A 119,680-nucleotide genomic window follows, 5' to 3' on the forward strand; every position below is an offset into this window, starting at 1 on the left:
CACAATTAAAGCAATTAAGCTGGCTGACAGAACCCGTGATTACGTACGCACACATGTATATGTGAGACATTTTTGAATTTGGTCATATTGTGAAATATTAACCCCTGCAATTGAAAGGCTCCTCTTTACGATAAAAGAAACCGCTCAGGTTTGGGAGGCCCGGATGGGCTCGCTGTAACTCTTCTGTGTTGGAATTCAAGAGCAAGAGTCCGTGCAAAAATCAATTACCTTCAAACAATCAGAAGAGCAGTTGGAGTGCTTTTCATATCAGCTCAGAGTTTTGGGTCTGAATCAAAAATTCCCCCACCTCAGCATCATCTGAATGTTGCATGTTTTACATCATGTTGGCGATTAGTATGCAAGCAGATGCACACTCACGACACATGCTGGCAAATGAGCTGCTGCATAAACAGTCGAGGACTGGTGGATGCTTTTAAAACCAAAGTTCAGTAGCAAAGCTCTCTGTCTAGTTGTTGACTGTGTACTGATGCCTGTCATTGCGTTGATGGCCAATTAGGACTAATGGGTCCTCAAGGCCAGTTGTCATGGTCTTCCACTTGACTGCAGCAGACACATCCCTCTTTCCGTTTGCTATGTTGACATACATGCATTCATTGTATGTCAGTTATGTTAAAGAGCATGCCATAGGAGATGTTACATTTGAACAGAATGCTTTATTACAACCTAGACCTTGAATTGCATAGCAAAGATACATAAATGCATACAATTCCTAAAATTCTTACTCAAGTCACCTCATTGTATTTGAGCTTTTCCTCCAAGGCAGCAAATTGACAAAACTGTTGTGGTTTTTTTTTATTTTTATTTAATTTCTTCAAGGCGCTTTTGATATGGACACTACTTATGCATTAAAGGGACCTCACGGGACCCCACATCAGCAAGTACCGTGGTGACTGAGGCAAGGACGAATTGCCCTTTAGCTTGAAGGAACCTTGGATAGAGCCTCGGGGACGACTCAGTGAGGGGCCATCTGCTTCGATTGGTTGGGTTGAGCGACAGAAGCGGAGGCTCGGGAAGGACTAAATATAGTGGTACGGAGGCTGCCATCGGAAAACAAGGAATGATGTGTTGGCTAAATATGTATTAGCGGTACTAATGTAATCAGGACATGGGACATGATATAAGCCCCTGCTATGCTAATGTTGCTGCTCTGATTCCTAAAAATATGTTGCACAGTTGTTCTGCTCTGGAGGCATATGCATTGACAGGGGATGTAGGAAAATAAATTTGCAACACATGAAGAAAGAAGCTGGCTGTGCATCTCTTTCTCTTAGTTCATTGAGGGGTGCAGTGGGACAAATGAAGTTTTTTTCTTGCGATACCACCGTATTTGAATATGTAACAAGCCTAAAGTGCACAAGAGTATACAAATATGTATGCAATATAGGCAGGCAGCTGTTGCATCATCAGCTTGAGTGATATGGAGGAACACTCAACATGGCTGTGCAATTAAGAACATAAAAAGTCCCAGAGTTAAGTAGTCATGGTGAGGCAGCTTAATGCAAATTGTGGAGTGGCATGGCAGAAGCTAGAACATATGGAACGTTTTCTTGGATATCCTTGAATCCATCACAGTGTGAAAGGAGTTAAAAGTTTGCCAATCGGCGACAGTAGAAACACAGTTCACAGTATAGACCAGTGTGACTCATCTTAATGTATCCACCCTCAATCACAGCACATCGTGGAAACATTTTTGAGTGTGTACTTGGCAGGAACAAGATTAGGAAGCACAAACGTTTTTCTTTTTTTTCCCCCCAAACAGCTTTAAGCATTGTAGAGTGAAAGAGGAGGTTTTTGTTTCCCTCTGAAGCCAGAAGTCTGATTTCCTGTGCAACTCTGATTGGAAAAGCAGAGGCATGCAGAGGGAGCCACTTCTGGATAGAGATGCCAGATGACGGGCTCCAGTCTGGGTGCACACAGAAGTGGCCTTTGATTGATCATCAAACATATGCCTTTCATGAAAGCCTCTCATACCTGTTTTACAACGTCTCTGTGTGCTTGAAAGAGAACATAAATGTTAACTTTGGGTGGCGGGCTGGATGTGGTTCAGTGCCAGCAGGCATCAGTAGAAAGGTACCGTTTGGTTATTTATTGACCATGTAAAGATGCTATTTCTAATTTACAAGTTGTAGATGGTGTTACATTAGCTCGTGCCCACTTCCCTGCTCTGCTTGGTTGCCTTGTGTCTAACTTTGATTCGTGTTCAACCTTGTGGATTACCAAGTGGACACCCTGTGCACAGCAGGAGTTCACCCATGTGGCCATATGTCGGATCAGCCCCTCCTCCGGCCGGTCCTTTGTTATCCGAGTGACCCCGGTGAGCACCCTGTACCCCTGTGACCCGTCATATTGACCACACTCACAGCTCCATAGACTCCATTACCTAAACCAATTTAAATCACAACACTTATTGTTTAAACTCCCCACACTACCCTTCCATATCGACCACTTCTTTCATTTGCCTTTCTGCTACATTGAGATAACAATTTATGAATGAACCGTAATCCCGTTACAGTGTTAATTCTATCACGTATTCGGCAATGGCGTTCAGCGGCTGCGGTAAACATGGTTCCACATCAATAATTGCTTGGTGATTGCTGTGTTTGGGGACAGTGCCAGCGTGTGCATTGAGTTATTTTTCTTCAGAGTAAAATATTATTATTTAGTTTAAATCATACAAAGTCTGCTAAGTGTTAAATAGTTGCAGATGTTTTGACATTGTGGACAAAGCATATCTAAAATACAATTTCTGGCAGGCATATTTGCGGAAAGGCTGCAGGTAAATTATTACATTGTGCTCTGCTTATGACAGCTGCTCTAAGCAGGAAAAACAGGAACATAAACATGGCTGTAGTTGTCTTCAAAATCCAAGGCCTCAGCATCCTTCATGAATACTGCGTTTTTGTGGCAACAATTCAAAAAGGACAGCAGCCTCTATGGACAGAAAACTAGGCTACTAGTCACAGTTGTTGCTATGTGTGATGTTATTATTAGAATAATGTTACCACAGTTAACAGCTTGTTACCCTTTCATATCTGTCAGACACGATAACACGCACCTAGGTGATGAGAACAAATTAGCCAGGTTCAGAATTGTTTTGTCAGAGATGTTTATTTCCAGTTTGTGGTGCTTCAATAGGTTCACAGACTATGAAGGAGTGCCAACCACGTGTTTTGTCACTACTCAATTAAGAACCCGGTAAATGCAGGATCTGTATCAGAAAATTTGGCTTTTCCACAAAGGACACTCGGGTTTAAACCTCTATGAACTGTATTAATTGAACAATACTGTATATCCATAAACTCCCCCCCCCCCCCACACACACACACACTGGCAGGAAGGTGAATCGATTCAGACGATTTGTTGAATCGATATTCAGTTGTGTGCGAAGCGATTGCAAAGCATTGATGAATCAATATACCCACCTGTACTATGCACGTTTTGACGTCATATTCCCTGTGATTACTACGATTTACTCTTTTCTTCTAATATGATAGCCGTGTATCTATAGTTTCTCTGCATCCATTGCAGCCTGGTCATCCTGGAAGGATCTGTGGTCTCTTCTCAAGGTTTCTCATTTTTCCCCCAGTAGTTTTTTTTTTTTTTTTTTTTAGTTTTTCCTTGCCCTCCTGGGAGTTTAAGATCAGGGGATGTTTGAGAATACAGTGGAGCCTCGGTTTTCGTACACAATCCGTTCCAGAAGGCTGTTCGAGAAGTGAATCTTTCAAATTCCGAATCATGTTTTCCCATTACAAATAATGGACATTTTTTTTATTCCGTTCCAAGCAAAAAAAAAACAAAAACAAAAAAACGTCATTTTTTTCATTTGCGCATTTTTGTCCGATTGCGCAACTGCAGCGCATTGCCGAACGCTCAACCGTAGCGCGTTGCCGACCGCGCAACTGCACCACGCTGGTCGCATTATTGTGACAGAGCGGCCGCTGAAATTTAGAAAACTTTTTTAAAGACCTGATGTACTTTCCGAAATTTAAGTGGACCTCGGTGCGCAGGAAGTTTGATTTTGTCCGATTGCGCAACTGCAGCACCGCCGAACGCGCAACCTGAGAGCGTCACCGACCGCGCAACTGCACCGCGCTGGTCGCATTATTGTAACAGAGCCGTCGCTGAAAATTAGAAAATATTTTTAAACTCCTGATGTACTTTCCAAAATTTAAGTTGCCCTCAGTGCGCAGGGAGCTTAATCTTGTCCGATCGCGCAACTGCAGCGCACCGCCGAACGCGCAAGCGTAGCGCGCCGCCGACCGCGCAACTGCACCGCGCTAGTCGCATTATTGTGACAGAACGGTCGCTAAAATTTAGAAAATATTTTTAAAGTCCTTATGGACTTTCCAAAATTTAAGTGGACCTCAGTGCGCAGGGAGCTTAATTTGGTCCGATCGCGCAACTGCAGCGCACCACCGAACGCGCAACCGTAGCGTGTCACCTACCGCGCATCTGCACCGCGATGGTCGCATTATTGTGACAGAGATATCGCTGGAATTTAGAAAATAATTTTAAAGTCCTGATGTACTTTCCGAAATTTAAGTGGACCTCAGTGCACAGGAAGCTTAATTTTGTCCGATCGCGCAACTGCAGCGACCGCCAAACGCGCAACTGTAGCGCGCAACTGCACCGCGCTGGTCGCATTATTGTGACAGAGCGGTCGCTAAAATTTAGAAAATCTCTCTCTCTCTCTCTCTCTCTCTCTCTCTCTCTCTCTCTCTCTCTCTCTCTCTCTCTCTCTCTCTCTCTCTCTCTCTCTCTCTCTCTCTCTCTCTCTCTCTCTCTCTCTCTCTCTCTGTCTCATTGTACCTATAATTATATATATATATAATCATACCTATAATCATTGGATATTTATTTGAATAATGACACATTTGATCCCTCTCTAATTATACGTATAATTTTAAATATATATATATAATTATACCTGTAATCATTGGATATTTATTTGAATAATGACACATTTGATAACACATAGATTTACTTATTTCCATATTTAATTAATAAATGGAACATTTAGTTAATTAATGACATTGTCATTAAACATTTCAAGGTTTATTTATTTAAATTTTGCACGGTCCTCCATAACACACAGCCCACCCCCAGTTCTGGATGCGGCGGCGGCGCTATGACCCTGCCTGCCGTTCCTGCCTCCTCTAGTGAGTACTGTAAAGAGCGAAGGGAAGGAAGTCATCAGAAAGCTTCAGTCCAGTTTGTTGCTCTTGCGCGAATCAGTTTATCCTTCCAGCTCCTCACAAATTCCAGGGATTTTTTGGGGGTTCTTGCCCCCTCCTCTCTGTTGAAAATAATCCCCCCCTCCTCTTGTCTTGCCTTGCCTGGATCCTTTTTTTGTAACTGTTTCTCTACGAGAACATCCGGGGGAAAAGTGTTTCTTCGCCACTGGAGAAAAAAAAAAAGAGATATTTTAACACTGTGATGTTTATTTCTACATTTTGAGACGCACTCCCGTTTTTGCGTGTTTTCCTTGGATTCACGAGGACCATCTGGACGCAGTCTGACAGTGTTTCCCACTTGGGAAGACGTTTTGAAAAAGTTAAAAACGATTTTTCTGGCTTGGATCAGACGTGGAGGCATCGATCCTTGCGTACCTCCAGCCAAGGGAGTGAGCGGCTCCACAGCGGATTCCTGCCTTTGGATTTACGCACGCAAACCATCGTGCGCACTCGCTGACAACCGACACCGTGGCTCTGATTTCTTCACCGAGTACAACTGGATTTAAACGGTCTATGAGTCGCGTCAACTGCGCTGTCTAGCTCCATAAAAAAATTGCCGCAAACTGAGCCGAGCACATCTCAGCATGCGTCGCCCTATGGAGAACATGTGAAGTGGCAGCAGCATGACTTGCGCCCCGGATTTCCCCCAATCTACATTCCATTCTGCTGTAATATCTTAATGCTGGCCCATATTGGTTTACAAATATGATGAAATGGCAGCCCCGGAAGAAGGTGAGTTTTTTTCCCTCCCCACTTTCTTTTGCCAATTATGGACATATGTAACTTACAAGTTGCAGAGAGGGCACATATTGAGACCCCAAGAAACTCAAGAGTGGTTAGCTTTAACCACGACATAGTTGGATTATTACAGATCCTAGTTTTTCTGACTTTGAAGAAGCAATTAACCAAGAGACAACTGTCTGCAATGCATTGTCAGTACAATAGCCTAAGAGCTGAACTTTTGAACATAACTTGTTTTGGTCGACCTTTTAATGATGATCATAGGCAAATAGATGATAAATTGTCATGTAAATGATGACACGAATGAGTTGCCACTTTACCCGTAACACAATTGAAAGACTTAAATGCTTGCATGAAAAATGTGTTGTTGCAGCATTCTTTCATAGCTCACACTCCATGCTGTCTACCAAGGAAACTATCTCAAATCATCTGGAATGTATCAAATATGAAGGCACTGAAATGGCTGTTGTACATTCTTGCCACAAGGGGGCGCTTTTTTGACAAGCAATGGAGAAATGAGGTTTAACACTCACAAAAAAACACCATTCACATATAAGGGGTAATAAGTAATCTATTATTAAGTTTTGTTTAGAAAATGTGTCTGCACTTTCTCCTCATGTTACATTTTTATACTTAAGACAAGTGACACATGCTGCATGCAGCTGATGTTCTTTTGAGAATTCATGACTAGTGCCAGATGCAGAGTGTAACTTTTACAACTGTGATGAATTGTAGGTGATGATTGTTAACTCAATGTGTTTCAATTTAGCAGCCCATGCCCTCCAAACTAATTAAGATAGTCTCAAATAAAGTATCATTAATGTAGATGATCTCACCCTGAATGTTGAACTCAAAAACAAGTTTTGGTGGAAAATGTGGAATTATGAGCAGAGTATGTAAATGCAGTGTGAACATGTGTTAATGAATTCTACAGCTGTGCAGCGTATCTGCTAGAAACATCAATGAGACCCGCTTTCAGGACAACATGCCCTTCCTCAATAAAGGAGTGCATGTAAGCATTGCAGGGTCCATCATTAAATATTACAACAGTCACTCGACCCATTATATGCAGATTATTTTTCCAAAAGCATGTACTGAGAATGTACACTGAACAACTGATCTTAGGAACATTGTTACAGTACTGTTTTGGTGTAGCGCTAATCAATTAACCTTTTCGTGGTGTGCGGCGCAAACTGTATGAATAATTTTCTACTTTCTGACAGCTATTTGCTGAAAATGGCGACGTAACGTAAGACTTCTAAACGTCTTTTTACATGAAACTTGCAAATTTGTTTTGCTTCACAATATTGAAGGTGTTTTATAGACTGATTGCATACTTATATTAACCAAATGTTTCAAAACGTCACAATTTCAACAAAGCAGTTAAGCCAGAAGTATCGTCAACTGGTCATGGAATTATGAAATAAAGAAAAAACAAGCACAGCTTTGACTTTTATCTAAAATCATTGTCATTTAAATATATAAAGCATATTTTTAACCAGTGTCATAGAACACACAAGATGCCCTGAGAAAGATCAAGCTCTGTAATTTGTCAGAGAGCCTATAAATCATTTTTACAACATTGCCAATGCCACACTGCACTGCCTCAAAACCAGGAACAAAATGTCCCTTGACCGATAACAAATAATAGAAAACATCTGTTTAAATACCATGTTTAGTCTGTCTATCATGTCGCAGAGCCGTCTGTCCTCCCATGTCATGTTTGTGACGCTAATTTAGACCTAATGTACAAAAGATTCACACAGTGTGAGTCATGCCTGTAACATTCCCTCCTATTGTAAATCTCCTCAGCATCGTGTGCCTAAACTGGGTGAGGCATCCCTGGTCATCCCACATTGTAAACAAAATAGCAGTCTTCAAAATTCTTAATCCCATGACACTCCCGTAATGTGTATGTGTGGTGTGTTTACTTGGTTGTGTACAAAATGCTTCTTTTCCAAGGATTTCCAAATTAGAATGTGGAACAAACTATAGAGCTTGAAATACCAAATGACATCTGAACACAGTTCCTCCACAGTATTTTTATGCTACTTACTGTCCATGTCATGGAATGAGAAGAAATTTGAAATGTGTTGGAGATGAGGCATGAATGAGCTATATTTGGAAAAGATAATTGATTGATCAATTTGGTAAATTTCTATCTTATAATTTGGTTGCTTTAACACATCAGAAGGGTGAGGTTTGTGGAAAAAGGCTGTGACATTTAGTTTCTGCTATCTGCTCTGCATTAATCAATACTTTGTGAATCAAGAGCTTTTTGATTGGCTTATCAACAAGATTTGAATACAGAAGTTGAAGGCTTACCCTTTTTGTAGTTTTTTATTTTTTGTGTGAAAGATGCTGAGGAATGGTAAGTGACCCTCTACTTTGTTGCAATGACAATGTGGACTGCTTCGAGTGTGTATTAAAAAAAATTTGAAGGGAAAGATGGTGGTGGGGCTAAAAGTACCCTCAAATCAATTAGAGGTGCTGATGGAATCTCCACAGGTCACATTTCGACTGGTGAAGTGTTAAGCGATGCAGGTTACAAACTCAACATATCTTGATTTGATCACAGGAGGGAAAGTGAGCTCCTAATGTGACTGATTTTTGTGCGTGCCTATTAAATGTGTCTTTTGGGGTCAGTTTTACCTGGGACGTTTTTAACTTGTGTGTTTGCGTAAGCAAATTTGTGTTGTACATTGGTGTGGTTTTGGAATTTAATTTTAGTTTTGATGTTATCATCAAGCTCTCATTGTTTTGTTAAACATGTTTATAATCTGTATAGATTTACATGTATTGTTGGAAAAGCGAAGCGATATAATGTGGTCATCTATGAGCATGCATTTCTACTTTGTGTCTGGATTGCTTTTAAATCACCATTGTATAATCAATTACATTTGCAGAAAGGCTGGAATTTCAATGTATTGTGTTTGTTTTAAAGCTAGGCTAACATGGTATGTGACACTGTGACCAAGTCAAAAGAAAGCTTGTTTTTTTTGGAGTTACCAGATACCATATGTGTAATGGTTTCCATGCGGATGATATAAAGCCTCCTCACCTGTGTGTGACGGCATGCCACACTCATGTTTCTGAGGTCAGATGTTCTGCAAGCTCACCAACTTATTCGAGAATTATTTATGGGCTCTGTGGCCAGTGAAAAAAGGATGGCCTTTCCTTGAGTGAAAAAGGATGGTCTTTCTTTGTAGTGCTTCATAGCTTTCTGTCTGGTTCCTAAAGCCAGTGGCACCAATCAGATTGGGAATACGAACGAGAGTCAAGGAAAACCATCAAGAGGTGCTGGGAGAGAGTAAAAATGGGTAAGAACATCAGCAGAAGTTATTTAGAACTGCAACAAAGGCCTTTTTCGGACTGTCAGCCAATTTAAGCTTTTTTGGCAATCCAGATTGAAATTGAGTGGCTCTTTTGTTTTCCAAATAGTCACAATGTACATGAAGTCCAATTTCCTAGTTTCATATCGTCTTTGGATAGTATGCTTCATAGTCTGAAGAGGTCCAAACACACCAATCAGTTTTGACGCTCCGTGAAAGCAGTAGTCCCTGGACAGAAGAGAAAATACATTGCCTTATCGCTCTGTGAGGATGTTTGACCTTGTTGTTGCCTCTGTTGCGATTTTTATGACGTCAAACGCTACACGTGTTGGACGATGCCTCTGTTCCGACATTGTTCCGATGGAGACCTGACAGAAGGATCAATGATGTGGCCCAGACTGAACAGGGCCAGATCCTATTTGGATACTTGCCGAAAACAGTGTGGACCATCAGCCATAAAAATTGAATTTGAGAAGGAATCTGATTGCAATCAGATATGCCTGCAGTCTGAATACAACCAAAGATGCTTACGCTACCAAGTTGACACATTGCTGTTTGTATAGAATGTATCGCTCTTTTATCCCCTTAGATCAAATCACTATCTCACTCACCATCTGTCTGTTTTTTTGGTGTTTACAAAAACGACTTTCTTTCAGTTTCATTGGAGTACAGACAGACTTTCTTGCTTCTTTGTTTACAGTGTATACCCCAAAGCACAAATTATTGGTCTCCAAAATTTGTGTGCCTATTCTAGAATTACCAAATGTTCCCAAGCTGTAAAAGTTAATCGCAAAGCTTAGCAAAGCAGTGCCTTCCAACAAATACTGCACTCTATTGATACACCCTTGTACCATGAAAGCTTAGAATAGATGGTAATTTCCCTCCTCGGACCGTATGCACCCCTGACTGTAATGCAACAATTACTATGTATTGAAGGGAAAACTGATACAGAAGAAAATCCGAGGAATTTCCCTGATTTTCGTGTCAAAATGTTCTGAAGAAATGTCACTCAAATGCATTCAATTCCATATATGTACTTATACATTCTTTGGTGTCTGTCAGTCATAACCTGTTCATGCGATAACTTGAGAGTTGAGACCGAGATATACATCTGGGGAAACATGGAACAAGAGGCTGGATGCAAGGGTTGAAGATAGAGATTTAATTGATGCAAAGCTGTAGCCATACAATTCCAGATTTGATAGCATAATGTGGTGGGTTGGAGGCTATGGGAAAGATAGCTTTCCAAGATATGGGTTGTGAGTTTAAGAGTGAGAGGGTGAGAGTAATGCAACAGGCATGATTAATGATTGGGACCGATAGCACTAGCTGTTTTTTTTTACACTGCATAGTATTTATGGCTCAGCATGTCAAGAGGAATTGGATGTGGCCCTCATGGCCCTGGCCTCTTGGGGTGTAAAAATGTAGTGGTGCGGGGTGGGGACCAGGGCAGGTAAGTAGGAGGGAACTGCGACTCAGCAATCCATCTGAAATCTTGGTGCTGTTAATCCCGAGTCCGCTTTTCCCATAGGGAAAACTGGACAGTGATGGAAGACAGTGGGAAGAGCTGCCTCGAGTACAAAGCCAACGCACATTTGTTCGCAGTATACACAAAATGCAGGTTTTTGCCAGGCTAGGTCCTCTTGAGAGGCCAGTGTCAAAATACACAGGCAGAAACAATAGATGCAATTGTGACTGGGCCATCCCGCTCTCATCAATCCTCATTCTTTGGAACTGTAATGACCCACAATGTGTGTAGAGATGGATTTTTGGATCACGAGTCGTAAATGTGAAAATTGATTTTATATGTGGAACCGTCTATTTCCATGCTCTTCTCCAAGCCTGAGAGCACCCATTTCTGATTTACCACACGTTTTTCTTTTACCCTCCAGTGCCCCTGTTAGAGCAAACGCTACTCTGTTTGAGTTTATCGAGGTCATTGTTCCACGGGTGTGGTCAGCTGCTCAGGAGGTGCCTGCCTCTGTGAGCCTCTATGGGGAGTAAAAAACAAGGTCTGACTTGATGGACCACATCAATAGGAAAACATTTCCTTGGTCTCTGAGGTGGAACTGACTTCTACTTGATTCCTTTCACTGGTTAAGCTCCCATGGTGTGAAATCAGCCTGCATATATACCGTTTCATACACAAGCTCGCTTGAAATTTATTCCAAAATGGGCTGTCAATGCCACTTGAGACATATTCTTTCATCGTACGTCCTGAAAATGCACATACTTTTGCCTGTTTCACAGCGTTTATCAGTGTCGAGCTGTAAAAACCACAATCCCGCATTCTTTTATAGCTCCTACTGGACTTAGTCCAGTTGGCGCGGTACAGGATCGGCTCAGTCCTTCGGCCTTGCAGCTGTCTCCGAGTGATGTTGTGTTGGATGTGGTGACCGACTGCTAGAATGCTCTTAGAGAGTCTATGATCCAGTTTGGATTGAGACGTGAAAAGCACTGCTAATACCACCCTGCCACCAACTGACGCCCACTAATTCCATTTTGTCAGAGAAAGGATTCATAAGCCCCCTTTTGAAGGCTTAATTTTGTGCGAGTGTGACCCTGGCGGCTACACTATAGCCACACGGTAATTGTCTAAGATGGCACCTGTGTGTTCAACATTACAAATATTTATTGGAGATAAGAATGACTCCGTTTCATCTGCTAGCGTATTCCTAACACCGTTCATGGTAGAAGAAAAGATCACTAAGCGCCGATACTCCTTTCAGGCAGTTATAAAGGAACTTTCTTTTTTTTTTTTTTGTCAGATAGAGTAGCAGACACACACTCTGGCCTCACGGAGCATGTCTTCTCGGGTCACAGAAACAACCAAGCCCGGAGCAAATTGTTTTAGTTCCCAGTACCCACAATGACTGATCTTTAGCTGCCTTGCCTTAATTTTCATGCCAGAGTGGCTAGATTTATTTATTTTTTTGGTTTTCAACTACTTGCTATAAAATCCTGTTGGAAAAAAAACTCAGTGGAGTCTTCTCTGTGTCATTCAGTTCTTTCTCATCCAAGTTTGAATTTATACTTTTGAGGCATGTATTTAATATGAGACTAGTGTTTATGACTGTGAAAATATATGGGCCAAGAGCCCTTCTGAATCCTCTGTGGGTTTTTCTCCTATGGGAGATTCATGATTCTACTCTCTTAACAAGGGAAACAGACTGTGACTGACAAGCAGGCTGAGATAGATTCAGTAATGAGGACTGAAGAACACCAAACTGTGGCTCCCCGCCATACTTCATTATTTCAAATCATTTCATACCTCAAAGATGTACTACATTTTACATGTTTAGTTGCAGCCCAATAAGGTCATCTTTAATGGACTCAGCATTTCCGCATTTGATGTAAGGTGGCATTACTGTCCTGGCTGGCATGTAAGCAATCTGACAATCTTAAATGACACACTGCAGTGTTTGCTGGAGGAGTTAATCATCTTGTCTTTGGAAACGTCTGATGCCATTTTGACCCTGAAAAGGACTCTCACCAAAATATGCATATACCTTTTGGACAACTCGATGATATCACATATGCATATAAAAAAATATATCACAGAGGGCATGCCAGCTTGGAATGTACTGACAGCAGAAACTCTTACGCCGTCTTGACCTTTCCACCGGAAATGCGTTGCCATGCATATGTTCAATTATAGTGCTTGCCCAGAGTGCAATAACACTTTTTTTCCCTTCCTGCCATACAGTATATTGAGATTGTCTGTGTTTTCTGAAGCATGCAATTTGGGATGTGACTTGAGCCCAAAGTCCTAAATGACCCCTCCCAACTTCTACTTTGCATTTAGCTACAGTACACACACTAATGTGAAAAAGATCATTTAGGTCATTTTTAAACAAATATTCCCTTGTTTCTGCTTTACCGGTGCATCATTAGATGTCCTTTTTTGTGTTTTTCTTGAAAATGGTTGCCTTGACAAGTGAGCAATGTCTTTGTGCCCGATAGTATGTGATTGATGGCAACTGCAATGTTATCGTTCATCTGAGAAGGTGAAATACTGTACGTATCTTCTATCTTCGAGTTTCATGTTTCCCTCCTCCATGCTTTTTCCGTGTTCTTTGTTCTTGTGACTTGGGGTCAGAGACCACATAAAACATTAAAGCCTGCATTGTTCAGCAATTTAGATAGCGCTCAAATTACCGCTGCAGAATCTGGAGCATCAACAACGTTTTAAATATTTGACTATCCGACACCAGGTTTAGTGTTGGCATGTAACCGTACATTAATGGACATAATGCATTTACTGCCATGTAATTTTTGCAGCTTTTGCCACCTGTCTATGAGTTTTGATAAAGTCATGTTGAACAGAACATGTTCAGTGGTGGTCTTTCTCCTGCAGGTAAATGTGGTTTGAACTCAGTTCAGCTGCTTCAATGAGGATTATACACCATTATTTGGCACACACTAGTCAAATAAATACTCCAGGTGTGAAATTGTTGTCTCAATTTATATTTGGAAGCAAGTTTTGACCCTCCTTTTTCACTTTCCATTAATAATGTTTTCCCTGTTGCAAAGACGGCTGGCATTGTTACCGTCACCAAGGGGGTTGAATTATCATCTTTGCCTATTTGTGCGCAGGATTATACAAGGCCACTTAACCCATTTCTACTAAATCTTTTGTAGAAGGGTGTGTACAGGCCAAAGAAAGCCCATTAAAGCAAGGTGAGGAATTTTCCATTTTTTTCCAAAGTAATCATAAATACAGTGATTGAACTGTACATCTACAGTATACAGGTAAATCTGGATTTAAATTTGAATGCTTTCAGTGTTGTACCACATTGTACTGCAAAATGCAGGCTATCACTGAGGTCTACAGGAAGACATTCAGTGTAAAAAAAAGAAAATAATCAGAAAGAAGGGCCAGAGAAGGTCTCCTAGTCATCAACATTAATAGTCATTGTTCCAATGGAGTAAAGCATATGGTTGTGAACATTCTTGTATCCCATATGTGTTAATACTTTGTGGGAACTAAATTAGCATTTTTAAAACTCGTTTAAAGACCCATTTTTATTCTTTGGCTTTTGGCTATTATTGTTCCACAATTGTATATTAATTTGTATTTCAATTTACTATTTTCAGTCTCTTTGCGGTTGCCTCGATGCTATATGTGAAGTGCTTTGTTACAGCTGCAGCATTTGTAAAATGCGCTATATAAATGAATTTGTATTGTACTGTATTGGTGTTGAAATTCCTGAGGATTAGTATTAGTTTCAGTTAGTCTGTCTATTTTGTTTCAAATTGCAAGTTAGACTGAAGATACAGGACTCTTGTTTTATGGTTTGGTTGGCCAATCTGGTATTTTAATATTCACTGTTTAATTCTCTTCTGTTTTAAAGTGGGAGAGAAACAGCATGAAGCAAGCACGCAGTCTGAAACGCTTATTTGGAGAACTGCTAGTCCCAGACACACGTGCATGCACACACACATGCACACACCACCACCATTAAGTAATGTAGGATTGTTTTGCTTTGCATATACAAACACATTTTATTTGCGGATGATGAGCCATTTTGTAATTGCAATACACTCCATTCAGTTGACATATTCAAGCGAGCATTTTTTTTTTCAATTCAGGTATGACTGAATGGATTTACGATGCTCGAGCCAACAGCAGAAACATCTGCATTCCAATGCTGTGCTGCTGCTGTACCTATGCGAGTAAAGCAGCACCTGAGGCAGTGCAGGTGGAGGCAGCCAGGATTGTGGGAACACTCATGGGAGCTGAGTTGGCTGCCACACCACTCACAGTGAAATGAGGATTCATTGAAATATATGGACTGTATGCTATTTACCGTTTGTAAATTACATTGATGTTGAACGCACCGATTTTCTTGGAAGAGCACAATATTGTAAGTAAAGCCATAGTTGTTAAATATATGTAGACACTGCCTAAAGTGTAAGAGCCCATAAACCATTGGTGAAACTAGGATTGTTTTCCTTGGGGGAGCCTCAGGGGGTCTGCAAATGCAAAAAAAATAAAATATATATATATATTTTTTTAACAACCCCCCAAAACTCCAGAATACACTGATAAACATTCACAATATGTTCCCCATGGTAAAAAATGTGGAAAGAAAGACTCAGAAAATACCCAAAAGTCAATTAATTATAGAGAGATCTTGTGTAGCTAAACAAGAATGCTGCAAAGCTGAAGACAGATGGAAAAAAAGACAAGCTCCAAGTCTCATATCAAATAATGAATGACTGCTTGCGTTGTTACCAAAACAAAGTCAAAGAGGCTAAGTAGGAAAACCTGTCAAACTTTATTCAGACAAATCGACTTAATCCATGAGTTCTATTTCAAGCTATTGATTCAGCACTTAAACCTACATTTAAAGAGTCAAACTGCACAGTCTCTCCCTGAAATCTGCAATAGATTTTGGCAGTTTTTCCATTGACAAGATTGCGACAGCTAAGGCAGTTATTTCTCACACCACACTTGTCCCCTCTGTCCATGTTCTTGTTTCGCGGTGTTAAAGTCATTTGAAGCGGTTTCCTTGACGCTTTTAGAGGATGCGGTGCACCAGATTAAACCATCCGGCTTTCCTTATGACTCTGTTCCTCCTCATTTATTTGACGGGGTTCTCCCGGGTATTGGTGAATCGGTTTTGTCCATTATAAACTGCAGTCTTTTGTCTGGTGTCGTCCCGTGCAACCCTTGCTTCAGAAACCTGGGCTTGATCAAACGGTACTGCCCAGTTTTAGACCCATTTCCAAGATGCCTTTAATCTCTGAAATTGTGGGAAAAAAGTGGTGCGCACACAGTCAAAATTGTTCTTTGATGAACATAATGTCATGGAGGTTTTCCAATCAGGTTTCAAGATGATGCTAGCACAAATGTGTTATCCTTCTGGCAAATGACACCCGTGCCTCTGTGTGAACGGTCTTGTTGGATCTAACTGCAGTGTTGGATGCGGTGAACCACAATATTCCGCTAGCTCATTTGTAGCACCAGTTTGGCACCACTGGTAGTGAGTGCTCTCGAGTGGTAAAATGCGCTATATATGGTAAATAAATACATTTGGAGTGTATTGCATTGCTCTTCCACAACAGGAGTATTCATCAGCAACAGGAAAATATAAGACTACTTTGTTGTTGTTGTGATGTACATGTGACACGGATTTGTCCGTCGTGGACCAGCGGCTTGACAGCAAATGACAATGAGCCTGTGGACCTTTTTAGTGTGATGCTGTAAAGAAAACCATTGTAACAGTCGTGGCACAGTGATTGATCCTTCCAAGAAACATACACAGAACATAATTTGGAAACCGTTTGACCTTTGATTCTGCATTCATTCAGTGACGTCCATTTTTGGTAATTGCTATTGATGCACATGTTTCATTGTCTCAATTGGAGTGCCTATTTAAGTGCTTTCCTGTTTGGGAAATTAGCGTCAAATGATCTTGTTTGAGTACCCATCTCGCCGTGGCTTGTATGATGGTGAGTCCCAGAGGGTTTTTTGAGAAGATCTGATTCCATTGTTGGTTGAGAGAAGGATGAATTTTAAATCCTGATTAGTAGATGGTTTGGCTTAATTAAGATTATTTTTTCCTTCGCTCTCATTCCATCTATCCATGTTTAATCAAATTACAGATGGTGATTTTGCTGTTACCATCAGAGGGAAATGTAAGTGGTCCCTTGAGAGGGAGGGGGGTTGTCGTGAGATGTGATACTCCTCCCAGCTGCCCACTCGCCTCCTCCTCCTCCACCCGCCGGTCTCCTCTTCTCCAAGCGGTGTTCGGGAGTTAACAGATGTCTGAGCAATTGAAAAGCTTTGTCCCTAACATTCAGCACTGTCTGAAATGGATCTGGAGCTACCCAGTCCATTTCGGATGGTCAAAGGGAAGTTTACACTCATGTACTTAGGGCTAACGATTGGCTGACTGTATCCTTTCTTCTGTGCTGTCAAAGTCAAATGTAAAAGCTGCTAATACAGTACCTTCAGCTATCTTTCAACCAAAAATCCCTCAGCTCTATTCACTATTGAGTCTTTTCTGTTGAGATAATTAGGGACCACAAGGTCCTATTTTCAATAAACAGGCAGGCTCAAGTATGCTTAAGTGATAGCAAATAGATGACATCAACTGTGAAGAATTTTATCACCTTCATCGAGCAAAGGCACACGTTATACAAGAAAATCTCACTGGACACCACCCAAACAACAAAGTCAAAATTACAATGACTGAAATAATGATGATCTTATTTTAATGTACTCCAAAAATAATTTTCTTTGCTATTATTGTAACTTGTGTGAATTGCAATAGGTGTATACCGTCTGCCGTTTAACGGAAGAGTGTTAAACTCTTCTGCATGTCACTCTATGTCGCTGGCATGGATAGACTACAAAACTTATAACTGCGAAAATGCTCGTATATTAGAAACAGAGCTGCTTTCACGCAACTTCATTTTGCTTGATTTCCTTTTGTCAGCAGGCAGCAGTTCACATGCCAAATGGAACATGAATTGCACTACGCTTTTGTTAAAAAGAGGAATGTTGCGGCGTTCTGTCATCAAATATTGTAGCAGATCTCTGGCAATGAGCTGAGAAAGTATTTCAGCTGCATGTGGACCTCAGACTTAATTATGACCAGATGGCTGAGGACCTCTCGTATTAGTTTCTGTCGTCCTTCCTCCCACCGCTTCTGGTCTGTCTGCTTTCTCCAGCTCTTTTGTCTTTCTTTCAAAGTTTTCCAAGTGGTGGAAACTTCTTCGGGCTGACACCCTGTTTTCTTTCTGCTTGTTCTACATCAGAGTGGCTCTTGCATAGCCAACTGATTGAAAAGATCAATAGCCGTTCTTCAGCTCCAGCCGCCAAAAAAGAACTTAAAGGCCAAAAATGCAATTTAAGCACTTTTTTTTCCCTCCTTAGAGATGACACCCATATTAGTGTCAACATCTTGCCATCCAGTCCCATATCTTCTTCCTCTTTGTGCTCTTGCTGTCTAAATTCAAGCGTATCATCTTTCCTCATCTACCTCCGCATATCATCTGTGCTCCATCTTTATGCTGGTGTCTCCAAGGAAGAAACAGCCTTTAGCTGTAAATTGGCCCATTTCTCACATTTCATTTTGAACAGTTGCAGCAGGTAGAGAGAAGTCGGCGAGAACCTGCTAGCCCAGCACATTAGTGGAACAGAATTCATTAGTGCACCTGCCTCCTTGATAGAAAAGAATGACAGTTTTCCTCTGGCAGAAATGTTGTTTTTCTGTATTGCATTTCAAGCCCTCCAACATTTGTACACAAGCAGCTTAATATTGTGGTGGTGAAAGGAAACTGGAACAAGTAGTTAACAGAACATTTTCCAACAGGCTCAGTGGTTTCCGTAGTGAAGAAAAATCTCAGGACACTTCCATTTTATTTTTTTTTTTGCAAATGTGTAAGTCCATAAAAGCATAAAATTAGATATCTGTGAAGCATAAAATTAATTCGGAGACCTTTATATAAGGTCAAAGGATATTTTCAAACGAAACCATTAGCTTCTTGTTTGACATACAATGTTAATGGACGGTAAGAAGTGTGGAATTACTTTGTCCTGTCACACGTGATTCCAGCTCTGGAGTCTCTTGGTCTCATGAGACCCGTTATGAATTTAACATATTGTTGTGGTGCCTGCGTGCAATATTTGAGACATTTTTAAAGACTGGTGGTCACAGTGGATTTTGCTGTTACAGTGATTTTTCTAACACATTTTTTTTCTTTCACCACTTTTTCGTGGCTGGAGATTAGTGGGAGGAGAAGTGCAGCAGCCAATTGCAGTTTTATCTTAGTCCTACCATAGACTCCACGCTGTCTGCAGCCCTCTGCTCAGTCCAATTTGTCATGAGATCACTCATTGAGATTGGTGTCATTTTTTTTTTTGTGGGGGAGGGGAGTCTGTCTTTAAAAGGGAAAATGCAGATGATCCTTAATCTCCTTTGAACTGTTTTCCCTCCTCTTGCCTTTCCTTGCCTCTTCATCTCATGATCCCATTTATCTTTCATTCAAGGTCCCATTGACCTCTCATTTTTTTCCACTCCTTGAACGTTTTGCTCTCTGATTTGCTTTCTTCTCTTGTTCATTTTGCAGTGTACTATTTCTAAGTTTGTTTTCCACTCATCCTTAAATGCACTGTTGACACATTACCTAACCTGTGTAACTATGTAGGTTAATCTGGGTTTTAGTAGATTGTGTACTGTAATTATGACAGGACTCCTTCTCCAGTGCAAACCCAGATTAGCACTCATTTCTTCTATTTGGCTAATTGAAAACTGGTTACAGCCAGGTGTTGTGCTCCTTGCGCAAATGGAGTTACGGCTGCTACGATCTCCTCAAACCTCTGTGCCCACCGCCCGAAAAAAAACTAAAGCCCGTTTTTAAATGGGAACCAGTCAAAAGGCTTTGGGGTTAAGTGTGCTGACTGACCGACCTTCAATATCGAAATGCCCTCCATATCACATTCTGACAGCCGGCAAGAGTGTGCAAAGAAAGGGTTGGAGTGGTGTAATTGCAAATTCACTTGGAAACCAGAAAGTAGAGGAAGCATTAAAGGTTCTGGCCTGCCTGGTTTCCATGCATGAAAGATATGAGATCACCATTCGAGCTTTTAGCTGCACTTCTACCCAATAAATCACAGTCGCAGTGCACACACCTAATCCCCAATTCAGACTGGATGGTAGGAGAACATTTTTAAATGCACTTGGAGAAAGTATTAGCTCAGAGCTGATAATTATACATTCAGTATTTTTACTGCAATTTTAGATCTTCAGAAGAGTGTCTGTGGGGTACTATTCCCCCCCCCCCCCCCATTCAATATCTGATCTTGTGTTGTCACTCGAGGATAGTTGAGCAGAATGTGTCAAGACTCTTTGGAAACAAAGTCCTCTGTGTTGCCTCTGGACATGTTCCCCCATCAAGAAGCTAATTTTATGCAACCCTCATCATGCCTTCAGTATAGGGAAAGAAAGATTTTATCTTTTGGATAGTGCTTAAAAGAGATGAGTAAATTGAGTGGAAACATTTGCGACCATAAAAGCAAGGAGTAGCTGTACCATCATGACTCGAGAACATTTTTCTTTCTACATGATCACTCACTCCCGTTTATTATTTTTCCAATATACAGTCCCCCACTGTTTGCTTCTCCATTTCACTGGGAGACTGGATTGTGCGTAAAAGCCAATGTGAATTTACATTTCATCTGAGAATGATATGTACATTTGTTTGTACGGTACAAAGGTACGCTTCTCCAAGAGCATTTTGAGAATACATTTTGAAAATACATTTTGTTGTGTGTTACAGGCACCATCCTTCATTCTCTTTCATTTTCCACACCATTATTTGTCTGTCAAATATCAGGGCTTTCCGGGGCACTATTACACGCTACTGCTCTTTGGTCTGACCACAGTAACATACTTGAGCTTTCCACCTTGACCTTGACCCGTCTGTTGACATTATTTTTCGAGATGATTCCCCAGAATGTTTTATTTAGCCACAAGCACACACACACACGTACACACACACACGTACACACACAAACCATTCTCATCCCACCTCCCCAATATCTTTCCCCTTTGTCCCCACCTTAGAAATAAGGTGCTCAATGGCACCGTGTTAAAAAGCAGCAGGCTGAATATCATCACTGCATGTTTTAGCAAATGATTACAGATTCTTATTCAAATTAGCTCCAAATCTTGGCTACAAAGCCAAAGGGTGCAGGGTAGTGCTCCAAAGTGGACACCTGCTCCATTAACACCACATGATGTGCTTGTGTGTAATCACTTGAAACATGAAAACTCGCTGGGAGAAAATGTAAATCAATGTTTCCAGTATTTAGGTCTGCGTATATTTGTGGGCCAGCAAAGTATGGAAATAGAGAACAGAATCAAAATTGGATTTAGGCTCTTTTAGCAATGTAGTAGATAAAGCTTCACGTTGGTAGTCTCACTTTTAGTATCGACATTTAATTAAACATGACCTGAGTGGTGGTTTAAAAGGGTTTTTGTCTATTGTTCGTGCCTCTGCTTGATGTTTGACTGTGTGCACCACAGTCGGTGAACTAGTATTATGCTATCATTATTTGCTTTGCCATTCGTGATTAAATCTGGTCCTACATTGTCATTTTTTTTGGGCCACCTCTATTAACTGCATCTGTAATTGTTTATGTTGGCGCTCACTGGTATTTGCAAAAGACAATTTGATAACATTGACTTGGACCACTCACACAAACACACAAATGAAACTCATTTATGGTGGAGTAGGGCTCCTCCTGCTGTGCACTAATGAATGGAAGTACCATTTTAACACCAGCAGTTGCTCTATCAAGAAAGTCCAGTCATATTCTCTATATACAAATATGTCATTTTACTCATTAATGTATGTGTATATTGCATTTTGTTGATGTTACATTATCAGATGTATCTGATTTGCTTTTGTTCGTAGTCACCATCTGAAAGTATGACTTTGCAGTTGCTGTAATGATACACTACAATCGATATTTGTTATTATTGAGTCTTACAATTTATGCTGCTTATTACTTCAAAATGGTTAAAAGCATTGGTCATCATCAGCAGTTCAACAACAAAAACAAAATCTGTCATTACATTTTGGACAAAGTGTTTTTTTTTTGTTCATTAAAAAAACCTTCACACTTAATCTCAGCATATAGTATGTTGTTTTTAGGTTCTCACATATTTTCCAATTGGATCTGAAACTCTCAGGCTTTTCTTGCTCTGTGGTCCTCTCTCAACCCTCTAACCTTCGTCTGAAACCATGAGTGATGGAGCATCCTCTCTGCCAAAAGCTCCCAGAAGATTTGTGAGACTGAGAACTTTCCCTTTGGCTAGCTGCACCCTTGTGTTGACTGTTCTATTTTGAATCTCGGTGATTTATTTATTTATTTATTTATTTATTTATTTATTTATTTATTTATTTATTTAACAGGGCTTTCCTTATGTAATTCTACTAGGAAGAACCAAGCATCTGCAGCTGATATCTGTGTCATCACTGTCTCCAGACTAATTCTCATCTGAATAGCTATCATGAGTCGTGTATTGAATGTTTAATGCTGGTGGATGTAGAAGATTGCCGTGTACTTGTCCTGATTAAATATTTAGTGGCGTCTGACGGATGCGCACGGACACTGCTCACAATGTGAAGAGTGGGAACATAACTGTTCCAGCTGTCTTATTTGCTTGAGACTCAACTGGGAACGGCAACAGAGAAGAACGGCTAAGAGACATCGACCCAGAGGTGCAAGAAGAGGTTATATTAAGCCATGCCCTTCCAGACGTACCTTATTTCACCATTTTATGGCTCACGCATGCCACCGAGGACCTGGTCTGTCCTTTTTATTACAGTGGACGCCAAGCGCTGCTAAAACAGGCCTAACTCACGTCAGCAGACAACCGGCAGACTTGTACTTAGTAGCTTTGTACTTGATGGAGAAAGTAAATGCCGCAGATTTCACTACACTGCTAAATAGACGCTACATTTGCCCCAAAAATGACTTTCCAGCTACAGTTATTGTTCTTTGAAGAAAATATACTGAAGGCCGTTCAATTTCCATCTGGAAAATCCAGCAAGGCATGATATCAAAGGCTGGCTTAGAGTCATGCTTGAAAACCAAAGTGGCAATCAAATAACTAAATAGGTCCCAATCCAATTACCTGTCATCTTGTCTGTAGTTTAGAAAGATGAGTATATTTTGCAGTCCTTCCTTGATATGTTCTACTGTATAGCCTGGGCTGACTGTTCAGTATATGAGTTAATTAATGTGGAAAATCTATTTTCAGCACATTGGCTGCTTAGTACGTCAATTGCTTTCATGTTTTTTCCATGTGGATTACAAAGATCTTATGCTACTTTTAGCACTGGCAACAGAGCAGATATATACAGCTCTGTTGCAAAAAGGCTTGGATATGAAAGAATATTTTTATATGGACTTCTTCAGTTGGATGGCTTTACATTAAAAGCAGTGTCTAGTTCTCAGTTTCAGAATTATGTGGTGATGTCAAATCTAAGACCAATACATAATTCACCACTGGACTAGACCTCTCACCAACAACCTTCATTTTACTATATCTTGGACTAGCACACACACTCACAGCATGGGGCTTGTTGATTGACTTTTTTTTTTTTTTTTTAAAGATTTTGGAAAGAAAAGCGATTCTTGGTCAAAAATGAATAAATATATGGCTTTGTAGTACTGTAGAAATGCTGGAGTGTGGTGTCGGAGGTGGTCCAAAAACAAACTCAATACCTTGCAGTTAAGATGGACTGAAACTGTAATTTAATTCCCAAACTGTCTAAAATTAACAGTTGGCTCAAGTAACCCTGTCGATAAATAAATTATCTAACCAGACTGAAGAACTAAATCCACTGAACTAATGAGGTTATAAGACACAGGTGGAAAGAGGATGCAGTCCAGGTATGGATTGGCACTTAGTGACAAGAAACATGGAACAGAGACAGTTACAGACAACTCCAAAGATATTAAAAGCAACCAATAAGAAGTCCAAAGCCAAAAACCAGCAACACAAAAAGGAACTGTGACATTTACAGAGCTGGCTCTCACAGGCCGTTTTGTTCCAAGAAGCTGACAATATGCAGAGAGGAATTCTTTTGAGCAACACTGCCAGAGACGATATAAAGTCGGCAGTCCATCAGTGACTGAAAACTGAAGCCACCGCAAAACAGTTTTTTTTTGTCATTTCAGTCGGGTGATGCCACTGTTGCATGTAGAAGTCCGACTGAAGTCAATGAGAACATAGACTTTTTTAGTCAAACGACATTTTTCTTTTATGAGACCCTAACTGAATTGAAAGAGATTGAAAGACATTTAAAGAGGGGGGCACGGTGGTGCATTTGTTAGCAAGTCCCCTCACAGTTCAGAGGTGTAGGGTTCATTTCTGGCCTTCCTGTGTGGAGTTTGCATGTTCTCCCTGTGCCTGCGCTCATTTCCTCTGGGTACTCTGGTTTCCTCCCAAATTCCAAAGACATCTATAGTAGGCCGACTGACTGCCTCAAATTATCTGTAGGTGTGAGTGTGAGGGTTTGTTTGCCTCTGTGTGCGATTGGCTGGCAACTAGTTCAAGGTGTGCCCCACCCACCGCTCAAGGATACCCACCGGTATCATCGTGAGGATGAGCGTTTCAGATAATGGATGAATGAATGGAATGAAAGAGAAACAGAGTGAATTTATGATAAAATACTCCCACTCAGGTTTCAACAGATAAGGCAGATGTGGTTTAAACAAGACATTATGAATTATCAAGGATTAAATTGCACTTAACACCCCACAATTCACATCTCTTGGAACTCAGCCTGTTTTGATGGGGAAGTCTTGTCTCATGAAAATGATCGATTCACCACACCTCCCAGTCTTACTGGAGAATCAATGCAGAGTGCTTTTGCTGGCCAGAGGCGAAGCTAAGGGGTTGAACCTGTCAAGAGGCTTCTATTTGTGGAAGCAGAGACCAGAGTGTTGAAAAAGCAAGTGCTTGTTAAGACAATAAAATTATTTTCACTCATAGGGGCAGCACTTCATGCATTTGCCAGTTGGTATGCTGATCTGCTCGTCCTGAAAGAGAAATCTAGTCTACAGATAAATGGGTTGCATGAACCTGGGTCATCTTATACCATCAGAGGTCACGGTGCATTCGTCTGAGGTTGTGATTGATGTAAAACTTTAGTTATGTCCCCAGTGCAAACATCTAAACTCACATCCACATGGGGAAGACAATCCAGCTGTGACCCCCCTCAAACAGCTGCACTCTGCAATTGGAACGATAAAGAGATGAGAGGTAGTCCACATGGGAAGCGTGCCCTCTGGTCAAGTCAGGAAGACAAAAGTTGCTGACTGAGCCCGTCTGTTTTCTGCTTGGCTGGCTTGTTGGATGGCCCACAAAGGGATGTTGAGGATTGATCTGAGGAGGGAGAAGACCTCCACAGGAAACCCCTGGAAGCTGCAGCAACCTCATAGTCAAATATGCTTCAGAAAAGCTGAGGGGATGAAAGTAAAGTCCATTGGTGTGTTCTGTGCCTCAGTTAAAGTCATGCCACATGATCTAAGGAAAGAATTGGAACGCCGCTCCGGCATTGTCAGATTAAACGGTGGTTGGATTTTGTTTATATTATTGTAAAAGCAGCCAAACTGTGACAGTTGTTTAGGTATGTTCAAAAAGGAACCTGTTCGCTGTGTAGCTTTGAAGCATAATAGTAATAATTGAAATCTGGACTTGTGGCCTTGGATAAAATACTTTCACGACTGTCTGTGGAATCTTTACAAACTCCCTGAGGTTTGTGGTTGCACTATTATGCTATTTTCATTGTGTGGTACTTTCACTATGTGTTTGTTCAGTGTAGCATTGAAGTTGTTCAGTTGCTGCTTTTCATTAGTTGGACCGCACTAAAATCCCAGCGTGCTGTTTGAAAAGAGAAGTTAGAGGACAGATCCTACAGGCAGTGCCTAAGTTGCTGAGACTTTTGAGTGAAGAAGACGTGCTTGTTATTCTACTAATGTTACATGACTGGCGAGTGAACATTAAGTCGGGTCTGGTAGTGATCTGCCAAAAGTTGATTGTGGGTATTTTATTTTAAAAATTTTGGGCTGGGTTTGGGTGTGGCAGAACCAAAGTAATGTGGGTCGTGTACGGACTAATGCGGACAAATTATGGCCGGCAGTGAACTGGACTCTTGAAATTCTCATTACCCACTATGCTACTAAACTCTGGCATTTTTTTTTATCTCGACAACGGCTTTATAAAATCATTTTTTAACCGGTTTTGGTTAGAATTTTTCAAGTCATTTTGGGGTAGGTTGATGAAAATCGTTGGCAGGACTAACTCATCGTATTGCCTCCTGCCAAAAATTTCTCTACACTCATGTACGCTTTCAGACCATATTTTTTGTGTGAGCTCATGTTCTGGTTGAAGTTTGGAGCACCTTGCTGCGTGGATCAAGGGAGGATAAGAAGTTGAGGTACGAAGGAAGCCTTATGTGCTTTCATGGTTTGGTGGTTTAGCTATAATCCGATTGAATACACTTGGTGGGATGGATTTGATGGGGGGTAGCAATCAAGTTGGAATTGGCAGACAACCAGTGCACTCACACCTGCCACTCCATTTCATCTCCATCTTTTAGCTGATTACAGGCTGCAATTAAACATTCTAATTATATCTGATTCTCTATCATGCAAGATTTGTGTCGATTATTAGGTTTTATTTATTTCTTTTTTTGCTTTGGCTCTTACTCATTTCACATCTAAAATTTGCCAGCTCTGTATCTCAGACTGCTTCCGCCCACATACCTTTATGTGTGAACATGGCACGCTTGGCTTTTGGTCAGTGAGATTGTGTAATATTGTCGAGTGAGAAGAAGCCGGCACTTCTTATTGAAGACAACTGATGTATATTTAGAGGCTGCATTCCCTGTAAAGAAGCACATTAGCAACTGATTTAGAGCACCGTGTCATTGACTTTGTTGAAGTTTACCCAATCAAAATGCAGGCAGAGCTCTGAACGGGCGAAGAGAAGGATGACATTTTCAAATTAAAGGCAGCAATCCAATGGTAGAATAAATGAGTGGCAAACGCAATCCTCTAAAGCAATCTATAGTAGGCCATCCAACCATGAAGGAGCATACAATAGCCTGAGCACTTTCCTCTCGGCATTAGCGGTCCTGTGTGGGATGCTGTATAATCTACCTGCCAGATTAAGATGACATGGTCATTGTCTAGAAGAGAGAATTGAATTATGGTGTGTGAAGGGGCTTTAAATAAGATTATAGGGAAAGCGCTCATCCAGAGTACAAGTGATGTGCAAAGTCAGGCCTTAGCGATGCCACGCACGCGAACACACACACACACACACACACACAGACACACACACACTTGCTCATGCATTCATAGGGTTTATACTGTTTTGCATACTCTTAATCACCATAACACATGCGATGGAGATGAACCGTTGCAAATGCACATACATTGGGGTGACTGCATAGGAGCTGGCTCATATTTTTGGCATCTAAAGCACACTTAAATGTACGTATTTATGTATTCATAGGGTTGACTCTGCATTGTCTTCTTTCACTCTTCATCATTTTTCCACCTCGACTTGCTAGAGTTCTCCAACCCAAGTGCTGTATATGGGCTAATCCTCAGGTTGTGTGTGATTATTTTAACAACTCTGCGGTACACTAAGTCCATGTATCTGCTCTGTTTAACCACAGATAATCTCCTTACAAAGGGGTAAATTCTAAAGATCTTCCCTCTCCATATTTACTCTTAACCTCTCTCTTTCCTTGTTCCTCCTCAGGCAACGTGCACATGGCAACACAGCATCTGCATTGATTTTGTCCCCATTCCATGCAAATTTCTATTGTCTGTGTGGGCCCGTGTGTGATGTGATCAGTTGAATTCCTGCGGATACAGTTATCGCAGAGCATGGTGTGTGTGCGTGTGTGTGTTTTCCCTGTGGGAAAATAATATGTGGAGAGACTCTGCAGCAGCCTGCATGTATTTTATCACCATTGATCATCAGATGATGGAATACACATGCTTGAACAATAGTGATGGTGTCAATGAATCATAAAAGTCTTCGGTATTTTACATCAGATCAGTTCATAAAATGTTTCTTTGTGTGTGTGTGTTGTGTATGTGTGTTACACCAGTTAAAGGTGAATGGATTAGAATTAGCAGATGGAGTGTATTTGCATTAGCCACCGGGGTGCTAACACAGACGGAATCATTCTGGTGTGCAGAGCTGCCACCAGGTTGCTTCTCACTGGGGAAGAGCCAGGCCGGGACAGCCGGTCTGGAAATTAGTGGGGGCTCAGCGTCCAGCCTGTCTAAGGTGATTAAGATCATCAGTGTGTTAAGTGGTAACAATGGGCTCAGTGGCTATCAGAGGTGTTTCCATTCTCAGAAGAAAAAAAATAATAATATAAAAAACACATTCCAGTTCTGCACTTCTTTGCAGGTACAGTGAGCAATATTGTGTTTGTGAAATATTTTAATTTCAAACTCCTCATATAAAGTCAGGGATATTTGGCTTTGGGTGAGATTTCAGGATGAACCTATAATGATTTAAACCTTGACAGGTGAACTTGACCTTCTTTAAGCTTGTCCAACCGTTAAATGTGTCACTGCTCTTTGCACATTTTCTTGTCTTTGGAAATTATTTTAAAAAAAAACACGCTGTGATTTTGGTGTTCAACTTGTAAGAGTGAATAGCAAGCATGCAAAACAATACTGAAACATGGGCTGTTTAGAAAAAAGGAATTAAGTTCAACTGTAAAGGTTACAACACATTTTAAGGTCATCTTGAAATTTCACCCAAAGCTGATTCTTACTTTTTTGAGTAGTGTAGGACATATTAAGGATCCTATTTATGATCTTCGAACATAGTAACTACCTTTAACATGCCTGATAACTTAACTCAACTCTCTTTCTTGCATATTCTTTTTAGCTTTTTCTTGCTTGTGCAGTGCAGTTTCAAGCTCTCCACAGGGGGTTGTTTCAGTGTTTTGCTAGGCGAGGCTCGCATTGCTGCCAACCATCACATTGCCTACAAAAATATTTTTCTTTCCTCTGAGATTTTTTTTACTCCCCATGTTCTTCATTTTAAAAGTGAATATGCTTTCAAAGTAATATATTTAGTATTCATAACCCGAGCAGGATTTGTGACACGTTTATGAAATTATTATTGGAATACAACATTTTTTTAAATATGTGTACTGTATATTGTTGTAATGACTAATGAGCATAGGAGTCCCAAAAAATATTTGGAAAGTTGTTGCTAATGTCTTTCTATTCATCTGGATAATTGTGCAGGTTCTATTACGGGGTAAACAGACTTTCCCTACAGAGGTCAATAGAGAAACTTCATAAAGCATCCTGCCAATCAAAACAACCTTTTCTGGACAAAAAAGGAAATTGCCTTGAGCCCACTTCCTCATGTGGCGTTGAAGTTTAACGTGTGAGCGAATGCGTCAGCTCAGACAAAAACAACAACCGCGTTATCACTGGAGTCCTGTTCGGAGCAAGAGTTTAATCACCTGGAAATTCATGTAGAGCTTGAGGTTAGGCTGCATTTGAAATATTAGGGCTCCAGTTTGTCTTGGTGGAGGTTTTTCTTGCCCAATTGCTTTCAGTTATTGATTTTGCTTTTTACACATTGATGTCATTAGCAGTGTTTACTAAAGCAAGAGTTCATTTGTACAGTGTTATCAAGTATTATCTCACTATTTTCCTCCAACACATACAGAGCAAGTATTGGTTTTAGTCAAATTTTGTACTCAGTCTTAGAGGTGATTTAGAGGAAAAATGCTTTTCCCATAACATTTGCTGTTGTGATCATTATGGCTCATTAGGATCCATACAAATCAATATGAACTACTTCTTCTTGCTGAAAACTGCAAACGGAAGGTATTTGGTTTTTGCTGAGCTGGTGATACAGTAACCACAAGGCCGCGCTGAGTGAAAATAAGAAGAGATTGCAACTCGGCTAAAAAGTACCAAGGGTGCTTTGCAGTTAAGGCATAGCTTCTTAGTCCTCTTGTAGTGGTTTACAAGTTTGGCGTTAACATTTTTTTAAATTGTAGTGTGACTTTTTTTTTTTTTCTCGCATTACAAGCCATCACTCCAAACTAATCTTGTCCAGGAAATTGAGCCTGAGAAAGTCTGCTGAGCATGGATTTCACTCCTCCCCCTCCCACTTTTCTTCACGCTCTCTTTCATATCTTCTACAGTACTTCTCTTTCCCACCCTCGCACTGCTTGTCTCTTCATCTCAGTCCAGTCTTTTCCTCCTTCCCACACCTCTGCCCCCCTTTTTAACCACATTTATTCCCCTTTTTCTTTCTTTTATTTATCTTTTCTTGGTTACTTGCTTTTCGTCTCTCTGCACCATTTGACTCGACTACAAAGATAGGAAATGGTGTCCCTTGTCTTTCTACTCCTGATTGTTTTCTTCCAGAGAAAGAATTGGGTTTTTAATTAAATTGGCCGTCATTAGAAAGACAGCAGCACTGGAGTACGAGCATCTTTCAGACGTTAACTCCCAAGCTACTGCTGTCCACCTGTCGGAAACACTTGACCATAACCCAATGTCGGATCATCCACATATTAGGTTTCACTATTCTTCCTTTGTGTTAAAAGTCTGACTGACTGGTAATTGCATTATCTTCATAGCTCCTCGAATGCTATCTTCACATGGCAGGTAGTCAGGTAGTGGGAAAAATCGCCAGACACATTATGGAGGAGCATTTGCAGTTTTGCCGAAAAGGGCAAATGCAGGCATTTGAGAGGGCGATAAGCAGCTAGATGGGAAAAATGATTGCAAGTGGCACAGCAAAGCCATGACACCAAGGGGCTTGGAATGATTGCACCCTGGATGCATTCTGGGCAGTTATTATCATTCTGTAGAAAAACAAATAATCCAGGTCTGGGTGAATGAATTTGATAAACAATAACACACGGCCCTCAAAATAGACACCATGCAGATTAAATGTGTGATAAATTTGGGTGTGACCACCATTGTGGCAATAACAATATATTTTCATATATATATATTTGATCCTCTTCTAGATCTGTTTGTCAATTTACATCGTTCTTTTCTACTGTGTATGTGTGCGTGTGAGCCCGCGTGTGTGCAACGATTTGACATACGCAGCACAATTTGACATGTTGAGGCAAAAGATTAGAGGCGGAAACACCAAATATATTCAGTATTAGACTCTCATCTCAGAGCTTCAGCAATTGATTTTTGGAAAAGCACACATTGGAGTGCCTGGGCTGCCGATAGCTAAGAGGGAGGTGTGGCAAACTGCCATTATCAGGCCGGCGACTCCAATTCGCACATGTACAAATTCTGAATAAAAAGAGGATAAACAGCAATAATCTGTTTTCGCGGACTGAAGCGTGTCTAAAGTCATTTGGCGGGAAGCAGCTGTGTATGAGTTTCTCCTCCGCTGAGGCTTATTGTCCTTTACTACATGGCGCAGCCTAAGCCTGCCCTCTGGGTCAGATTGCTCGCAAAATGCCTCGTAGCCTTCACAGGATTCCCCTGGTCTGAGCTTATCATTCTTGCACACACTCAGCACCAACTTTAGGAAGCACTGTCTCTGAAATTATCAAATTATGCCTTCCTGATGACCTAAAAATGCAGCACAATCATCATCATCATTTTCCCAATAGAAATAAATAACATAAATTGACCTCAGTTTACAAACTTTTTTTTAGATAAATATTGCTTCAATTCACAAGCTATGGTTCATATTGGAAAAAGTCACAGCATCCTCACGGAACTCTCAGTTTTCACACGGCGTGAATGTCATTCGCTTTGCGTGTTGTTTATTTCACATAAACTGTAGATATGAAACTTTTTTCGCTTTAATCTACCCGTCAGTCAAATGTCCAAAAGAGTGCTGTATTTGGAAGCCATACAAAGTGTTCACAGTTCGCCGAAGCAGCCTTCACACCGCCCTCGCTTGTCTGCTTCCAGAGCTGTGGTGCGGGCTGGTCATCCGGTGGGGTGCCAGCAGCATGGTGAGAAGCTCCTGGCTCAAGTTGCGTGCTAATCCATGGTAGAATCCTTGCTTCGCAAACATTCCATTTTGTGAAAAGACACTCGGAACAAGTTGTGAACTGAGGTTCCGCTATATTAGATGTTCCATTCGATTGTGCCAATGAAATTAGGCTTTGGCCTGTCTTTGTGTATATAAGGAGAAACAAGACGAGCAATGAAGCGACCAATCAATCATGTCAAAGAACATTTATACAACTTTTATTGTTTTTGGTATAGTTACCAGGTGATGTCAGAAACGTAAAAACTGGTAAGATGATTGTGGTGCTATGAGAAGAGTTTGCTGTTCACCCCTTGTTTTCATGATGTTCTCTGACTACTTTCCAAGGGCCAGAAACATGGAGGTTAGCGGAATCGTGGATTCTAAATTACTCAGTCTCGACTCCATATGTGTTCTTAGGTGATGTACTGTCCAGTTTTATTATATGTCTTGCACAGATGGGCGTGGTACAACGTTGTTACAACTCTGCACAAGGCTAATAGATTAGGCTACTTCACTCGGAGCAGATCCACACTAAAGTTATGCGAATTTATTAATGATGAAGAAACAAGGCTCTCGATCTGCTTACACTACGTCGAACATTTTACCACCGGCCTACAAATTTTTACTGAATCTAAATTAGGATTGGATGCATTCACAAAGTGTCAGCGTATATCATGCTAACATGAACCAGTTAGTGCCACTCTTTGGCATTAATTGTTTCTTAATTGTTTGTCAATTTCCAGACTTTTCTCCGCTGTCTCAATTAAAATGATTAGTGATTCGAGGCCCTGTCAGGAGAGGGAACATTAATCGAGCTTGAGAGGAAGCCTGGCCATTGATATGCCTGAAGAGGGTGCTCTGGAGAAAGAGATGGGTCCAGGTAGCATTCTGGGAGTCAAGCATTTTGAAACATTTGCATCTGCATCTTCTGCCTTTTTTTTATTCTCATTCACAAGTTTGTTTGTCAGGAAATATTATTTTGTTAACATGAATCTATTCTGAAATTTGAAACTTATCCATGTCTGGTTGCTGATGTAAGGCGTGTTACTATTTTGTGCGACATTATTTTCTCGTCTTGTTTTTTTGACATCTTTTGGTCCACCATGAACACGGATATTATGCAAATGCATAAATAGAAGCCGTTAAACTCTCTTTGATCGGTCTGGAAAACTCCTTCTCCTCCTACAGTTGTATAGTAATGGGGAATTGAATCTGACCCTTATGGGCTTTAGAACAAAGTGCTTGTGTTTGTAAACGGATGCATAAATTACATTCTGTAGCAGCTCGCAGACATGCACAGCCCATTGAGTCTGTGTGCATAATTTCAGAATCCATTGAACTTCCCAATTCTCTGGTTAAACATTCCGGACATACCAACCTGGTAGTCCATTTTTGGTCAACAAGCCAAAACGTTGCTTCCTGTTCTCTTTTTACAAGAGAACATGTGGACCAGCTGGAAGTTGTCACCCTCTGGCACTTTAACTGTCAAACAAGAAACAATCAATATTTTCTTCTTTAGTGAAAGCAAAGTACATTGTATGGTTTTATTTAGTGATGACTGCCTTTTTATGCACACAATATGGAAAAGAGTTAAGGCAAGTACTCCTTTAAAATCTTCCATTGGTCTGTATAGTCTCTCTGATAATCACTCAAAACAGACACATGGACACTTTATAAAGGTGCGCCACGGGGCTCCACCCTGCTTTATATTGCTGTAAACTTCCTGGTAACAAACACAGTAAATATTCCAGCAAATTCAATGATAACCAAAGTCTGATCTGGGTTTGGCTGATGAAACAAATTAGGTTGTGAGCTCATATGCACTGCTTTCCTCATGCTAATGTCACACTTATTACACACCTTAGTCCAAATCATAACATTTCACTCATGCTCACTCGCTACATCCCTTTCCTCCTCTGAGCCTCATGATGTACCAAATACTAGATGTCTATGAACCATGGCTGATATAATCATAGCAGACCTTGTGTGACTGTGTTGCCAGCATCTTATCAAATGAAGTAAATCAGTTTATGGATTAATCAAATGCAGTCCCCACATCTTAATACTTTATCCCCTCCTTTTCCTCTCTCTTGGCTCTTCACAACAATAAACTCAGCTGAGCCCATTCTCTGTGCACTCAGGTATGGCTCCACCTCCCCACTCGATTAACAAGGCTGAAATGTGTTCATACTGTATTTGACCCCGGGTCATCTGATTGAATCAGTTCCATAGTGTGGTTAAAAGTGTGGCACTGATTGCTGAGATATGTTGGGAAAAAAAAGAAAAAAAAAATGCTGGTGCTGTTTAAGTGTCGGGAAGCTCGGGAGACACATCTCGGTCTCCTCTGACACTTAACATTATACGTAAATCGAGATGTGTTGTATTGTATGGGACTAACAGACTGTCTTCCCAAACAAGAATATTCTCATGCGAGGGAATTTCTAAATAAGAATAAAAATCATTCACTTCAACTTCATGAGTCTGATCACTGGTTGTTTTTTTTTCACCAACATATCTTAATCGGTCATCACCTCTCATCCTTTCAGATAAAGCATACATAAATAACACAAAGACACCAGGAAGGGAAAGCAGTATCACACATGCAACTATCCAATTAAGCCTTTCTGGAGGCACCATCCATAGATAATGAAGGAAGCGGGGGCTGGTGGGAATTTGTATGACAGCTTCTTCTTTCCATCTCACACTCCGCCTCTCTGCCCCACTCCCTCCAGCAACAGCTAGACCTCTTGATCTTCTGCGAATACCAATAAGACGAATTAGCGTCACATAAAACCTGACCATGTTCCCAAAAAGTTTCATAGATTGCATTTATAACCTTTGACTCTCCTCTCAGCAGGCCTCGGCCTTCTGAAACAATACAGAGAAATGACAAGATACACCAGTGATTTTTTTATATGCATTTTCTTACACTAACTCTGTGTTTCTGTCAAGCTGACATAGCTGTACAGAAAAAAAAGTGTCCTTTTTGGGCCGGTTTGAGGAAAACACTAATACTGGTTAAGACAAAGTGAAGCGATGGATACAATACGGCAGCAGCAGCAGCAGCAGCATCTGAGGAGATAAAACAAGTGTGAGGGGGGAGGAGCCCAGAGCGGGAGAGATGAATAACTGTGTGACAGGTGGAATGAAAAAGCTGCAGAGGGTTTTCGAAGAAGTGTGGTTATAGGTGGGTGTGTGGTGTGGCGTAGCACTGTGTTTGGGTCATACATCACACTAATACAGCAGGAGGACATAGCCTAGTACAGCGCTATGCAGAGCAGGGGTTGAAAAATATGCTGTGCTTGCAATCTGCTCAATCTGATTGAAACCCACCACTCAGGGGCTACATTTACTCACGCCCCCCAAGTACTCCTTATAAATCTTCCGTTGCTCTGTGTATTCTCCCTGATAATCCCCCAAAGCAGACATCTAGGCACATCATAATGGTGTGCCACGAGGCTCCGCCGTCTATTTGCTGGCATACCGCTTTGCTCAGGCGTTAACATTTACACGCAGCAACGTGGTGAGTGAGGTGTGACTCGTTCAATTAAACTCTCATTAGTTCACCAATTTAAGAGTGTTTAATTGTATTTGGCTCCCAGATGGGTGTCATGTATATTAATGTGATAATAGTTGAGAGGACCCCAAAAATCCAAACAAAAAAGGCTACTTCTCGACACTGTCAATTGTCAGTGGAGCATTAATTTTATTTGTACTTTGTCTGTCCGTGTACATATAAATGTTTGTTATGTTTAATGACTATCAAATTATAAGCATATGAATCATAACTGGAAAAAGCTACATTTATACATTTTCATATGACACAATAACCACCGTTTAACTTGGTATAGCTCTCTCTGAGCTCCTCAGTCTGTACATTTTTAATCTATCCCTTCACCAAAAGAGCATACAGGCGCTCACCCTCAAAGTAGTGACATATTCAATTGTCAGTTTTCTTGATAATTAACTCGATGACTGCAGTACAGCCAAGGGGGTGAAGTTATTATTATTATTATTATTATTATTATTATTCATGAGAAAGCCAAACTTTCATGAGCAAATTATCATCGTCTTGCCTTCAACCAACTGCCCCTCTCCATCATAGCCAAAGAAATAAGGTCCTTTTCTGGAGTTGAAACACAATGACAGTGATGTCAGTAGATAATCAAATACCCAATAATAATTCTGTGCACAAAGATTCAGTCCACTGTTCTTCCACCAAGCTAACTACACAATAAATCGAAAGGAATAGACAACTTCAACTTTCATGGTTTTCTCAAATCCATCATCTCAAATCTCAGCCTCTCAATCGTGAATACTGTACTTTCTAATTTGTGTAGTCTTCCATGACAGCAGGCACTTTATCTGTATTTTTAAAGAAAAACAAGACATTCATGGACATCACTATTGACTACATAAAATATATTTGTTGGCAATTTTCTAACATGTATGCAATATAACACTAAATGGGCTATTCGCTAACATGAACAAATTCTGGTGAATTAAAAACGATTTAAATTAAATTGAAATTACAAAATGCAATACCCACTCAAAATGATGAGAATCATGAATTGACTGCAAAATGAATTCAGCCTCTTCCTATGAATATTGTATGCATATTGCATACAAATCAATGCTGCCTTTGTGAACCACCACAATGTAGTTCTGGACCTCAATAAATTCCTCAGCAATTTGTTGTCGAGTCTATCATCTATATTTGATATTTTGATAATTTTTAATCTGAAGGGTCGTGGCCTGGATGATGCTGCACCTCCACATTACCCTTCGACATTTACGCTGCCTACCAATTTGTCATGAATTGGCTAAATCATCTAAATGTAACAATTTTACGCTGGCTGTTATGAAAGAAGAATGCATGCAGTCTTTTCTGACTCTTTCAGGTTGGTTTGCTGCACATCTTTTCATTCGTGCCACGACCAGCATACGCCTGCCATCTCAAAATGAAATAAATAAAAACGCTGATGGAGCTTCCGAGCCAGCCAGATTTTGATCAACACCCTGCGAAGAAACAGGAGGACAGTCCGTGTGATTCAATTGGTATTCAGTCGTAATCAACTGACTATCACATTTCAGTCCTGTGTAATTGGATGCGGTTAGAGGTCTGAGAGTTTGCCACCTGGTGATAAGCGTGGAGGCTGTGCTGCTGAGCATTTATCGCCATTCAAGCACACCATGTGCTCCAGTCTTACCTCTGCGCTAATTAATTAATGTTGAAGGCCATCTGATGAGCACACCATCAAACACATACAGAGGTAATGATGAGGAGAGCTTAGAAACAACTTGCACGTTTTGGCAACGATGTATTTTGAATAGAGACATCATCCATATCAACGTCCTTCCAATATGAATGGCCTTCTGGGGACAACACAGCCTTCGCAATAGAAGACTGGATTCCCTTCACTAAGGAGGTTGTCGATAAAAAGGGTGCTTGAGGTGTTGCGGGTGGGTGAAGGTTGGATGGAAGAGGAGCCTGCTATTGACTTGGATGCTATTTTTATGATCGCCCTGTTTTTTCTTTCTTTGGCATTGTTCATTACGGTTCAAAGGTTGGGATGGGCCAACCTTCGCAAGTGGAAATGAGGATTTTATGGGGTACAAGAGGGCCCCTAGGCAGTGAACTGGTACTTTGGAGCCTTGAGGTATTTGACAGGACAGCTGTAATTGCTCCTTGGAGACTGTCAGCATCATCAAAAACGAATCCTCTTGAAAGCTTGCTCTGCTTTAAGAGGGGTGGAAATGCCGCACGGGAGGCAGCAAAGCAAGGCAAAACGTTCATTCGTTTGATGCTACTAATTTTTAGATTTGTCGACCGTCTTCCTTGGTTCTTTTGAGGCTTTATAATCTCTTGTCTCTTTACTGCTATGTACTTTTTCCTCTCAGCGCACCGTTATATTTCCTCAAAATCAATTTTCTTTTCATTTTTGTCAATTGTGGAAAACACAAGGAAGTGTGGCCAAGCCTCCCGGGTCCCCATGGACCCATCCAGGGACTCTCTGGCAGCTTTTGGCTCCAAGTTCAAAGAACCAGACTGCTTTTACCCTCACTTCAAAACTGTGTTTACGGTGATTCTCAGTACCGCCTTTCTGCTAGACTGTGCTAGGACATGCAAAGGACTTGCGACTTTTAGGGTTAAGCTTTTTAACAACGCACTTGAAAAAGCCATATTCACATCTGCTCGTTGATTGTATGGTGCAGCATCATCCAAGAAGGGTTTTCCTGGAGGCTTGTATGTACATCTGTAATTGACCAGGGTGTCAGAAACCACTCGCTTTAGAGTGTGTATCGAGTCAATGGATGTGGGTTCAAGATTGGAGGGCAGAGGCTACTCCAGACTCCATGTGGAGCATTTGAGCCTGCGCCTGTGTGTGTGCTATGTGTGAGACCACTGGATTGATGGGCCTGAAACCTTTCCACCCCTTCGTCTGACCACCACTTATTCTCTGCCACCCAAAACACGATACTTATCAATTTGTAATTAACTTGCCATCTCCACCTAGTGTAATACATAGTATATATAATTCATTAGTACAGCAAGCCCTTCATGGTCGACCGGCGCCAGATTATTTTCCATAAACTCTAGCGTCAGTCTCCTTGGTCACGACCCAATTGCTGACCCATGAAGAACTCTTGACTGATGCTGCCATGTCCTCCCGACTGGGTGCAGTGGCACTTTGAATTTTGACCGACAGGCAGCCAAAGGGAGACAGACTGAGTTTGACCCAGACACGCTGGAATGTAAATAAGGAGATCGACGGAGATTATACTGCCTGCTTTTTAAAATAGCCCTAGTCCTTGTCCAAGTCACGCCCCCCTGAGAGGTCAAAGATGAGGGTATTTTTTCTTTACATGTCATTTCTTTGGACCCGTTTGTTTTTCAGAAGCGCCTTTTCTTTTTAGCTGTTTTGTTTTATGAGGTACGCTATATTTAGAGCAGGGCTCAAACAGAGTGCATTGGTGAAAGATGGGCCTGATCTCATCCCTCCTTCACGTGTGCATTCCCAAGTCGACTGCCTCTGCCCTCCCTTCGTCTCTTCTTCCTTTCATTCTCTTTCTGTCCTCCCCTCTGCCTCACCTCCCTCACTCCAACATGGCCTCATGGAAATTATTCATAAATGGAAAGGGATGAAAAGTCTTGAGTTCATTGGCTCTTTTTCAAACTATCTATTTGAGTCAGGGAGACAAAACGGGAACAACTGGGGCACACATTTCTTCACTTTGTTCAAAGGATAGTTGTTATTAAGGCAGCACAGGAGTGAATTTATTTTCATTCAATTTCTTCTTATTTATTTAAACAACTCATCTGCACCTTTTTTGTTTCAGTCAAAGTAGTGTTGAAATATTTTAACGGTGAAGCATCTCATTGTTCTTCCACTATCTCACCATTCATGTTGTCATGAGACAGAAAGAGAGGAGGGAAATTTGTCTTCCTCGTTGTTTTTTCCCTTTCACTTATCTCTTTTGTTTTCAGTGGGTTCCATAGATGAGAAACAGCTCTCTATTCTCTTCTCAAGCGAAACTAAGTGCTGCTACGACGGTGCAAACTGTCAGCTCCAAATTGGCAGCCTGACCTTCTTTTTCTTCCTTGAGGTGTCTTTACAAAGGCATACCTCTACAATTTGGAAAGAAATGCAATTAAGAGGTGACATAAACACTGAGCACTCGTTGTAGTCATCTCTTGGTTGAAGGGGAAGGGCATTGGGGCTGTTCAGAGGACATGGCAGCTGCCATTGTGACATGCATACATAGATAGGGGTCCATTAATTGGGCTTTGTAAAGGTAAACAGTAGACAGACAATGGAGAATGTGAGCCACTTTCAATTAATAAGCTTTGACTTTGACAGGAAAGCCATGCTAACCTTGTCGTCTTTGGCTTGTGTGACCTAATGCGTTTGCTGTTGCCATTCACAACAAAAGCCTGCATGGTCAAGTAAAGTAGGGATGCAAAGTTGAACGGATCCCCTAATCTCATAGAATTCAAAGTTTTTCCCGCACTGCTGTTCAGGCAGAAAATCAAATGTGAAGACTTTGTGGTAAATGGTTTCACTCTCACTCTTGCATTTACACATAATGACACTCAAATTGTAACTTGGGTGCATCCACAGTTGGGAACATACTATAACTGGATTGTTATATTACCTTGCTGCTTTTAATCGTAGAATAAGAACCATATTAAAACATCCGCTGAGAGAGAATTGTTGTTTAATTGCCATTTAAGGTGTCTGACATTTGGAGCAACCCATTGGATTTGGCTCAAAGTCCAAAAGGTGTTGTGAAGAGCTGTGTAATTACTGCAGTTTCCCCAGGCAACGGGCTTAATAAGTGGGGAGGACCGCTCTGCATGCCGCCCCATGTACACATCACAGACAGACTTACATAAATACCTGTGCAATATTTCATCCTATAATCATCGTATACCAGTATACACTGTAATAAAATCATCAGATAAGCTTGCAGATTTGAGTTGACATTTTTTTTTGTATTATCATATTTTGTATTATAATTTTGATCTTTGATACGTTGACAACCCACTATTCAGCGTCTTTATATGTCTTCTGTTTGCTGCGTTTATTGCAGTACATTAACACGTCGTTCAATCACTCCTTCAACAAAACACTCTCGGAGAGTGTTTGAATCAAGTCAATCTGTTTGGTTAGCTTTATAAAAAGCCCTGCACCAAGGCTTTGTTAACCGTGTTTGTACAGTAGATGAATGGCTCTTTGGCCCTCTCCTTGGGGGTTGTTTAGCTTTCAGACCCCTGACAGAGGCGAAGAGACTCCCTTTGGGAAACATGAGACACTTCAGGTTGAATGAAATTCTGCCTGTATTCTCCAAAGCGCTCTTCATCTGCAGGCCCGGGGGGAAAAAGCAGCTGAAACCTTTTTTAAATAGGATGCTTAATCTAGCACCACTGAATGCAGGATTGGAGCGTGTAAAGTTTTTTTTTTCTCCCACCCAAGAGTAAAAACACTTGAAAAGAGGGCAGCGTAATGAGCCATCACTGACTGATATTAGAAAGTTTATGTGTAAAACAGCTCTAGAAGTTTAGGCTGAGTGCAGGGTGCTATCGTAATGCCACAACATGATAAATGATGCAGTAAGGCTCATATTGGGGAAACCAGTAAGAAAATATTCGGCACGAACATATTCTTCAGCAGCGATTCGGCAAATACGAACACAATTATACAACTTTGACCTTAGTTTAAGACAAATGACATGCACTTTGAGGCTATAGGTGAACAAAGTTGATATGATAGAAAGATATCTTTTGCTCATATTTTATAATTATCACAGTAAGCATGATTTAATGTTGACCCTTGGCTGGGATGTATTTGAGTAATAGAGCATCAGTCACACACAGACAGTGGCATCTAATGATAAGGTATGAGAGTGAATCCTCCCACGTGCGCGTGAGTGAGTGAGTGAGTGAGTGAGTGAGTGAGTGAGTGAGTGAGTGAGTGAGTGAGTGAGTGAGTGAGTGAGTGAGTGTGTGTGTGTGCGTGTGTGCGCCCCAGGGCTATTGGCTCAGTAAACGATGCTGGTGGGGTTGTCTACAATGATGGGGGTCATCACTCCATAGAGAGCCTGATAGGTGAGTTATATGGCCCCACAATATGGTCGTGGTTGGAGAGGGGCTTTGACCTTTTCACAAACCTTTATCACAGATACCTAATTTATATTTTGATAGTGTTTTTTTAACCACATTCAACTTGTGTATTGGGAATCACAGATGCACTATTATTGTAATATTGTAATACCGTTTAACAGTACATCAGTTCTCAATGTAACTGAAGAAGAAAATCATCTTTTTGTAAATTAGCCTACAGCAAATTCACCAAAACATGTAAGTGCACTTGACAATTTGATGTGAAGAAGAGTAGATTTGCCAGGAGCATGGACTCATTTAGTCCACATTCATTTGCAAAATATTTTGCCACCCGTTGCCCAGAGTAGTCATTAACACCAAAGAAGGGTTTAGTATTCCTTTTGGAGCATGCCCTGACATCGAGTGGTCCTCAGCCTCTGTTTCTATTAGTGTCTCGGCCTGCGGCTGCTCAGTCACCACTTCAATGAGAGCTTTCTCTAAGCAGGACCATCTCTCTGCTGCAGCTGCTGCCCTGCTAACTCGCTTGCCTAGGGAAAGAAATACGACACGACACAGCATCCATAGTATTCTCTTGCCCCACCCCTATATCTTTACCTTCTTTACTCCACACATAGTTTCACATTCAATTTGGCCATCGCCCAGTGACGCTCATTCCCCTAAGACCCCCAGCTTCTGGGGGACTGCTGGAGCCCCCTGTGATTGTGTGTCTTTGTGTGTATGCTGTTATTGATCATCTGTGTGACTGTGGGCTGTTGGTCTCTCTGGTCTCGGTGTATGAACAGCATAGCTGCATGTGTCTTTGCTGCAAAAATTTAAACCGATGACTGATATTTACTGAATATAACTGACTTAGCTAAGAGCAAGAGGCCAATTGTGTTGGAAATTTGATTGCAATTTTTGTGGTAATCATGAAATGACATGAAACGATTTGGTGGCTTTGATTGGGCGGTCCTGTCGCATGCAAGTAAGTCTCTACGCCCTCCACCCCCAGAAACAGAGCTAAAGTGGTGCAACAAGGCAAGTCAGTACTTGTTCACTGTTTATTCCCAATTATGACATGACAATTTAGAATGAAATTTACTAGGTTGTGTAATTTCACGCCTGCTAATTTTGCAGGTATTTCAGAAACTGAACTATTTGTATACAAATAATTTAAAGGCCGGTTTTCCATATGTACCCCATTTAAGATGGATCACATTACAGGTCTTGTATGAAAGTGAATGAGTGCAGTGTTCTTTCCTTCCTTCCTTCCTTCCTTCCTTCCTTCCTTCCTTCCTTCCTTCCTTCCTTCCTTCCTTCCTTCCTTCCTTCCTTCCTTCCTTCCTTCCTTCCTTCCTTCCTTCCTTCCTTCCTTCCTTCCTTCCTTCCTTCCTTCCTTCCTTCCTTCCTTCCTTCCTTCCTTCCTTCCTTCCTTCCTGATTTTAGGATGTGACAGAATTCTATCCTTTGCCATGCCTCTGTACTTCAATTCACATGTGGTTACACACAGACTTGTCCACACTCATACAGTAGAACTGTGTCACTCTCAAAGGCAGCGTTCCTCTGTGGCCACAGTGATTAATTACTTTTAACAAAGCAAACAGGGTCTCGCTTGTCTGGATCACTCTCTTCCCCATCTCAGTGCGAACTCCTGTCCCCAGCAATTGCCAAACTCTGTGTAGTATGAAATGAGAGCCACTTTCACCTCTCTCTGGTCCTAAGATAGCCAGGCCCTCAATTTTCTACACTTATGCTCTTGCTCTCTTGGGTTTTGTTTTGAGATGTTATTCTTCCCTCTGTCCCCTTTCTCTCTCTGAAACTGTCTTGTCAAAGCAGTCATAGCTCTGTGTTAAAAAAAAAAAGTGTGATCAGATCATCAGCTTTAAATATCATATGCCACATATAACACAATCTATTTTTGTATATGGATTTGTCTGAAATGAGAAACTGGATACATTTTGTAACAATAACTAACTGGGCACGCCCAGACTGCTCACAGATGTTGTTTATGTCTTTGTTGCCACAACTTCATATTATTATTATTTTTTCTTTCACTCATAAATGAGGGTTGGTACACTACCGCTCAAACGTTGTGAGTCACTTAGAAAAGTCCTTATTTTTCAAATCAAATCACTATTTTTCAATGAGGATAACATTAGATTAATCACGAATACACTCATTGTTAATGGGGTAAATTACTATTTTATCTGCAAACGTCTGCTTTTTACTGCAATAGGTGTTCAAAGATCCAGTTCTAGCAACCTTCTCTCCAGTGATCTAATGGTCCATTGTGTTTGCTAATTGTTTTGGAAGGCTAATGGATGATTAGAAAACCCTTGTGCAATTATGTTAGTTTCCATAGAAAACACTCAATTGTCTGGGTGTTCTCAAACTTTTGAACAGTAGTGTAAGCGGACATGTTCAGTCCGTGTTATGGCTCAACAGGTCTTTGAATCACACCACATCTCCATATCATAGCCAGAAAATTACGGTTAACTTGATTACAAGGCGGATACAAATAATGATGCACGGCAATGGCCAAAGAATGCTGAGGGAACTTGCTGTTTAATGAGCTAACACAGAGCCTGTGCAGATGTGCTACACAAGCATTCAGTGTTATCGAAGGCAGGCAACTCCCTTCTGTAGATCTCTGCCAATTTGCTGTATTATGGGACTTGACGATCATGATTACTGTCTAAATGGCACTTGTTGCTAAAATTTGCATTAGTGCTGCTTGTTAATTCCTGAAATGAGGTTGTTCCTTTTTTCTTGTTATGACATTTCACTCCTGTAAATTGCACTAGTGTTGAGCCCAGCCGCCCAAGTGACCAATAATTTTCCGCAGGGTTTGAGAAGCTTGGAGAACTGGCATCATTAATGAGGAAACTCAACACTAGACCACAATAATTGTGATTTTTGCTTCTGGTTGAGATATTTCCCTTGCGGGCCAAAGTACCAGAGCGTGTCATATATATGATAAGTAGAGGCGCCTGTCTGCATTGGATTCATTGCACACTTAAATTGGTGCAGCATTGACTTCATATAGCGGTGAGGTGGAGAGGGAATTAACGAAATATGAGCCCCCTATCGAGTGTGTTGTGAATTAAAGTGCATTTATCTTGGCCTGTCTTGGGAGATGTCAGGATTCACAAGCGTATCAAAGCAGCGGCCCAGCAACCCCAAGTAAAAGGATGCCGCTGGTGTACTGGTAGGCAAGAATGAGAAACAGGTCAGACTCAATAAAGAGCTCTGATAGCCTGGACGGGAGAAGACAAATACAGCCGATGAGGATGGAATAACAAGCGGCGTTGGACTGGCTCCTTCATGTGCTGTACCTTTGTACTTCCACACGTTTCTCCTTTTGCTTTAGCCCTCATCCACTCATTTGACCCTTTGTGCCACTTTGCCAGTGGCCTTCCACGCATTGTCCTTTTCTCTCCGCAGTTGTCTCTTGTTATCTTGTGTTCCGTTTGCATTTAGCCTACCATGATGCCACATTTGAGAAAAAAAAAGCAGTGAGCCACTTGCCAGGCTTTTCATTAGCACTCCCCGGAACAGCAAACTGGGTGTCTTTTGAAGTGTTGTTGGGTAGCACTGGATAAGGCTCCAAAGCAGGTCAGCCTCGTTGCTGAGTCTTGTTTGATGAGGCAACTCTCCGTTCAGGCCGGACTAACCAAAAGAACCCGATGCGAGTGCTGACATTGGCAGGTGGCTTTTTCTAATGAGCGACTATTAGAGTGTGTACGTGGCAGACTTTCAATTTTTGGGATATTCAAACTGTGCAAGCAACTTTACCAAACCCTGGTCAACTAGACCTCCAACACTGGATGTTTAACCTATTATGAACTGGAAATAGATGAACATATTTTGGATGTTGGCAATTTAGGATCCCTGTAATGCAAACAAGGGCTCTTTGAAAATGTCCGCCTCACACTTTTGAGGTTGTGGGTGAAATAAGAATAAAACCAGTCATGCAAAGACCGCTATTTTTCTTATTCTAATGTCACGTCAATGCAGAATAAGATAATCCATAGCACGTGTCGTTCATGATTCTAGTGATGTACTATATTTGAACTCAAGCATTTATAGCCATTAGACTGAAAAGTAATAATGTTTTCTGAGTGTCATACTTTGAGAGAGTCAGTAAGACATGACTACCAATCTTAATGTCTAATGGTGGTTCATGAGTTTTCATGTTGAGAGCATTTGTTTCCATCCAGTGTTTACTAAGAGCAGGGTATTTTTCAGCCATGCTCGAGCTGACCGTCAAAGCCAATTAAGGGAGCACAAATGAAGATGGAGGATGTGTTACCTCAGGCGAGGAGAGTACAGCGTCAGGGCCAAGCAGTCTTTTCCGTCGTCACAGTGACGGATCAATGACGCTTATGGTCAAGAGTATACAGAAAAAGTTTTTTTCCAAGTCTCACACCTCTATAATGTTTTCGTGTGAGTCAAACTGTGAATTTTAAATCAAGTTTCTATGTCTTGCCTTAATCTTGTTGAGCTTGAAAGATCTACTGCTGCTTGAAGTTGGTTCTTTTTCGGTTCACCAGCTGGCCTTGACAGATTAAAGCTCCTTTGCTTGATTAATGCCCACTCTAGCTGATAACCAGCCCCAGGAGCGGTCGGGTTGGTGGGCAATGCTCAAGCTGAGCGGAACCAGGAAACGAGTTCAAAGGTGCATGGAAATCGGTTGAACTAGTCTCATACCTCCAGACTCTTAAGATGCTAATAAGAATGCAAGTATGCAAACTCCATTCATGTGACAAATCGAGCTATAAATCACCATGGTAAAGTTTGACATGTTTTTTTTTTTTAACTTTAAAATGAATGTGTTATAAGCTTAAGACGTATGGCTGTTTTATCGCTGATTTGTCTCTTTTCCACTGGTGTATTTTCTGTGTGCAACCATCAGTTATGGTGGACAGTCATGTGGCGGAAAGAAAATTGAATTCCTTCTACCAAATAGTGGATTGTGACTGAGTGTCACTGACTGACCTCACATCTTGTCGCTATCGTGATGTTTCATCTGTTTGTGATGAATGAGCAATATCGATTTTGCCTTTGTCTCACTTTGACTGTCTAAATGCATGTGCACCAAGTGGCACGTTCACAATCACGGCCCTGACCTTCTTCAAATGTTTGTTATTTGGTAATTATTTTTGGAGAGCATCCCGGGGGCCACATGGTACAGACGCAGTGAATACAGAGTGTTCAGCTCAGATTCCACATATGTATCCGTGACCTTTTCCAATCTGAAGTCCCGCACTAACTGCCAGTTTGATGAGAGCCAGCTAATCGATGCCTGGTCGCTTTCAGAGAGTACCTCCATGTCTCTAACACTCAAATCCATCCTAGGAATACTGGCTTTTACCTGGCTGTTTTTGTCACCTCTTCACAGAATAATGAAACATTTACCCTTTAATTGCCAGCTCCACAAAGAATGATCAGTTTAATTTGCCCTCATTAAAGCTGTCTAATCTAATGGGCTCATTAAGGCCCGTGAATGGAACCACAATCAGCGGCCTGGACAACTCCCTCAGGGAGCAATACATCAATGGATCATAAATATTTTATTGCCTCTACCTACAGATTGTAAGGTGCCTCAATTTGATGTGCATAAGTGCTTAACATCCACCTGTAATGTTGTAACATAAAATCAGTTTTTTCTCAAACGGGCATCCCCAAAAGGCCTTGGAAAATGATGTTCATTCATTCATTCCTTCATTCATTCATTCTGCTATTTCTCAGCAATCAGTCCCAACTCCCATTTTTTGGTCTGATGTAAAATGTTAACCTGCAACCCATCAGACCAATTTAGCACATTTAAGTCAACATGGACTGAGCTGTGGTCCCCCTGTTGATAAAATCTGATAGCTAAAACTATAATAACTGATGATTTAATCATTGACAAGATTGAATAATACAAACACACAAGTACAGAAATATCAACAATACATTCATTATATCCTTCAGCAAAACAATTATTCCTCTTATTCTGCCTTTTTCGTTCCGGCATAAAACCACCACATTTTCTTAACAGAGTAAAGAAAAAAAAAGTGTATATATTGGCCCAAGAAACTCAAAACCAGACAAAAAAGTGACCTGATCCCCTTAACTGCCCAAAGAAAGTGCTCCCATAAAAATCACTATGCCGGTCGGATTCTGTAGGGAGGTTATCTGTTTGGTGTCTGGGGATTTATATGCTGGCTCACAAATGCACCGTTAATGCACCAAGATGAAAGTTTCGGTTTTGGCTCAGTAAAAAGGAAGATTCTGACCACTGACCGCAGACCTCTATACTCTTTTGGGAACAAGATCAGTACCTGCAGGAAGGTGGGTAGAAAGTCACAGACTTGGCTGTGAACATTCATTTAATTATGAACAGGCTCCATTGTGGCACTCACTCTGTCACATGAGAATGGCAGGAGGCCCAAAGCCAGTTAGTCCTTTTTCCCCTTTTTACTAGGTTTCTCCTCGCTAATTTGTCATGGTCAGATGTTTGGATTAAATTAAGCAGGTGTTATTTTGTGTAGAGTGTAAATTCACGGTGACACCTTGAAAGGGCAGTGAAAGACGTGCACTGGACAGTTGAGGTGCGTGTGTGAAACCATTCTGACTTTTTCTGGGTCACTTTGGAAACTAGGCAACATTGCCTTTTGGTTACAAAGCCAAGAAATGGAGTTAAGTCCAGAGAGAAATGTCTTTGTTCAGTCAGATCGTTAGTGTGGATCCTATCCCAAGGTTCTGGGGTCTGCGTGGAAGGATGAGTGCAAGCAACGTTTGTTCCAGCTGGGTGGATTTTTGACGATTTATTGACGTTTCTTTCAGCTTTTGTTTGTCTGAGTGTGTGTGCCGCTGTGTGTGCAAACAATTTGTAGCCTGTGCTACGGATTTGATGGTTGATGCAGGTTCCATTATGATGCTGGCAGGGGTTCCATTGATATTTGTCACACTAATTCCATCTGCCCTGTGAGTTGTCGGAAAGCATCTGATGAAGGTGAATGCTAAGCACACCATAACAGTGGACAATCTAGCCTCCTGTGACTTCTATTGAGTTCCACCTTTGAAAGCATCTCTTGTACTGGTTACCACCAATCACGTAACCACTGATACGTAAAGCCTGAACAGTGTTCATTCTGTTCATAAGCTGACTATTGCATGCCAGGGGTTCTTCTGTATCTTTAGACAGAGAAGACAGGACTGTAGTTTTGATTTTACAAATCCATCTGTCGCCGGTAAGCTCAAATGTCAGTTCCAGTTATGTCATTCCAAGATGAATTTTTATAATGCAAGTATTTAGACACCCATGTTCAAATATGTTGTTGAACAAGAAATATGGAACACCTAGAAATTAATTGGCAATCTGACCAAGACATTTCAGAAAATTATATTTAGTGCTGTCAAGAGAGTAGAAACATTTCGAGGTAAATGAATCATGATCTGGAGTTATTTGAAGTTCATCGCCATCCACTTGCATCTTGGCAAGAACATTCGTCAGCCTGTCGGTCGCAGACTTACTCATCCGCAGGCAGGGTGTTCTTGAGTTTAGTTTGGCAAAAAGCTTTGTTATTGCTCAGTATATTTTTAATGTCTTTGCTGCTGTCATTTGCAGTCGCGGCTGGGTGCGTTGCATTTATATGGTAGGCTAAACTTGAGCTGCTTACGTGGTAAGCAAACTCCATACCAAGACGGCAAATTACTCAACCTTTATCAGTGGTGCCGTCAGGGTCATTTTTAAACTTAAATTTACCGTTCACCGGATGGACAAGTCTCACATTCACGTCTTCTCTCTGCTCCTCATCAGTCCTCAACTTTCACTCCCAACTACAATAGCAGTTGATTATATAACCAAATTCTTTTGTTTAGACAATAAAATATGTTAAGGTGTTACCTGCTGACAGTTCTGTCACGGCTCTGAGGAAGACTGGAGAATCAGTCGAAACTGTCAGCAGGTAACACCTTAAAAATGACGGCTCTGAGGAAGACTGGAGAATCAGTCGAAACTGTCAGCAAGTAACACCTTAAGATTTCTTAATGTCTGAACGAAAGAATTTGCTTATATGATCACCAAGACATGATCAATCTCATCGAAATAAGCAGTGTATCAGTTTAGGACAAACACAATGGCAGCCAATCAGTGTCCACTTTATGGGGTGATTGAACATTGTTTTCAACCCTCCAACCAATCATGTGCAAAGAAGACCCAACATGTAAAAATGGATCTCATCAGCATTTAGACACTGTCAATTTAGAGATTAAAAAACACATTTAAGTGATTAAAAAAAAAACAACAACACTGTAATTGACTGTAATTAATTTATCTTAATTAACGTAATTTGACATCCCTAATTCTATTCTCAGGAAGAATTTTTTTTTCAAGCATTTAGATAATGCCCAAACACATAATGTGATCAATATTTACCTTCTTAAATGTGTTTGACACTGAGGGATAAACGAGTGCAATCACTTACAGGCATGCTTTCAGCGTTGAAGACACCACTTTGGCTGTAGTCTCCTCAAATGATCCCAAGAAGTCAGTGAGGCATTAATCTGTTAATAGAAAAAAAATCCTCTAAGAGCTTGTCTTGCGTGAAACTTCCCAACTTAATCTTGTCAACTTTCAGTTCAGCTGCTCAAAATGTGGGCTTCATTCTGAACAACAGTGCTGAAGAAATCTCATTCATGTTCAAGTGTATGTTGTAAAATAGAATGGGTACATATGTGACAGTGCTATGTAGTTCTTTTTTTTTTTTTTTTTGCACTCTTTTGTGTCACAGTGTTACTTCGTGAATCACTTCTCCTTTTGCATCATTTCCTTCTTCCTCCTAAGCATAAAGACATGAATATTTAAAAGTACATCAAACAAGCATTCATAAAATATTAAAAGGCTTGAGAAACAAAAAAAGCTTTTATCAGCCCTCTTATTTGTATATCTTCTTGAGGCTCTCTCTCTCTCTCTCTCTCTCTCTCTCTCTCTCTCTCTCTCTCTCTCTCTCTCTCTCTCTCTCTCTCTCTTTTTCTCTCACATACACGTGCATAAGCATTCAGGAATTTTACCCACGGGTGGCAAACCTTGCCGTTGGTTCCACTCTTCTGTGTCATTAACACATTGATACCTTAAACAGGCAAAGCTGAGAAGCACGGCGGTTCAAAAGCTTTCAGCTTATACAGTAGAGCTTCTGCGTTATCTCCAGCCTCCTATGGTGAATGTTCCGCTGCACAAAATGCACAACACATGCATTTTAGGAGGCGCCTGTAATCTGTGGGGATTGGGCCCTCGGAGAGTCTAAATTTGCATGCAGTTTGGGGAGATTGTTTTTGACTGGAGGACTTGAATATTAGTGTTCAAAGGGCAAAGCTCTCTTCTCCCGTGCTGTCTCTCTCTCTGTCTGGCCAAGAGCTAACTGTGCTAATCGTCGTAGAAACACCTCGAAGCTGCTGTGTTTTTAGAAAAGATCCTGTTATGCATAAATTTAAAAGAAGGTTGTGCAAGGCTAATATATAGACCACACCTCCCCCTTTTTAAAAAAAAAAATAACATTACCAGTCTGGCGGTGGTATTTCAGTTGCTTTGTTCTTTTACTTTGTACTATTTAGGTGATTTTCCACTGCAGGAAGTCAGAGGAGTTGCCAGATGGCTCTAACATTTACTGGAAGGCCGCTCGTGAGGTAAATTCAGTGTGCCAACTGCCAAAATGAGGACAATGTGGAGGAAGCAGCAAAAGAGCAAAGTGAAGCATGACAAACACAAACACTCCCTTCTTGGTTCCCCACATTGTCATTTTCAGGCAATTTTGTTATGTCAATCAATTTTTCAACAATGGCCACTTTTTGAAGGGTTACCTATGACTGCTCTAAAACTTTCACTCAAATTTGCCACGCTTAGTCTTCAGTTTTTCCTCTCGAAATTCATATCTACACACATTTGAATGCAAGTTAATTCAAAGAAATCTGTTTCATGAGAAAGCCTGCTTGAAGTGCCTTGACAACACAGTGGAAGTCATATTGTGTTTGTGCATGTCAGTGGAGCTGCTTGATAGTTGAAGGCAGTGAAAGATTAATGAAAGAAAAAACAAATCTTACACGGCTATATGGCACATTGGTTCTGTCATATTTTGCGGCGGCTGTTTCACTTAAGCATTCATTGTGCTTGTGTTTGCAATATTTTAATGCACTCTCCTTTTTCTGAATTCTCTTTAACTGTCTGTAGCAGCGCGCAGGGGAAATCAAAAGGATGCCAATTTTTGTTTGAAGCAAGCCTTATTTTTTGCATCTTTTTCTTTGCCAGTCAGGGTACGCCACTTGAGAGAATAAAGGCAAAGACCTCTTGGAGCGCATATTGTTGGCTAAATCTAATCAAAGAGAGAAGTGCTTTTAAATGTCTTTTGTTCCCCTGGGCGGAACATTTGTTGGCCTCTGTGCTCTCACCAGTGTGTCCTGCCCAAACTCCACCGCCACCAAATGCAATTATTATTGAGCGGCTACCTCGTCCGGCGCCCCCCCCCCCCCCCGTATAAGAACAGAGTTAGGACAAAGATTAATACTCTGAATCACATTTTTGTTGGTTGACTGTTTTCAATAGAGTTGTGATGCAAGACAAGGGAGATTTAATTGAAGGTGTTATGGACACATTGGTAGTCAGTGGGCAGCGGGAGAGCGAGGAGGTGCTAAAATGGAAGCAAAATTAATTACTGGTGTCTAAATTCAATGTCCTGTCTCATTTTTGTTTGTCCCTCCGGCCCCTTTCATTTGCAGGCTTTCTACCTTTTTCTAACAGAGAAGCTTGTAAAGACTAATGAAAAGACTTCCGAGATTCTAATAGCAAATTATCCTTTGTGCCACTTTTGGAGCTGTTGCATTGACGGACATTGCCAGATTGTTCTTCACTGTCGTCACAAGTGAGCTCGAACATTCAAAAACACCCATAAGGGAAAACGTCGAATTCCCGTCATGGTAGTTCAATCGTTATAACGTAATGTACAGCCCATTTCTCATTTTCCTCAAGCTTTACTGCTGTAACGCTGTGCTTCCAGGACTTTTTACTGAGACAGTTTGCTGGCTTTTGGTAGGATTTAGTGGCTTGGCTTGAAAAGACAGAGTTGGATGAAATTCACTTGCTGCCTGCTACTGTTGGTAAACTCAATCAGAATCTTGTATAAAGACTCACTTGGCCGAGGACGTGAACTGGTTTCTGTTAATGACGCAATGTGATCCCTCAAAAATCACTATTTTATGTACGAGCTGTAAAATGTTCCTCAACATGAGCTGCAAATCCTGTCGTAACTCCGAAAATGTGCCGTGAACATGTCACTCCTTGGTTTTCCCATTAAATTGATATATTTTGACATAATATCAAAGCTAAGGTGGGAGTTGGGCATATTATTTTGATAAATGTGATCATAAAGTTAACTAATTAAATTGTGTGACTTTTTTGGTCAAAGCGTGTACAATTCTCATGAAAATAAAGATATTCCATCATGCGGTAGAGCTATGCTGTTACAAAAAACTGCAGCCCGTCAAGCAGTTTATATGGTCCTGAATTATTATTCTGTCAACACTGTGACTAAATGACAAATGCAGGTAATTTCTGTCTGATTCAAGAACCAAATCAAATATCCTAGTTTATGGCACCGGTATAATCCTGAAGCAAAAAATACCGAATGTGTTGTCATTTTACAAGTATGCTCTGAGAAAGGGAACGTTCACTCTTTGCTATTTATGAACATTTTTCATTGGACCATAGCCCATTCCCTTTTTTCTTTCCCTTACCCTTTTTTTTATGTGGCACAGTCACAGTTTTATCACTGCTATGGTTATGTGCCTGTCCTTGCTACAGGAAAGAAAGCGCACTTAGAAAGCTAAAATAATAATCGTTCCCGAGAAAGCACCCAGAAAGTGCCGTGTAATGAGTCAGTATAATAAAAGCTGAATAATAGCGCTTGATAACTGCTTATATGGTTTATAGAGAAAATGTTGCGCGAGGAGTGCGTTGGGTAAAACAAAAGTTTCTAATATTTCCTGCCATGACTAAAGTTTGTCAACTATCTCTCTCAACAGGCATACTTCCGACAGGGTGTTGCCCTTCAGTACCTTGGTCGCCATGCCGACGCACTGGCCGCATTTGCCTCCGGGCTGGCCCAAGATCCCAAGAGCCTTCAGCTACTGGTGGGCATGGTAGAAGCTACCATGAAATCGCCTCTCCGGGGTAAGAACCTCATTAGCATGTTGTTTATGTATGCAGGTGTATGTCAGTCGATGTCTACGTGTGCTGAAGGAACCTGTCGGTCTGTCTGGCCATCTCCATAGATTTTGTCCCACGGGTGCCAAAATGTCTGCGATTATCCCCCTATTGTGTCAGTCAATAAGCATGTTTGGCTGACTTTCCCTGTCACTATTTACTCATTGTGAGGGAAGGCCGGCTCTCTCTGTCTAAGGACTGACTGGTGGTGTCATGTACTTCCCCCACCGTCTCCGAGGCTCGATGCCTCCATTTTCAGCGTACCTTATTGTCAGTCTGATCCCTCTTGCAGATAGCCCGCTATCTTAACGAAGATCCGACACTAATGCCATTGTGTGTGCCTGGCCCTGACAAAGCAGTTTCCCTAGAGCTGAGTGGATTTATAAATAGTTTGCTCAAGCCGAGATTTAGACTAAACTGTGGGCTTTCTGTTTATGCATCATTATCATCCAACTGCACTGACCTAACTGTGCATGAGTAATCAGCGTGAGGCAGTCTAATGAGGCTCTAAACAAACCTGGCAATGGTTCCACTTCAGATGACCACTGCAGTGGAATTTAATATGCTTCAGATCTGTGTGGACCAAGAGCATCAGCATCCCCCTCTTCCAAATTCAACTGTAAACAGCAGCTGTTTCTATCTGGGACCTTGTTTAACCACTCAAAATGGAAATTCAACCAGGAGATCAGTGGCACGAATTTTTTTTTTCGTAAGATTATTTTCCTCAGTTTTAGCGTTTTTTTTTTGTTTAGCAAGAAGGCATTTAGAGACTATTAAGTGAATAAATTTGAGGGACGTCAAGTACAAGTGCGCTCGTAACTGGAACCAAAACAAGAAAACAGCTTGGGTGCAAGCCCAGATTGAAGGCCCATGGACAGGAATGAGTCCTCCCTGTAGGGGGGACCAGGGCCTTTTAATCTCTTAATTGTTTCTCGTATTCCCCGCAGCTTGGCGCGTCCAGCTAAGGAACCCATCCAAGGTGTGTTGAAGAGATGTTTGCTAGGTTGAAGGATTAAGAGCAGTGATCCTCTCAGAAAGACCGCCGGCACACCGGGACTTTAATCAATGTTAGGCCTGTAAACAGGGAGGATAACCAGTGTTGGTTGGCAAACGTCTGCTGATATGTGAAAGATTGCGAGTGGCACAATATCCTGCCTTAATCCCAGGATATTACTTACTTAACCCATGCATTTTGACTGGAATGAAAAAACATTACAACTTTGCAACTACTTATTTGAAAAACACTCAGTATAATCGAATATCAAAACGTGCCTCTTGTAGACATTGGTGAATTGGCCTTAATGCATTAGCCATAATTTATTCCTTTGGCTTGGAACTCATTTTTAATTCAACATGAAAGTTGTATTGCGCTTTAATCGTTTAATCATTCAAAGCAGTTGTAAGTTTAAACACAGCTACACTCTCTCGTCTCCACTGCATTTTAACTAGGTTGTTTGTATTTGGACAAGAAAGAGCTGCTTTTTTTTTCATTTTTTTTTTATTCTGAAAGTGTTTGGGATGTACTGTACATCTCTTTAGTCTTTTTGTAGATGCCATTAGGTTGTAGTTGTAGCTTCCCCAAAGAATTTAAAAACAAGCTGAATCAGCTTGAATCAGTGACAATCATCAAGACATTTTTCAAGGACTCCGTATAGGCTGAGTTAATGAAAACTTTCTTTGGTTACACTTAACATCATATGTGTTTCCCCTCAATTCACACCAATGTGTCATCTATAATTCAGCCCATTCTCTCTGTCACGCAGGCCTTGTGTGGATCAAGGTCTCTGCTCCATATACCAGATGCAAGCAGCTGTTACGCTATCATGTGACTCATCCAGTATTTTCCACAACAAAGAAATCACACGCAAGTGGAAAGTAGGGCTCTCACCTCCAATTCCTTTCTGATCGTTGTAGCAGATTTTTCTCCCCCCTATGATGTTTCCATGTGGAACATAGAACGAGCTGTTGGCCATCACAATGCTAGAGTAAGGCTAGAATTGTGTGGGGGACGCTTTTCAGGGCCAGAAATGTTGAAAGAGGCCCATTGACAGATAAAGCAAGTGTTGCTCCCCTGAAATTCCATTGAAGTTGCAACTTTGTTTAAAATATATAAGAAAAACCAGAACATAATAATAATAATAATAATAATAATAATAATAATAATAATTGCACACTACAGTCGTTTAATGTTCAAACAGATTTTTTTTTTGCTACCGTATTTTCCAGACTATAAGGCGCACCTAAAAACCCAAACTTTTTTCAAAAGCCCACAGTGTGCCTTATAGTCCGGTGCGCCTTATATATGGACCAAACTCCTAAATTTAAACTGGGCCGAAGCATTGTGTCATGACATCAATCATAAGTGGCCCGTTGAAGACTATGAATCATGAATCAAAAAGACTATGATCAGTATTTTGTGATTATAAAGTAATTTGTTGCATCTGAAGTTGAAATAAAAAAGATAAAATGGAGAATGATTTGGATTAAAAATCTGACATGATGCATTAATGGTGTGCCTTATAGTCTGGTGCGGCTTATATAAGGACAAAGTTTTAAAAAGGGCCATTCATTGAAGGTGCGCCTTATAGTCCGGTGCGTTTTCTAGTCTGGAAAATACGGTAATCTCATTTTGAAATTGATGAATGTAACACTTTCCAACAAAAGCAGCAACAGGGGCAACAAAAGGCTAGAAAAGTTGAGGAATGCTGGAAAAACACCCGTTTGGAACATTTCACAGATAAACAGGTTAATTGGAAGCAGTTGAGTGTCATGATTTGGTCCTGATCTGCGTTTTACACATCTTCACAGCTTCTCTGGAATTTGGGTCTTTTCCACACAGACGATCCCACCACATTAACCGTCACAAGAATGTTTCACATCATGGCACCACTACCACCCACTGCCTCTATCGTTTGCCATGATAAATGATTGTCTTTTAAACGGATGCTGTGGTGTTTTTGTTCCAGTCCAGCCGCCTGAAGTCAAATTCAAACTGCAACGGGGGCATCAGAACTGATCAAATAGTCACCATCGTAAACGGGTCTAGAAGTTTTCAAATTACATATAAAGAATTTAAGTGCCACATTCCTATGTTTTCATTGCAATACATCTTTTTTTTATTTTTTTTTTATTCATCACAAACAGATCAGAATTACTAATGAATCTCAATTTAGTAGACAGTTTAATCAAGTCAAATTAGTTTCCAAAGATGGTCTAATAAAAGGAAGATGCCGCTCTTCATCTCGGCTCTTATGAACTTTTAGTAAATTAGAAAATCAATAGTTCATATTTTTTCATTCATTCAATGTGTGAACTTTTTTACAAGTCTAAAGTGGGTGGGGCATACTTTTAATTATAAGTTTTCCATTTGCCTTCCCATCCTGAGGAAATAATTTCTGCCACCTTTTTCTCCGCCGCATAATTGAGCTGAGTTAAACATCCTTGTGAGATTTCGACAAGGTTTCCATTCTTTGTTAATTGGGCTCGTGAGAAATCGCCACCATCTCGGCTTTGAGGTGTTAGTGATCCCTTTGTCTCACTGCACTGATTTTCATTTGCCTAAAACAATCACCTTGAGATAACAGTAATATATCAGTGATAACCTAATTTTCATAGATGAGCCTGCGCGATACCACACAATTGGTTACAGTCATCAAAATAAATCTTTCTGAAAGAATGAACAGTCCTGGATAATTTCTTCTTCTTAAGCTGCCATGTTACCCCCAGTTTCTCTCTCCTTTTGCAACAATGTTGCTCTGTTTTGCTCTTATGCAGTACTATATGTAGTATATATAATTGTCTTTATGCAGGTTGTAAGGATTTAGCATTTGACTGCTTGTGTTCACGCGTGTGATGTTTTAGCACCTGTGTGAGAAACAATACACTCAGGGCTAGTCATAACTAGCAGCGTTCACGAATGCAGCAGTCATGACACCAATTTTCCCCCTAAAGGATTCTCTCCATGTTTAATTTATGATGCAGCTCTCTGTGTCACTTCAAAAGGCAATTACAATCCATGAATGGCTTTTTATATGCCACCTCTCTCTGTAAGCATGACATTGTGCCAAGTACCTCAACAGCAATGTTCTACAGACTCTCCATTGCATTGTGTATGAGTGTGTAAGTGAATCTGCATCTTTGTGGTGTTCCAGGAATGGTTGGGTGTGTTCCAATAGCCTGAGTAGGCTTTTTTCCCCTCTAAATAGTGATGCGGATTGCGGAACTAGTTATGCAATGGGAAGACTAACGCGATGTTTCGTACTTTGGCATATTTACAATGGAACTGCTGACATTGAACACAGTCAATTTTAAAATACAAGTCGACTTTGAGTCTGTTTGAAATTTGAAAAAAAAAAAAAATCACATACAAATAAATTTGACTTGACTTGACTTGACATAGGAAACAACTCCTCACTATTACCATTGAAAATTGCTTGTGTGCAAAAAAAGTAACATTTTAGAACTCTTGAGTATCAAATTCTCTTATTTGTATGTATGAAGACCCCATGAGCTTTCAAAGCCATCACAGTATTTTCAGTGTGGCCATCAAATAGACTTTATAACAGTAAGCAAAGAAGCTCAAATGCTTCAAAGAATTGCAATTATCAAGTGTATATGGCAAAGCATGGAGCAGACTTTCAAGGATGAAAAAAAAGCAAGTGTAGTGAAGAGGACAGTAAAATTTACCAACTTTGCTAATTTCCCAACAAACTTGCAGGCCTATTAGGAGTTGCAATAATGGGCTGTTGAAGTGCTAATGATTAGAAAGAAGGGGAAAAAAAACATCTTATTTTCCCCATTTGTGGGCTGGCCCAGTCCCAATCCACCTCAGAATTGTGGCGGTGCATTACACATTGCGTGACCATCATGATGAATCTTCCTCCAAACACAATACATATTTTTGTAGATATGTCTCAGTTAGTATAAGCAATTGAAACAAAAGCTGTGTTCCTCCAAGCCACCCCTGATCCGCTTGTTCAATACTGGTGTCTGCCAGAGGGCATGCAATCTGAAGGGGTTGTGAATCCCCAATCCCATGCGGCCCACCATTGATTTATGTCATTGTGAGCATTTTCAACCTCTTCAAAGGTCACCTTGTGTGTCTCTGCTCTGCATTGCTATGCCCCCTACGACTTGTGCACCACATACATCAACGTTCCTTCAGTCTGCTCTATTCTCTCATTATCACATATTTACTTTATTCCTACAATTGTTCAAACCTCATTTTTATTGTTCGCAATACTATTGTAACGTGCCTGCCTTTGCAGTTGTCAATTTGGGTTCGGGGCACTTGAAAATTATTTAGGTGACGTGTCAGTGAAAGCTCTCCCTTGGTGAAGACACAAAGAGTGCTTTTGGTCAGACACTCACTGAGAATAAAATATTTGACTTCAGGCAACATCACTGAGCATAAACATTCAACAAAGTTGCCAGAGCAGTAACAAAGCCAGATATTGTTGTCAATCAGCATCTCAGCAAAAGGTTATATCTTGGTCGCTTTTTTCACATTCTGCGTCTAATCCCGGTCTCACTCTTGTTCCTCCTGCAGAGTCTCTAGAGCCAACTTATCAACAGCTGCAAAAGATGAAGCTGGACAAGAGTCCTTTTGTGGTGGTGTCTGTGATCGGCCAGGAGCTGCTGACAGCTGGCCACCACACAGCTTCTGTTGTAGTTCTCGAAGCAGCTTTGAAGATCGGCACTTGCAGCCTCAAGCTGCGCGGCTCTGTCTTCTCAGCTCTCAGCAGCGCCCACTGGTCCCTGGGCAATACCGAGAAGAGCACAGGCTACATGCAGCAGGACTTGGATGTGGCCAAGACCTTAGGTGAGATGACTGGGAACTGTAGCAATTGACACAATTCGAAATCTTCAATGGATGCCAGGGCCTTAATTAATGTTTTTTTTTTATTTACAAAAATAGTTTCAATAATCTGAAGTACAATACATTGAACCCCTGTTGATGGCTGGGGATACTAATCATTCAAATTACCGTATTTTCCGGACTATAAAGCGCACCTAAAAACCCCAAATTATAGCCTTATAGTCCGGAAAATACGGTAATCATTAAATGTCTAGTATTTTAAGGCCAAGATGTTCAACCGAGGCATACAATGTATTTTTTCAAACCATAGAATGGCTCATGCAAATTAGCGTAGATGTAATGGTAAATATAAAACTTCAACAATGCCACATTAACAACACTTGAGGAGGAGCAACACATAAGCAACAGCACTGCAAAATTTAAAAATACAGCAATGAAAAGAAATGAAACATTCTAAAAAAAAAACCTAACTCAACGATACTTTTTTTGTAGTTGTTATGAGTACAATAAAATATGTGAGGAGATTAGGAACTTTTGCTACCAGTGAGATACTCATATTAAAATTGTTAATCCCCCGAAATTTCAATCTTCCCAGGGCAGAGCTAGTGCTCCAGATTTTACTGAATGTCTCATACAGTTGTCTTTTACATCCATCAAAAAGCTCTTTATTGTCGTTTTGAGGAAGAAATGAAGGAATAATCTAATATGACCAAGCAAACAAAGCCTTTGCAGATGTCAAACTAGGATTCTACCATAGTTCATCTGCAACTTTTGTTTATTTGGGACATGTGTGTGAAGCCTCTCTGTTAAAATGAAATAAGACGTTTCCATTTAAACCTTGGAGAGCTGAGTTTAACACTACTAGCTGTCAGGAAAACTATTCTACTGTGGAGAATGTGCGCCATCCATTTTCCCCTTAAGGGTCACACCATGGTTGAACACTGATGGCTCGAAATGTTCTGAAACTCAGTCTGCTTTGTAATCACCTGCTGCCCTGAGGATAATGAATCGAATTCATCTCCAGGTGACCAAACAGGGGAATGTCGTGCTCATGGGAATTTAGGCTCGGCATTCTTCTCCAAGGGAAACTATCGTGAGGCTTTGACCAACCATCGGAACCAGCTGGTCCTCGCCATGAAGCTGAAAGATAGAGAGGTAAGAAGCCCACACATTTTGAAATGAAAAAAGCAAACTACCTTTACAAGATAATAACTAAAGGTGGCGGCATTTTTTCAGGGTCTTATCAGCGGTTTGTGTGGGATTGTGCTGTACTTGTCATCTGCCTTCGTTTTTGTCCTGAAGGACACACAAATGCCGCTGCTCTTTGTTTATTTAAGAAAAGGAAATTGAGTGGAAAGGAAGGTCACATTGAAAGAGGGATGCATTTCAAGAACGCAGCATTTCGATGGGCATTTTCACCTTGCAAAACCTAAACGCAGATATGTAAACTGCATTTAGATGTTTGATGTTGCAGTAAATAAAGGTCTATTTGAGGATGTACCTCAAATGAAGTTTATTACACATCGAGAGAAAACAAAGACTGTCCTGTGACGTCCTCCATCCTGTCTGTCGGCCTCTGTGGTCATTGTTGGGAGCTGACAGGTGCTTGTATTCCAACACAATTGCCATCAGCCGAAGAGAAGAATGGCCTCCATTTCCCCTTCATTCCTTATCCTTCCGACCAGGCAGTGGAGTTTGCTTGTTTGTCCTTGCTGATATCATGAGGCATTTAAACAGTCCAGTCAAAGTCTGAACAAAGCAGCTGGACAAAACATTTCAGAAAGTAGATCAGAGGTCTTCTCCACATCTCCCCATTTCACATTTTTAGGGTATGTGCAGAGAGAAGTATGATTTATAGATGTCCAAGTTTAGATTGAGGGCCTTGTGAGTGCTCAAGTAATGTATGCAAGGACCTTTGTCTGTAGCAGTAAAATTCCGATTTTTTTTTTCATCTGCATAGCACACCGGTGAGGCCAGTATGCACATGGAGGTTCTTAGCAATCCGCACACTGCACCCCATGCTGAGATATTATAGAAAAGTGGTGCTCTCGAACAGTTGAATCATGTAATGTCCTGCTTGGCCAAGTACAAGCCCAACCTCCCTCCCGTCCCCCGAAAGCCCCCCTAATCAGAGTCATATGTGTGTCACACCACCTGGCCTCGCTCCGTACACACTGGAGCCTGGCGGATAGCTCATTACGGCTGAGTCTGTGTTTTTGTTTCTGCTGTGGACTTTTTATCTGGCCTTTTTGCGGTTGAGGTCACTTCCTAGAGGCCGGAGGTGGGATGTTGTTTCTGACTGGATTTCCAGAACATGTCTACCTTCCAGTGGAGAACAAAGAGTCTGAGACGAGTGGCACAGATTACTGTCCAGTACAGTAAGATGAAATGTAAGGTTTGGGGGAATTGTGCACTGTGAAGTAAACAATTGTTTCATAAATTGTCTGACAAGAATCTGCTGCACTTTACATTTAAATTCTAGTGCAGGCAACTGAAATTGTGGAGTGGGCCACAGATTTTCATCATTGCTGCTAAGGGTGGGGGCACATGGTATTACATAATGTCACAACTTAAAACTACAGTTGACCCCTAAATATTCACAGATTTCCCCTTTTTTCTTCTTTCAATATTTTTTTTCACATTTTGGATATTTTTTTCTCCTAAACCCCGCCTCCCTTTCCCCTCTTTTTTTTAGCCCTTGTCTCCCATCCCTGTACTTGTAGGTTGTGGCAGAATTTAAACTCAGTAACCTCACAGAACTGGTGTGTGCAATCCTAATCCACCAACTTGTTGCTTTAACTGGCATGTCAAGGAGAGAATTCTGTTTTTAAGACATTAGTCACGTATATGAATAGCAAACCTCAAGGACTGTTCTTCCAATAGTTGTCCCCACCTCTTCCTTTAGAATGAAAGACTTTTGAAACAATTTAGCTAATTTATGGTTTGTTTTTGCTCCAATGTCAATGCTTCGTTTACACTTAAAATGTCCAGATTAGTTGCTAAAACAATATGCCTTGTCTTGTTCTACTAAAGCAGATTTCAAAAGAAATAATAAATTGCTTCCTGATTCCTCAAACACTAACATCGTATATGGCTCCAACAACAGAATAACAGGCCTGATTTGGCCAACAGTGCTTTTAAAATGAACATTTGTAACTTTGACAGATTCGCACAAACTTCACCAAGAAATAGAAAAGGATGTGTGCAAGCTTTTAAAAGGAAACAGGATGAGAATTCAAAAAGTAGAGAGGCGTGTTAAGGCTCAGAGTGAGCGCTTTGTCAGCCATGACTGTGTGCTGCGGGCCTAACCGGTGAGGTCATGACTTGCGAAAAGTTCGTATTCCTTTAACTCGCAGCCTTTTGGATTTATCTTCGGCAGCTATCAACACAATCACACTTCCAAAAACATCTTGGTCTTGTGTTGCTGTTTTGACTTTTTTTCATCCAGGACAAGTCAACATCATTAAAAAAGGTGAATGTAAAACAAAGCTGTTAAACTGCATTTCTTTTTAAACGTCAAGCCGTCCTGTTTGTATGCCGCTGATGTTTTCATCTTAAATAGTAGGTTGAACAAGAGGGAGTTAACCCCCTAATTTTGAGTGTGACTTTTTAGGAGAAACTGAGCTGGTCTGACGGCAGTGCAGTCTCTAATTATGTCTCGTGTGATGTTCAAAAGACTCGCCATCTGACTCCCCCAACCCCAAATTGTAATGTGAATCACAATCAGGGAAAAGTACAAGAGGCAGAAACTTTGTTTCTCAGTTCATTCTACCTCCTACCAGCAGTCCCATTTTTAGCTTTGGAATTGTTTATCCACTGTATGCTTGCTCTCAGTCCATCTGCTGTATACAAACTTTGCTCCTAACAAAGTGATACAAACCGTTTTATCACTGTTGTTTATCTGTTGGCGAGGTTGAGGTTGCCTGAATTCTGTTGAAACTCAGCAGCTCGTACAATAGCAGTCCTGAACCTTTAAATACGGAATGATCAACAGCGCTAAAAGTGGGTGTTCCTCTTGACAGGGTCACAGTTTGTCAGTGTATGTCAGCAAGCTTGTCGAGGAGAAGATCATTAAAGAGTCATTAGGACATGAACGTGTGCCGTTTCATTCTTTCGCAGGACTGACACTAATAAAGGATGGCACAAGGGAAAATGGGCACCACTGTCTCTTTCTCTTGCTACCCAATTCTTGGCTGATTAAAAATTGGGATTGGAAGAAGCGACATGGCAATTTAATTGAAATTCATGGTGAGGGCATGAGTGGAGTAGATCTGTAGTAATACTAGAAATAATCGTAAAGCAACCATGAAAAAGAAGCTGACAATACGCGCTAGACAGAGATTCCAAAGTATACATGATGCAGTGTTCCCGGCCCACATCGTATTATTAATGAGCCACCGCCTGCTCGGCCTAGTGGTTCAGAACACCTCTACGGCCAGCTCGCTTAACCATGAATCATGAAGGATGGACAGCCAGTGTCAACCAATGGGCCATGAACACAACTGGGAAACAAGGAGTGGTATGTTTACATGCACTTTTGTCTATATAAATGGAACATCTACCTGTTTTTCTGCAATTTTTTGTTTCATCAATTTGTAGAATTTGCAGATTATTGCACTCAATTTGATGTTTCTTCTTCACAAGCAATTGGAATGTTTTGAGAAGACATTTCAGTTATTCCAATCTGTGCAGACTTTTACTCATCACGAGTTATTACACAAGAAACATGAGGGACACGGTTAAGGCCGCTCTAACAATACTGTACTTATATCTAAATGCTACTCTGCAGTGGGTAAAATTAACCACTTCGCTGTTTGGAAGTGAAGCAGTTCATGTTATAATATCAAACCGTGGTTTTTTTCTCACCTGCTCTTACAATCAATTGCAATGCTGAGGGACAGATTAGATGACAAATTAAGAGTGACACAGTCGGAGCGGACCGTTCACTTTCCGCCACGGTGCACTATATGGTTACAGACGAGAGCCAATAGATCATTTGGTATTGCACACGATTGGCCAACAGCTTCTGGATTTACACAGCAACACACAACAATGTTGATCGTTATAGATAAGAAAAGTCTTTTCCTATATCCCGACAGGTAGATTTGATGTTGCACGCTTAGAGGGATGAGACACAATGTGCCCGCTCTTTTTTCATGTTGTCTGATGATAACGGATGGAGGCCGATGAAACGCACTCCAGCAGAGCGCTAGTTCACATGGTTTTGAATGTAATAAATTGCATCTGTGTCGCCAAGTGAAACAAATGTTTTGGAGTGGTCGCATAAAGCTCGCTTTCAGGATACTTTTGGAACAGCCTACAAGTGACGCTGGGAGGAGAACTAAAGTGTCTGCTTTCAAAGTGTGAGATTAATTCATTTTCTGATCTCATCGGCCTAATCCTGAGTACTGAGCCGGTGAGTCATTTTCATGTGAATTCTGGTCCTTAGCCTCAGGGCAGTTTAAATGTTACTCACCAATGACTGAAATAGATTTCTGACTCCCTACTTCAGCTAAACCCGAGAGCGCCTTCTCCACCCCTTTGTCCTCTGTCCAGCACGGTCCCCGTCCAGAATGGCCGAAGAGCCATTTAAAGCTGCATCCCTCTCGCCAAGCCAATCGATAGAAAGGCTGTCAGCAAGATGAATGGAGGTTTTAGGAAGTCCATTTTAATGAAGGGGAAAGAGAGAGAGAGTAAGGGAAAGAGATGTTGCACTTGGATGGAGGGGAAAAGTCACAGCCGGTCGGTATGAATAAAAAGAAGGAAAGCGTGAGGAAAAAAGAGGACAGTAACTAATGCGTGTGTACATGTATTGGATGTGTTTAGAATTATGAGTGGGCTCTTTAATAGTGTCTCCAGTGACGGACGAATGATTGTAAGGAGTGCATTGAGTTTGTTTAGCGGCAGCTCGTCCTAATTGTAGCTCAGTGGTATTAAATGAAATGAAGTACACCCCGAGACAAAGCCTGTAAGATTGGACTATAGGGATTTCTTCTCATTGCAAACCTCAACAGGAAATCTTTCGGGTCATGAATTATGAAATCCTCTGTTCATGAATTATGTCAGTACCTCTGAGTAAACACATTTCCCAGAAAATAAATAATAAAAAGCCCTAAATAGTAATTGCAAAAGACTTATTTAGGGCTCTGTCTACACCGTACTTAACTGGAACCGTTTTAAAAAGCCAGATGTTTGATATGGCATCGCCAACGAGTAAACAAATTACAATTCATCATGAAGGATTATGCACATTTGCATTCAAGAGATCAAAAATGTCGTTTTGTTTTCGGTCTGTTGTATAGGTATATTTTAAGGGCATACCCTATATGTCATTCTGCAAAAAAGGCTGCCTGGTAATTAATGATCAGGAGTTAGAGGCAATGGTTATTGGACCAGTCCACAGTATAGGCAACAATGTCCTCTGGGCACTGCCCTGACTCAACCCTGTTTTCATTCATCGCAGCCATTTCTTCCTGTGATTAGTCACGGCGACTTTACTCAAGTCAATTTATGCATACGGACTCGTCTTGCAATCTAGACAATTGCATAAAAAGAGAAAACCACAGGTGGCTCAGCATTTCTCTTTTTTCCCCTTTAAACCATATGGGAAAAGTCCCCTTTCTTGTCTTTTTTTCTTTAATATTCTAATAGGAACTGAAGTCATCCTTTTGTCAAAAGAGACTTGCCCTTACAAAAAAAAAGAGAACCACAAGTGCCAAGGCGAGAGGTCAGCTGAGCTCCAAGTACGCATTAGACATAGTGTCGGCACACACTGGGATGTCAGAGACAGCATTTATGCATTTTCAGGAAAAGGCCTTTTGCAAAGCTCCTGACATTGCGCCAAGGAGCGGAATTATAGCTGCTTAGTCTAGCTCAGTCCAAGCCTCCAAACAATACATATACACTAAGATATGCTTTCATTCCCTTTCTCATTCTGCCTCTCAACACTCCGTTTAGCTATTGTCCCATGTTAAGGCAGTGTCAGCATTCTTGTCCCTGTGGCACAATATTGAGCCCTTCTCCAATCTCTCTTGGATGAGAAGCCTTCTCACTTTATGAGGAGATGGAATGTGTCTTTGCGGAATAAGCTCTGAGAAAGCAATAAATTGGACTGAAAATACGAGACCCCAAATGAGTGAAATGAAAGAACTAGGACAGAGGCCTACGGGTTTTTTCTAAATATACTTGACCATGCACTTTACTCACAAACTAAAACTTCTGATAGGCTGTTGCCGGACTCACACCAGTGTCCTATCTGAAATGAAGAATAAAGCTATGTGGCACAGAGATTGTAAAATATTCAGTTGCGAGACCTGAGGCAAAGTCTTCCCGGGTATTTTATTGTAGCGCAGTTCACTTCGGAAAATTTAGTAGCTATTGCTGGTGCTGTCATCAGATTTAATTGCAGCTTGTGGCAAGCTCTGATGGGAAGGACTTGGTTCCTTCGCGGTGCTACATTTTGCTCCACATACATACGCACACAAGGACACACAATTTTTTTCAGTTCTATTGTCCTGTGGTCTAATGGCTGCCAAAAACAGATCCATATTGTACTATTTTTTTGGGTGGTAACAACAATGGTCATGTATGTTTGTGGTAATGTCCTTTGAGTTCTATGGAAACAGATCATTAAATAAAATCTGTGATGTAAGTTTTACAAGGCTTTTTTGATGATAGCGTAATGCGACGTGGTCTTTTCTATTTCCAGTAAATTGCCGATGCAGCCTTCACCGTCTGATTTTCACACCCACTGCAGAGGTGTCACTTCAGGAAGTGCGATAGATACCTAATATGGAAATTACTGCTGCTACTCTCATGCATGTGTTTAAATCATCGACTCAGAGAGAGGATACTTTGATTTTATGGTATGATTTCTTTGGCTGAAAAAAAGAAATGATTTGCGTTTTGTGTACCGCTATCAGTGAAAAGTGAAATTAAACTTTAATTAAACATTCCCCCTTTTTAGACGCCAAGACTGTTTCAGTGTTTAACAGGAAATGGAGATGTTAATGTAATGTGGAGGATATTCCCCTACAAGTAACAGCTTTATAATGTCCCTAAAATGCAACTCCCTCATAGCAGTCTCTCATCCGGTGCCTATTTAGTCTCGACATTTACAGGCTGCAACTTTTTTGCCACTGTTGTTGATGAGGTAGATGTGCAGTGTGTGTTTTGGCGTGTGTCTCTGTCTAATGATTTGAGTCACTGTGAATGTGTGCGCGGCCACGTTTTTGACTTCATCGCCATTCAGAGAGGCTTAGCGTGATTAGAGTAGTGTGATCCTCTGAGGAGTTAATGATGAGAGAAGCAGTCGCTCCACAGAGGCCAATCACACGCTACTCTCTGATGGCATGTGCAGCCTTATTCTGGTCTATGTATTGTGCGTCGGCCTGCAAATCTGTGTACACGCTGCATTGGTTTAAATGTGTGCCAATATACGTGGTAAGATTTCGACTCCCTTTTCTAGCGTGAAAGCATTTGATACAATCGACTGCAAGCATCATTGGAATAGATGTGATTCCATTGTCTGAGTGCTTGACGTTTGAGGGTTTATGGACAAATAAAGCAGAAGCAATAATTATACATCTTCATCATGTTGGTTTCAGACTGACGGATAGCTGCAGTACAGGGGAAGGGAGGGGGGGGGGGGTGGGGGATTGTAGCATTTTCTTTAGCTCAGGGCTACATGATGTGCTGCGGAGGCCAGTGGTGTTTCTCCCTTCCCCGCACTCCAGGGGACAGAGTGACAGGTTTAATGACACTGTCGGGGTTACAGCATATATCCAACTCATTTTCCAGTGTGATTGAAGTTCGCTGTGGGTAGTGTTTCATCAGTGCTGAGCAGACAAAAGGGACCTTTCCACTGTTGCCTTTGTATTTGTGCACAGTTTGTGAACGCCTGCAGCTCCGAAGAGATGCAAGCAATGTCTTTATGGCTGTTATATGGACTGTGTCACAATCTCACATTCTCAGAGATGATGAGTTTTGTAGCAGCTTGTCTCTAGCGTGTACTCCACTTGTTTATTGCCTGCTATATATATATATATTTATACACAGCAATGTGTTTGCTGGCAAACATTAAACAGCAGTGTAGACAAATAAAGTTCGATGTTGAGAATATTTTAACCAATGTTGTTTTTTTGTGGTACCTGACTCACAAAGAAACAAATTCCTTTTGGATTGAGATTTTTATTTGAGAAGAATCATACTATCACTCTCGGAAAATACAGGCATTGTTTTGTATTGTTGGTTCGCAATCTCAATTCTATTTCACTCCAAAGATGTTTTGCTTTGCTTTGAACAAAGATGAACTAAAAAAAGTGAAAAAAGTGGGTGATTGGTTTATAAACAGTCTAATATTTAACTCTATAAAGCAGTGTGCCCATTCCCGATACCGCTTTCTAAGTGACATTCTAGAGACTCGTCATACTTCAACATAAATTAGACCCCATCAGTTTGAAGCAGCAGATGTAGAACGAGTCATATAATGATTGTTGATGTTGGCTCCATTGTATCGCCCTCTGCTTTCCTTTCTCATTTTGACTCCCTTTGATTGGTCCCTCCAAATCTGATGGGTTAATCGCATAGCATGGCAGCGAAGCCTGCATCCTGCCTTGTAATGGTTGTGCAAACATCGACCTCGATTGCGCCATTCCCCCTTGCCAACGAAAAACAAAGGAAGCCACGCCGGAGTTTTCCTCATTCTTTTGCTCCTGGTATAAGATGAATTCAATTGGTGCTGTATTGCTGCTTTAAGTCAAATGACTCTATTCAGCTCTCCCAAAGCATACAAAGTTTCCTCTTGCGGAGAAAGTCACCGGGAGCCAACTGTTCCTCCTACTCTGGTAAATCCCACATCTTACATTCTGTGACCTAGAACAACTGGCATTCCAGAAAAATTAGCCCTTCAAATTTTTACAACATCCCTGCAGTACTGTTTGGTAAACATTTCCCTCGATGCACTCTGATTCGATGCTAACCTTAACACTTTGTGTATCTTCCTCCATTAGGATTTGCTGCCAGCTCTTCCTCCAAAAGACTTGAGTTAAAGTAGCAGTGACAAATGTGTGTTTGGGTTTTCTGGGCGCAGGTTACTCTAAACATACGTGCATCTCAGGTGGCTCAGACGATATGCCAAAATAATTTGTGGTTGAAGGGCTGTAACTATCACTCTTCCACGATGTCTTCTATTATGCCAAGGGCAAGAGATGCAATCAGGGGCCCTGCCAGCAACTATTTACCCTCCCTGTCAATCAGAGTCTAGTGGCGTGCGCTCACAGCCGGAGGCAGAGCTGGCAGGTGGTCCAGTATCGCCCACAAAACAGGTCTTAAAAGCAAGCTATTATTTTCTGATCCCCCTTTTCCTTTTATCTGCACCAAACGCTTTTCTACAACTTGACCCGTACGGGTGATGATTTTTATCCTTTTTTTTTTTCGACCAGATTATCTGATGACCATATTAACCAGCAAATACAGAGCATCAGCCAAGCGCTGCTGTATGTCTGGTCCGAAAACACGCATTTTATTCCTCTGTTCAAACATGCGCACATGATATTTGAAATAGGGACACAGTCCACTCTACACCTCCAAATAGGCATATATTTCTTATATGGGACAACTTGAAGATGAATGTCACAGGGATTTACTTTCTATCGTGCTATGCTGAGTTCACTTCATGGTCTTGAAGTCATGTCACAGTAGAAGCTGCTGATAGGCACTTTTTGTGCAGGGCCTATGTGTGCATGTATGAATAATGTGTTTGCTTATGTGATGATAAAACCCAAAGTGGGATCCTCTTTTTGGTGAGAATGTTTCTCTCCTTGCTGATAAATAGAAGAGCTTGGTGATGTTGAAAGATTTGCGTTATTCTGCTAGAGCTTGGAGATTCCTTCAGTGAGGTGTGAAGGCACTTTGGAGGTGCTCCACTTGCCTTCAAGTTCCACCAAGTGCAGGTGGACAGCTCATGCTGGATGCTGCAGGTTGCTCACATCACAGTCACCACCTGCAACACTCGTGCCAAGCTTGTAATTACGTTTACGGAATAAAAGCACAGAGGGGAGAAGGGATTTGTGCATTGAGTTTGAGGTCCTTTAGTTACATAGCATGTCATTGCAAATTTACTCAACCAGTATTATAGAGTCTGATGGCATTAGTTGGAATGGACGATGTTTTTTGTTGGCTTTTTAAACTACAGATGAGAGATGAACAGTGGTTTCTGTCAAATATTTCTCATGTGGAAATCATTGCTTCTATTCTAGGCAAGTTGTGTACAACATGCAGTGACATAATATTGCAAAGCAGTGGGCCAACGTGCTGCAGTGCTAATGGTTTTGTATACATTTTTTGACATTCTGGTGTGCATCTCTCCATTTAAAGTCGTTTTGATGCATGGCTCGATACATGTATGCTTCAAGGATGGTACATTTTGAAATCGAAATGAACGCCAATACTGTAAATGTGGCAGATTATCAAAGACTACTGTAGAGAAGGATATTTATAGCTGTTGCCATGTTTGTTAACATGCAAAATGTAAGCATTCCCCAAAGGCTTAACTATTCAAGTTAATTAAATTTAAAGAAACAAGAAATCATAGGCAACATCAAACCAATTCATAACTTTTTGATGTGCGGCTTCCAACAATATTGTGAGCGATTTATTAGTTCATCACTATCCATTACATCTAATATAGAGATGCATTTTTGTAACATCTGCTTCTCATATGTCGAATAAATCACAAAATGAAGGCAAAGTACGAGAAGCCCTTCTGTCTTAAGCTGATTATGCCACCATGAAAATGAAGACCCGCTTCCCAACCTGCTAGTACCGTGTGATAAAAAGAAGCCAACTCTATCTAGTACTGAAGTCTGAACACGGAGACACTCCAAGCTATGGCATTTTGAAATATAATGTCACAAAGATAAAACCTTGGAGTTTCATTTTTAACTGACACGGGGGGATGATACTGTTTATTCCATTTTTGATGTGTATTACAGGAACACATGACGTTGAAGTTCATATTTGACTGATAAAGCAATGCTCACTCACATCAATACAAATTGTCTTTAGCAATTCAACATCCTCCTTGGTCTTTGAAACTCACGTTTGCCGAAACAAAAAGAAAGCAGCATTTGTAAGCAGGCATGAATACATCTCATCGAAATTTTGTTTGAGCATGAGTTACTGTTGTCGAATGGATTAGGGGTGGTGTGCAAAAGTGTCTCCATGAGAACTGTGCGGTGCTGACACTGGCTTCACTTTTTCCTTTGTGTCAGCATGCTCCAAGCAACAGCTCTGCTGTAGATCAATATGATCTGGTTCTCTTAACCTGTGTAACTTTATCTCTCTTCTCCTCTCCTTTGAAATCGCCATATCTCCTCTGGCCTCTTTCCACTCCTTTCCAAACTGTAAAGGTCTTCTCCTTCCTGTCATAGAAAAGTGTTGGACCATGTACGATCGCATGTCAGACCTGATTTGTCCAGCTCATAAACACATGCCGTCAAAACATCCTTGAATGACCAAGGAGTGCAACGTCCTTGGATTGACGACCCGGCTTCCCGCTGAATGCTGTCATGCAGCTGGGGCCCTGCAAGCTGTGCTTTATTTGGCACTGTGTCAGAATCAACTAGAAGCCATGACAACAGCAAGTTGGCTTCTGAAAGATAGGTTGATTAAAATGCATATTTTTTTATTAATTTATTATTAATTTGATGTCATTCCAGCCCGCTGTAATCAATCTAGTGAGTTAGCACAGCAAGATCCCTCTGTAAAGTTCCAATTTCAGCTCCATTGACCAAACGACTTCTTGAAGATTTTGATATGTACTCATTTGTGTCTTTCCATTTCCCCTGAGAGATAACATTTTCCTTTTCATTGAAAATGTCATGACAATACAGCCCAAAATCTTACCAAGCAACAGAGTTCAGATTCAAATAGTGTTTCTCAATGGAAACGGAGTGAGATTTCTGTTGCTTGTTCACTCAGAATGAATTTCACCACTCCTCAAGGCTATTAGTGTAAAGACGTAAACACTAAACAAGCATTATGCCCCTCCTTTTGCAAGCTTAAAGGCTCTTATAAAGTGGCATGCCTTGATGTTTACCTCAAACCCATCCTGAAATTACTTTCAAACACCACTGTGATTTCCTTTCCTGTCACCACAAGGTCTCTAAAGAATTGATTCCCTTCTCCGGCAGACATCACATAGCTATGCCTGTGGAGATTTGACTTGAGCACAGAAATAAGCAGAAAGCCTTCAAGGCTTTGCTCTGATTTAGAGTACATTAAGATCCATTCACAGTGCCCTGCTCCCCCAGCGTGCCACCACTTTAGTTTTCTCCACAACTCGAGTTTATATTCATGTGTTTATATATCAGAGGGCAGGAGGGTCTGCTTCTGTGTCAGAACAATGCTGACATCCTGTCACAGGGGACCAGTGTTGTGACAAAAAGTGAGGGGTTGGAGCAGGGGTCGTGTGGAGGACATGTCCAACAGTATCCAAGAACCAACCAACTTGCTGCCCTCTCTTAATTTTCCTCACCAAAATTCCGCCATTTCTTCACACACAGATTACTTTTTAAGTGTAACGTCTGAGAATATCAGCCTCTTGAATAGAAAACTCAAATTTTCCACCAACTCCAGTGGAGACTGTGGGATTCAGTTTGACTTTGTGGCTCTTCTGATTTCTTCCTCTCGACTGTTTGCCACCAGTGGCTGTCGTATTGCCGCAAACAGGCGGAAAAAATACACAGACTGCATAAATGCGGCCACACACACACACATGCACGCATATATAACCCACAGGCCTTAAGATACTCTCGAAGTAAGGACATTTGAGGGAATGTATACTGGGTCTTAAGACTAACCGCAAATGATCTCCCATTTAGCCTGGCACCACTGCGTAGACTACCCACAGCTCAGACAAAAAAAAAAGCTTTTTCACAAGCCAAATCACTACTCCATCTTGTGTGTATCATTAGTTAACCCCATGCAATTCCCCATTGCTCTGCATCTTGTTGCTGCTCGTACAGTAGAGGTGTGTGTGTGTGTGTGTGTGTGTGTGTGTGTGTGTGTGTGTGTGTGTGTGTGTGTGTGTGTGTGTGTGTGTGTGTGTGTGCGTGCATGTGTGATGTAGAGAGAGTGATGTAGCAGACAGCGTGGAAGCTGTCACGAGTGCCCTTAACCGTAGTTTGACCTTTAGTGACAGTCAATCCTATTGTGAATGCGTTCCGTGAAGGCTAATGGAATTAGCAAGCTTCGGGCCCTCTGGCGTCACCTATCTATGAGCTGGAGGTTGCATAGGTCACAAATGAACAAGTGGCTCCTCTGCTATCAGTATGTCACACTGCCAGTGAATCTGATTAGTCCTGATGATTCATTTCAGAAATTGGTTAACAGCTAATTAATGCGATCCAGTGTGCTAAAAAAAAAAAAAACTCACTAAAAATAGAATTTTTGCACGGTTGTTGTTGATCTGTGTTTTTGGTAACAGCAGATACGAGCAACCATCAGGACTATTATCTTTGAATCCGAGACGATAAAAGTGGGGTCAAGATCCGTAATTTCATCTCTTATCTGTGTGAGCGTGTGTTTAAGAGCACTCAGCCACAGCTGTACCTACCTTCGCTTGGCAAAGCACAACATTCCCCTGCTTAAAAAACAGAAGGTTTCGATATGGCCGAGTGACTGTCATTTGGCCAATTTAATTGTGGCTCGTGTGGGATCCATATCCATGTGCAAATACCAGACCGGGAAAGAGAATGAAATATAAATCTGTAAAGCTAGATCAATATTTTATCATCTTTTTCCCGCCCCCCAACATCCACATCCACCAACATGCCTTCTTTGTACAACACCCTCATGTTTTTACACAATGCAGATGCAGATATGTTGGTTTGTATTACTTTTGGAGCATTGTTGTTCTGGTGTGTTGTGTTTTCATTACATTGATAGAGAGATGTTTCCTTTTACTGTCAAGATGCATTTGTAGCAGGGAATCCAGATGGGTGGACGGGCTCAGCGTGGGGATGTCTTTAGCATTTTCTCTTCTCATTCTTCAAACACAGTCTCTCCCATCGCTTTTATCTGCCCCCCCCATTACCCCCACAAACCACCATGCACACACACACACCTAATACCCTCTAGTGTTCACCGCCAGCTAGCTCCTCATGCTGTTGGAGCCTAACTTGTTAAGGGAAACGCTGGTGCATGGTTTCCCTCACCTTCCCTCTGCAGTGCCTTTTAATTAGCCAGCTGGATTGTGTGTGTGTGTGTGTGTGTGTGTGTGTGTGTGTGTGTGTGTTTGTGTGTGCGTGTGTCTGTGTGTCTGTGTGCATGTGTGTGTGTGTGTGTGTGTGTGTGTGTGTTACACATTGATAAATATGAAAATTCAGATTGTTGCGACTCACCACCCATAAATCCTTAGATTATTTTTTTTTAGATAAAGTTAAGCGAGTTGTGGTTAGGCTCGAGGGAAATTAATGTCATTGTAATGTCCTCTAGTGATAGAAACACTGAATTGTTTGTGCTCTTCGATTTGGAAATGTGGGTTTTTGTGTCGTGTTTGCATGCAACACTAGTCCTCCCAGTCACATTATGCTGATTATTTTGCTTGTAGTTAATATTCATCTGGTATTTATTGTCAAAAAATACTCATTGGCCATTCATTGGATCTGTGATTCACAGACATTTCTTATATCTAAGCACTTTTTTGTAATCGCAGTTTATGCCTGTGTATACATTATTTTGATTCACACAAAGCAAATGATGATCGAGAAAAAAATAATATACTCAAGCAATGCTGCTCGCCCTCATGTCGGTCTGCTACTCCATCCAATCATCGCATTTCACCTTTATCAACACGCATGTTGACGGTCATCTAGTCTTCTCCCCTAAACCATCCAGTTGTTGTGTGAGTGCCACTAGTTGATCATTTTTACCATTGAAGATTATCAGTGCTCAAATGTCGAGTGGGCGAACGTGCTCAACCAAGGAGATGTTTTGTTTTCACGGAGGCATTGACATATCCTACAAGTAGAAACACTACAGGCTAGCTTGAGTTAACAGTAAATTGCTGGCCAGTGTGAGAAATAAAAATATAACAGTGAGTAAGAGCAACAGAACTCATACTATCAATACCAGCTCTGCTACATGACATGAGAAGGTAATTACGATTCATTACCCCTTGCACATGCTATGAAAGCAACCATTCGTCTAATGTCTTACTGAATATAAACAGACATAGAAGAGGAGTTCATAGAGGAGAATTCGAAACGGATCTTAAGCCACTCTCCTTGCCAGAAGTATAAAACAGTCTCGGATATCCAAGAATTTGTGATTAACGTCATCCATCCCCTGCCATCTCCCTCTGAATTTGTCCTGTCTGCTCCCAGCTTACTTTTCAATTAGGAGACCATCAGTGCAACATAGTTGGATATCTAGAGTTTTAAATTCAATCAAATCACTTCCAGACTAGAGCTGTACAAGTACAATCATGTCTGCCCAGTGATGCCAGTAATGCTTTATTTAGTAACGCATGGTTTGACTTGCATCCTCCTCTGTGTCTTTTGATCACTTAAATTTTAAAAGGGCTGGTCCCTGTAGTCGTGCCTCTGTTATTGTCAAGGTAGACTCCTCATTATCTTGGCCTCCATCTGAGAAGAGAATGCAGCGACGGAGTCTCTCTTTAAAAGGACACATCAGAGCGACTCATCTGTGTTGGCAAAATATATTGTGGTCTTGCTTTATAGGTGCACTCTGAAGTCAGGCAGATGTGGAATCCTCGGTTTTTTGCTCACAAAAGGGAAAGTTTGAGTTTGAGAGAGAAAGTTAGGCATCAAAAGGTACATGCAATTGAGCAGCCTCAGATAAGCTATCTTGGAACATGAAACAGCAACAGTTTCTGACGGAGTGTAATTGCATCCCTGGGCCTGTGTAATGCCTTGTTGCGTCTTTAAACTTGAGTAAAGTGCTGAGAGTCCTTGTGTCAGCAGGTAATTGGTTGCAGACATCAGCAGCAACTTGAAGTGAAGGAAATAAGCTTTGGTAGGTTGGTATTCCATTTGTGCATTTTATGTGAGAAAAATAACCAATGAAATGTAGCGTTTGCCCTTGTGAGGGACCATTATTGTATTGATTTGTCTTTTTTTTTTAAATCAACTTTGGTTTTCATTTATGCAAAAGATCAGAATTTCATTATGTGGCCCCAGGGCCAACCAAAGCCATACTGGAGCGTATATTAGTACATTTGAATTAGTACATTACATATTGATGTATGTTATTACTGTCTAAACAGTACATGGAGGTAAACAGTTAAGTTTAACTCGTGAAATCGTTCAAAACTAGCATTAGCTGTTATTGACATTCACCACCACCACCCAGTCTATGTTGCTGTTTGTCGGTTTGACAGTGACCTTCCATGTCAGAATGAATGTCCCCTCCGGTGGCCTGAGTCCCAACTTTTTCCTGGCGTGTATTGGATGGGTGGGACCTGCGGAAAGAGTTGCTTTATTAGCTGGTCGTGTGAGATTAATTGAACATCTGTTCATGCAGAGAAAGCTGACCCCAGTCGCAGCTGTTTACCCTCCGTATAAACATCTAATAAGTCTCCTCTGGTTATGTGCCTTGGAGATGTTCACATTAACTAATGTATTTATTATTTTTCTTTTAATGTAAAAGAAATGTCATGACATTGAAAAAACATTGATCACTTGCAGGCTGTTAAGTGTATGCCATCCTTTGTGCCGTATCATTTGTAAATGTGTGTTGATATGAGAATAACGAGTCTTTGAATATTTGGAAACTCAACTTTGAATGTAACATGAAAGAAGAGTTAGGAAATAAATAAGTAATAAAATAATATACTAAAATAGTAGTAATAAAAGCAGCAACTCAAAATAAATGCCCACCTAGTGGCATTGTGAGAAGGTAATCATGACATATGACATAATAAAAAAGAAAAGCAAAAAAAGCTGTTTACATTCTGCTGAACTGCTTTTTGCAGTGCCATTTGTTGTTATTGCAGTACCGTTTTGACTATTGGAAGGTGCTTGTGGAAAGGGCATGAAAGATAGGGGAAAATATGCAGAAATATTTTGTCTGATAGCATTCCTGCCAGAAGCGAGAAAGTCAGGGAGTTGCCCCCCCCACATCCCCTGCACAGGTTGACAGTGAAGCTGAAACCCTTCTACTCACCCGCCTGATTAGCACTTTCTTTGTTCCGTTGTCGGTAGCACGCCATGAAGTATGATTGCAGTTGGCAAACTGGCGGCTTTGAAACAAACCTACTGCTGTGCTGATATGCATCACATTTTACCCCCTTCCTTGCTTTGCAACCTCTGAATCAAATGAGGTTGTCTTGGTCAGTTGGTTTCCAAGCAGTAAGCCTTTTCTCAGTGAATTTAGAAAGGCTTTTTCTTTCTGGATTAAAATTTGCAGGCATAGTGGGGACATTTTCACAACAAAGCCACTGAAATAATTATTTTTAATTAAATGTGTGTGTAGATAATTGAATTTTACCAACGTGTTTTTGTGCTAAACCCTGCTTTCTCTCTCTCCCTCTCTCTCTCTCTCTCTCTATCTCTCTGTCTTTAGGCCGCTTCAATGGCCCTGAGCAGCCTGGGTCATGTGTACACAGCCATCGGGGACTACCCAAATGCACTGGCCAGCCACAAGCAGTGTGTTCTGCTGGCTAAGCAGTCCAAGGATCCGCTTTCTGAGGCACGGGAGCTGGGAAACATGGGTGCTGTCTACATTGCCATGGGAGACTTTGACAATGCTGTCCAATGCCACGAGCAGCACTTGGGTATCGCCAAGGCGCTTGAAAATAAGCGGGAGGAAGCTCGGGCCTACAGTAACCTAGGCAGCGCCTACCACTATCACCGAAACTTTGACAAGGCCATGTCTTACCACACTCACGTGCTGGAGCTCGCCCAGGAACTGGAAGAAAAGTCCATCGAGATGAGAGCGTATGCGGGCCTGGGGCATGCCGCTCGCTGCATGCAGGACCTGGAGAGGGCAAAGCAGTATCATGAACAGCAGCTGTCCATAGCTGAAGGTTTGAAAGACAGAGCCGCAGAGGGGAGGGCCTCCTCCAATCTGGGTATGTATGCAAAACACAGACTTACTAACCATGCTTGCAATTCAAACTTGAGTTTGTGACGTGCACGTACTCTAATGTTAACAAACTTAAAAACACAATGATGCACACTGCAGTTAAATGAAAAAGTCATCGATCATTCATGTGTAAGTTTAGAATGTTTATGGCTGCATCAGATTTTTTTTTAAATTTTATATAACAACATATAATAAGAATACGTAAGATTTTTAAAAAAAAATTATATAACAACATATAATAAGAATACGTAATAGCATATCTGCGCAAGTAGCAGAGTAGACAATAAAACCAATATATTTTAATACTTTTCCAAAATGAGTTGCCTCCGCTGGGTGTCTGGACTCTCCTTTAGAGATAGGGTGAGAAGCTCAGTCATCCGGGAAGGACTCGGAGTCTAGCCGCTGCTCCTCCGTGTTAAGAAGAGCCAGATGAGATGGCTCGGCCATTTGATTAGAATACCTCTTGGATGCTTTCCTGGTGAGGTGTTCTGGACATGTCCCACCAGAAGAAGGCCCTGGCGACAACCCAGGCTGGAGAGACAATGTCTCCCGGCTGGCCTGGGAACGCCTTGGGATTCTTCCGAAAGAGCTGTAAAAAGTGTCTGGTTAGAGGGAAGTTTGGGCTTCCCTGCTGAAGCTGCTGGCTCCGCGACCTGACCCCAGATAACCAGTAGATAATGGATGGATGAATATTTTAATACTTTATGGAACACAATTGAGGATACACTATTGGCATGACCCTTGACTGTTCTCTGTCTCAGATGGCCCTTTTGAAAAATTGATTGTCCACCCCTGCCATAGATTTTTCGGAGAGGATGAGGTCTGTTGAGTTTGCTGGCCAATCAAGCGCAGTAATATCATGCTTATTGAATAAGCGTTTAGTCATTCTGGCAGGGCGTGCAGGTGCTAACTCCTGCTGGTGCAGGAAACCAGCATTTCCATAAAATAGCGGAAGTAGGCATAAAATGCTCGGAAATGCACACTTAAACAGCTCCATTGACACAGTCACAGTGGCCCAACACTGGAGATCTTGTGGCACCCAAACTCACAGACCATCGAACATTTTACACTCGACTTTGAGCAACTGGGATTGTGTGCCGCTACACTCGTACCTCAAAATCTGGGTCCGGTGCAGTTTTAAACAAAATGGATTGTCACAAAAGAAATTATTTGCTTAAACCAAACTTTCTTGGACGATGCCCCACACCCTTAATAAACTTTTATGGAAACGGGCAGAAGTAATTTCTTGTGTTTGTGTAAAACTAAAACCACCAAGCTCCTCATAGGATCATTACAGAATAACCAGGAAGTTGTATCATAGTGGTATTCTCATATATGTACCTTCACATAAAAAGCTCATTTCCATGAGAAAAAATACAATCTGACCTACCACCGTACATGCCCCTTTCTGCTGCTTTGCACTGAAACAATAATTGATTAAATGTGAGGGAATGAAATGACATATCTTCCCTTGAAACTTAGATGTTGGTCGCAAAATCTTCCCTCTCGAAAAAGTGCATTACCTAATAATTGTATTATATATTTCAGGAAAAATGAATAGAATAATGTCTCTTTAGATATTGACTATTCCATGAGATAAATGCTGTGCCCATTTTGCTGTATTTAGTGCAGCAATTACAACCTCCACTGTCTGAATTATGATAGCCATCAAAGCAGCACTAACCTTGATTCTAATGGACAACCAAAAGAGCCTTAATAGTTCTTCCAGATGATTTAGTCTTAACCTATGTGTAAAAAGTGTGAGAGTGGAGAGTCGAGGTTAATCAACGTAACATAAATTGAAGCTGCGATTTGACCCGTCTAAATGGTGCACATCCCCTTCGCGGAAAAATACTGCTGATCTTTAAATGGAGATGATCATAAATTGAAGGACTATCGAGAGCACGTTTTACGATGCTACCTACGTGTGAGTTTTATGATATGTCAGGTGGCAGATATATTCCAGTGCGTTATAGGAGTCCCGTGACGACATGCCCGACCATCTACTTTATGATTGGTTGCAATATTTGAGTAGTTTTACCGTTGTAATGAGTGCGGTGTTAAAGATCTCCATCTGGTGACATCGCTGAATGAGTGTGTAGTTAGTAGCAATGAAGCTTGTTGCTCCACCGAGACAACCGCCGACAAGTCAGACCTTCATGCACATATCGGACCTCTGACACCAAAAAGGCCTCACGACCACGGAGCCAATCTGCTGATATCACTTACCACTTTTCTCTCATTCTTCTTCACTTTTTGATGCCTCTGCCTTTCATTGTCTTCGTCCCCAGTCTCACCCCCGCTGATTGTAATCTGAAACTGTCAAGGCACTAGTAATTGAAACTGACTTGATGAATCGCTTAATTACCTTTAATAGCTGATTCAAGTGGAGCTGAATAATGAAGATAACACAGGATGAAGGAGGTTGTGAAGCTTCTGTCTCTAATTGTTCTGTTGTTGTTTTGAGTGCAGCGTATTGTTGTTGTTACTCCATCATGAGTGCCCACAAGCTCACTCGGAAGACTTGAAAACCTTTTTCTTTGACTCTGTGAACAAAACAAAAACAAAAAAACACGAGAATGAGCAAAGCAATTACTGAGCAGCGGCATTCAAAACAAAAGTTTCAGAAGTGGGAAGAAGACAAACAGCAAACTGGACACTTTTACTTGCCCTCTCAGCTTGTTTTTGAAGTTGGCTGCGGGATGGGTTTGGGAAGTGGCTGGCCTGGCTCTGAGGCACACTTGTGTTGAGATTGCCATCCTTTAATATCCAACCACGATAGCCAGCGGGACCAACAGACCTGGCTCATCACGCTTTGACCCATAAAGGAAATGAACATTTTGCATTCCAGTCCCATATATTATTCAATAATTGGCCATCTTCCCACAACTCAGCAGTATCCCATATCAGTGCCACTGAAGTAGCGAGTTGCCATGTAGTTAAAGATGGACACAATCAAAATTGTACATTATTCATCTGTCTGTGTGTCTCTCCGGCAATCCGACTGTCCATCTCCGTGTAATCCAAAAGTATTATATTTGATGGTAAAATGTCGATGGCTTTAAACAAGAGATTACAAATGACAGTGAGCTTCCATTAAACCTTTGTATATTAGTTATATTTAAAAAAAGAAATGTCTTTTTGCATATCACAGACAGAAACCCCTTTATAGGTCCAAAAAAGACAATGTACTGGTCCGAGCAATAATAAAACCATTGTAACCCCACATTACTAAGATTGTAACGGGTATGATGACAAGTTGTAATAATTGTCTTATTGTGTTACAGAAATAAATAATACATTTAATAATACATATACATTTTACGTTTTAATCACAATACTGTCCACTCAATTTATTACTTGCAACCCATTGGCTTGAAAGACTATGGTAGGGTAAAATAAAACACCAAATAGACCTTTTCGCCCTGTTTTCATTCAATCCCCATTCCCGAGGGTTTCCTGGTTTCTGTTATTCAACAACAAAATGCAACAGACACAAAGAAAACAGGAAGAGTTCAGACATCAGACATCAGCAATCACGGATATTCTGTTTTCCCTGACTCACATTTACATGGAAAAAGAAACAGGACATGGCAGTACGTCTGTACTGAATTACTTTCAAACCTTTTTCTCATGTACCTTGGAGTGAGAGTAGTACTCATTTCTTCTGCTCTGGAAAACTCGTCTTTGATGTCCACTCACCCTATTACGCAGCAAAATATTCTTTTTTGCCGAAGCACCGTGATTTTGATTTAATTTGTTGCCTGTCAGGTTCAACTGACCGTGAGGTTAAGCTATTGAATTCTTAAAATGCATGAGGGATATTTGTATGCTCACCACCTCATGTAGAATTAAAATATCAATCCACTGTAAAATCTGCATTATTGATTCCACTAAAATTGTTTTAAGAGCATCAATAAAAATGCATGTCACTATTTTAAGTGTGCCCACGGGCGGCACCAAATGCGCAAAAACCCAGATTTGCCTGAGCACTGAGGTATAGAGATTACTTATTTGGAGGCCTAAGCGGTTGGAAGTACGTAGATCTACGTATAATTAGTTTGACTAGTAAAGGGAAAAAGAAATAGGAGACTTTACAAAGGAATTTGTCCAGCCTATTGGCTCAGACAGGATAAATTGAAGGCAGAAAGGAGTTAATCAAAAATACACAAAAATGCATTTGCCTGGAAGTGATGATATCTTTGTAATTTTAGTGGGATCTGCGTAAATATTAGCAACCTTTCCTGTCCTTTGACGGAGACGTGATGGCTATCTTACAGTATGTTTTCCTGAGAATACCCGTATGTATATCAATTATATTCAGGATCACAGGTCTATTCCATATGACATTGCTTCATTTCTGTTTAGGCAAACTATATGGGACTTCTTTTCCATTCTGTACACTTGACTAAAGACCTGGAAAAATATTCCCCTTGTCCTGTTTTGACAGTTCTTTCAAAATACTTGTGGACAGTGCGATGACTTCCTATCTGTCAGTCAGACAGTAGATGTTTCTTTCTGAGACTTAGGATTTGGTGGCTTAAGAGTACAGAGTACAACTCCATCCCTGTTTCTCTTTTGCTGACCTCTGCAGGCTCTTGCATCTTCAGCTCACTACCTCCCCCCACAGATCACTGCATATAGTAGTATTTGTTTTATTTTGAAATTCATTTTAAAATACTTGACACTGTCTCTCATTGACTGACAATACAATAGTCACCAACACTTCCACAATTCCAAAATGTACATGCAAAAATACCTCATATAAGTGACTCTCAAATTTGTGGTTTGCATCCGCCCCATTTTGGAAACGTGAAGTGTTTCACAACTGTAACGCTGTCCCCACACAGCTTCTAGCTCCCCTCCCTCCAATAAATTGCCTACCAAATGTCTCACCCATTGTTTAAAATTCCCTTAATGCAGTGAAGGCTGCAGTGTTATGGACCTCTATAGCTGCTGAACAAAAGACAGTGATTTACTCCGAAAAAGAAGCACCATCCCTCAAAGTCGTCACCTCAGCATTTCCCCAATGTACAGCCAGCTGTGTAATGGAAAGTGACAACGCATTGCCATGCTTGTCTGTGCATCAGGAAAAATGCATAGGACTCAGAATGGATTGGCTGGCATATAGAATTGTTAATGTGCTTTATATTTACCCCGTTTTTACTGAAATTTTGCAGATATTCGGCATTTTGTAATACAGCCAAGTGGGCTGCATACACGTTTACATTTACTAATATTGTTGAGATTGATTTCATATCAAGATGTTGTAAAGGCAACATATTGACTTTGACAGCATACTGCGGGGGTAGTGTCTGGTCGAGGTATGGTTTTATTTATAGTAATCCCCTTACCATGCAGGGGGCCGCACCCCCTGCATCTCCCCTTAAAGTCCCCGCAACCACATTCTCTATCGCAGTGTACAAGATTCGTTTTCAGCCAACTGCATGGAGCATTTTTGCTAGCAATGCATCAGAAGGCATTATATTCTCTGTTCGTTCTCTCAGTGTTAAGGACACTGTAACCTTGGGGAGTGACTTTGAGAGCCGTCAATACCCCCCCCCCCTCCCCTCCAAGCTGCCAGCACAATGACTTAACATGCTTCACAAGTGAAAGCGAGGGGATTAATGTGTGGACTAAGGAAAAATAATTTCTCAAAAGAAAATCTTACCCATTAATGTATGGGTTATGATCAAGGTTAGATCTGTATCAATTCAAACTGAAAACCGAAGCAGACATAAAAAAAATGGTCTGATAGGCCACGCTTTTTTTTTTCTTCAAACTAATAGCAGTACTCTCTAATTACTCTAGCTGCGTGCTCGCCAGCCACAATGCTGATGAAGGATAGCCATCATGGTCAATCATTTGTTCGGCAGCTGTCTTTCCTTTCCTAGATAGTTTCTCTATCATATTGTACAGTGTAGCAATGCTACTCATCCTATGTACTATTGTATTCTCAGTGAATGCTGCTTGACAGTGAAAGCCAACTCAGAGAAAAGGAGTCCGTATTTATTAGATATGCTATGACGTGTTTTTACAATCCTTTTTGAGATTGCTGTTGTGTATACTATTGTGGATCTCCAGGGGAAGGTGTATGTGTGTGTGTTTGTGTGCGTGTGTGTGTGTATGCGGCAGATGGCTGTTATTTTTCATAGGATCATATTTTATCAGAGATAATACATCCGGCACCAGCTTCTCCATTATTTATTGTTTTTTTCATGCTTATCTAAATCTAAAGTTGTTTGCTGAGCTTTCCGTCAACTTCAACAGCTCTCGCATTGTTCTTCATCAGAATCATCTCAAACTCGGGCGAAAAAGCCGTAGATTTAAAATAAATAAGTGAATGAATGAATAAAAATCATTTGAAGACACCGCTTTAGATCGCACTACATTCATAATGGCTATAATTGTGGAGGTGTGGAGTATAAGCAGAGAACAGATGGCGCTGAGAGTATATTTTGCAACCAAATGGCTTGTTTTGTCCTTGCTGACAAGGCACTTGCATTTTTGCTTCTGTAATGTTATCCCTTTGGAATCTTTAAACTTAATATTCTCTCTTCACAGGCATTATTCACCAGATGAAAGGAGACTACGAGACTGCACTTAAACTCCACAAAACACACTTGGCCATTGCTCAGGAGCTCAACGACTATGCCGCGCAGGGCAGGGCTTATGGGAACATGGGCAATGCCTTCAATGCCCTAGGAGTCTTTGACCAGGCTGTGCGCTACCACCGTCAGGAGCTGCAGATTTCTATGGAGGTCAATGACCGGGCCTCGCAGGCATCCACTCATGGCAATTTGGCTGTGGCTTACCAATCTTTGGGAGCACACGATCGGGCTTTGCAGCATTACCAGAACCATCTCAACATCGCCCGCGAGCTCCGAGACGTCCAGAGCGAGGCGCGGGCCCTGGGTAACCTTGGTAATTTTCACTGCTCTCGTGGCGAATTTCCTCAGGCTGTGCCCTATTATGAGCAGTACCTGCGCTTGTCCCCTGACCTCCAAGACATGGAAAGTGAAGGAAAGGTTTGTCACAATTTGGGCTATGCCCACTACTGCTTGGGCAACTACCAGGATGCTGTCAAATACTACGAGCAGGACCTCGCTTTGGCCAAGGACCTTCATGACAAACTAAGTCAAGCCAAGGCATACTGTAATCTAGGTTTGGCCTTCAAGGCCCTGGGAGACTTTGTTAAGGCAGAGGAGTGTCAGAAATATCTGTTGTCACTTGCCCAGTCCCTGAATAATTCACAGGCCCGCTTCAGAGCTCTTGGCAACCTGGGGGACATATTTGTCTGTAAAAAAGACGTGGCTGGAGCCATTCAGTTTTATGAGCAGCAGTTGGCCTTAGCTCATCAGGTATTAAATAACACACATCTTTTGTACACTGTCAAATAATTCAGCAAGTGCTTCCAGTGATGGTTATTATATTGGGTTTTTTTTATTTATTATTTTTACATCTAATTTCAGGTGAAGGAGCGCAGAATGGAGGCCTGCGCCTATGCTGCCCTCGGGGCCACGTACCGACTCGTGCATAAATATGACAAAGCTCTAGGCTACCACACTCAAGAGCTGGAGGTCTATCAAGAGCTTGGGGACATTTCCGGAGAGTGCAAAGCTCACGGTCACTTGGCAGCAGTCTACATGGCCTTGGGGAAGTACGCCATGGCTTTCAAGAGCTATGAAGAGCAGTTGGAGCTAGGGCAGAGGTTGAAGGATCCTGTCGTGGAGGCGCAGGTGTATGGAAATATGGGCATCACAAAAATGAATGTTGGCGTGATGGAGGAGGCTATCGGGTACCTGGAGCAACAGCTTGCTACTTTACAACAACTAAGTGGGAATGAGGCCATAATGGACAGAGGAAGGGCCTATGGAAACCTCGGAGACTGTTATGAGGCTCTTGGTGACTTTGAGGAAGCCATTAAGTACTACGACCAGTATTTGTCAGTAGCTCAGAGTCTCAACCGGATGCAGGATCAGGAGAAAGCGTACAGAGGCTTGGGGAACGGACACAGGTGAGTCTTCTTTAATTGAAAAACTTTAGGGTATATTGCACCCACAAGATATGAATTAGTATGGTTTGACACACCGAGGCTCAAGGTGTACTCAGACACCTGTGCTTACCTGCCAAAGAATTTATCACAACCAAGGTGTCTACAATGAAAATATATTTGCAAAAATGCTTGCTCATCTGGAAAAGTGTTTTTTTTTTTTGTGTGTTATCAGCGCCATTGCAGTCAAACTTGGTTGTGTTAGACATGCACGGGTTCAGAGGGAGTTAAGTCGTCACCCTCATCTTCCCACAGTTCTCAGCCAAGTACTTGCTATCACATTACATTAATGACTGAAGTGTTTCACTCTCATACCTACCCATACTCTTTGAACTGGCAATAAACAATTGTCGATATCCCGGAGACTGTCGGAGCTACGGTAACTGTTTGAAGGCTATGAAAGCCAGTTAAAGGTTTAGCATGGGGTACTACAATGTAGAGGGGGTTTCTTTCCAACAATGACCCGTCTCACCTTGTATATCAGACAAAGCGATCATTTTAATTTCTGATCCAAGCCGACAAATTTCTACAGTTTTCTTTTGTCATGCAAGTGTCCTCAAAAATAAAATACTGCACGCTATGAACACCTAATTCAGTACACTTGATTGTATTTATAATTGTGGTTGCACTTTGCATCATTATAGAGGACATCTGTATCTACTTTTTGGGGTCTGTCTGACACTTTCTGTTTCTCTCGTTAGGGCAATGGGAAATCTCCAACAGTCACTGGTGTGCTTTGAGAAGCGGCTAGTGGTGGCTCATGAGCTGGGAGAGTGTGGAATCAAGGCTCAGGCCTACGGTGAACTGGGCGCGCTCCACAGCCAGTTGGGCAATTATGAACAGGCCATCTCATGTCTGGAGCGTCAACTAGTCATTGCTCGTGACACCCAAGATCGACTCCTGGAAGGTGACGCCAGTTGTGGTCTCGGCGCCGTATACCAAGCGATGGGAGAATATGAGACAGCGCTGCGTTGCCACCAGAGTGACCTTGAGATCGCGGAGGAAACCGGAAACACCACACGCCAGGCTCGCGCCTATGGGAACCTGGGCCTTACCTTTGAGTCCCTGGGAAACTACGAGAGGGCAGTTGTGTTCCAAGAGCAGCATCTAAGTGTGGCGGCGCAGACAAATGACTTGGCTGCCAAGACACTAGCCTATGGCAGCCTGGGGAGAACACACCATGCACTGCAGAACTATTCACAAGCTGTCATGTACCTGCAGGAAGGTAAGTGAGGCAGCGAGAACAGCAAAATGAGTATTGCCTTTGTTTGCCTGAGCTGATAGGCTTAGAGTTTGGGAATATATGAATATGAAATTCGCAGCATATTTGTCGCTAAGCCTTTGCTACATTTTTATTAGGATATGCACTTTTGTGTGACTGTATATTGTGTTTGTGCTTATGAGTGCATGGGGGATTCAGGGTACGTTTTGTCTCTCTTGTATAGGTATCCTAGTGTTTTTGTCTGTGCAAAACCTACGTGGATTCCTGCCAAAGCCCTTTTCCTGTTTACTGCCGACTGTTCTACTCACCTCTGTATCTACTCTCCGCAGAGAGTTTCTTTGCAACGAGTTGCCAAAAGATCTTTTCTCACAGTGGCACATTTCACGAGTCAGATTATAATGTAAAGAAAACCCCTAGCTTAGAATCTTAAAAATTGATTATCTCAGTCAGTGCGGATGTGATTGGTTGTAGTCTGCCATTTATGTGTGCTAAGTATCCACTCCTCTAGCTTTGCACATGACCATTAACAGACCTTTTGCTCAGGCATACCCACTGTTTTATGGCCCAAACTCTGTTTGAATCCAAGAAAATTGAAGCTCCTACGTGGGGCAAGTCATAGCTCACCCTGCAGGGAACGAATGCAAGGAAATCAGAATACATCTGCTCTAGCTGCCAGGAATCGGCATTATTTGTATTATCTGGGTCTTAGGAACCCGATAGCCCCTCTGCAGACCCTGCTTTTTGAACCTTAATGAGAACAAAAGCGACAGCCCTTTCTGTCTTCACACTGTCCTGTTGTCCCCTGTGCTGTCCTTGTATTGTTCTTTGGTCTGGCTCTGGAAACGAACTCTGCCTTCATTACACCTGATGGCCAATTATTTTTGGCCAATCAACCAGGACCATAAAGTCCGGGTTTTGTTTGTGCGTGTATGTGTTTACCAACTTCTATTGGTAGTCTCAAGCTACACACTACAATGTGTTTTTATTTTGCTTCCCCAAAAATAGCAATTAGAAGGAAAGATTTGAAGTAGAGCAAACACTGTTCATATCATATCACCTCCCTAGTCAGTTTGTGTGCATCAGTGTCTGATACTGTATTCACCGTTTCACTGTGATGCAGATCGTTCTCGTCAATCGACGACATACCAATTAGGACGGAAAAGATCGTGTCTCATCTTCTCATTTGCTGTACCCTTCTAGCAAAATTGAGACATAACTTTAAAGCAATTAATTAATCAATCAGAGTTTAGCTCAGTTCTTCCTGGATCTATAGCCTTTTCAACTCTGAAATGTCACAAAATACGTACAGAATATTCAGCTTCAGGCTGCCTTTGCTTTTTACACTTTAATCGTGCAGAAACAGTTTTTGTTTACACAGTGTCAGATGCGTAACATCAGCGCCAGTATCTGATATGAATCAGACACTGACGATCGCTTTCAACAAGACAGAGCAGAAGAAAGTGTTGAGTGTGAAACTTCACAACCCTTTCTTGGTATTTTGGAATTCTCTTTTACTCCAGCACCGTCTGGCCTCTTATTGTGCAGAAAGTGAAATAATGGCAGGAGCATCAAATGTCTTTGTGATCAACTCAAGATTAAGAGCAAGACCTAATTCAACATCAGTGACCTCTAACCTCACAAATATTCTTCTAAATTCACCCAATTAATAGGCATAAAATCTGAATGTGCAGTCCAAACATCAGTTAAATGATTCATACAACAGCATGGAATTGTATTTATTCCCCCCCGCCCCTCCCGCTGACCGTCCGCTCCTCGAAAAATCAGTTTTACAATGAACTGGTCCCTACTGTCAAAAGGGTTGGGGACCACAGCACTACAGTCTCATGCTTCCCCTACAGGCTCTTGATTGTACCGCCTTCCATTTGCGGATTGTGGCGCATACACGGGATACCGTGGTCTTTTCCAAATGCATTTGTATGCGATATTTGCACATAAAAGCTGTGTCTAAAGGCGGAGGTGTGTGGTCCTTTGGGGCTGCAGAGATTCTCTCATCCATCTGTCAATCCACCTTTAACATGTTCTGTGGTTGCTCTACGGGTAGCCAGGCACAGCCGCATCTCGGTGTCAGCCACTGCGACGTGACTGTGCCTGCGGGGCGCACCGAAGGCTTGCTTGGTGACAGTGACAGACAGAGTGATACAGAAAAAGAGAACAGAGGGAACATGAACGTTTGGAAGGCAGAGAGACTGGGAGCGAGAGAAAAGAAAGATGTCAGGCGGGCATAGAGGCGAATCAGAGATGGGCATGAGTCATAATTCACATGTATTATTTCCCTGTCAAATGGAGAATAAAGAAAACATAGAGTTGGTTGACATTCCGGCTTGATCATAAAATAACTATAACAGAGCAGCTCAGAGAAGGAGAGGCTTCCCGTGCGCATGTGTGTGTGTGTGTGTGTGTGTGTGTATGACTGTGTGTCTAGGCAGATGAAAGGCTCAGCGCTACAGTTGGGATGAATGAGGGGTGAGGCTGTCAGAATGAAGAGGATAATTTAGATCTGTTTCCTTTCTCTTGTTCCGGCGCCTAATGAGCCCTAAACAGTGCCGAGGCCCTGTGAGCACTGCCGCCTCAGTCGAGATGAAACAGGTAGAGGGGAAGCACAGAGATGAGAAAATGAGTCGGGAAAGAAGAGCAGAGCCGATGCATGGGGGAAAAAGGGAAGGCGTGTCGACAGGGAGGTTGTGTGGGAAGATAAGGGGGGCGGGGGGGTAGAGGATTTTTGGTGGACTGAATCAGGCTTCAAAGACCGCCGGCTCGCGTGGCCGTCGAGGAGCCATTAAGTCTACGGTTACGTGGTGTGTTGGTGAGGTTTGTGGAATAGTTTCAGGTCATGCTCTCTTTTCTTGGCTTATCTTCTCCGGCCACAGACCGTTTTCCAGTATTGCCGGGAAAACACAGTACAACGAGCGTGGCTTGGCCCATTTTCTACTCGCTCTGACCAAAAGCACGTCTAGACTCAGCCGTTACGTTTGCAAGCTGAGAGAATACATTTTTACTTTTGTAAGTGCTTTTAAGTGACTGACCACAAGCAATGGCTTATTGCATTCTACTGACCGTTTGCAGAGCATTTAACATCTTATGTGGGATGTGTGGCCCAGCAATCGGCCTTTGTATTTTTCTCAAACCTCCATCCGCCCCCTGTCATTGTTGTCGGTCGGACAACATTTTCTTTTCGGTAATTGCGCAGAACCAAGTACACAGCAGGCAGGCAGGCTAAAGACACATTCAGAGATATGACATACACATCACTGCTTGAGCGACTGTCAGTGAAAAGCAAACTGCAGGATTGCAGGTGATTTGCCACAGCTAATTATTATGCATAGTCACCTTGCACGCTGCGCACATCAGCTTTGCAAGCTCCCGCTGTCCCGCTAAATAGCACAAAGTACCCAGTACCGCTTTATATTAAGGCTGTCCTTGTGAAAAAGTCAAACATAGACATTGATGAGTTTATTATCAGTTAAAACCAATCAATTGCAATAAATGAATCATAAATATGGGTGACCCTTTGGTTCCAAAATGACCTTTATTTAAATTCCACTGCTTTTTGCTGCTAATTATGAGGATAATGATATCTTTAATTTTACATTAGCTTTGAAAATGATGAATTCTCAAGTATTTTTCAACTGTTAAAATAGATGAAATCAAGGTATTAGCTTTTTTTAACAAACCCTTTTTTTTTTTTAGGTCCACGTGTTAAACTTTGCTCAGGGTTCATTATTAGATACTGATGGTTTTTTAAACATTTGTAGACGTGATCATGAAATGATGTGCTTTGTTGTGTAAGCATAGGCTGTGTTTGTGTTTGCTGAGTCAGTTGATCTTCACTATTGATTGGCGTATAGCCTTTCGCTAAGAATGTGTGCCTTTGAAAGTGCCTGTCCCAGTGTGAGTTGCAGCTCAGAAGCAAAGCCAAATATTTAAACCCGCTCACGGACAGAACATCAATGTAATGCCATGCTTACATCTGTTACTTCGAATGAGTCCACCTGTTCTCGATAATTTTTGTCTTGTCTTCTCACTGTTCTTCCTCTCTCTGACAGGCTTGCGGCTTGCAGAGCAGTTGGCTCGACGTGAGGAGGAGGCAAAGATCCGCCATCGTCTGGGGCTGTCTCTGTGGGCCAGTGGGAATCTGGAGGAGGCCCAACATCAGGTGAATTATCGAATGGTCTCTCCTTGACTTACCCTAAACCAATGGTGGGCACTTCCAGTAACAGACATATGTAAATTACCCTTTGGAAATGCACTGCACTGTATTGCAGCCAATTTACATGTTTAAAGAGGAGAACAGTGGAGAAGCCATTAGGACCATGACTGTGATCTTGGTAAAGTTAGAAATGAAAAGATGATGTAGGTACTCAATAATATAGTTTGGAATGTGAGTTTGACCCCTCGCTGGGTACAGAATCCAAATGGAAGAGATTAGTTTCTGAAAAACATTGGCTTCTTTACAGCTGGAACATGTCTACTGGCACTATGCTGTGAAGTACATTGAATTGGTAAATGCTGTCGTCTCAGCAGCATCTCTGAAGACTGCTTTTCTGTCTGTGTGTATTGTTGCGCTCCAAGACCTCTACATCACACATACACACATCAGACACACACTCCCCTGTTCAACCCACTGCCCACCTGCCAGGCATGTAATATCCCCTTAACATCTCTTGTGTAGCCATCCACACACCATCGTTTTAATTTTTATTTTATTTTTTGCTATGTATGGATATGGGGATGGAGGTCCAAGCCCTTTTTCTCATAATGCTCAAAAATACATGCATTTACTTCTATGTGTCACAAATAGATAAAGTAGTTTTCCATCCTGCACTGTGACTGTTTTCAATTTTCTCAAAAACCAAACTGAGGTAGTGACTCGACGATGAGTGTTCTTGAGTCATACAGAGGAATTTTTATTCAGTTAAAGGCTAAGCAAATATTATCCTAGCAACAGATTTCCTTCTACATGTTGGCTTTTAACTACAGCATGAATAAAATTGAAAAAGTAATACATGGTCCCTTCTGAAAGTATTGCTACAACTTGTGCATGCCTTTATAGAAGTACTAAAAGTGATGCTGATTCATTATTTTTGCAGTAGACAAGAAATGATTGGATATGACTTCATGAGTAAATATGAGTGCAGTGTTTATTTCCAGGTATTTACATTTTGATTCAATGACATAATTTAGTAGAGATACTTTCATGTATAGATAAGCATGTATATATCAGGTCATCTCAATTACTCCCAGATATCAGATTTTTATGGTCAAGTGAAAGTGGTTCATTGGTTTAAACTTTGAATAGCTCTGTATTAGGATGTTGATTGAATTCAATGTATACAATCAATTTTGCTGTATACACATTGGCGATGATAACGTTTCCAAGAATGTAGTCCTCCAATTTAGATTCAGTGGTTGTTCTTGAATATGTTAGCCTCGATAAATCCCATGACCCTCACTTATAATTGATATTCATAAAGCATATGTGCAGGATGAAAGCACTTGACCTCACATTCTTCATCCTCTCGATACGTAAAATCATTGGTATGGACCTGTTGTTTACGGTGACACTCGGATTTACCTGTGGTAATTTTAATCAGTACAACAATACTTCTCTGACAACCGCTTGACATTCATTCGTTAGAAGAGCAATAAAAAATCTATAAATTGACAGTTACCTAAATTTCAGTGCTTTTCTGCAGATTGAACATTTTGTTTACCCTTGATGTAATTTGTCTGGGAGGAAAATTCCCCGGTGGGAGGAGTTCTTTCACAGAAATGCCGAGAAGACCGTGCACATCCGACTCGCATCACTGATTCCGTATGACACTGACATTTACTTAACATGTCCGATAAAAGCCACGTTAGACTGGGTGACATTTTCAATTCGCATCCCTGTTGTCTGGACCACAGCCTGGCCGGTCACCATAGACACAACAAATCTGGAATTGGCGGTCAAGATACTTTGAAAAATGAGTTTCACTTTTAAAGACCTGCCTGCAAAACCTTACAAATGAAACTAGTACTGCGGTAATCAGCCTGCAGCCCTATCAGTGGAATTACCCAGGGACTCACAGCTTCTCCGAGCACTAACGCAGTAGAGCTAACAGATTCTCTACTGATCTCTACTCCCCACTCCCTCTGACAGACTTTGCAGCATGACCTTGGGATATTCCAGATGAGCTACAGTCTATGCATGTGTGCTAATAAAACTCTCTCTCTCTCTCTCTCTCTCTCTCTCTCTCTCTCTCTCTCTCTCTCTCTCTCTCTCTCTCTCTCTCTCTCTCTCTCTCTCTCTCTCTCTCTCTCTCTCTCTCTCTCTCTCTCTCTCTCTCACACACACACACACACACACACACACACACACACACACACACACACACACACACACACACACACACACACACACACACACACACACACACACCACCGCCACCACCCTCGATCAAAACACTGTTGATACAAATCATTTCACCTTGAGCTCTGCAACCCTTTATTTACTGCAGCTGTTTGTCTTGTGTGACTGTGATCAAGCCTTTGTGTTGGCCGGGACTCCCGGAGAGTGGCTCTGTAGCACTTTCAGTCATCCTACAGCATGACCATTGGCACAGGGTTAAGAAATCAATAAAGGCTTCAATGAATCAGCACTCTTTGCCAGCTCCGTTGGGCAAAGTGCAACATTCCCCACTACCATATCTTTCCACCATTTGCCTGCTCTTCCAAATACAAAATATTTGGCACTGACTAAAATCATTAATTTACCAGAGATAGCAAGAAGTGTGTAAATATTGCCTACAAAAGATGCCTAGTTAATGCTTAGCTCTTTTTCCCTGTCCATTCAAATAAAAATAAAAAAACCTCAAGAGATACTCACTTAAGTTGCTTAGTAATTCATCAACAAATTCAAGTGGCTTTCTTGTTTAGACAGCTGGTGAACATGCTTGATCGGGTAGGTGTGATGCTACCATCTAGTGGCTGAAAGCTTTTTATTATCAATTCACACATTTTTATTGATAGAAATGTACTGCTCCGAGATTTCATAATTCTTAAGACAGCCTAGTGCAGTGCCTGAATTATGATCTAGCAACTAAATCTAAAAATGGATTACTTGCACTTCTTACCCCTCCGCAGTCTCTTTTTAGGTGATAGATCAACATTTTAGTATGATTATATTTGTACAAAATGTACAGTTTAAAATTGACTGTGCCGCTACATGCATTCAACCTTAGATAAGCTCTGAGACTTGATAAAAAAAAAGCAAGAAGAAAATACACTCATGTGAATTTATTGTTCAGTGGTATCTGAATTACAGTTCTTTGCTATCGTTGTTGCAGCTTTACCGGGCATCTGCATTATTCGAGACCATCAGACATGAAGCACAGCACAGCACAGACTACAAACTTTCCCTGTTTGACCTGCAAACCTCTTGCTACCAGGCTCTCCAAAGGGTCCTTGTGAGCCTAGGTATGTATCCTCCTAACTTCAAATTCCAGTCAGTTACTTAAGACTGCTATGTTTTGGATGTATTCTCTTTTGAGTGCCAATTTCTGCATACTGCAGGCCACCACGACGAGGCTCTGGCGGTGGCAGAGCGAGGACGGACACGAGCTTTTGCTGACCTTTTGGTTGAAAGGCAGACTGGCCAACAGGAGTCTGATCCCTACACCCCCGTAACAGTGGAGCACATTTTGGACAGTGTCAACAGCCAGAGGGCCTTGGTACTTTATTTTTCCATGGCTGCTGGTTACCTGTACAGTTGGCTACTAGCCCCAGGAGCAGGTAAGAAGTAGACTTGGCTTGGCGCATTTTTACTCAACATCTATCTTGATTTTTCTCAGGCTAAATTCATAGCTAGTTTATTCATGCAATAATATTGGTAATCCATCATATAAAAATGCAAAAATCAGGTGGATAGTGATTTACTTGCCCTTTCAAACATTCTAGTGTTTTTTTTTTTTTCGCCATGGGGTCGTGGAGGGCAGGCTTCACACCATGCTGCAGCACCACCTGCCACTTCACTGTTGGGATTTGCCTCCCCAGCCCATGGGGCTTCTGCCTGTGAACCATGCTAATTGTTAGTGACAGAGCCAAACAACACAGGCAATATGTTCCCACCTGACAAAAGCTAAACACATCTCAGTTGAACACAGTCTATTTTCATCTCTTGTTTGTTTATTCCCCCCCTCACCCTGCCTTTCTTCGTTTCCTTAAGTTTAAAAAAAAACTGTGCAATGCATTCTCATCCCTTGTCGACTACTACTGCACCAGCTCAGGCAGTGGCACTAAGAAGCCTGATCTTTTATGAGTCGTGAAATTCCAGCGTCTTAAGCGGACCCATTTTCTTTGAACGTGATTAGTGCATATCACACGATTGCCATACTGAGCTCTTTGCTACTGATCCTTTGTGCAAAGAGGGGAAATAAAAGCCATGACCCGTGTCCCATTCCACCAAGCTTGAACATTTGATCAAATCCAGCTCAGAGGCAACCAGATGAACTTGGCACCCCAGGATTATTGATACGGATGAAGGCAACACTTCAGGAACAATAGAGATCATCAAGGCACTTAATATTGTCCCAAGTTAAGAGGAAACCACTTGCTTGTTAATCGCTTGTCTGTTCACTTCCTGGCATTCCCTGGTTACCAGCTGGTACACAAATATGGCGCTGTCTAAAGGGGCTGGACACACAAAAGGGCTACAAATGTTGTAATTAGCTGTAAATCACATAAGATCTTCATAGCCTGAATGGACGTGCAAATGAATGTGCACTATGAATGTGTCACGTGGAACAAAACACGTGCATAGTTCAACATGTTTGCTTTGACATAATACGGCTTTAGAATCCACTTCCCATCATGTGATGCCCCAACCTATAGTATATTACTCCTCAAAAGTCAGCAGATGATGGCTACCAGATGGCATAGAAAGCTTACATTTAATATTTGATTGAATGTGTTTATAATTGATCTCCACAGATGCACTACTGCACATGGTATCTTCTGCCGATTCGAACTTTCTTTGTGTTATGAAAAAACAAAATACAGCTGAACATTAAATGTATTTATTTTCTTGGTATTAGGACTTACCAAATGAACATTTCAAAAATGAGGAAGGTTATTTTTAACTACAATCAATGTACTGGTTTATTAATTGAGTATTTACAGTTGACAGTTTAACCGGAGTTTTGAGTAGATTTCCTTGAACCTTCCATTTGCCCCTCAAGCGAGTTATGTCTCAATCATGACTGTTATCAAAATGTCAGCATGAGGAATCATGCTGCTCTTTTATTTTTATTCAAAATTCCTCATGTTGTTGGGATCGAGCGGTTGAGATGCACAACTTTCATTCACTCTAAAAAAGTTGCGCCCTGAAAATAGGCTTTACAACAACAACTAAGGCGGCATGCAAATTTGGTTTGTTGCTTGTAAAGGGTAACACTATCAGTTTATGGGGGGTGAAAATGACAACAATTAAAAACAGTATGGGTTCTCTCTTTGTCTCCACAGGCATCCTGAAGTTCCATGAGGTGTACTTGGGCGAGGGCATATCCGAAGTAGGGTCAGACTTCCAAGTGGAAAGTGGTGGTGGTGGAGGGGTGGTCAGTACCTCATCATTGGAGCAGCACATTGCCAGTGCACGAGAGGCCCTAGGAGTTGAATCGCATTATAGCAGGTGAAGCTTATTTTATGCTAGCTGACTGATTTTGTCGTACAAAAAGGTAACGCATAAAAACTGTACAAATTCAACAAGACAATTTCCTCCACTGAGTTATCTGAAGTGTGTGAAGTGTGTAAAGTGAGTGTTATTCCACCCCATTGCTCACTGTGATTACAAGTCTCCACTCCTACCTTTGGTACAAAACCGTCTGTCTTCCCAGCCAGATGGAATGGTGGCTCTTTCGCGAGCCACTCACTTGACAACACAAAACATATAAAAAGAAGAATAATTCCCAAAATGAAGATGCAGTGAAAAAAAAAATCAATAAGCAGTCAAAGACCAAACAGACTACAGGAGCATTGTAAATGTGGCAAAGTACAGAAAATCTCGAGTGTAGGTCTGACCACCTGCAATCGGCTTTTGACCTTAGTCACATTTACTTGAAATTGCTGCTCGAACTGCGCTGACTAGGTGGCCGGCCTGAAACCTGCCTCTCCACTCTACAACAGACTGGGGGTCTCCTGCCCCATTACCAGCTCATTTATCCCTCCAATGGGAAACTGCACAACTCAACATTGCGCTTGAATGGGTGTAATATGGCAACACTTTGGAGCCCATTCATCCTCCATTGTAGAGCAAAAAAGATAAGCTGCCGTCAAATGAAACCACATCATGAATGAGATGAAGACTTGAGAAGAGGATGTGTATGCAAAAGCAAAGAGTGTATTGAAAAACAGATCTTGCTGATGAGGCATTTAAACACACAAGTCTGTAAACTCACAAGTCAAAACCCGTGAATTATCTAATGAGATCGTATACATGAGCTGTTTCAAAACCCAGCACAGAGAAATTATCAAATGTCAGAGAGATACTCACTTAATAATTATTGTGGGTGAAGTTTGCAGTGGGGTAAATCTGCATTGCATCGGACTTAAACAAATCCCTACTTAATTACGTTTGTAAAGACAAAATTGATCATAATTGGCCTCTAAATGTGTGTAGGTAATAGCTGATTTTGCAATTTGAACAGCTCAAGGGAGTAAATCTCATGTTATTTTTTTCTGAGATACTGTAGTAGGAGTAAGATGAGAGAGTTACATGATGAGGATTTTTTTTTTTGCAGACGGACGTAATGAAGGGATAGATAGCGGGTGGGGGTGGTTGACTCACTGGCTGTGTCAACATCATCACCATTGTAATGAAAGGATTACACTCTGCCAGGGTTTTTAGACCAAGCCAAGTGAAATTAGGCCATCTCTGTGTGGGTTGAACTCTATATTTAGATGTATATGTCCATAATTGGCGTGTATAACAATATTTTTCATTCATTCACAGGGGAACAATGTATATCTTAAAATGTCTACCAAGCAGAAGTGCAGTTCTTGTGCCAATACTGCAGTGATTGTCTCATGTGTCTTTCTCTCTCGTGCTTTCTTTTTAGAGGGTGTTCAAGCAGTGAGACGGAGAGTGAGGCGGGAGATGTATTGGACCAACAATTTGAGGAGTTAAACAACAAGCTTAACTCCGTCACTGATCCTACAGGCTTCTTGCGCATGGTGTCCAGAAACAATCTTTTCAACAGGTATGAGGAGAATATTGCAAAGTAGATACTAGAAGGTCAATAGAGTTCAACTAACTAAAGAAAAGAGGAACGCAGCTTTAGTTCAGGATTCGCTGGTTCATCTGTGAAAAGAGTCATTTCCTATTGTTCAGTTTATGCAGAGGCAGGATAGAAATCCGAGATCGAATGAGTAGAGACAAGCCTCTGATGTGCATATACTGTACATGCTAGGCATTGACACCAGTGTGTCTAGGTATTTATTTGCCCTCTTTGTATTTTGGTACACATTTAAGTTAGCACTATGTGTGCTTTTTTTTAAGGTTTTGTTTTTTTTCTTCTCATATTGATACTAAGCAAGGCATTAAATTACAGTGGTGCGGAATAGTAGTGTATACCAATAGATTATGGGCATGAGTGAGTGAATGTGTGTGTGTGACTGGGTCATATTTCCCTGTCCTCGTCCTCTATTGAGCTTCTCTTTGATGAGAGGATAATTCCATCTTTAATTGAGTCTTGCTGCTCATTAAGCCCCTTTAATGGGCTCCTAGTAATAATCCACTCATTCTTGGGGGCTTCAAAAAAGCCAGGGAATATAAAGCTCCTTGCGCTGTGGAGCCTATCATTGTTCTCAATGTTACAGCAAGTGAAGACAAAGAAAACCTCTCTGGGTCATTTCGATGAACTCCATGTGCACTGCACTTATTGCTAAAATGTTCAAGGAATAAAGGCTGTCGACTGACTACATTAACTCACAACTCAGACAAAGGTTTGGTAATTATTTTCATAAGAACCCACGGATCGGTGGAGTGAGTGAGTGAGTGAGTGAGTGAGTGAGTGAGTGAGTGAGTGAGTGAGTGAGTGAGTGAGTGAGTGAGTGAGTGAGTGAGTGAGTGAGTGAGTGAGTGAGTGAGTGAGTGATGCGATGCTTTCTTGAAGCGAGTAGCCACAGGCTGTCCCAGAACGGCTGACTAGATGATTTTTGGCTGGACCTAGGAAGACAGCAGAGCAGATGGAGGCTTGTGACAAGTGTGGCAATAAAACTTGACCCTGTGCTCCTGCTGCACCAAAGGCTTTTTACCCTATGGCCATTATTAGCAATGTCTGAGTATGTTGAGTCTCCTTGATAACATAGGGAGACAAAATTGAAGCAGTTTATTTTAAATGAAACTAATATGTCGCAAAATTATTGGCCATGTAATTCTAAAAATAATTCAAATGTGGGAACAATCTACTTTTCCACAAAAGAAATCCCATCTATGGGGATGTAACATACTGTACAGTAACAGCACAGTTGCAGATTACCACAGCTCAATCTCGCCACCTTGTGGACTCATATAAACTTTGAGATCGGTGTGTTGTGCAGCTCTATACACTCATCAAGAACACTAAACTCCTTAAAAATGCAGTGGAAGCACTTGTGTGTCTTGATAGAAATATCTCTTCACAGCAAATAATCCTGAGGCGCATGCCAGCTAGGGAGGCACGTCAATTGACAATTGAATAAAATAGAATCTCAATATAAAATATTTAGGGTTTTCTTGTTTTTCGTGCAGATGCGTGATATTGTATCATATAGCCTTTAAAGTTAACTTAATGGAGTATACAAGACTTACACTTGCTTTATTATCGTCCAGTTAAACATGGCCAATTCGTGTTTAAAATGCCATTTTAATATCTCAACTCACAGTACTGTATAACTTAAAATGTATTTAAAAAAAATAGAAAAATAAGTAAGGTGATGGCATGTTAAGGTAATTAAGTTCCCCAACAGCTTTAACAATGCGCTTCACATAATTGGATACACAGACAGATTTTTCAAATTTAAAGTCTGATATGTTGTGCTTTGTAGGAGCTGCCAGAGCATGACCAGCCTGTTCAGTAACACCATGTCACCTGCCAAAGACGGCTGTTCTTCCCTGCCTCATCGCTCCAGCAACCTCGGGAAGCCTCCTCTCAGAGCACTTTATGATTTGCTCATTGCACCTATGGAGGGGGTGAGAGTTACCGTTCTGAGTTCTGTGGAAGAGACGAGCCAACACACGGCAAATGTTTTTTTTTTCTTTCTAACTGTCCATCTGCACCCAACAGGGTTTGATGCACTCCAGTGGGCCGGTGGGCAGACACAGACAACTCGTCATGGTGCTAGAGGGAGAACTTTATCTTATCCCTTTTGCTCTACTAAAAGGAAGTTCTTCCAACGAGTACCTGTATGAACGTTTTAGCCTCATCGCTGTTCCCTCAATCCAAGGCCTTGGATCCAGTGCAAAGGTTTAACTTGTTATTAAGATGGTCACAACTGACAATCGTTATCACATTTTTAAGGATTTATGAGGTCATTGTCAGACAACTGAAAAAGTCAACCTTTTTTTTTTTTTGTAGGTTCACTCCCGGCGTCCTGGACCAGCTTCCTGTGGTGGGGTGTCAATGGCAGCTGTGGTGGGAAACCCGAGGCTACCCTCACCGGTAATGGACCGCTGGCTGTGGGGGCCAATGCCTTCTGCAGAAGAGGAAGCCCTCATGGTAGCTGAGCTTTTAGGATGCCAACCACTGTCTGGCACTGCAGCGACAAAAGAGAGGGTCATGAGTGCCCTCACACAGGCGGAGTGTGCCCATTTTGCAACCCACATTTCATGGAAATTGGCTGCACTGGTGCTCACTCCAAACCCAGAGAGCGCACCAGGTGCAGCAAGCGCTAACGTGGGAGGGGGGACCATCGGCAGAGGTACCGGGATGAGGAGAGGAAGCAGCATTCGAGGCAGGAAGGGATCTGTTGGAAGCGGTTGCACCAACCAGGAGTCTCACCACATGCAAGATGACAGCAGCGATGTGGACAGTATTTGCGACAGTCCACCCTTACAGGAATTTCTCTTGACAGCTGCAGATATACTGGACCTTAGGCTACCTGTCAAACTGGTGGTGCTTGGGTAAGTGGTGTTTTTTATCAGTAAGAATATTGTGATCTCTAAATTGTTCTCATTAAAGGACATAGAATTCCAATATAAATGGTTAAAAGTAATCAAACCTTTTTTCTCATTAGCTCCTACCTCGAGTCCAGCAGCAAGGTCACAGCCGACGGTGTTGTTGGCCTGACGCGCTCCTTTCTGGCTGCAGGGGCACAGTGTGTTCTTGTGTCTTTGTGGCCTGTCCCTGTAGCAGCCTCCAAGGTTTTTGTCCATGCCTTCTACACTGCTCTTCTGAATGGGACCAAGGCTAGTGCTGCGCTGGCAGATGCCATGAAAACCGTACAGAGCAGCAAGCAGTACTCACACCCCTCCAACTGGGCCGGTTAGTGATTAAAAACAAAACCTAAACAAAATAAAATCATGACAACAAATGATGGAAAATAAATGTCACCATCTAAATACCTAATATGGTCTAATGAAACTGATATTTTCTGCCCAGGCTACATGCTGATCGGCAGTGATGTGAAACTTAACAGCCCCTCCTCTCTGATTGGACAAGCTTTAGCAGAGATTCTGCAGTGCCCAGATCGTGCACGTGATGCGCTGAGGGTTTTACTTCACCTGGTTAGACATGGACTCACATAGTCAAGGATTTTATAAAGAGAGGTTCCTTACTGATACTAGTGCTGTACTGCTTGCAGGTGGAAAAGTCTCTTCAAAGGATCCAGAATGGTCAACGGAACTCAATGTACACATCCCAGCAAAGTGTGGAGAATAAAGTTGGGGGTGTCCCTGGGTGGCAGGCCTTGTTAATTGCCGTGGGCTTCCGCCTTGACTCTGCAGGCACTGGCATCCCTGCAGCAGTTTTCTTTCCCACTGCTGACCCGGGAGATCGACTCCAACAGTGCAGTACCACTTTACAATCACTTTTAGGTGAGTGGCGGAGACAGAGTCAGTAAGATTCAAATCTAAGTGTGTTGTTTTTGTTGTAAATTTTGGAAGACTATGATGATGGACCCAAGATATCAACATGAAAAATCAACATAAAACATATCAACATAAAAAAAATCATATTGTAGGATGAGGGAAACTTTCATTATATGAAAAATGTTCTTCAGATGTATTTCAGATGCACACAATGCACAATTGCCAGCAACTAGAATTTAGTATTAATGAACCATAAAATTCCTGTTCCTGATTAAGGAATCTGCTATGATGACAACAAAATGACTGTGATCCTGTCCTTCAGGTCTGCCACCACAAGCACTCCAGGCTTTGTGCAAACTCATCACAGCTTCAGAGGCAGGGGAGCAGCTCATCAATCGGGTATGGACCCACCAAGGCCATGCACAATGTGTTTTGGGGGGTGGGGGACATCACACAATGCATTAAATGTGTTTGTCTGCATAACCATGTTATTTGAGCACTGGCACCTCAAGCTTCAGTTTAATCTTTGTTGAAATGCGCTAGTAAAGCCAAACTAGCTTTACTTCAAGCACTGGTTTTATCTAAAGTCTACTTGTTTTACACCCAAACATGTGACGCTGAGATTATAATCTTAACTGCATTTTTGTATAAGGTGAGGTAAGCACAAATTTTAAGAGAATAAACGGCTACCCACTTGTGGAATCATTAGTATTAGCAACAGCTCTCTTCGCAGTCACAATCACATCTACAGTCACTGAAAAATAGTCAATCTCTCGTTGGTTGCGTACCGTTCTACTATTAGTGCTCTCACACATTTCTAGTTTTCAAGTAATGCGATATTATGCCTCACTGTATCAACCTGTAAAATATTATTTCCTGGGTATTGTTTTACCCATTACAGTTTCTTGCCCTTTTTTGTCCTTCTTATTGACCTAAACCCTTGTGAGCTGACCTATGCATGCAATAAAAATGCTATTCTTTCTCCCCTTCCCCTTCTGTGCAATCTGAAGGCTGTTAAAAATATGGTGGCAATGGTAAGTGTGCCTTCACTACCCTGCAATACATCCCACTTTTACCTGCTCCCACTTAACCTTTTGTAACGCCACTGTTTTATGCATCACAGTTTTCATTATGCTCATCAGTATGCATGTAGTGTAACGTCAACGTTTTGCATTGCAAACATGGGATTCATTTTTTTTTACATTGTTGGTTCATAGAATCCATTTCTAGGTGGCAGAAACAATTAAGTTATGATATTAAAGTGAAATGAGGACAAAGAAATGTGTTTACTCCTTAAAGAGTTAGCTCAGGTTGACAAAGGTGTCTCTGTTCTCAGCTAATCTCCAGGCAAAATAGGCCAGGGCACATGTGCACTGCTAATATGTTTTTTCTCTCCCCCATTAAAGCCTATTCATAGCTGATAGAAACTGATTAACACCTGCCTGTAAATACAGTAGCTGTACAGTTGTGTGCATTTTCTGAACTTGAATGAATGTAAAATAATGGCGTTTTGTTGGTAAAAATGAGCTCTATTCGCAGTCAATTTACAAATTTCCTAGAAACTTGTCAGATCCTAGAAAAACAATTGTCTGTCCATCATTTAACCAATATCATTTCACTCATAGTTTCTGCTGTCCCATTATTTCTTCTTCTACTCTAGCTCCACCAGGTGCTAGTGCAGCTCCAAACTGGTGAGAAGGAACAAGACTTCTCTCTACTGCCCATTCAGGTGTCCATTAGTGTGCAACTTTGGAGACTTCCGGGATGTCATGAATTTTTGGCAGCACTTGGTGAGTCAACTTGTTCCCACTTGAAGCTTCCCACATTATATCCGATAACTTACAGATATGATACGTATTTGTCGTTGCATGAACATGCAGGGTTTGACTTGTGTGAGGTGGGCCAAGAAGAAGTGGTGCTAAAAACGGGCAAGCTGGCCAACCGCCGCACATTGCACTTTGCTCTTCAGTCTCTCCTGGCACTATTTGGTTAGTATAAATTTTTCTGTCATTTTTCCGTCATACTTGATGTGCTTGTCTTTGAGTGGTCTTTTCTCTTCATCATATCGCACAGACTCCACAGAACTGCCAAAACGTCTGAGTCTAGACAGCTCCTCTTCCCTTGAGTCTCTGGCCTCAGCACAGTCTGTTTCCAACCCTCTGCCAATGAGTTATTCAAGCCTTCCCTTCTCTCCTCATTGCCTGGACAGTCAGGCATCAGATGCCATCTCTGTCTATAGCCTCAGCTCCGTGGCCTCCTCAATGAGCTTTGCTTCCAAATCTGATTGTGACTTCCTCAGCCATCGGCACCGCTGTGGGACGGCAGCGCATTACGCAGCCCACAAGCACCCTCACGTTCCCCGGAGCCGCTCGTCTCCTCACGGAGCAGCGACGGCTTTGTCGGGGGCCCGAGGGGAGGAGGAGGAATATGAAGGTTTCTCTATTATCAGCAGTGAACCACTTGGGAGCCACTGCGACTCTTTGCCTTTGCCACCAGGCCACAGCCAGCGCCACCACAGAGGAGGTCGCGGGGTTGTTGCTCGGTCAAGCAGCGGGGCTGGAAGAGGTTACTCTGTGTCAGTGTCATCGAGAGGCAGTGTCAGCACCCCCACGTCCCCAGTCAAAACATGCCTCGTTCCCAGTCCAAACTCGCCCTTCCAGAAAGTCGCCAAGGTGAGCAGCAGTGACACAGGCGAATCGGATCAATCCAGTACTGAGACAGACAGCACTGTGAAGTCTCAGGAAGAAAAGACGCCCCCTCTCGATCCTCAGGAGCTGGCGCAGAAGATTCTGGAGGAGACTCACAGCCATCTACAAGCAGTCGGTAGTCTACAGCGGGCCAGGGCGGAGGGTGGAACTTCAAGAGGAAATTCACCACGGGGTAGCGCCTTCCGCTCCTCGGAAACTAGTGCGTTTAGCCGTCCGAACAGCAGCGCTAGTGGCAGAGCTCAGTCTTCGCCCAAACCCAAACCCCCCTCCCGCTCATCTTCTCTGCAGAAAATAAGCTCTGGCTACAACAGTCCGGCTGTCTCAGAGTCTTCACAAAAGGACGGCAGCCACCCTTCGCCCATTTCAGACAGCCATGCACAGTTCAAGCTGAAGTATCCAAGTTCCCCATACAGTGGCCACATATCACGTTCGCCCAGTAATGTGTCTCCCAGTTCTGGTCACCAATCACCAGTCGGTAGTGCACCCTCTCCTGCCCTCTCCTACTCCTCTACGGGCTCTGCCACGTCGGCCGATGCTCCGGACCTTGACCGATTAAGAAGAGGGGTCATTGATGAAAAGGTTCAAGCCATCCACAATCTAAAGACCTTTTGGGCCAACGCCGCAGCTCAGCAACATCTCGGCCCCGTCAAAGCTGTTCACGGCTCCCCTAGTCCTCTGGCATCAGCCGGTAGAGATGTGCTGAGCCTTCTGAACCTGTCTCCACGACATTGCTCTCCCAATGATACCCAAGACAGCCTGGAGCTGCGGGAGCTGGGTTTGCAGTCAGTGGAGAGGGCGGGCAAGAACTCCAATGGACATCACTGCTCCAATGCCAAGAAAGGGGCTCCATCACCAACCATTTCTACAAGGAGTAGTCCCGGTGCTCGTTCGATCAGACTACCCGCTGGGAACGGATACAAATTCTTGTCGCCTGGAAGATTTTTTCCTTCTTCTAAATGCTGAGACATCCAACTCTGTATAGGATGAAGAAGTAGGTCACCTGTTAATTGGCCAGCCTAGCTTTACAGACAGTGAGAAAAATTAGTGAGTGGTCAGATTGGTCGGTGTGGGGCACATGCCTGCAGTTTTGTAGATATGCCCAAAACTGTAAATGGCAATGAGAAATACTCAACGACCTGATACTGTGTTTGTGTGTAACTGTGTGTCAGGTAAATGTAAATGCCATTCGGTCTTTCCCCACAAAACATTGTGTATGCAGGCCAAGATGCAACAACTATGACTGACTTCTTCCATTTTATTTTTTGTTGAAAAAAAATAATGGTAATTGTTATTATTATTGTTTGTTATTGTTATTAATATTATAATTATTATTGTTATGTTTGTAAATTAATTCCAGTGTTTCACAATCAGTATTAAGCGTTTTTATATTGTTAAAACAAAATGAACAACCATGTACCGTGTAAAGATGGATACAGTGGAAGAAAAGATTTAATATTTTTTATTGAAGTCAAAAGGGCATTTTTTGCCTGATTTCTTTGTGAATTGTTTGCTCTGAAGCATGAATTTTCTTGCTATTCAATGTTGAGTATGACGTATGAATTTTTAGCTCATATTTTTTTTTAGATTTAACATCACGATTTCATGACAACCATCTGTCATTTATCAGTAAACTGTTTCAATAAAAAAATAAAAATTAAAAATCAACCTATTCTCCTTTGATGCTTTAATTTGCAGACACTCTGTATCTATACCTCGATGGTCGCACTCAGGGTAGTCAAGCGGACAAAATTAAAAATTAAATGCTTGTTTGAATGGGACTTGTTCAAATGAACTTGATTTTTTGTAGTGAATGTTGTTATATTTTTTTTTTAATAATGTTTATTATTTTTTTGTGAATTGTTTTATTTTATCATTATTTTGATTTCATTTTTTAAAATTATATTATGTATTTATTTACAAAGATGAGCCATTTTAGGTTTAATTTGAGCTAAAAAGAACATGTCTGAATGAAATTATGTTAGGTTCAACTTTTGAAGAATCATCAACCCTTATGTGTGAAGGGGTATGGATTTGTGGTAGGACGAAAGGGCTCTGGGCTACAAAAATGAGAAGTGGGAACCACTGCTGTAGTAAATTCTAGATCTTGCAAAATGAGAATAAGAGTAAAGTTATTGCCCACAAGAGAGAAAGAAAAGTTGCATATGTTCACCCAACTAAATTAATGGCTCAAATAAATCAGTACTACTATCACCAGTCTGTTTTTAATGCAACAAGTGCCTGTACTTACAAACTAGTGAGGGGGCATTTTGTCATCTCGGCTTTTGCCATAAAAATTAAAAAAAAAGAAAGAAAAAGAATAAAGTGGCCTCTTCAGCAACGTGAGATTTATTTGAGATTTTACTGGCTGAGGTACATGATGTCCGAACGTCCAGCCAATCACCGACTGTAAAGGGCGGGGCGAAGTACGATTCTTCATAGCTGATGACGTCAACTGTAATCATCGGTGGCTTGTGGTACGACGTTCAGGTCGCGTCGGAACGACTTGATAACGATGGTCCTCATCAAGGAGTAGTAAGTGTGATATTGTTGTCAAAGCTTGCTATTACACTTCCTTTACAACAACGTTACGATTTAATAAGGGCTTTCGATCGGGTGTGGCCGGTGTTCACGGACTGGATACGAGCTATGCTCTGGGAAACTTTTCATCATCAGTGCGACTGATTCACACGAGGAAAGGGTGGTGGCATTGCCCAAGAACTACTTTTGTGGCCTACCGGCGTCGACAGCTGCTGTTGTCTTTGCCATATTTCTCTAAAGTAACTTAATTATTAACAGGAGCGTTAACTGCTGCCTTGCGTTTTTTTTTTTTTTTTTGCAACATGAGCTTTGCGTCTCTTCCGTCAAGTTGTTGAACTTCATTTGACGTAAACGGCATATTAGCTTACGAGTAGCTAATCTCAACAGAGATGAACATTTAAGAAAAACAAAAAGGATGGCCAATCGCCTGGTGATGCTATAGTCTTGATTTAATTTAGACTTGATCCCGTGATAGTGTTGCTTTTTTTGTAGCTGTTCGCTAGCTGTAGTATTTACATTCTTAGCGTTAACGTTGTGCTCGTTAGCAAATACTAGCTCCTAGTCTTAAACTGGAGTTAACGATTCCAGCACTAACATCATGCACATGGATCAGCAAAACAATCGCACTTTATATTTCAACTTTATTTAGTTGTATGAGTGAGTTTGAGGAAGGGCTGCCACTGCTTATGCACATATCAGTTGGACACCGAAGGGTTACAGATTTGTCGCACTGTACTCGGTAGTTTAGCTTAACGCAGACACACAGGCCAATTTCAAGAGGAAATCGACCCTGTTTTTGTGCCAAATGTTATTTGCAACATAAGATGTTAACAATAGCTCGCACTTTTTGCAAATTACAATATTTACCATAAAAGTCTCTTGAGGATTTCCCAAGAAATTTTGAATCCTCCAAAATTGAGAATCCATTTAGTTTCATGATTAGTACTTCTACACTAACACTATCCTTAACATCGCTTTAACCCTTATCTCACTGAGTGGCAAAGGTTTCCTAGTGTTTGGCAACGTAGCGACAGTATTTTCTTTTTGTCAGGGTTTGTTGAAGGTTGCAAAGATGTTTGCCAGGCATTCGAAAACAGCTGTAATGGTTGCAAACATTTTTTTTTTGTTATCAAATTTTGAACATGATTAAACCGTGTGGGTTGGCTAACAGCTATCTTCTTCACCACTATTTTTGCATATTTCCATTGCTTGTTCATACTTATTGGTTCTGTGAATATTCTCTGTGATCACTAAGACCCACAGAGACTGGCACCATCATCGTCAAATACTGTAACTACGGTACTGTTACTGTAATCTACAGTTACTCTCCAATGCAAGATCTCTGGTGTGGTGAGATCTTGCGATGGAGAGATTACATTTTGCTTAAAATTGCTCATACAAAAATCTCAGTCTCTGTGCATCATATAAGACTTTGAGCCTTCATTTAAGAGAATAAATATTATATTAATGGCAATAGTAGGATACACAGGTTGATGTCAAGAGATGTCTTTAAATTGTATTATTATTGAAAGCAAATGAGACAGTAACACAGTGATGATGTTAATTCAAGAAGCCAAATACATTAGTTAGAATCTCAATCCTACAAACATACTCGTACTTAGGCTGTTCCTGCACAGTTCGATTATAGTGTGTCGTGTGTGATATACGTGAAGGTGAGGCTGAAAGCTAACATCACTCTTAAGTAATGATATGTTATTTGCTACTTCTGCGGGCCATTTAAAGCTGGCTATAGAGGCATGAATCATTTTTCTTTTCTCTCGCATATAGTGTGTGTGGACAATTTGACTGATTTAATTTTTAAAACCAAATGAAACAAAATGACATATGTACTTTTCAAAAATGTATATATTTTCTGTTTCTTTACTTAGTTTTTTTTTATACCCCAAAATGTGTCAGATCATTTTGCCACTTCCTGTATGTGTGTGTGTTTCCTTTTGCTAAGCTGATTTTACTTTGATTTGAGGATCACCAGTCCCAACATGGTTGCCACGTAGGCGTGTCTGGGCTTTATTGTATATGTATCAGGAACAAGAGTGTCACCAGTTTTCTGACTTTGGTCAAATCTGAGACTGGCAGACTTTGACAGGTACTTTGTGGACATTATTTCCTGTCCATTCAATCCAAAGTACATTGGTTCCAAGTCTGTTCAATCTTGGTTCTACTGTCTAAATTTTTATTTTATTTGAATTGTCGTAGTATAAGCCTCACCTGATCATAATCATATTTCTCTCTGTTCTTCTTAGCCGCGTGGTTTTACCCTGCAGTGTTGAGGAGGTGAGTAATCTCTTAATGTCATTGACAAAAGTAACTTTTGTGTATTCCTCTTCTTTGGACTATCCTATGGATCTATAAAGTCCTCTTTGCACTATTTCTATTAAATTGAACATGACCATAACGCTATCAAAACAGGGTTATCGTTGACATTTCTAATATGGCCTCACATACAATATTGAGAATGCAACCATAAAAGTTGATAACAGTGCCAGGATACTATTTGATCCATTGAATAGTTCCTGTTTTCAAAAACGTTTTCCTATGAGTTATAATGTACATACCATCAAAAAATGTACCTAGTCAAACATTCACCAGGCTACGACCTTTACCTGTACTTGACACATTAATGTTGGGGATTGGCCCACCATTAATAACATAGCTCAGTTAAAATGGGAAATGAAAACAAAACCCTAGGTTGGCATTTCATCATATTCCATGAACCTCTGAGAAAGTGTTGCATGCACTGATGGAATTCTCATGAGGTTGATGACATGAATTCTTCCTTGGGTTCATCCTTTTCAATAGATTTTGCAGTCCTCAAAAATTCTTGTGGCTCTACATTTGTTTGTACGATGGAAATGATTGGTATTTGTGTTGCAGTATCAAGTGGGACAGTTGTTTTCTGTGGCTGAAGCAAGTAAGAATGAAACCGGCGGTGGGGAAGGGATTGAGGTACTCAAAAATGAGCCCTATGCGGAACATGGAGAGAAAGGACAGTATACCCACAAAATCTACCGCCTGAAGAGGTTTGTGGAATTGAAGTATTGATTTTTGGGCTCCATTTTACAGTAATTGCGGTTTATGGCCAGCTAGTGGCAGTATTGTATCATATTTTCTTTTCTGGTTTGAAGCCAATGGCTCGCGCATAACTATACACATCCACTAGTCCTTGACAAATATTTACTGTTGTTCATCGCATGTAAACCATTATATTAATTGTTGTCCTTTCACCCCATCCATCTCTTTCCCCTTCTTCCACTCCAATCTACAGTAAAGTGCCAGCTTTTATTCAGCTCTTGGCACCAGAAAGCGCCTTTGTGTTTCATGAAAAAGCCTGGAACGCCTACCCCTACTGCAGAACTGGTGAGCCCTCTTCCAGTTGTTCCGAGTGTTTGTCTTTATATAATTTTGTTGCTAACGTCATGTTTCTTTTTCTCTCCTCATGCCTATACTTGTTCAGAAGTGACGGTAGGTAACCTTGGATGGCTTGAGTTGGGTGCTTTTATTGATTTTAATGCCTTATGGCTAATACTACACTGCACTGAATCCTTTTTTTTTTTTGTATTTGTAGAATGAATATATGAAAGATAATTTCCTGATCAAGATTGAGACATGGCATAAACCGGATCTTGGAACACAAGAAAATGTGAGAAACCTTTGGTGACACCAAGCGAATATTTAGCATAGTTGTGTATGCCTGAATGCATTTTTTTATTCATGTATTTATTTGAATGCTTTTGTTTTAGGTGCACAAACTAGATCGTTCTTCCTGGCAGCAAGTCGCTGTTGTGCCTATTGACATTGCTGACAATAGTCATGTTTCAGCCTCTGTGAGTACAAATGAAAATTCTAAAAGTGCTGTTTAGCACCTTGATGTGGACATGTCTGGTTATTACGCACGCACACCTTTGTTTGGAACAATGTATCTCATGGCAATGGACTCATTGCACATCATCTCCCGTTTTCCCCAAATGCACTTCAGTCTTTTCAAGTTTTGAAAATTGGCATTATTCTACATGTCGTGTTTACAGGGCTTGAGCAGCAAAACAAGTCACTATTTCTCATAATGTTGAGGTTAGGTCAGATTCAAATTCACAATATACTCCATTTAGTCCAAATCCATGCAAGCTTGTAACACCATTTCACACAATAATGTTGAAGGTATTGTTTGTTTGGCTGATTGTCACATTGTCCAAACCGGAGAAGCGTAAACCAATTTATGCAACATGAAAATTAAGGCACAGCTTTTACGATGTGCAAAGAATACATAAGTTAAATTAATCAATTAATTTTGATCATTTATAGTGTAGCTCTTTGGACATATTAGATATTCATTTTTTATCTGAGGAAGGTCTAAGTACTCAACGCCACTCCAACAGTTGAAAAAAAGAATGGTAGATCATTTTTATCACCATTTAAAAAAGAGGTTCTGGGTTGAAATCTCAGCTCAGGCCTCCATATCCTCCCTATTCTTGCATGGGTCAATTGAAGAATCCAAGATGCCCATGTGTGAATTTGTGCAAGACTGAGAGGTTCCTTACACAACATTTGCCCTGTGTTTGACTGGCAAATTAGTCAAAAGTGTACTCTGCCTTCTCAACCAAAATTAGTTGAAATAGCCTCCAGCTCAACCACTACCCTAGACAAGACTAGCAGTATTGAAGCTTGATCGATGGCGTACCTTTTATTTGATAATATTTTTCTCTGATTGCCACTTCAGAATAAAATCTGAAGCTCTTAGGTGGTTACATATTATTGGTGTTATTTAACATCATATTGCCTCATTTCACTGTGAGTGTGCGTGTGTTTGTGTGTGTGTACGTGCATGCGCACGCCCATGTTTGTTTGCCCTGGGAAGTTAACGAGGCAGACATGTTTGCCTTTCTGGAGGAGTGTGTTGTGTCTAAGGGCCCTATCAGCTCTCTGCCTCGGGCATGGCCGCGGGCCCTGCGACCTACCGCCTGCACCAATGAGTTTTGTTAGTGTAATTACAGCTCACAGTTGTTCGTATGGCAGCATTCGACAAACGCGCACGATGCAGACAGGGCACACTAACACACTCCGGATTAGTGGAGGAGTCTCTCCCTTTTGTCTGCCACGGCACATTGATTCGCAGACCTCATTAGTGCCGCACACTGCATGGTTATAGGGATCGAGCTCTCAGCGTTAAAACAGTCAAATTAATATGTGTGTATTTTCCACAGTTTTGCACCCTCCTGTTGGCTGATTGCCCTGAAAATGGCTCTCACCTCCTGGCATATTATCATTTATTTAAAATTGCTGGGCCCTCAAGCAGTTGATCATTTGAAATCCTTTTGTTTTATTTTTTAATGTCTTTATTTTGCCCATCCTATCAGTTTGTCCTTGCTTCTCAGCATGTTGATTAGTTTTCATTCATAAAAAGTTTGCTAATAGTTGTGATATCATCAAATTGGACCACTAAGGTGTACCACCATTGTGAAATGGCATGCATGGCTGACAGAACGTTTTAATAAGTGAGCTGTATCCATTTCAGTGTGAAAACAGTGATATCAGACATCTCTAACTCAAATCAACAGTATTGCATCATTATGGTGTATGGCACGCATGTCTTTGTGGTTATTGTCTTACCTTATTATCAAGCGTGAATGTGTTGTACGGTTATGTATAGTCTATAAAGATAAACCTCTGTATTGTAAGCTTATACTACCTAGTTGAGTTTCAGCTGTGTCAATTAATAAACAGGTATGTTGTGTATCATATCATGTCAGTTGTTGTCACCATAGGACTACAAGCCAGATGAGGACCCCACCAAGTTCAAGTCAGTTAAGACAGGAAGAGGACCACTTGGACCTCTTTGGAAGGTATTTTACTCTTGAGCATTCTGCCTGGCTTGCATTTTTTTTTTTTTGTGATTCATTATCCCATGGGTGTTTGAGAAGTTTGACTAGTGTTGATTTATTATTGAGGTGTAATAACCTATTCAACCAACTACCATGACCCAAAGAAATTCAAGAACATCAGAAATAAAGCAATTGAGTGACATCTAGAAAAGGTTACAAATGAATTGACAAAACTTTAGGACTACAGAAAGCATGTGTCACAATTGGAGAAAACATGAAACAGTCTGAATTTTTCAGGTGAAAAGAAGATTGTAAAAGAAGGAAAGTCTTAAGTCGCTCTTTTTACTTGATTGTAGCACGCTTTATTGACACGAAAAGCAGTTTTGCGCACTGAGTTTATCAGGACAACATTGAGCAGGAGTGGGACTGCAAGAATGTAAGGCTGCCGGTTGATGAAGATAAATCACCACTTTCTCAATTCTAATTGACTCTAATAGAAATTTCAAGTTTCCAGGGCAGATAATGGCGTTATTCTCCAAGCGCTGCCTCCCAGTTCAGTCTGTCTGCCACTGGAGAGAAATAATCATGACTGATGCGTAGAGACATACGTAAGTTATCTGCGCAAAAGCTTTCCTTTAAATCCTTAAATTCCGCTGAAACCTGCAGTTCCCCCTTGGTTGTTTCATTTTTTAAATAAACAATTTTAACATTTTTGCCTTGCTCCCGGGCTCTCAATGTTTAAATATAGGGAGGTTTCCTACCTAAAATTCTTCAGAATGAAGGCAGCCAAACTGCTTTAAAACTATGAATAAAGAAACACTTTTTCATCCGTATTTTTAATTAGATCGTTTTCCCATCCACGGTGGACACTGAAAGGGTTTGAGAAAATATTACTGTGACAACAGAGGGACAATTTTCTTCCAGCCTCATGGAGCAAAAAAAAAAAAAGACCTCTTGTCTATCTCTGCATGCACACATGCTTGCATATCGCTTCCCTTTGTATTTCTCAAAACTTCTGCTCCTTTGAGTGGGGCATCGAGAGGGGGAGAAGATATGTCACCGTAAGTGTTTTGATGTGGAATGCGTTTCATGTGAAGTTCTCCTTTTGCCATGACAACTTTTCTAAACCCACTGCAAATTTAGAAATGTTTCTCATTTGCCTTCTCTCGCTTTTCTCCATGATGGCAGCATCAAATAGCTGCGGCATGGGGGTGACTGAGGCAGGTCTGTGGCATTTTCTCCTGGAATACGGAGTCAGAATGAAGTGATTAATTAAACAGGTGTTCTCTGAGGCTTCTCTGGGAGTGTTCTGGGGGCGAGCGAGTCCTAGGTGTTAATAATGTAACCAGCTTTTCAGCGCCCTTATCGCATCTCAGCTTCCGTTTTATCTGCCTTCCCTGGCCACAAAGGCATGTCTGTCGGGAACGGTGTCACTGTCGGGGCGGAGGCAGAGAACTGGTCCCTTTATCCACTTTGCTCTGCCACTGCCTCCCCCTTTCCCTTCTTTTCTTCTTCTCTTCAGAGGACAGCACAGAGCGCAGACTGGATTTAGAAAGTGTGTTATAGATTAGGCCGCTTTTATCTGTGCACAGCACATCTTCATATTGATAATTATTTCACTAAGCTCCATACACAGAGCTTTTTTTGTATTAATGACTTTTTTTTATTTGCTTTAAATGCTGCCGAGATTGATCTTAAATAGTATTCTCTAAGCTGTCATTATTTTGTCATTTACAACTTATGGTTACATTATTTATCCTGCTTTGGCCCTCATGATGGATGGCTTGAATACATTCTTACTTGAGATTTGTTTGCTTTTTTTCTTTCACTAGAAAGAGCTGAGTGCCAAGACTGACTGCCCTAGAATGTGTGCCTACAAACTGGTCACAGTCAAGTTTAAATGGTTTGGCCTGCAGACTAAAGTCGAGAATTTTATCCATGAGGTTTGTGTGACTATTGTGCTGGATGTACACTCAGTACGTTCTTGACATAAATTCAGACTTTGTTAATTACAATATAGATTCAGATTTGGTAAAAGTAAAAATATTTTTGATGCCTGGGCTTTGTTTACATTTTTATTTGTTGCTTCTTTTGAAGTAATGATTAGTGAAAATGGAAAGACTTACATTTCTATGATTTGCAGAATCTATACATTGGGAAAAAAACACATCAACCATCCTTAACCTCTCTGATTTCTCCTTTCAGCAAGAAAAGAGGATCTTCACCAACTTTCACCGCCAGCTTTTCTGTTGGATTGACAAGTGGGTGGAGCTAACAATGGATGACATTCGACGGATGGAGGAAGAGACTCAGAAGGAGCTGGATGAGGTGAGTGCATAGTGCATGTTAAATTGTTGGGGGGGTTTCCATTTGTTTTTTGTTTTTTTTTTGTTTGTTTGTTTTTAAATCGCTAATAGTGTGCCATATCTCTGGCTCATGACCGCTTTTGGCAAAACATAAATCTAAGGTGCCACCACGTGTAAGGACAATATTTCCTGTTTCCTGGTAATGTCTTTTTCAAAACCTGCCGTGAAAAGAGGTGTTGGCGACAAGAACAACCAATTACAAGAAAAATGGAAGGACGTTTTTTTGGTGAGGCACGATTTAATGCACGTCATTCCAATATAATGACAAAAACACTGCCTTTGTAGAGTACTTCGAACATCAGTTGACTTGATTATTATTATTTTATTTTGAAGATCAGTTCACATCAGTATCCAGAGTGGAGTTGAACTGTAAATTGAGAGTTTTTGGAAAGAAAAACAATTGCCCCAAGTTGCCACCAGTTTATGGAAGAAAAACAAGCGCAGGACTCTCACTAATTGCAAAACTACATTCAGCAGAAGGGTGAATTGTATTTTTAGTCATTTTTCTTCTTTCTCACCTGGCCCGTCTAAATATTTCTTGACGTCAAACCTGTTTGTGGCATTCAAAAAGGTTGAAGAGAGTAGATCAAAAACATTCTCTTTATTCAATAATAACAATGATAATAATTAATTGCATGACACTTGACAAACTCAACATTTTAATGCCATACTCGCACTGCCTGTCAGGTTTGCCCAATCTACTTTACCTTTTGTTCCTGTCCAGATACGTAAGAAAGGTGCCGTGTGTGGCACGCAGGCTGCAGAGGAGTAGCCAGGCCAGGTAGAGAGGCCAGTCTCCCATATTTACCTCTGGGTTCTGTGTCACTGCAGTCACTCTTTTGGGTGGTGTCAAATGCATTTTTTTGTTCACTCCATGGGTGCGCATGTGTTTGTTTGTGCCTCATCAGGATAGCTTTATCTGTGCATATATATTTGGTTCTTTTTCACATTCACTCATGCACATTGTATGACTAACTTCTAACATAAGTTAAGAACAGAAGCCAGGATCTTAGCACCCATCATCGACAGCAAAAAATAGAAAGCCAGAGAAGTAAATCAAAAGCTTTTTATTTCTGTAATTCACATTCCGAGTGAAACCTTACCCGGTAATTTTTGTCTTGGAACTCCTTTTAATATCTGATAGCTTTTGGCTATACAAGGAGAAAATGGAAGAATTCCGACTGGATGGTCCTGGCCTGCCCCGAGTGGGATAGGCTAGAGCATTCCCTCTTGTCTACCAGCATTGCACCGGCACATGTTTTCTATTTTCTCTTTAAGTAAACATAGGTTACCATCACAGAGAAATGTGGTGAGGATGAAATTGTGGTTTCTAGACAGACTGATACTTGCGTGTGATGCTAGCCCATGGACTCGGCGACATACAATGTCCTGACTGAAAAGGGTGAAGGACAACCTCAGCCATGAATGTATGGTGCCTCCTGAACAAAACTGTCATTTTGAGCACACTGGAAATGGTTCTGTCAGAGCGGAGGAAGGAGACGGTCGAGAAGGAAGGGCCAAAGAAGCAGTTACCTTCAAGATGGCTCCTATTCCTACATTAACATACAAATGGAATTCTGCCTTTGAGAAGGAGTCTCTGTGGTGATTGAGTGAAAGAGAATGGGGCCGGGGGTGGTGTGGTGTGCGGTGGCAGAAGCACGAGGGTAATCCTGATGTCGTTTCATCACATCTGTCCGGTCTTCTGTTTAGAGCCATAGTTGGTTTGAACTGTTCCATTAATGTCTTAAGTTATCAGATTCCGACACTAATTGGCTTCCCAAAGCTATCAGCTTCAGGGTGGGACAATCTGAAATGTATGGACGTTTTATCTACCTATGACACAAACAAGATAAGGGTTTTATTTATTTATTTATTGTGTATTTCAGCTTAAGAAAGTGACTTATTTTGTGGAATGGTTGGGAGTGTAAAAAATAAAAAAAACAAAAGTTGCATCTAATTGGCAAAAGTTCCAAGTCGGATTTATTTGAAATTGCACATGCCCACTTACTTAACCCCTCCTCTTCAACCTTAACAAGCTCTCTCTCTATTTCCCCTCAGCTTCGCAGAAAAGGTGAAGTAAGAGGAACGAGTGCTGCAGACGAATAAAGCAGCAAAGGATCTCAAACCGCCAAAATAACAGCAGCACTCGTGGCTGCTAACAGGGCTTCTTCTGTGGCACTTTGAAACATTCAGGCTGTGGATGAGGTGTCGGGGGGTCTCATGCAATCAATAGAGCAGATCCCTCGCTTGCACCCAATCATAAGTCCTCTATCCACTAAGGCATTGATTTATAAAAAACCGACACCATCTTTACTGAAGTCCTTTTGCTTTGTGGCCCTCTGCGTGATAATGAAAACAAATTGTTCTTGCTCAAGATATGTTTCATCGGAGCAGATTCACCCTCTTGAACTCAGATTGACACGTTGGACCTTATAATACCGGCTGTTTTCTTTTTAAGTCCCAAAACATTCCTCCTGAGATGATGCCCAGTTCTGTCTTTTTCAGTTTTAGCTGCACACACTGGTTCAGTGGTTTGCATTCCTCAGTATGAGTATGTGTGTGTGAGTGTGTCACTTTTTACTTCCCCTTTTCCTCCACAAGCTCCATTAAGAGATTACTATCGCCCTTTGCACCTCCGCCCATTGTAATCCTCCTATCAACAGTCCACCTAACCCAAAGCATTGCATCTTATTAACACCGACAATCATGCCCCTGCATGTCATCTCATTCAACACACACACACACACACACACACACACACACACACACACACACACACACACACACACACACACACACACACACACAGTTGCAAATGCCTTTGCAGTGACTGATCCTCTTAACGAACTTGAGCAGATCCATGCAAGCGCGATCAGCCCGGTGACGTTAATTTTGCAAATATAATTTTGCCCCCATCATTCCTATCTCCAATAGGCTCCCCATTCTAAGGACATGAATTCACGAGTCACGTTGCATTCACTTGCCCCCCCCAAAATGAACAAGAAAAAAAAAACTGATGGAGTTTGGTCCCCTTGATCTTGGTGCTGCTCGGCCCACCTTTGCCTCTCCGCCCCAGAAGCCCGCCCGCCGCCTTGTTGAGCTGGTAAAGTGTGTTCGTTTTCATTCTCACTGTGTTTACACGAGTGCTTCACCAGTGCCCAGTTAAAACCAGCGCTCCCCACAGCTTGCCTTAACCTCTGAACCTTTTGGACCTGATCTCACCTACTGTACCTCTGCA

The 119,680-nt window shown here is 41.4% G+C and overlaps 2 protein-coding genes across 4 annotated transcripts; both read left to right on the forward strand.

Moving 5' to 3' along the window:
* The first annotated feature begins 5,251 nt into the window (after positions 1-5,251).
* Positions 5,252-107,359, forward strand: LOC147057949 (tetratricopeptide repeat protein 28-like). Of its 3 annotated transcripts, none has more exons than XM_085910583.1 (24): positions 5,252-5,987; positions 53,549-53,696; positions 59,278-59,550; positions 60,572-60,702; positions 78,136-78,643; positions 85,222-86,018; positions 86,130-86,674; positions 87,412-87,935; positions 91,997-92,106; positions 95,279-95,408; positions 95,505-95,723; positions 97,452-97,617; positions 99,044-99,184; positions 101,013-101,157; positions 101,252-101,431; positions 101,543-102,087; positions 102,201-102,448; positions 102,566-102,690; positions 102,768-102,999; positions 103,316-103,392; positions 104,004-104,027; positions 104,654-104,783; positions 104,874-104,981; positions 105,067-107,359. In XM_085910583.1, the coding sequence occupies exons 1-24, from the start codon at positions 5,961-5,963 to the stop codon at positions 106,662-106,664; spliced, it is 7,131 nt and encodes a 2,376-aa protein (XP_085766709.1). In that variant the 5' UTR covers positions 5,252-5,960; the 3' UTR covers positions 106,665-107,359. The 3 variants fall into 3 exon arrangements, with proteins under 3 accessions (XP_085766709.1, XP_085766711.1, XP_085766710.1); XM_085910584.1 differs by lacking the exon at positions 5,252-5,987 and adding an exon at positions 52,984-53,071; XM_085910585.1 differs by lacking the exon at positions 104,004-104,027.
* A 709-nt stretch (positions 107,360-108,068) lies between these two features.
* On the forward strand, positions 108,069-119,222 carry LOC147057950 (phosphatidylinositol transfer protein beta isoform-like). Its single transcript, XM_085910158.1, has 11 exons — positions 108,069-108,233; positions 110,504-110,534; positions 111,135-111,280; positions 111,526-111,617; positions 111,715-111,722; positions 111,826-111,900; positions 112,001-112,084; positions 114,020-114,097; positions 115,909-116,019; positions 116,282-116,404; positions 118,501-119,222. Exons 1-11 carry the CDS (start codon positions 108,214-108,216, stop codon positions 118,546-118,548), a joined length of 816 nt encoding a protein of 271 aa, XP_085766284.1. The 5' UTR covers positions 108,069-108,213; the 3' UTR covers positions 118,549-119,222.
* The last annotated feature ends 458 nt before the right edge of the window (positions 119,223-119,680 follow it).

Source organism: Syngnathus leptorhynchus, chromosome 4 (genome assembly GCF_054491065.1).
Source record: "Syngnathus leptorhynchus isolate UIUO chromosome 4, UIUO_Slep, whole genome shotgun sequence".
Taxonomy (NCBI): Eukaryota; Metazoa; Chordata; class Actinopteri; order Syngnathiformes; family Syngnathidae; genus Syngnathus; species Syngnathus leptorhynchus.

Excerpts from the sequence above, each read along its gene's own strand:
- LOC147057950 (XM_085910158.1), top strand. The coding sequence starts at position 108,214 with ATGGTCCTCATCAAGGAGTA. Across the intron at positions 114,098-115,908 it reads CACTTGGACCTCTTTGGAAG|AAAGAGCTGAGTGCCAAGAC; the intron begins GTATTTTACTCT and ends TTCTTTCACTAG. Across the intron at positions 116,405-118,500 it reads CTCAGAAGGAGCTGGATGAG|CTTCGCAGAAAAGGTGAAGT; the intron begins GTGAGTGCATAG and ends ATTTCCCCTCAG.
- LOC147057949 (XM_085910583.1), top strand. The coding sequence starts at position 5,961 with ATGATGAAATGGCAGCCCCGGAAGAAG. Across the intron at positions 53,697-59,277 it reads CATGAAATCGCCTCTCCGGG|AGTCTCTAGAGCCAACTTAT; the intron begins GTAAGAACCTCA and ends TTCCTCCTGCAG. Across the intron at positions 99,185-101,012 it reads AGAAACAATCTTTTCAACAG|GAGCTGCCAGAGCATGACCA; the intron begins GTATGAGGAGAA and ends TGTGCTTTGTAG.